Raw genomic sequence first — 144,179 nt, forward strand, 5'->3', positions numbered from 1 at the left:
CCCTGTTTTTTTCAGGTCTAAGATTTTAGCTCATTTAGAGCTGGTCTTTGTAAGTGGTGTCATGCAAGAAAGTAAAAGTAATTCAATTAGTTTTTCAAGTGGCAAGTCTCAATCCCATTCACTGAATTGTCCTTCTTTTTCTCTTCTGATATGAAATGCCACTTTTACCACAAACTAACTTACACATAGAAAAGAACCCATTGCTGGACTGTACATTGTACTAGTGATCTTTGCTATTTCATATTATTGTTATCCTATTTCAAACCCATATTAAAAAATATTCTGGGGCTAGAGAGATGGCTTAGTGGTTAAGCACTTGCCTGTGAAGCCTAAGGACCCAGGTTCAAGGCTCGATTCCCCAGGACCCACATTAGCCAGATACACCAGGGAGCGCATGCATCTGGAGTTTGTTTGCAGTGGCTGGAAGCCCTGATGTGCCCATTCTCTCTCTCTCTCTCTCATTCTCTCTCTCTCTGTCTCTCTATCTGCCTCTTTCTCTCTCTGTCACTCTCAAATAAGTAAATAAAAATGAACAAAAAATTTTAAAAAATATTTTGATGTGGCAAAATCTTATTCCTGGGAGCTTTTAAAAAACAATACTATTTCCATTTTATGTCCTCCCAACATCTCTCTACTTGACCTATTATTTACAAATCTGGTCTTTTTCTATGAAAACATTTTCATCAATCTGAGGAAATTCCACTTACTTCTACTTGTCTTTGTATTAAAGCCGACCTAAGTGGTTTCTGAATATCTAAAACTATTTGTATCTCACCCACAACAAGGGCAGACAAGTCCACAACCTAAATGTCTCTTGATTCTACCCCTCTTTTCTTTCCCTGGCTTACTCCAGGCCCTCAGCTTGTTCCTAAAATAGCCCCATTGCTGAAGGAGGTGCTTCCTCCAATCCACCTTTCATGCTGCTTGCATGCTTGTGTTTAAAACAAATCTTAAGATCAGTCTCTATTTAAAACACTGCAGGACGTGCTGTCACTCACAGGACAACCCTGCCTTTTACACGATTCTAAGTATGATCAATATGTTTAAATATGCTCAACATTGCAGACACTCTATGAAATGTTATACTAGTAAATATATCAATCTGAAAAGATGATGGGAAATTATGACAATTCCTTTTTGAACAGACGAACAAGCTGAGGTATAAAGAGGTTACCTGATCTGCCTTAAATCGTAGAAAATAACAACTGGGGGATGCTGGAGAGATGGCTCAGCAGTTAATTTGCTTGCCTGCAAAGCCCAACAATCCCAGATGCATTGTGGCGCATGCATCTGGAGTTCATTTGCAGTGGCTGGAGGCCCTGGTACACCCATTCTCTCTATCTGTCTTCTCTCTGATCTCTTTCTGCTTGAAAATAAATAAACAAAAAGAAAAATAAATATATAAAAAAGAAAATAACAATCAGATAGTTACCCCGATGTTTAAAACATCAGACATGCCAGACAATTGGCTCTCTGAAGCTTATCTATTCCGTGTGCTCTCAAGACAGGTTCTTCATAGTGCATTGACTTTATTTTCATTAGCATATACTTGATTTTTATTAGCATATGTTAGTTATACAAAGTTAGGGCTTTCACTATGACCTCATTGCACCAGCTATTTGATTATATTTTATTTTTTTATTTTTGACAATTTCTTATTTATATTGTACTTTGGTCATGTTCATCTCCCATTAGCCTCTCTGATACCACTCTCATTCCAACCATACGACTTCTTTCCAAATAATTCCCTTGCTATTTTCATATGTTGTTGTTCTTGTTCTCCTCCTCTTCCTCCTCCTTCTCCTCCTCTTCCTTTTCCTTATTCTTATTCTTCTTTGGACACATTGAGTTAAATTGGGGCTGTTTGCCATGAGCATAGGTGAGGGTCATGTACTGCAACATGGGCAGCTTACCAGAGGCTGTACCACTGAACACGACCATTCTATCATCTATCAATCTGTCTATCTATCTATCTATCTATCTATCTATCTATCTATCTATCTATCTATCATCTATCTATCTATCTATCTGTGTAACTAACTAAAAGGTAAGAGAGAGGCTGAAGAGATGGCTCAAATGTTAAAGGCACTTATTTGCAAAACCTGATGGCCCAGGTTTAAGTCCTCAGTACCCACATAAAGCTAGCTGGACAAATGGAATAGGCATCTGGATGGAGTTCATTTGCTATGGCAAGAGGTAGCCCTGGTGTTGGGCCCATTCTTTCTCTCTCTCCTTGCAAGTAAATAATAAATAAACTAGGCTTTAGAAAGGTAAGAGAACAGATAGCATTATTGATATTAGAGGAAACAGAATTCAAAGAAAAACAGTATCAAAAGAGGACAGTTTTGGTTTTAGTTGTTGGAGATATGATCTCCCAGAAAGCTTATGAGAATGAGCACAAATTAATTTGATGTTTTCAAATACCTAAATTTGTGGAAAATTATACTAGAGAATTTTTAACTAATAGCTACTAAGAATAGTAGGTCAAGTATATAAAAATAAAGACATGGATAATTTTAGTAACCCAAATAACAAGCTCAATTATAAAGTTTAAAAAATACTTTACTTCAAATAATGAGGGAATTAACTCCCTTTCACACCTCTAACACTTTTAGTTTCAACAGGGGAACTGACCCTGAGCCTAAGTAAGGGTGTGAAAACTAATTCTTAGAGGACAAAAACTAGGGAAGCCCCTGTTCTTTAGGGGCGTAACCATGGGTAAGTGGTCTTGACACCAGTAAATAACCTCTATTTAAGTTCATGAAGGCAACTCTAATTTAACTCAATGGGCCACAAAAAAGAAAGACATGAGATCATTGGGAAGAAAAAAGGATTTACTGGAGAGGGAGATGAGAAAAGAGATGGTAATATGATAAGAACAATCAAAATACTTCATACAAATGTATTAAATTGTCAAAAATAAGATTTAAATTAAATAATTTGGAATCCAGAGTAGTATAATCTTAGATATTATAATAGCGTGTGCCCTGATTTATGCCCAAAGTTCAAATTTAACTAGAAAATTTGACTGATTAGCATTTAATTTCTCCCTACAAAGATAATTTAAATTTCAGTGAATTAAATTAAATCTTAATCCTTATTATTTCATTTCTCTTTCTAAACAGATATTAAACTTAATTAAATCAATTCATTTTTAGTTAATTTTTGTGGTTACTTTAATTAGGTTTTTTTCCTCCTCAGTGGATAATAATAATAAAAGAAAATTAGAACACCAATCTAAAGTATTCACAAAAGTGGAGCCATGTAGGAGGAAAAAACAATCTGCATGTATCTGTTCATGCATGCTTACACCACCTCTCAGAAGACACACAAAGTCTGATTAGAACTAAGTAGTTGGTCAACAGAGCATGGAGATAACCATTGTGGATTCCTTGGTGCTTCTAGAATTTTGAAAGAAAATATGTGTTTAGTTGAGAAGCAGGTCATTTCAACTTCCAAATAAAACTTACTAAATATTTTGGCAATTACCAAGACCATTGAGTAGGAATAGGATAGCCACTTCAACAAACAGCACGGAAGGAACCAGAAATTTAAAGTTAGAAATAAACTCAGCTTACTCAAGCGATAAGCAAATTAACCTGAAGTTGAGCATAAATACAAAAGGAAAAATATAAATACTAAATATCTAGAAGAAAACATACAATGAAAATATTTGGGACTATTTTTTTTACCAAAACTGAATATAACACAAAAAGCGGGTACATAATAAATTGAACGGTGTCAAAATTAAACTTATTATTCATTAAGAGAATTATGAATTCTGGGTAAGATGGTGGCATAGTAGCCATTCCAAAGAGTCCAGGGGTGGGGCGGATAAGCAGGAAAACAGCAAAATATACTCTTCTAACAAAAAGTGAAGGGAAGGTATATAAGGAATTATAGACCTCAGCAGAGAAGCAGGAGAGATCCAGAGCTGCTAGCAAACAGGCAACCAGACAGCATCAGCTCCCACCACAGAGCTGGTTTGTGCAGCCACCTGGCCCTGGCTGAACTGCAGGAGAAGCCAGGTGAAGGGATTTTCCATTCAGGCCAGCCTCTTCACATAGTCAAGAAACCTGAAGGGGAAGACAGCAGGGACCAGGTGTGTAGCTAGTGGGGAAGAGGTCATGGGGACCAGCTACACATCTCTGCTACAACTTCAGGCACCCTTCTCAGCATCTGCTCCTCCCAACCGCCAGTGTGCACAACCACTGGATACCAGGGGAAAGGAACTCAGCTACACAGCACCCAGCACAAGCTATTAGAAAAGCAGACCCACGAACCCAAGCCAAGCTCACAGCTCATGAAAGAGGGGCTCACGCAGGCATGCAGCATAGCTGAGACCAAAGCCATTCCAAAAGGTAACAGGGCCTACTTACACAGGGTCAGTACCTTCCCCAAAGCCTGGTATATAGGCCTGCACTGGACGTGCTAATCCCACCTTCCATGTCAGTGCAGGTTATGTGTTAGATCTGACTGATGGCTGCCTTTGCCATTCTTAAATAAGCTATATTTTGGGGTTGTCCTTTGTTGCTTCCTGGTTTATAGTGCCATCGTCTTCTTCTCCTCCTCCTCCTCCTTTTCCTCCTCCTCCTCCTCCTCCTCCTCCTCCTCCTCCTTCTTCTTCTCTCATTCTTGGGGGTAGGGTCTCACTCAAACCCAGGCTGACTTGGAACATTTTACAGACTGGAAATCCCAGCCTCCCCGTTGACAGCATTAAGGGTGTGGGGCAATTAGCACCCTTAGGGACTTTGACTTTGTTAGGTTATCTGTTTGTTTGAAAACTCACTCTTACATAAATACTCCATGATGGTTTTGACTGAATATGTTTACTACCCAGTTGAATTTTAGAATTTGCCTATATTTTGCTCCACCCAGCCTACTAGAACATTTGCATAGCAGGCAAACTCAACACCTGCTGTTACTCTGGGAGTAATATGAGAGCCACGCCTAGCAAGTTAAGATCCTACCTTAAAGATATTTGAAGTTGGATTTACACATCTAAGAACACTGCAGATAATTAGAAAACCCAAGCATCAATTTAACTCAAGATACAAAATTACTGCATAATAATACAAGACACAAAGCATACATTAAAAACAGGAAAATTGAAATAATTCCTTGTACTCTCTATCTGAAGACATTGGGATTAAAGTATAAATGAACACCAAGAAAAGCTATACAGCATGCACAAAATCATGGAAATTAAGTAGTACACTACCAAATGACTGGATCATTGAAGAAATCAAGAAGGAAATCAAAATAATTCATAGAATCAAATAATAATGAGAACACAACATACCAAAACCTACAGGACACAGTGAAGGCAGTCCTAAGAGGGAAATTTATAGCTTGAAGTGCCTCTATTACGAAATTAGAAAGGTCACAAGTAAGCAACTCAATGCTTCACTTTAAGGCCTTGGAAAAAGAAGAACAAGCCAAAAAAAAAAAAAAAAAAAACCAGTAGATGGAAAGAAATAAAAAAGATTAGGGCACCCAGATGCACAAGGTGGCAATGCATCTGAAGTTCATTTGTAGTCGCTAGAGGCCCATTCTCTCTCTCTTTGTCTTTCTCTCTCCCTCTCTCCCTGTTTCAAATAAAAATAAATAATTTTTTTTCAAAAGATTAGGGTAGAAATTAATAAAATATAAACAAAAAAATCAATGAAACAAAGAGTTGGTTCTTTGAAAGGATAAATAAGATTGATGAATCCTTAGCAAATCTGACCAAAAGAAAGCGAGAAGAGACATAATTAATAAAATTGGAGACGAAACAAGCATCATTACAACAGATATCAAAGAAATTCAGAAAATCATAAGGACATACTTTATAAATTTTTACTCCACTAAGTTTGCAAATATGAAAAAAATGGATGATTTTCTAGATTTATATGACCTACCAAAATTAAATCAAGATGAGATAAACCATTTAAATAGATTTATAGCAAGTTTGGAGATCCAAGAAGTTAAAAAAACAAAATCTCCAGGCTAGAGAGATGGCTTAGCAGTTAAGCACTTGCCTGTGAAGCCTAAGGACCCTAGTTTGAGGCTCAATTCCCCAGGACCCAAGTTAGCCAGATGCACAAAGGGGAACACATGTCTGGCGTTCATTTTCAGTGGCTGGAGGCCCTGGTGTACCCATTCTCTCTCTCTCTCTCTCTCTCTCTGTCTCTCTCTCTCTCTTTCTCTCTCTCCCTTTCTACCTGCTTCTTTCTCTGTCTGTCACTTTTAAACAAATAAATAAAAATAAACAAAAAAATTTTTAAAAATCTCCCAACTAAAAAAAGTCCAGGCTCAGAGGAATTCACTAGTGAATTTTATTAGACCTTCATAGAAGAACTAATATCATTACTTCTCAAACTATTCCATAAAATAGAAAATGAAGGAATACTACCTAACTCCTATGAAGCCTGATTCCAAAACCAGATAAAAACAGAACAAAAAAAGAAAGTTATAGACCAATCTCCCCCATGAACATAGATGCAAAAATTATCAACAAAATATTGGCAATCAGAACATAAGAATATATCCAAAAGATCATTCACCTGGACCAAAAAGCTTTATCCCAGAGATGCAGGGATGGTTCAACATAAGGAACCAGCCTAGATGTCCCTCAAATAAAGAATGGATAATGAAGATGTGGTACATTTATGCAATGAATTTCTATTCAGTGGTAAAGAAAAAGGAAATTGTGATATTTGCAGGGAAATGGATGGATCTGGAAAGGCTTATACTAAGTGTGGTAAACCAGGCCTAGAAAGCTAAATGTAGCATGTTCTCTCTCATATGTGGATCCTAGCTACAAATGTTTAGACTTATATGTGAGTTTGAGTAAAAATCAGTAGCAGAGGCCAGTAAGCTTCTAGGGTCTATAAGGAAGGGAGAAGGGAGGACTTAAGGAGATGATATTCCATATATTTAAGTGGATGAACATATTACTTGGGGTACAATGGCCTAAGAGAGGTCATGGGAAGAGATTGAATAAAAGAAGGCTGGGGAAGGGTTAATCAAAATTCAAGATATTATGAATAAATCACATGGAAATCTGCTTTTTTGGATAATGGCACACCCAGAAGCCATAGAGTATTACTAGAAAAATTTCAGTGACAGGAATGGGATACCTTCTAGTAAGTTTTTGGCCTAGGAGGTCCCTGGTGCTCCCCAAACATTACAGGCCATGGCCAAGGCTCTTTGTTTCCCACCAGAAATTGATGGTAAGACCCTATTGCTGAAGCCTCCACATGCTTTGGCTGCAATGTCACTGAGAAATCAAACGAGCTGGACTAAAAACCTCCTCCCTATAGACCAGATGACAGAAAGCTGGAAAAACCTATGCTGCATGTAGTCCTATGTGAGAGAGAAGTCATCAGTGGTAACAAGCAACAATGGATACTACATGCCTTAAGTTTGGCTATCCAGGCCAAATAAGCCAACAGATGTAATAGTGGCATGTCTGTTATGGGGGGAACCAGCTACTCTCTAATTGCAAATTATCATGGTTTATTGTCTATAATTATGGAAGTTGTCAATAAAAGAAGTTTAAAAAAGAAAATTAAAAGACAAGTTATAGGCAGGTAGAAAATATTGTGAATTATGCATCTGATAAATGACTCATCTCTAGAACTCTGGACAAATAAATAAGTTACCCAACTGTTTTAAGCAACTGGGCTTAAGCAGGGTAAAGATTCGGATAGCTCTTGTAACTAAAATGTGCGTGTGGAAATGCAAAGCAGAAGCACAGTGGTGTCCACTGTACCTTCACTGGGATGACTGCAACCCCAAAGAAGGATGGCACAAGTGTAAGAGTTAAAGACCTTGGAGCCCTCAGGTATTGTTGGAGGATATATAAAATGTGCAGGCACTGTTGAAAAGAACTTGGAGTTTTCTTAAAAAGTTTAATGTGGAGAGTTCAACTTCTAGGAATCTACCCAAGAGAAATGAAAACACATGCCCATGCAGCAAGCTGTCTGGAATACTAACAGTATTAGGCGCACAGTAGGAAGAATTCCAGTGTGACGAAATGTGCCACTTCTAGGTAATGGACTATTATCCTGTAACGAAAGGGAATGGGCCATTTGTACATGGAAGAACAATGATGGAACTTATAAACATGTGAAGGATATAAAGCCAGATACACACACACACATACACACACACACACACACAAATACATAGCCTAAGATTCTTTGTACAAGGGACTTCTAGAAAAGACAAAACCCTGCAGATGAAAAGTTGATCAAGGGTTACAGTGCCATTAGTTGCACACGAGACCAAAGAGCCTTTGGAGTAGATGACAGTGTTCTAAGACTGCTGTGGAAATAGGGACACATTTGTATAAATTTAATGGGATCATTGAGCTACACTCTTGAAATAGATTACTTTGAAGCTATGTAAAATTCTAACTGAGTAAATATGTTAAAGAAAATTATAAAACAAGAACTCACCTATGTAAAATGCCACAGGAGAAATGAATTAATTTTAGGATGAGATCATATAAATGGCATTCATTATTTGACATATGAAAATAAATGCCATACAATTAAATGAAATTAAAATTCTAGGCAAAACTAAGAACATCCAATTTTTTTCTGTAGTACAATATAATAGATTGTCATATCATGATTCTATACTACATAGCAATGAAAGTAAAATTAGCTACATAAAGCTTTATGGAAAAATATTAGAAAAATAATTTGAGAAGTGAAATAAGAAAGAATAACGTTATAAAGCTGAGCTACACTGCTTAGGGCTACATATACAAATATTAAAACTATAAAGAACACCAGAGATGTGTACATGATCTAGTTACCTTTGGAGAAAAGGAAGTGAGAGGAAATGAAGATATAGCTTGGTGATAGAGCACTTGCCTATCATGCACAAAGCCCTGGGTTTAATCACCAATACTATAGGGAAAAAATATGTTGTTTCTGTGAGAAGGAAATAAGTATCAGTCATAAACAAAGATCATGAGAGATGCATAGGGTGCTGATAATTTTATCCAGAACCTAACCGGATTATTTTATTACATGTATACACATGTATATATACAAACATAAGATTTAACAGCTAAAAGAGGTCTGTACCTACCCCAACCAAAATCCAGATTTATGTCTGGAAGTTTAAAAAATGAGTTAAATAATTTGAATGTTGTAATAAGAATAAAAAATTAAATTAATTATAATAATCAAGAAAATCTAGTGAAGTAAAGAAATTACCCCAATTAAAAAAAAAAAAAAGGACTTTCAGTCAAGATGGCTTCTGCCTAACCTTGCCTCACCTCGAGGAGAAGAAAAGATGGATGAAGAGCCTTAGGAGAGAATCAGCCCATCGCACCACACCAGGGTCCCAGCTGAAACAATAGAGTAATTCGGGGAAATCAGCAAGAGTGCTGCTTTCTTGGTGAACCTGGTACCAGCACAAGGGTGAAGGAAATAGAAACAGAGAACAACCAGCTCCTACCAAACCAGATATCCAGAGACACAGAAGTTCCCAAGTTCTCATCACTGAAGTAGACCTAAAACAAACCCAACATGGCTCAGGGAAATCTGCAGAAGAGGGGGCGGAAAGATTGTTAGAGCCGCAGTTTGGGACATTGTGCACAGAGACATTGCCTCCTCCCCATAACTGATGGCTACCCTCACAATGCATGACCCACATTTCCCAACGAGGAGGGTCCCTTTGGAGGCGGAGGACAGGGAAGAGGCTAACAGTGGTACCAACTTGGCTATACACACACTGTGTACATAACTAGTAAAATAAATAAATAAATTAGAAACTAAGTTATTCAATGAAGCTAAACTAAAAAGACAAGACATTGGCAAATTGATTTAAAATAAAAAGAATAAAATTAAAAATATAAATAATAAGCCGGGTATGGTGGCACACGCTTAAATCCAGCACTCAGGAGGCAGAGGTAGGAGGATTGCCATGAGTTTGAGTCCACCCTGAGAATACAGAGTTAATTCCAGGTCAACCAGAGCTAGAGTGAGACCCTACCTTGAAAAACCAAAAATGAAAAATTTAAAAAGAAAGAATAAAATGACTAGATGATGGTAAAACTACTTTTATTATTTAGAGATACATGACCAATGTCAAAAAAATGTAAAATTCCCATGAAGTGAATAAGTTTCTAAGAAAACAAATTATCTAAATGGACTCCAAAAAGAAAAAAGTGGAAATCCTAAGATAATGGATTTGTCCTTCAAAAAGGCTTTGGCCAAGAGAGTTCCACCAAACCTGGAATGGATAATGAACATCCCAGAAATCCTCTTGCAGAAATCAGAAACTACATTACAAGAGTAACATGATGTTGATATGAAAACCAGTAATTTTCATTAGTACATATTAGTAGGGATAGAGGGAATGGATACATATGAACAAGACTGACCATGAACTACTTACTAGTCAGTAATACTGAGCAACTGAGTACCAAATGTTGACAATACTATACTCTCTACCTACATATTTAAACTTTTTCCATATCATTATTTATGTGCTAACATGAGGAATGATCCAAAAGTACAGAATAAAAGCATAGAAAAAGTTGATAAATAACCATGATGTTACCTTTTAAATATCTACAGTGTGTATTATCCATGGGCCCATTTTCTTAGTCCAGTTTTACTAATTTATATTTTCCCAGAAAATGCTTATAAAATGAAAAGAACTATTATGAACCAAGCTGGTATGGATGGTTATTATTACACACTATTATATATTATTATTGGTGGTTTTGGTGGTATGAAAATTAGCTAAATTTTAAAGGAAATTGTAAGGGGATATATACTATATAAGTGTATATCATATGATTCTATTTACTATCTATATTTTACCTCTGAAGACTTGGGTCTAAACACTTTTTTTAACCTGGGTTTTCCCTACAATAAGCACATATTAACTTGCAATAATAATTCTTTCTGCTGTTGGCAAGTTGGGCACTGGCCCAGTGGTGGAGAGTCAGCCTAGTAGCTCCTCTTGATTTGGCTCTGCTACCTAAACCAGACTCCAAGGATGAGCCCTGGCAATGGCCCAGAGGAATGCGGTGTGTGTGGAGGGGAGGGGGGGTCCTGCGGGAACAAATAAGGAAAAGTGTGTTGCCAGGCATCTGATCATTGGGGTGCACAGGTACGCATGAAGGAGTTTGCCAAATTGAAGATAGCTCTTGAGAACTGACTGTCAAGTCCCACCAGGTGCTCTCAATGATTCCCTTTCCAGCATACTAGAAAGCATTCTCAGAAGGCAGATTGGTCTCTGTCAAATTATTTATAGGAGATTGGTTCACATACTCAAAATGATATGAATACTTCTAATTATATCCGAACATACCAAATGTCACTACAAACTATGCTGAGGGTTCATGTTGCCAAATGTCTTGCCCTAACAAAGAGGGGGTTAGCTGCAGCATCAGCACATTAGTTCCTATATAAGCAGGACTGCCCCTCACACATTATCTCCACCGAGAAGCTAGAGGTAAGTGATGGGAGCCTTGGGATACCAAGACCCCTCGGGGCAGAGAGAGCGACCCTGTGTGTCTGTCAGTGAGCATGGAACACTTCCTCTCAACTTTGATTTTTTTGTTTGTTTGTTTGTTTGCATAGAGCCAAGTTTTAGGGCATGGTAATTTTAATTGTAAAACTATAGAACTGGAACTGGGGAGCATCGCTAATGAGGCTTCTTGTTTCACAGAGTGGTACAGTTCGGACCCTGCATTTTCATCCAGAACCTCAGAGGTAAGACTTAGCTTTCTTCATTTATTCATGGCATGGGGAGTCAGTCTAAGAAAGCTGTGAACAGCCCTTGGCTTTTATAAAATTTTTGAATTGTTCTTAATTTTATGCCACTCCCCAAATTTTAGATCAGAAAGGGTTTCTAGGTGACTGTTTATAAATGCTGGAAATTATTTTTTTCACAATGCCGTATTCTCAGAGACTACTTACTGTCACTGAGGTCCAGGATTAAAAGACCACAGGGGACAGAATGAGTTTGACAGTGAGTTCTCAACTTTGTTTCCAACTGTCTGGTGGCCATAACAACTTTACACCAAGCCTGCAGAGCAGTGTTACTGCAAAGCACTAAACACACAGACATTTTACATGTTTTTTCTACACCTAACAAAATGCTTACATAAAAATGTAAAACAAACATTTTGTTAATGCCAGATTTGAGCTTTTGATGATTCACTTTTTTTCTTTAGTTTTCTGTTTGTTTGTTGTTTTTTGAAGAAAGTTCTCACTCTAGCCCTAGCTGACCTAGAACTCATTCTGTAGTCCCAGACTGGCTTTGAACTCACAGTGACCCTCCTACCTCTACCTCTGGAGTGCTAGGATTAAAGGCGTACACCACCATGCCAGGCTTGATAATTCACTTTTAATATTTTTAGAAAGATGTATTATTTCTTTTAAAAAGCTGTAGGGATCCAGGCTTGGTGGTCTATGCTTTTAGTCCCAGCACTAAATAGGAGGGTCACCATGCATTCCAGGCTAGCCTGGGGCTACAGAGTGAGTTTCAGGTCACCCTAAGCTAATGTGTGAGAGCCTGCTTAGGTGGGAGGGGAAATTCTGCAAAGACTCTACTCACAGAATGTTAAAACAACCCCTGTCTAATCTGAGAGCAATTCTGCCCTTCCCTAAGTAATTTACTGCTTGAAAGTAAAAACTCATCCAGTCTAACATGTCACCATGGCAGAAGTATGTTTACAGTCACAAGACAGTAACCTAAGTGCATGAGATGGACTTTTTTTTTTTTTCTCTTTGCTTTTATTACGAGGGAAAATAAAATAACCCTATATGGGAAGGGACCTCCATACTGAAGTCCTCATTTCTTTCTGGTTAGATTAGTTAAAATGATAGTTGAATCTCCCATGTCAAAGAAAGTGTCAAAAGGGATTTGAGAAACAGGGCAGTACTAAGTCTCTGGTAACAAGCCAAAGGATTAAGGTCTAGAAGTAGAATTTATTAGGAAGGTCTTTTAACAGCCCACTGAGAGGCATAACACCAAACGTCAACACAATGAAGATGTTAAAAGTGATTATTTAATTTGGAAGGAAAATGGCCATTTAAAAAGTAAAGATGTTTCTTGCAGCTTTAAAAATGTCAACCTTTGTTGCACAAAGCAAACTTTCTTTCCTAACTAGGTGACTGTCCTGGCCTGTGGCAGATGCAGACCTTATGCAGGAGACATGGGGATTAAATAGTGACAGTTGCTGTAAAACAATCCATCAACAGTTTTAACTACAGAGATCGTTACAGTTTAGAGGGAGGGGGGAAAAATGGAAGAACAGCATCATGTTGTAGGTACCTGACCCTCAGGACCAAGACATGCGATCGGGAAAGGAAGCCAGTAAAGTGCTGCAAAGGAGGCCTCAGATGACTTTCATTCCAAACCGGTCTTCCGCTGTGTTAGAACGCCAGGAATGTCAGATTGGAAGGAGGGTCCTAGCAGCCGCTGACTGCGCTGAGCAACTCCTGCATGTCAGGTCTTCTCGTGCCTGTCTAACTTCTGCTTCCATCTCTCCCTCCTTCAGTTCTCCCGAGGCAGAGACCTTGGCTAAATAAATCACAGCCATGAGTTCGAGTTCGGACGCCGAGATGGCTGTTTTTGGCGAAGCCGCTCCTTACCTCCGAAAGTCAGAGAAGGAGCGGATTGAGGCCCAGAACAAGCCTTTTGATGCTAAAACCTCAGTGTTTGTGGCAGAGCCCAAAGAGTCCTACGTGAAAAGCATCATCCAGAGCAGGGAAGGAGGGAAAGTCACCGTGAAGACGGAAGGTGGAGCAGTAAGTGAAGATGCCCATAGAGCACTCCCCACCTCACTTGCAACGAGTTTCTGTTCTGAGCAAGCACCCTCTAGTCAGTGAAATGACATCACGTTTGGAGGCAAAAGGAGTTAGTTCACCATTAGGTCCTGCCTCCTACCTCCCATAGAACATCAGCCCATGAGAGTTGGCCTTCACCATTTTCCTTCATCTCCTTACTTCTCAGTCTAGATCTCCTAACTTGAAAACAACAACAAAAAACCCTTCCTATCACAAGAATTCTTGAGCAATTTACTTAGTTCAATAAGGAATTAATACCCCCAATATTTTTTTTAGAGACATTTCTTGTACTGAATAGCAAGGAAGAATCAAAATACTTAACCTAGTAAGATTAAAGGTTATAAACCTATAAATCTGATCAGGAAAAAAAAAAAAAGGAAAATGGGAGGGAAAAACAAGTTTAAAAAATTGAATAGTGTGATGATATGCATAGGCATGTGGTCATGTCCTTGGTATGAGGACTCCTTTCCTCCACTCGATGTCCAGGGATGAGGTAGCTAGAGCATGGTGAGGGGACAGGTTTGATCAATGCCTATTCTGTGCATGTACGAAAACTCCTACCAAGTCCCATTAATATGCGCAATTAAAATGTGTTAATAAAAAAGTAGTGATCAACCTTATCACAGGGAACAGATTTTCTTAGCTTCGATCTGAAATTAAATGTTTATGCCTTTAGAAGGCACTGAATAATATAAAGAAAAGTATGTGCAGTTATACTTTTATAACCAAAGTAAACAAGCAAGCATAAACCCTGCCTCAAGCCATTAACTCAAGCGGGTCTGCTTCCTTTGCCAGACTCTAACCGTCAAGGATGACCAAGTCTTCCCCATGAACCCTCCCAAATACGACAAGATCGAGGACATGGCCATGATGACCCACCTGCACGAGCCTGGAGTGCTGTACAACCTCAAAGAGCGCTACGCAGCCTGGATGATCTACGTGAGTGCCCTTCAACCGCGACTTTTACAGCACTTACTTCTCTAGGGCTGCTGTGGGGGAGCAAGAGGCAAGTGGTTGAATATTCTCATTGTTTTCCAGACCTACTCGGGCCTCTTCTGTGTCACCGTCAACCCCTACAAGTGGCTGCCGGTGTACAACCCCGAGGTGGTGGCCGCCTACCGAGGCAAAAAGCGCCAGGAGGCCCCGCCCCACATCTTCTCCATCTCTGACAACGCCTACCAGTTCATGCTGACCGGTGGGTAAGGGGGACATTATTTGCATGTAAACACAACTGGGGTTGCACACTCAGGCCTCAGCCGATATATGCTGCCATCATATATCCTAGCCTCATGCGCCATTGCCATTTCCAGAGAATTTCCCAGGCATGACAAGATGCATTCTCCCTAGCATTCACTTCCGTTTCCTACAAATTCACATTCAGCCCACTGGCTACCAGGGCTAGAAATGGGATCTACATGACATAAGTGGCAGACCTCAGGAAGCATATTGATTGCTTCCTTTTGTTAAATTTGAAAACTGTATATATATATATATATATATATATATATATATATATATATATATATATATATATATATATATAAATTTATATATATATAGTTTTCAAGTATATATATATATATATATATATCCACTTCAGCAATCAAGGAAAAAAGAACTCAGCCACAGGTAGAGAAGTTTTTGAATCCATACTTTCATTTTCAAAGACACCTAATGTTCCCAGCATTAGGGATAAAGCATGAATACAGAGAGACCTTTGGATTCCCTCCCAAAGATTTTGAAATATTTTCCCATCAGGATAGAGGACAAACATCTATTTTATCTCTGAGAGTTAAAGAAAAAAAAAAAAAAGGTCTTTTCCTTTGAAAAAGTTAAAAATGGCACAAAAGTGTATAATCCCTGCCTTATCAAGGCAGAAACAAGCAGCTTTCAGATGCATGATCAGTCCAAATACAAGACTAAAACCTTTTATCTTCACATACACATGAGCTGCCTCAGGAAACAGTCTCAGTGCCCAAGATCTTCCATGGAATTTTGCTAACTGAGGGTTTTTCCTTTTCTGTTTTCCTGCCTTCTTTCTGCCCTTCCTTCCTTCCTTCCTTCCTCTTCTTCTTCCTTCTTTGTGTTGCACTTGTTCTTAAATTCTTTCAAAGAGGAGAGATGAAAGAGAAACAGCGACAAAGCAGGAACCTCCCATGACAAATGGGTCAGGGTTTCTATCGGTTCAACCCAGGCACACTGTTGCCTTGTTGGCTGCAGGAGCCAGCTGCCTTCCCAAATTTGCACAAACATTGGCTCATGGTTTGACAATGGGCCCCCTCAAAGTGACACCCCAGGCTTTGGGGCTGCTTCAAATTCCAGGTCACATAGGCCTCCCAAGCATGATTTTCACATCAAATCAAGCAGAACTGTGACATCTGACCGGTTAATGTTATTTTAGCATTGCCCCAAAGACTAAAACATTGTTTTTTGGTTTTTTTTGTTTTTTTTTTTATACATTCTCCCAATAAATATAACATGGCCTTCTGAGATTTTACTCACAGAAAGAATCAATTCAAATGTGCTACAAAGTGATGCAATTTGCATCCACTTCCCTGAGTAGAACTGTGTTTTGCCTAAAGTCTATATTTATACATACATACATACATACATACATACATACACACACACACACATCTAAGTAATATCTGGATTTGTATCATCCTTCTCTGAAGATGTTTGTACATTTTAGAATTTGCTAAAACCTATATCTATCAATATAAAATTAGAGGTTTAATAAATTAGGAAATTGATATAAATACAACATGGCTATTGTTATTAACACAAATGTAATATTAAAAGGAAAACAAAAACAAACCTTAACAATTCTGTACCATTTTTTAGTTAGTATCACCAGCAATTAAATATTTATCAAGTCTGTAAATTGGAAGTCAAAAGACATGGCTTTGAACTTAGTAGAGAAGTCACTCATCCCTCCCTACATCTCAGCTTCCCTATATGTTAAGTGGAAAATTTGGCTTAATCAATGTCTAAGGTGTCTAATATCCTCAAATTCTGTTATTCTTACTATTTTCCAAAAAACTTTACATGATACCTGAAGTTTTCTTTAAAACAAGCCCATGAGATAGGAACAAGGTAGAGAGGGCATAAAGTTGGGCAAATGCTAATGACTACTACAGCTTTAAGATGAGTACCCAGGAGATTCTTATTACTCTTTATATTTTTATTTGTGTTTAAAATTTTCCATAACATAAAATAGTAAATATAAAGCCAGGTGTGGTGGTGCACGCCTTTAATCCCAGCACTCGGGAGAAAGAGGTAGGAGGATTGCTGTGAGTTCGAGGCTACCCTGAGAATACATAGTTAATTCCAGGTCAGCCTGGGCCAGAGTGAGACCCTACCTCAAAAAAACAAAACAAACAAACAAAAAACCAGTAGCAAATATGTACCTCACACCAATTTCAATAGCTACTATAGAAATAGGAAATAACAAATATGAATAGAAATCAGAATCCTGTGCACTGTTGGATAGGGTGTAGAGTGGTATAGTTGCTATGGAAAATAGTAAGATGTTCCCCACCAATTAAAATGTCATAATTAGAGTATGATCCATCATTACCACTTCTGTGGCCATAGCCAGAAGAGTTGAAGCAGGGTGTTTTTTATTTGCATATATATGTGTGTGTGGTGTGTGTGTATGTGTGTGTTGTGTGTGTGTGTGCTTATGTAGGTGCACACGTGTGTGGAGGCCAGAGATCAGCATTGGGTGTCTGACCCAATTGCTCTCCACATGACCTTTTGAGAAGGGTCTCCCACTGACCCCAGAGCTCACCAACTGGACTAGACAAGCTAGCCAGCGAGACTCAGGGATCCTTCTGTCTCTGCTTCCCCAGTACTGAGATTATAGCGACCACATTTTACAGGGTGCTAGGTATCCAAACTCCGTTCCTTGTGTTTGTACAGCAAGCACTTTACCCCCTAAGCCATTTTCCCAGAACCAAAGCAGGCCTTTGAGATCACGCTCATGGAAGCACTATTCACAACAGCTAAAGTATGGAAGCAATCCAAGCATCCACCAACATAACTCTTAAGCAAAATGGTAAAATGTGGTATAATGGAGTGCAACTCTGCCTTTAGAAAATGGAAATTCTGACTGTGCAACAACATGGGTAAACCTTGAGAACATATTGAATAAAGTAAGTCTGTCACAAATAAAGACAAATAGTGAATGACTCTGCTTATATCGTGTATTTATAATAGTCAACTTCATAGAGACAAGAGGATTAGTGGTTGCCAAGGCCCAGGCGTGAGATGAATGAGGGAGCTGCTATCAGTTTGACAAATTAAAGAGTTCTGCAAGTAGAGGGCAGTGATCGCTGACAGCACTATGAGTGAATTTAATACCTTGGAAACATACATTTAAGAATACTTAAGATGGGGGCTGGAGAGATGGCTTAATGTTTAAGGCATTTGCTGCAAAGCCGAGGGATCTGATTCAACTCTCCAGGACCCACGTAAGCCAAATGCACAAGGGGGCGCATGCATCTGGAGTTCATTTGCAGTAGCTGGAGGCCCTGGGATGTCCTCCCCCACATTATCTCTGCCTCTTTCTATCTCTCAAATAAAACAAAATAAAAAGAAAGAATATTTGAGATGGTAAATTTAATGTTATGTATATTGCCACAATAAAAAATTAAATACAACAAGAAAAAGAGGATTCCTTTTCTCACATTTTCACATACTTGAGAGACAACTGGCTGTTCCAGGGACTAAGTACAAAGGCAAAATCATAGGTGACATCTTCAAGCCATTAGAAAGCATGGGTTGTATCTGAGCTGAACTGATTTCATCACTTCCTGCTGGATGTGTTTGTTCTGTTTTTAAGAGATGGTCTTGGTTTATTTCACAGATCGTGAGAATCAGTCCATCCTGATCACGTATGTGATTTATTTTCCTTTCTTTTCTGATTGGCAGTGATTGATTGTCTTAGATGTTAACAATATAGGCCGTCATTCTCATCTCCTTTCCTGTCTTTTGGACAGCGGAGAATCCGGGGCAGGGAAGACTGTGAACACCAAGCGTGTCATCCAGTACTTTGCAACAATTGCGGTGACTGGGGACAAGAAGAAGGAGGAATCTGGCAAAATGCAGGTGAGTCTGAGAGTCAGGTTGAGGATCTAGACTCTGCCAGGGCTCCCAGAAGTCTGGAATCCCAGATGCAAGGCCTGCTCTTGCCTTTGCAGGGGACGCTGGAAGATCAAATCATCAGCGCCAACCCCCTACTGGAGGCCTTCGGCAACGCCAAGACCGTGAGGAACGACAACTCCTCTCGCTTCGTGAGTCTCTTGGTTATACAGAGGCCTTCTCCATCTGTAACTGCCAGAGGAGTCATACATGAATTAGCATTTTATAACTCATGTTTCATATTTGCATGTCTCTATGTGCTTTGGTTTTAATACTACGTATTTTTTAAAAAATCTTTTCAAGGGTAAATTCATTAGAATCCACTTTGGGACCACGGGGAAGCTGGCATCAGCTGATATCGAAACGTGTAAGTAACAAGGTCCCTGACATCAAAGTGGAGAGACAGGAGATTTTGGCTGCAAGGGCGTCAGGCAACACTTGCTATGCGGGAAGCCTGAAAACAGTGCTGCCAGAGCTGCCTGTGAGCTCAGGCCAGACTTTACCCATAATCCACGGTGTGCACCTACCTCAATTGCAGACCGATGGTCCTGGCACACATCCTAGAAGAATTTCTGCCACAGGAGCAACTACAGTCCACTCCCACAGAGTTAGACCTATGGGTTTCTATGAGATACTATAGGCTCAGAAGGCATCTCTGATTTGCTCTTGACCTGAGTTTTTATAGATGTCTCTGAGGGGGCTCTTCCCACAGAGTGAACCTGAGGTGATCCAAGGATGCTAGAAATCAATAGAAACACAAAGGGGTCCTATGTCCCCATAGACAACGTCCTATGTCCCAGGCAGGTATGTTTCAGTTGCAGCATTTAGAAGAAGGGTACACAGGCAACTGGCATATACATCCTCAGTGTTATTTACAGCGTAAGCACAGCCTGGCCATCATGATGACATGTCAGTGCAGCCAAATGTGACACCCCAGCTTTGGCCAAATACACTGAAGTTCAAAATAATTCATTTTTTTCCTAGTTCAATCCATTTCTCTCTCCTTTCAGATCTTCTAGAAAAGTCTAGAGTTACTTTCCAGCTGAAAGCCGAAAGAAGCTACCACATTTTTTATCAGATCACTTCCAATAAGAAGCCAGATCTGATTGGTAAGAAAGAACTTAATTCATGGATGGAAGTTAAGAATTTTATTAACACTTTCCACTGTTAAACATATGCCTTGAATTTTATGTGCCTAGAAATGCTTCTGATCACCACCAACCCATATGACTATGCCTTCGTCAGTCAGGGGGAGATCACGGTCCCCAGCATCGATGACCAGGAGGAGTTGATGGCCACTGATGTAAGTCACACACACACACACACACACACACACACACACACACACAAAGCAATTTTAAATAAAGCAATTTTAAATAATTCATTATCTGTGGGAATGTAATGGCAACAGCAACTTCACATAGCTTTGTCTTAGGATACAGTAGAAGTTCTCATAAACAGTGTCTTCTCCCCTAACCACTGTCCTCACCTTTCCTGGTAGAGTGCCATTGACATCCTGGGGTTCACCTCTGAAGAGAAAGTGTCCATCTATAAGCTCACGGGGGCTGTGATGCATTATGGGAACATGAAGTTCAAGCAAAAGCAGCGCGAGGAGCAGGCTGAGCCAGATGGCACCGAAGGTACCAAATGACCCTCCATTAAGTCAGAATCAGAGAACATATGAAATCACAGTGTGTTGAATCCTGTCCTATACACCCTTCTCCTCTGTTGCTAGACTTCTGAGGAACATAGCATATACTATATTTAGACCTACCTCATGCCTCCTTTATCTCTCTCCTTCTTCACTCTCCATTTCTCCATCATGTCGGTCCAGCCCAAATAAGATACGACAAACCACAACAGCCAATTATAATAAGCTTACCTGAAAGCCATACAGAATGAGATGGAATAGATCTCCTTCTTACTCATCCAGAAAAGTTAAACCTAGAAGGGCAAAACTATCATAGCCATCCCTAACAGTGAGCATTAAGGTGTACTAACCCTTTTGGCAATACCAAGGAAGTCTTCAAAGCAGGGGCAGGGACTATGGCTTATTCTCACCTGAAGTGTTACAGTAAACACTGTATATGTTTTCTGTTAATGAAAACTTTCTCAAAATCTAATTTCCATAAATCACAAAATGCCAGTGTAACTGATCAACCATTTAGTGGAACAACACATGCCTTAAATGTACTAAGAAACCTAACTGACTCTCTGAAAAATTGTTTAGCTTTTCACTTAAGTATAAAGTAATTGGGCAGGAGAAAATTGAAAAGTTGAAGATGAAACGGTTGCCCATTGTTAAACAATGTTTCCTGATTTGTGTAACTGCAGTTGCTGACAAGGCGGCCTATCTCCAGAGTCTGAACTCTGCTGACCTGCTCAAAGCCCTCTGCTACCCCAGGGTCAAGGTCGGCAATGAGTATGTCACCAAAGGCCAGACTGTGCAACAGGTAAGTGAATGACCAAGCTGAAGGACACCTGCTCTTGGCCTCCATGACATGTGCTTAATAACACCAATGAGCACTGCTCTCTCCAAAGGTGTACAACTCCGTGGGTGCCCTGGCCAAGGCCGTGTACGAGAAGATGTTCCTGTGGATGGTCACCCGCATCAACCAGCAGCTGGACACCAAGCAGCCCAGGCAGTACTTCATCGGGGTCTTGGACATCGCTGGCTTTGAGATCTTTGATGTGAGTTACCTTGGTGTTAGTAGAAAATGAGAGACAATCGTGATATAGAATTATGATTTGCTACTTACATTTATGAGTCCACATTGTTTGCTCCAACACGTCACCTAAAGTAAGAATTATCTATAAAAAAATCTAGGAGCTAACAGAATGTATTAGCAGTAACAACTAAAACTTAACAAAGAGTCAGTGTATTTGTGATACTGTACTAAGGCCTTCCCAATGTTACCTCATTTAATCACCAAGACTACCCAAGAAAAAAAGAAGTTAGTATTACCTTTATCATGGGTGGAGAAACTGAGGTGCAAGGAAATGGAAACACTCGCTAAAGATTCCACAGGCATATAAGGCAGCCAAGATAGACTCTCGTCTGCAGCATTTGTTTCATACACACAGCATCCTCTATGGAAAGGAAAAGGTCTAAAGGCAGAAGCCTAGTCATAGATATCACCCTCTCCTCTTCCAAGGTCATACTATACAAACGATCTCCTTCCTCCTCTATCTTGTATAAAACTGGAGAGTGAACTATTACACAGGCTTTTAGATTTTCAATGGCTATAGTGCACAGGTCTCTACTTACACAGGTCAGACAAAGGAACCATCTGGTGTATTTCATTTTATACATCCACCAAATGTCTTAAGCTTTCTTTAAGACTGTGACAATCCAAGGTAAAATTTTGAGTGTTCCTCAAACTGGAGAGTAAAAGGGCTAAAAGAAGTAAACCTCTTCAAAAAATCACTTTCCCCTTCCATCTTTCAGCCAAGCCTTGAGGTATAAGACCATGGTTGTAGGTGTCATAAATGTTCTTCTACATGCAATCTTAGGGGTGAAAGGAAGGAGATTCTATAGAAGTCTGGTGTAACTGATACCTACACACCTAAAGAATGCCTAGACTTCATGAATAAAGGCATTTTCCCTAGGAAATTTTAAGGAACAATTGCTAACTACCTAGTTTAAATCTTACCGCTCTATCCCACATTTTCATGAAGGATACTTTTATTGATGGATTTTATTCCTATATAATAAAAAGAAAACATTTAAGCCAGACATGGTGGCACACACCTTTAATCCCAGCACTTGGGAGGCAAAGGTAAGAGGACTGCCCTGAGTTCAAGACCACTCTCCGATTACATAGTGAATTCCAGGTCAGCCTAGGCTAGAGTGAGACCTACCTTGATAAAAGAATAAAATGAGGAAAAAACAAAACAAAAACAGTCACTAACACTGGCAGCCTCTGCTCCTTTGTGCAGTTCAACAGCCTGGAGCAGCTGTGCATCAACTTCACCAACGAGAAGCTGCAGCAGTTCTTCAACCACCACATGTTCGTGCTGGAGCAGGAGGAGTACAAGAAGGAGGGCATCGAGTGGACGTTCATCGACTTCGGGATGGACCTGGCTGCCTGCATCGAGCTCATCGAGAAGGTTCGTAAGACATTTCAAGAAAGGTTTGCCTGTAAGGACAATTTTCCTAGACATCTTAGGCAACTCCAGGAAGTATTAGTGTGCTCTTCAGTGAGAGCTGAACAAACTGTTGAGTCACTATTTAGGAATCCTTCCTCTCTGTAACCTTTACATAAGAAGAATTCGAGCGGTTAGTCTTATTTTGCCCTCACCTATTTTGTTCTAATAACAACACAAGCTCAATTTTGATGTAGCACTGAAAAATCCTTTGTGATGGTCTTCATCACTAGAAAAACCACCTACACTAGTTCTACCCTACTGTCATTATGACCCACCACATCATTCATAGAAATACTCACCTTGGGCTGGAGAGATGGCTTAGCGGTTAAGCGCTTGCCTGTGAAGCCTAAGGACCCCGGTTCGAGGCTCGGTTCCCCAGGTCCCACGTTAGCCAGATGCACAAGGGGGCGCACGCGTCTGGAGTTCGTTTGCAGAGGCTGGAAGCCCTGGCGCGCCCATTCTCTCTCTCTCCATCTGTCTTTCTCTCTGTGTCTGTCGCTCTCAAATAAATAAATAAATAAAAAATTTAAAAAAAAAAGAAATACTCACCTTTCTAAATGAAAAGTAATGCACAGACAATGCAGCCAGTGTTTTCGTGAAAACTGTTAGAAGTCAGGCAGCTCATACTACATCATAACCTCGATTTAAGGAGACTCAATATCCAAAACATCTTAAATAATGTCTGTATTATCTATATTTTTCATTGTTGTGCACACAGCCAACACCATTCTAAGTCAGGAAGTTCTTTTGTGGCAAAATAAAACTTTGAAAACAAATTTATTCACTTTTAACAGGGAAAATGAGATTAAAGGGGCTAGAGAGACTGCTTAGCAGTTAAGGCACTTGCCTGTGAAGCCTAAGGATTCATGTTCAATTCTCCAGATCCCACCTAAGCCAGATGCACAAGGTCGCACATGCACACAAGATGGCCCACACATCTGGAGTTTAATTGCAGTGGCTGGAGGCCACTCTCACTCATAAAAAAAATAAATAACTTTTTAAAAAAAATTCAATGAGATTAAAGGTATTTTACCAAATTACCCACAAATGCTATGCCAACCTTTGGAGTTTGTATCAAATTATTCTTTTAGTGGAATATAACGTTTTAGACTGACTATGAAAAGAAATGGGAGCAAAGTCATTCTAGGAATAAAAGCCAAGGTCTCTGATATGTGATCCTGGTGAACTTTACACTCATACTTAATTGGGAGTGCTGACAATTCAAGTGATAGCCGCCCTATCTACATCCTTCCAAAGAAGTGAGGTTGACACTAGATCTATTTCTTGTATCTAGCCCTTGGGCATCTTCTCTATCCTGGAAGAGGAGTGCATGTTCCCCAAGGCTACAGACACCTCCTTCAAGAACAAACTCTATGACCAGCACCTGGGCAAGTCCAACAACTTCCAGAAGCCCAAAGTGGTCAAAGGCAAGGCCGAGGCCCACTTCTCACTCATACACTATGCGGGCACAGTGGACTACAACATTGCTGGCTGGCTGGACAAGAACAAGGACCCCCTGAATGACACCGTGGTGGGGCTGTACCAGAAGTCAGCAATGAAAACTCTGGCCAGTCTCTTTTCCACGTATGCTAGTGTTGAAGCAGGTACTGACTGTGTTCTTGATCTTATCTTAATCTTAGTCTTAACCCAGGCCCCAGCCTGTGGGATTCACTCTGATGTATGGGGTTTCTTTTTCTCTCAGATGGCAGTGCAAAGAAAGGTGCCAAGAAGAAGGGCTCTTCTTTCCAGACTGTCTCAGCCCTTTTCAGGGTAAAGTACAAATTTAAATTGAAAAATACACTCAGTTTCTATGATTTGTAATTACAGGATTTAGACTTAATTAAGAGGGAATATAAGGTTGATGAGATCAATGCAAATATCTACTCATCAGGATGTTCCTAAGCAATCCTCCTGTAGGGATGGGAGCTTTATTCATTATTCCTTATGTGATTGCAAATAACAAATTCAGGAATACTAAATGTCCTTAGGAGCTCTGCATGATAGAATAAGGATAAATTTGAAGGAAGCATATCTGAATGTCTAAGCTATCACTCGAAGGTTATATTCTTATTCTCCTAATGTTGTCAATTGAGAATATCCTGAGGTTCTATGTTTGGTTTGTTTTCACGTTGTATTACTTCATTTGTTCGTTTGAGACAGGGTTTCATCCTGTTGTCCAGGCTACACTTGAACTTGCGATCCTCCTGACTCAGTCTCTCGAGTGCTGGGATGGAAGGTGTACACCACCACCCCAGGCTCTGGGATTCTCTTTGAAAACGAGTCTGGGATAAACTCTTTAGAATATCCTTCCACCAAAACACATTATTGTCCCCTGAGATGGATTTGAATATTCTTTTTAAAATGGATGAAAACTATCTAACCCCAAGGCTAGTGATTTAGATGTATGATAAACTACAAAAATGTCCCTTATGATCAAAAGAATAATCTGGATACTCTTCAATAGAATTGAAACAACCCACATCATGGACTGTGAGCATTATATCTGTAAATGAGAGACATAAAACAGCATGTTAAAATCCAATATTCTTGACCCCATAGGAGAATCTGAATAAACTGATGACCAATCTGAGGAGCACCCACCCCCACTTCGTACGGTGTATCATCCCCAATGAAACTAAGACTCCTGGTGAGGCCCACAGCATAAATTAAATAAGTAGGAACAAGTTTGAAAACTCAGTGCCCAGTACTTAAGTTCTCTTCTCTGTTTTCAGGTGCCATGGAGCATGAACTGGTCCTGCACCAGCTGAGGTGCAACGGTGTGCTGGAAGGCATCCGCATCTGCAGGAAAGGATTCCCAAGCAGGATCTTATATGGGGACTTTAAACAAAGGTCAGTCCTGGTAGTTGTGTTCAGTGAATGATGTAATAATTTCATCATTTTATTGTCACCCTTTCTCATTATATATTGCATGCATCCTACTTAGCACCTATCATAAAATCAAGATGTTGAACAATACTGTTCTGTGGCAGGAGAACAGGGCAGAAGGATAACAGGAAGCAAATATACAAAAGAAAGACATGTTGTCTTATCTGATCTTAAAGGGTAGATTTTTTTCCTTTGGTTTTGCTCTCAGATTTTTAATGCTGTTTCTTTCTGGTGTGCTTTACATATGTGACCACACTTTCCTAACCGTGCTTTTTGTTTACCTGAGCAGATACAAGGTCTTGAATGCTAGTGCTATTCCAGAGGGACAGTTCATTGACAGCAAGAAGGCCTCTGAGAAGCTTCTGGCCTCTATAGATATCGACCACACCCAGTATAAATTTGGACACACCAAGGTATAGTTGTCACTCACTTACAGTGAATCCATGCGCCCTCGGCCTTGTCTGTGTTCTATGAAGTATGGGGATGATTTGTGCCTTTCCCTTTGCCAGGTTTTCTTTAAAGCTGGCCTTCTGGGTCTTCTGGAAGAAATGAGAGATGAAAAGTTGGCCCAGATTATAACAAGAACACAGGCTGTCTGTAGGGGATTCCTAATGAGAGTAGAATATCAGAAGATGCTGCAGAGGAGGTAACAACTACCTACGGTATCAGGCTTTTAGAGTCCCCCTAGGGACTGTCATTTGACTTTTCTTATTCATGAATTCTTTCATTTTGAGGTGTATATGTGTCTCTGACCCCTAAAACATGTAACCTTTGCTTTACCCATCACACTGGATGTCTCTGGAACATCTCTCCTGCCTCTATTCCCATCCATCTCACACACAGCTGTGGGAGCAGTTTGCAGTTAAGGATGTTCTCATCATGCCATGGACAGCTTGTGTCACCCCATGTAATCGTTATCCTGTGTCAAATCCAAGCTGCTTTGCTTGATGGTCAAGGCCCTCTTTGTCCCCAACTTTTCATTTCCAGCCAAACCAAGCTTTTATTCTCATGTTTGGCAAGCCCTGCTCCCTTTGTTTAAATCCGTCTATTCAAAAATCCCTTTTCCCCTTTCTGTAACTAGGTTTACACAGCTTATCTATTGAACATTACTACATTCACTTTCCTCACACACATGTTTTGTGTTCATTTTGCTCATCTGTACTAATTTAGCTCTGTATTATCCGTGTTTTACAATCTTTTCCATCATCTGCCTTATAACTTATGTCGTGCTTCTCAAATTTATAGATCTCTAAAACTGGACCTATAGGTATAAAATTTCCATTCTAACAAGCTTGAAGAGACCTGTGTATTATTACAAGTTAGTCAAACCTTGTCAGTCTCTTGATAGAGTTCGCAGAACGATTGCCAGTATTACCATTTAGAAAAAGCGGAACTGGAGGACAGCTCAGTTAGTAATGTGATTGCCTTGTATGCATGAGAACTTGAGTTTTATTCTCAGAATCCACACATAAAATCTGGGCAGGGTGACTCCAATTTATGATCTCAGCACCAAGGAGACAGAAGCAGGCAGATCACTGAGACACTGACCAGCCACATAGTCTAGCATCACTGTTGACTTCTAGGCCAGTGAGAGACCCTGTCTCAGAAATGATGGCTGATGTTCCTGAGGAGTGCCACCGCGATTGTTCTGTGTCCTCCACATGTATGTACATGCAGCTGCACCACTTCCGACATGCATCCGCCCCCATGCACACACAACCACCCCACCCCCATTACAAATTTTGGAGCTCAATCCACACTTTTAAAAAAATGCCCTGAAATATGAATGATCTAAATGAGCAAACAGGATGGAGGTGCTTGAAAACATTTAGAGAAGCCAGGAGGTTATCTGAAGACACTAACAAAAGAAGGTAATTCCATGGTGGTGCTCGAAAACAGATGGGGGACAGCCAATTAGTCCAGGTGAGGCAAATTAGAACCCCCCCCCCCATGGTACTTCACATTTACGTCTGTGTGGCAGCACCAAGCAACGCAATCACCTCATAACGATCACACTCACTTCCAAGCCACTGCTGAGACAAGTGGAATGCTCTTGCAACGGCAGAGGTCGTTCAGACATCGAAATATCCCTTCTTGGGCTGGAGGAATGGCTTAGCAGTTAAGGCATTCACCTGCAAAGCCAAAGGACCCAGGTTCAATTCCTCAGGACCCACATTAGCCAGATGCACAAGGGGGCTGGAGTGGGGATGCAGTGGCTGGAGGCCCTGGCATGCCCATTCTCTCTTTCTCTGCCCCTCTTTCTCTGTCAAATACATAAATAAATAAAAATAAAATATTAGAAATCTCCCTTCTCTGAAGTAAGTCTCACTTTGTTAGTTTGGAAAGACAATGAACACCAAGTTGCTCAATATGAACCATACTCACATCACTGACTCTAACTGGGAGTATGAGAGTGTGTTTCTGTGCAAACATGCAGACAAGTGTGTTTGTGTGTAAAGTCTCCACACAACAGATGCCAAATTTGGTATAGCATCACAGTCAGCAATATTCACGAAAACAGAAGCTTATGTGCACTAAATAAAAATTACATTGCTTTCAGTGGATCAAACCACACGAACTTTTTTGTGTCATTCCAGGGAAGCTCTTTTCTGCATCCAGTACAACGTCCGCGCCTTCATGAACGTCAAGCACTGGCCCTGGATGAAGCTCTTCTTCAAGATCAAGCCCCTGCTCAAGAGCGCAGAGACCGAGAAGGAAATGGCCACCATGAAGGAGGAGTTCCAGAAAACCAAAGACGAGCTTGCCAAGTCAGAGGCGAAAAGGAAGGAGCTGGAGGAAAAGATGGTCACTCTCTTGAAAGAGAAAAATGACCTGCAGCTCCAGGTTCAGTCTGTGAGTATTTGTGTTCTGAATGTATCATGTTAGGGAGGCTTTTCTGGAACTTAGAGACTTTGACTTACAAAATGGACTTTTCTTAAATGAAAAAAAAAACCCTCCAAGTTTTTTGTTGTTGTTTCTTTCTTTAGTATTTCACTTTCTTTATTACTCTGTGGGAAGGGAAGGTACAGTTACTTCTAAATTACACAGGGAAATGGGGGGATTGAATGATGTATTCAATAACTACAAAATTCAAACTGTGAAGGAAGCAGCTTAAACCCATCTCCAGTCTCACTCAACTATTTTACTCCTTTGGCTTGGCTAGCTCACCTTAGCAATAAGGATATAGTCTTCAGCTGGGCTTAATGGCACAAGCCCATGATCCCAGCTACTCCAGACGCTCAAGAAGGAAGATGACAAATTCAAGTTGTACCTGGACTATAGAATAAGTTCAAGGTCAGCTTAGGCAATATAGTGAGACCTTATCTCAAAATAAAAAGTAACAAGTGGGCTGAGGCATAGTTCAGTAGTGCAGCATTGGCCTGGGAAGCTCAAGACTCTCTCTAGGCTCCAGCCTTAGCCACACACACATACCTACACTTAAGTCAAGAAAGATAATCTTCCTTCCCTTTGTATTGTCTTTCCCCAATCCCTAAAATTTAACTCACTAAATATAAATTTATCTACACTTACTTGGGCTGAATTACTAATGTGGAAGGTAGTATAAAATGTTCTCCCTGGTCCTTCCTTTAATAAGAAGAGTTTTCGTGTGTGTGTGTGTGTTCATGTGTGGGTACACATGTATGGGGATATGCATGCATATACATGTGTGTGTATACGTGTGTGAAGGCCAGAGGCTGATATCTATTGCTCTCCACTTTGTTTACTGAGGAAGGGTTTCTCTGATCTGAACCCAGAGCTCGCTGGTTCCACTAGTGTAGCTAACCAGCTTTCCCCAGGAATCCGCCCTCTGTACTTCCCAAGTACTGCACAGCAAGCTCTTTATCCACTGAGCCGTCTCCTCAAACCAAGAATGGCTCTCTTAAGGCCACTGTGTAAGAGACCAGGAAAAAGTCACAGTTAAGACAGAGAACAAATTTGGCAACAGCCTTCTAGCTAAATCTAATTTCCCATTTCTTTGGGTAACAAGTCCAACAACATTATGAAGTAACTGTGAAATGAACAGGTTTCCTAAATTTTTAAGCCATTTTCAACTTTTCATTCTGATAACTTCACTTATATAAAGGAGGCAATTTTCCATGTGTATTAGACCAAGGTCTATCTTAAACTCTCTTCAGAGCTGACCAGTTAGAGTAAATACATACGGACTATATCACTATTAAAAAGTAAGAACCTGTGAAGTCCTCATGGTCATCTATTTAAGCATTTCTAAAAAGCTTAAGATATTAAAAAAGAAACACTAAGAAATTGAAAAAAATCCACAGGCACAGTAATCTAATCAGTTAGTGGCATGGCAGTATTTTCACTTGAGTTCTTAAATTAGTTACTTATAAAAACCTTATGGAGTAATAGAGTTCCTCAAAATTACTTGTTCTTATATATTCTAAAATTAAATTTAAGGCTAACAGGTAATTCTTTAAAGGTAAATGAAAAACTCTGGACAATTGCAGTATTGTTATGGGCTATCAGAAAGATTTGAATGGATTGAAAATGCTACATGAAAATTTATTTAAACTTTTTTTCATCTTTTTAAAAATTCAATCTATTAGTTATTTGAAAAGAGAAAGCAAATGATCAAAATCGAAAGTGACCAATATCACTAAATCAGAAACTTTGAATATTAAAGCTGAAAAACTCTTAGAAACTGTTTACTCCAACCTCATTTGCATATGAAAGAGTTTAGAATAAGAGGGATAAAGCAATTTGCCCAGATCCATTCATATGGAGGTAAGAATCCAGGCTTCCTTCTGCCCAGTACAGATCTTTCCACTCTTCTACACACAAGTTTTCAAATGGTCAGTTGCTTTTCCAGTCCAGTCATTTTATATAACCACTGGCTTCTAAATCTACAGTCTCGTTTTTAACTTTTTGCATGTCATCAGGCCAGGTAATAATGTTCAATTAAAGGTGGGTTTATATTCATGCATTTAATTAAACATTAAATACCTTGTGTAAATAGTTAATGTCAAAATAAACAAGAGACTCTCTGAGCATCCTAATGGATCTCTCCACAGGAAGCAGACAGCTTGGCTGATGCAGAGGAAAGGTGTGAACAACTCATCAAAAACAAAATCCAGCTTGAGGCTAAAATCAAAGAGGTGACTGAGAGAGCTGAGGACGAAGAAGAGATTAATGCTGAGCTGACAGCCAAGAAGAGGAAGCTGGAGGATGAGTGTTCAGAACTCAAGAAAGACATCGATGACCTTGAGCTGACCCTGGCCAAGGTGGAGAAGGAGAAGCATGCCACAGAGAACAAGGTATGAAGCATCTCCCGCCATGCCACGTGGAGCCTCTGCCATGCCACTAGGCTGCTCTCCAGGAGAGACCATCTCTCTCTTGACCTCCTTAGGTGAAAAACCTGACGGAAGAGATGGCAGGCCTGGATGAAACCATCGCCAAGCTGACCAAGGAGAAGAAGGCCCTGCAGGAGGCCCACCAGCAGACCCTGGATGACCTGCAGGCAGAGGAGGACAAAGTCAACATGCTGACCAAAGCCAAGAGCAAGCTCGAGCAGCAAGTGGACGATGTAAGAACATTTTTAGTTTCCTTTGGAAATAGTTTTCAAAATGTACATTCAATTTTAACCTTTTTACTTCCCTATTAGCTTGAAGGATCTCTGGAGCAAGAAAAGAAACTGAGAATGGATCTAGAAAGAGCCAAGAGGAAATTAGAAGGCGACCTCAAATTGGCCCAAGAGTCCACAATGGACATAGAAAATGACAAACAGCAACTAGATGAAAAGCTTAAAAAGTAGGAGCCCTACAAAGAACTCTATGTGACATCATCTTTCAATCCATTCGAACATTAATATTTCTTATTCTTTTCTCTAAAGGAAAGAATTTGAAATCAGCAATTTGATAAGCAAAATTGAAGATGAGCAAGCTGTAGAAGTTCAGCTTCAGAAAAAGATCAAAGAGTTGCAGGTAAGTATTCACCTCTGTTTGTTGAGACAGGGTCACACTTCGCAGATGTTATACTCACAATCCTGCTGCCTTAACCTCCTGAGTTCTGAAAATAACAGCCACGCACCACCATGCTCAGCCCCTCATTTTCTGAACACCAAGACACTAAAATCGAGATGACTTTGAGATGTGTTAATGTGCCTGTTTGACTCCCAGGCCCGCATTGAGGAGCTGGAGGAGGAAATCGAGGCAGAGCGGGCCTCCAGGGCCAAGGCAGAGAAGCAGCGCTCTGACCTCTCCCGGGAACTGGAGGAGATCAGCGAGCGGCTGGAAGAGGCCGGCGGGGCCACCTCTGCACAGGTGGAGTTAAACAAGAAGCGGGAGGCCGAGTTCCAGAAACTGCGGCGCGACCTGGAGGAGGCCACCCTGCAGCACGAGGCCACGGCGGCTGCTCTTCGGAAGAAGCACGCAGACAGCGTGGCCGAGCTCGGGGAGCAGATCGACAACCTGCAGCGGGTGAAGCAGAAGCTGGAGAAGGAGAAGAGCGAGCTCAAAATGGAGATCGACGACCTCAGTAGTAATGCAGAGGCAATTTCCAAAGCTAAGGTACCTAACAGTCTCTAAATGAAGGCAATGACCTATAAGAACAGTCACCCACTGTTATTTGGCAGTAAACATGGTTTGTAGAAAATTTATAGCAATACTCAAATGTTTCTTATTTTATTTAAAAAAAATGACTAGTTATATTCCACTAAGATTATTTCAAACTTCACACTGTCATTATTGGGGTGTGCGGATGGCTTCCACACACAACCAGCATAAGGGCATGGTGCACTGAGGATTCAAGGGTTCTGGTGTTCACAGACACCACGTTATAACTTCATGCTCACACCTCAAATAAGCTTGACAAGTATCTTTTTTTTTAAAGATAGCACTGGTAGCTTTTTATTTTTATTTTACTTTTATTTATTTATTAGTGACAGAGAGAGAGAGAGAATGGGCATGCCGGGGCCTCCAGCCACTGCAGACGAACTCCAGATGCGTGTGCCACCATGTGCATCTGGCTTACGTGGGGCCTGGAGAATCGAACCTGGGTCCTTAGGTTTCACAGGCATGCACCTTAATTGCTAAGCCATCTCTCCAGCCCTTGACAAGTATCTTGAGAATCTGATTTTAAGGTCTCATTTTTCTTTTCCTTCCTGGCTACACTTAGTGCCTTACCTCCCTTTGTCATGTGCCTCCCAGGGAAACCTGGAGAAGATGTGCCGCACGTTGGAAGATCAGGTGAGCGAGCTGAGGAGCAGGGAGGAGGAGCAGCAGCGGCTGGTCAGCGAGCTGACTGCACAGCGAGCGCGCCTGCAGACGGAAGCAGGTGAGGCGGCGCCCAGGGATCCGGCTGTGTGGCGAGGCTCGGGGCCTCTGGACGGGAAGCCAGACTCCCTTTTTAGTTTTAAAGAGACCGTCAGAAAACGGGAGGAAAGAAAGAATCAGTAGACAGGTTGACGTGTTACCCCTGTGGCACTTCTGTCTGCTGTCCATTTTTCGTCAAGGTTATTTAGGAGTTAGGTTTTGCCACTAATTCTTTTTCTTCATTTCCTTCCTTCATTCTCTCTCCCTTCCCTTTCTTCTGTATGTTCTCTCTCTCTCTCTCTCTTTTGTTCCTCTGGGGGCAAGGCGTCATTCTAGCCCAGGCTGACCTAGAACTCACTCTGTAGCTAGACTGAAATTCATGGTGATCATCCTACCTCAGCCCCTTAAGTGCTGGCTTTAAAGACATATGCTGCTATGCCCTGCTGTATTTCTATATTTGGAAACAAATACATATGCACATGCATACACATATGAAAGTTTTAGGCTTCTTATTCTGCCCTTGGTAACTCTTTGGCCTCTAACATTCTTAGGTGAATACTCCCGACAGTTAGATGAGAAAGACGCTTTAGTCTCTCAGCTTTCTAGGAGCAAACAAGCATCTACGCAGCAGATGGAGGAGCTGAAACGTCAGCTGGAGGAAGAAACTAAAGTGAGTTTTGCTGAAGATCTTCGTGACTAATGCAATCTAAACAAGCCCACTTAGATGCGACTTGAGTTGGACAAACTAGATGATGGTGAATGTAAGGACTTAGGTCACTGAACTGCCACTTCTGCAGGCCAAGAACGCGCTGGCCCACGCCCTGCAGTCCTCCCGCCACGACTGTGACCTGCTGCGGGAGCAGTACGAGGAGGAGCAGGAGGGCAAAGCCGAGCTGCAGAGGGCGCTGTCCAAGGCCAACAGCGAGGTTGCCCAGTGGAGGACCAAATACGAGACAGACGCCATCCAGCGCACGGAGGAACTGGAGGAGGCCAAGTAAGTGCTGGGAACACCAGAGGAACAGAAGGATATGGTCTCTGAACTGCTTAACTCGATGGCAATTCCCACAAGAAGTTGTGGTGGTATTACTGCGAATCGCATAAAAATAACAAAAGCGCCAGGCGTGGTGGCACATGCTTTTAATCCCAGCACTCCAGAGGCAGAGATAGGAGGACCACTGTGAGTTCGAGGCCACCCTGAGACTACATAGGGAATTCCAGGTCAGCCTGAGCTAGAGTGAGACTCTTAACTCGAAAAAAAAAAAAAAAAAGAAAGAAAAAACTGTACTGGAGAGATGGATTAGCAGTCAAGGCATCTGCCTGCAAAGCCTAAGGACCCAGGTTTGATTCCCCAGGACCCATGTAAGCCAGATGCACAAGGTAGCATATGCATCTGGAGTTCATATGCAGTGGCTAGAGGCCCTAGCATACCATTCTATCTGTCTATCTATCTGTCTCTTTCTCTCTCTAAATAAATAAATAATTTCAGAAAACATACACTAATGTTGATTCAGCACAGTTTCTTTTAATCACATATATGCAGCAGTCTAGTAAGAGAAAGAAATTTTGGTAGATGCATCAGGGCACCTCACGCAGCTAAAGCCAAAACTCGCCTTGGTTATGAGAGTTAAAAGTTCTTAGCTCCTTCAGCATATGGACTTGGCATACAACTGAAAATTAAGCAAAAACATAGGCCATTCACAATGCCTTTGCTTTAGCTCCATAACTTCTACTGATCTATCCATCACTACTTTCTTTCTCTGGGTAGTCTGTCTAAATGCACGTGGTTAAAAGAAGCTGGCTGTTCTCTAGGGGAAAGAACACAGAGGACATGGAAAGTCCGAGAAAACAAATACACTTGGTTTATTTTCGCCCAATAACAACATCCATTTAACCTCAACCCCTTTCTGGAATTAGATAGGGCATACAAATCCATAGATAACATTGTTGTCGCTGATCATTTTCACTATCAATCCCAATCAGAACCCCTAGAAGTCCCAAAGCACCTTCTTTGGTAGCACCACCAGCAGCCTCTAGGAATCCAGTGATATAATAAGGAATTCACTCCAACTATCTATCACTTTGGAGTCTACAAAAAGTTTATCACTCAAGAAGCAATTCTGGCTACCACAGTTTTGAAGATCATATGGCTTTTGCTATTATAAAACAGGACCATAAGAAGGGGCCATGAAGGCTACCTGACCTTGACTGGATGGTCTGGCTAACTTTTCAGGAAGAAGCTGGCCCAGCGTCTGCAGGATGCTGAGGAACACGTCGAAGCCGTGAACGCCAAGTGCGCTTCCCTGGAGAAGACCAAGCAGCGCCTGCAGAACGAGGTGGAGGACCTCATGCTGGACGTGGAGAGATCTAACGCTGCCTGCGCAGCTCTTGACAAGAAGCAAAGGAACTTTGATAAGGTAGCTTAGCCTGCTTAAACTTCATGAATATTTTGTTGGCTCTTCCTTCTCCTTGCACCAGCTGATGAGCTACTTCCATTCAGGTCCTGTCAGAATGGAAACAGAAGTATGAGGAAACTCAAGCTGAGCTGGAGGCCTCCCAGAAGGAGTCCCGTTCCCTCAGTACTGAGCTGTTCAAGGTGAAGAATGCCTACGAGGAATCCCTGGACCAACTCGAGACACTGAAGAGAGAAAACAAGAACCTTCAGCGTGAGTCCTGACGACCTTCCCTCGCCTGCTTAGCTCTGACCAGTTCTCTTCCATATTTTCTTTAGTCCAATGACTTCTCTTGTCTTTTCTTCCACAGAGGAGATCTCTGACCTCACTGAGCAGATTGCAGAAGGGGGAAAGCAGATTCATGAACTAGAGAAAATAAAGAAGCAAGTGGAACAAGAGAAATGTGATATTCAGGCTGCCTTGGAGGAAGCAGAGGTACATGATCCTAAGTCACGGGAAGAAAAATAAGAACATTACTGAAAATACTCAATGTAGGCAATGATGCTATGGGTTGGGTATACTACTGTGGAGAAGTGCCAATTTAAATATGAAGGATCCTTATAAAGTGCAACTTAACAATCACTTGTAAAATCTTAAAAATGTAACTACTGTGATCCATTAATTCAGTTTCATAGAATTGAAAAAAGAAGAATATGCAAATTCTAGAACACCCACGTAACCATTAAGTATAATTAGTGGGCCAGTCATGGTGATGCACACCTGTAATCCCAGAATTCTGGAGGCAGAAGCAGGAGGATTGCAGCTAGTGGGACGGGCATGATCTATATAACGAATTCCAGACTATCCAGGGATATATAGCAAGACCTGTGTCAAAAGATGCCCCCCATAAGTATGATTAAAATGGAGAAACATTTGTAACAGGTGTAAATGTTTGCTTTTCCAATGCAGCACACTAACGTGCATATTCAATGTTAACTATATAAAATGTAAAGAAATTGGGAAAAGAGGAGGATAATGAGTTTGAGGCCAGCCTCAGCCTGAGCCACAGAGAGAAAGGAAGAGACAGAGAATGAGAGAGAGAAAAAAAGAAACAGACTAGAAAAAAATGTATCACCTAACAATAGTTATCTCCCAGTGTTGGGCACAATGAATAATGTTTGTTTTTATACATGTTCCCCTCATTCTACAATGAGCATATATTGTGTAATTGGAAAAATATATATATACACATACTTTATTGAGGCAGGGTCTCACTTTAGCCCAGGCTGACCTAGAATTCATTCTATAGCCCACACTAGCCTCCAACTCATAGTGATCCTTAGTACCTCAGCCTTCTGAGTGCTGGGATAATAGACATGAACCAGCAACCCCAGCAGAAAAAAAAAAAATCTTTAAACTTATAGTTTCTATACCAGATTATTTCACATATGAACATTTTAATTCATAAAATAGATTGCGAGTTTATGTTTCCTACACATAATTTTGTTAGTACTAGTATGGCTAGTAGTAATTTCTGCTGAATGAAACAAATGAATAATTCACCTAGCAGGTTCCTATAACTGCTATGTTGACTGTAAAATTAAACACAATAGGCTATAAGTCTTTGAGTTCTCTTCCATTATTAATTGCTGGTTTCTTAAGGCATCCCTGGAGCATGAAGAGGGAAAGATCCTGCGCATCCAGCTTGAGTTGAACCAAGTCAAGTCTGAAGTTGACAGGAAGATTGCCGAGAAGGATGAAGAAATTGACCAGCTGAAGAGAAACCATGTCCGAGTGGTGGAGACCATGCAGAGCACACTGGATGCAGAGATCAGAAGCAGGAACGATGCTCTGAGAGTCAAAAAGAAGATGGAGGGAGATCTGAATGAGATGGAAATCCAGCTGAACCACGCCAACCGATTGGCTGCAGAGAGCTTGAGGAATTACAGGAACACCCAAGGCATCCTGAAGGTAGATGGGTCCACATTAGCTTCTCAGATACATCATGGGAGACACCTGCCTGCCATCCTCCCAAAAGTTTCATTCGGCCATTGTTTCCTCACACCAAATTTTATCTAGCTGCATGCACAGAGGAAGCTGACTTAAATACATCCACTTAGAATGTAGTCATTTTGGGCTGGAGAGATGACATAGTGGTTAAGGCACTTGCCTACAAAGCCTAAGAACCCACGTTTGATTCCCCAGAACCCATGTAAGCCAGATGAACAATGCGGCATTATGCATCTGGAGTTTGTTTGCAGTGGCTAGAGGCCCTGGTGTGCTTATTCTCTCTCTGTCTGTCTGTCTGTCTGTCTGTCTCTCCTCTCTATATATCTCTCTTTCAGCAAATACATGAAAATAAAATAGTTCTACAATGTAATCATTTTAATGAAACTGTGTGTAGAAGAGCAAAGAGAAGCTCAGATTAAAGCATGACAGACAGAACACCCGCAGACTTTGCATAAGATGGCCTGAAACTGAGTCTTAGTTTCGTCACTGCTTAATTTGGGGCAAGATATTTACACTCTCATACCTAGTGCTACAGATTAACAATAACCAAGGGTGACTGTGGGCCAAGTGAGCTAACAGACGTCAGGTACTGCCCAGAGCATATGCAGAATGCTCCGTAAATGACAAACACTAGTGACCTGAACATGGAAAAATAGCCAGTTACAGGCAGAAATAGAACAAGAATCTAGGTCTCCTGATAATTCTCTCACATCCTAAGCAAATGAAACCACCATTCTTAACTTCATTCACATAACAAGCATGTCTTTTCCTGTTCCTAGCACCAGTGTGTTCTTCTAACTTGTCTCTTAGATGTTCACATCTTCTTTGCAATGGTTTTAAACTTATAGGACACCCAGCTGCACCTGGACGATGCTCTCCGGGGCCAGGAGGACCTGAAGGAGCAGCTGGCCATCGTGGAGCGCAGGGCCAACCTGCTGCAGGCTGAGGTGGAGGAGCTGCGGGCCACGCTGGAGCAGACGGAGAGGGCCCGGAAGCTGGCGGAGCAGGAGCTCCTGGATGCCAGCGAACGCGTGCAGCTTCTCCACACCCAGGTGAGAGAAGTGCCAGTGCACTGCTAAGTACAAAGTCTGAATAATAAGCATGTGCATATAAATAAGGGTGGGTGCATGCTCATATGAACTAGTTATCTTTTGATGATGGGTGATTACGCTGTGTGTCCCTATTTGCACTTTCTAGATTTTTTTCTATTAAAAGGTCATTTTGTTTGTTTGATTTTTTTTTAAACTCACAAATATGGTTGGACTTTTTGGATTATTTTCAAAGCCACAGTGGAATAAACAAGTTAAAAAAAAAAATGCCTGTTGACTCCAAACTGAAAATGCTTCATGTAGCACATACCAGGTGCAATTCAGCATTCAACTCTACTGGTGCCACGGCCCCCGGGCATTGTAGGACATCAACTTTATTGCTAGCATGGCCCCTGTGTGTTGGAAGTCATCAATTTTATTGTTACCCCGGTCCCTATGTGTTGGAGGACATCCAGCAACCCTGACTTTCCCAGTCATTAAAGGCAGTAGTAATCCAAGTCATTGTGATACCTGAAAACATACATCTCCAAGTGTTTCCAAATAGCCACTATGCAGCTTGCTTCCCTTTGAAGACCACTGGGTTGAAATTTTAGATTCTTTCATAAGATAAATTCAGAATCTCAGAAGAAAACAAACTATAATAATTCAGAGAGGGAGAGAGAGAGAAAGAGAGAAAGACCTAAGAGAGTTTGTGTCACGCAATCACAAAAAGAGAGGGCTGAAGAAATAGCCTGGGTGCTTGCTTGCAAGACCTGACATCCTGGGGTTGATTCCCTAGCACTCATGTATGCTATGCCACAAAGTGGTACGTGTGTCTGGAGTTCACTTGCAATGGCACTAGACCATAGCCTGCCCATTCTCTCTCTCTCTCTCCTTAAAAATAAATAAAACTATTCTTTAAAAAGAATCTATCACTTTTTAACACAGTATTACCAACCTTCTAAACTATTCTTTAAAAAGAATCTATCAATTTTTAACACAGTATTACCAACCTTCTAAGGACAGAACAATGATGATATATGACTGAAATATAGTAAATAATGACAACTAATAGAGGCAGTCTTTATTATTGTTTTGAGACACTCTCTCCCTATGTAGTTCAGGCTAGACCTGAACTCTTGATCCTCCTGCCTCAGTCTCCCAACTTCTAGGATCACATAAATGCACCACCACGCCTTACTAATATAGGCACTTTTAAACCTCAAAGGTCCTTGTGCATAAGTCGTAACTTGCAAATGATTAGTGTTTTGCACCAGAATATTAAAAGTTTAGTAAATGTTGGCATCAAATCTCATTGGTGAGCCAACAGTAGAACATTTCCAAGAAGGAAAACTGAAAATCTCATAAGTTTCCATTGTTTTAACAGAACACTAGCCTCATCAACACCAAGAAAAAGCTGGAAAACGATGTTTCACAACTGCAGAGTGAAGTGGAAGAAGTTATTCAAGAGTCGCGCAATGCCGAAGAGAAGGCCAAGAAGGCCATCACCGATGTGAGCAAGATGGGCCGTCCTCTTCCAGACACGCTGTGCTACTGGAAGTCAGCAGGTGTCGCTATTTTCTTGATTTATTTCCTTCCCAGGCCGCCATGATGGCGGAGGAGCTGAAGAAGGAGCAGGACACGAGCGCCCACCTGGAGCGGATGAAGAAGAACATGGAGCAGACGGTGAAGGACCTGCAGCTCCGCCTGGACGAGGCCGAGCAGCTGGCGCTGAAGGGTGGCAAGAAGCAGATCCAGAAACTGGAGGCCAGGGTGGGCCTCAGTCTCTAAATCTGGGAAGAGCTAGGGGGCACTCCTTTCTACCCTTCCTTCTTCCTTGTCCTGGGGTCAGGGACACCATGGCCATACCTTCAGTAGATCCTGGGCTAGTTAACATCCCCCAGAACTGACTATAGATTTATCTTTCTTGATGACAGGTACGTGAACTTGAAGGAGAGGTTGAAAATGAACAGAAACGTAATGCTGAGGCTGTTAAAGGGTTAAGGAAACATGAGAGGAGAGTAAAGGAGCTCACCTACCAGGTAAGGCAAATGGAAAGGCTTTATGGAATGTCCAGACATCCTGCCCAAAAGGAAAATGAAAGCCTGGTGATTATGTGGCATTCACAAGTAGTGAGTGCCACATTGATGCTCAGAAAGTAAAGGGGAGAAGATATAATTGCTTATTGTACACATATACTAAGCTAGGAAGCTTGAGAGGGCTGGGGATGTAGGTTAGTGGTAGAGTACATGTTGAGCATGGACTTGATCTAAAGTAACAGTGACGGATGAAGGGTGGGAGGTAAAGAGAGTAAAAGACACAATATAGGAAAGAATGTAGGTATTAGAGTCAAGAAAACTGAGCATTAGTCCTGGTTTGGCCTGTCCTGGAGTAGGGAGGTAAGAATTACAGAAGATGATTGTAATTCTCTAACTGAGCACCTACACACAGTTCACATTTAATGGAGTAGCACTGTTAATATCATGAGTACATAAATTTACTCCAAGGGGCTCCTGTCAGCACACCAGGTGACTTATTTGGTACTGCAGTGAACATTTAGCACTGACAGTAGACATATTTCTTTGGGTTGAATACATTTTTTTTCCCCTCAACTTCTCAGACTGAGGAAGACCGCAAGAATGTTCTTAGGCTTCAGGACTTGGTGGATAAATTGCAGGCGAAGGTGAAATCTTACAAAAGACAAGCGGAGGAGGCTGTGAGTATCCTGAAGCTCTTGTACAAAGAAGCAAGTTCCTTTTAATGGAAAAAATATGCTGAGAGAATGTGTTAATGGGACAGAAAAGGACAAAGTAAAAACCACCATTCATATATTTTAAGAGGGGTAATTTTCCAATATTTACAACCCCATCATAATTATGGAGTTGGACTTTAAGGGGAGATTTTATTTTATTTTTATTCATTTATTTGAGAAAGAGAAATAGTTGGGGGGCAGGGAGAGAGAGAGAGAATGGGCACACCAGAGCCCTGGTGCACCTATACTCTCTCAACCACTGCAAACAAAGTCCAAATGTTTGTGCCACCTCGTGCATCTGGCTTATGTGGGCCTTGAGAAATCACACCTGGGTCCTTTGACTTTACAGAAAAATGTCTTAACCCATAAGCCACCTCTTCAGCCCAAGATATTTTTATTATTAAGCAATTTTTAAGGGCTGGGTGAAAAAGAAAGTTCCACACTCCCCACCTTGCTTGATAGCGATAGATATACACACAGTAGAAACAGTAACACCTGGATCAATAATTCCTCTCCTTGCAGCCATTCACAGAAGCAAGCATTCCCTAAAGTCAAACATCATTCTTTGTCCCAGCTGACTGGTTCACGCACTGCTCATGTCTTCAATGAGGCTCTTTTCCTTGCATCTGCTGCAGCTACTGAGAACATGTCAGAGGGCTGAGGGTGTAGCCCAATGGTAGAGCATGTGTGAGACCCTAAATTAATCCCTGACACCTTACAATAAAGCAAAGATTCTAGAAGATTCTCCAGCTGCACTTTCCATAGTTGTCCCCTATTCCTTATCCTTTTAATGTGATAGGAAGAAAGGGAGGGAGGGAAGGAGGGAGGGAGGTGAAACTCGAAATAGAAAGGCAGGAATGATAGAGTTAAACCAAGAGAGGCACACTTGCTTCCTAGCCTCATCTTTTCCCTGTTCCCTGTATTAGTGTCAAAATATATAGGAATTTAATACTGAGTGGGATTTCCCCAAAGGTATCATTTGACTTTATATTTACTCACTGAATCTCCTGAAGGCATCTGGGTCTCTTCTTCCTTCTCACCCTGGAGATGCATAATAAAATGATTTGTAAATAAGATTTTACTTTTGAGTCAAAGTTACCATGAAGATATAAACTGTCCAGATTCATGGTTTCATATAAGAAACAGAACATAATCCAGAAATGTGATTACAGGAAATAGTCCTGTCTGGTGAAAACTGCAACAAGAACCCCAGAGTCTAATCCCCACTACCCTGTCTCTGTCCTTAGGAAGAGCAATCTAATGCTAACCTGGCTAAATTCCGCAAGCTCCAGCACGAGCTGGAGGAGGCCGAGGAGCGGGCCGACATCGCCGAGTCCCAGGTCAACAAGCTGCGGGTGAAGAGCCGCGAAGTTCACACGAAACTCAGTGCAGAGTGAACACACCTGCCAGGGCTGTCAAGTGCCTGAAGGAATGCACAAAATGTGCTACCGCTGGTCACTTGTTTCACCATGTTTACTTCTCTCTCACTGTTGAATTAATAAAAACTATAATAAATTTATAGATTAAAACAGACTTTCTTCTTTATTTATAAAACTGTTCATTCGCAAATGCAGTTCTCACCTAGCTCTTATTTCTTAACACCTCAGATAACTTTGGAGAGCAATCAATAGTTTGTATCTCCATTGCCACCCAGCAGCCCTTTTTCCGCTTCAACCCCCCAGCCCCTACCTACACAATAGCGTTTAAGCAGAGATTTTTATTTATCTTGACACAGGGTCTCAGTGTGTAGCCTGCTGCATTCAAACTTCAGATACTCCTACCTTACTAAATATCTCTGTATTGTTACAAATTACTAAGAAAAATTCTCTCTGAGGGCATCTTTCTGCACAGACTCATTTCATTGAGTCTCAGCCTACAGATAGGTATGCACACCTACTGTGTGCCAGCCACTGTCCTAAATTGTGGAGGTGTGTCAGGGAATGAAGCATAGCTCCTGCCCTCTAGGAGCTCATACTCGAGAAAAATGCGACCAGCGAAGTAGCAGCTGTGTGTGTGTCTGGTGATAAAGGCTAGTGGGAAATTAAAAAGTCAGGGAAGGGCTGGAGAGATTGCTTGCAAAGCCAGCCAGCCTGGGTTCGATTCCCTAGCACCCTAGAAAAGGCAGGTGCACAGCATGGCATGTGCAGCTGGAGTATGTTTGCAGTGGTGAGAGACCCTGGTACACCTATTCTCTCTCTCTCTCTCTATCTCTATCTCAAATAAATAAAAACTTTTTTTTTAACTTGAGGAAGAAGTTTCTATTTTATAGAAGTAGTCAGGGATACCTCACTAATTCAAGCACATTTGAGGAGAGACCTGAAGGAAGCACAAGAGGAAGCCACACAAGCATATGAAATCAGAGCTATTCATGACAGAGGGAACAGCAGAAAATGCAAAGACTCTGTAGCAGGGCCCAGCTGGCATGTTCCTAGGGCAGGGAGGGGGTCAGCTGACTATGGCTAGAGGAGAAGGAGCAAGACAATTTATAATCTAAGACAGGAGCCAGGGGCTCAGATTTCACAAGAGCAATAGCCTTATAAGTCCTCACTTGCCTCTGAGGTAGAGAATCTTAGAGCATTTTAAGCAGGAGCATGATATTAGCATAAATTTTATAAGAATCTCTTTATCTGCTGTGTTGAAAATAGAAGAAGAGAGCCAAGATAGAAATTGTGAGACAATTTAGCAGCCTATTGCAAAATAAAAGATTTTAAAATGACAATGAATTAAAACAGAGAAAATCAGATGTGCAGTTAGTTGCATGCCAATTAACCCCCCCCCCCCCATGAAATGGTTTAAAATTCTTTATTGGGGAAATGGTACAATTATAGCACTTTGAAAAAAATCATATTAGAATGCTATATACTCAACTTTCAACCAAGAGGATGTATGTGTCTGTGTGGTATGTGTTTATGTATGTATATGAGTTCCTATGTGTGTGGGCACCCATGTGTGGGTGCATGTGAATGCATATGTATGTGCATGTAGAAGTTAGAGAACAATCTTGAGTGTAGTTTCTCAAGTATGCAGTTGACCTCTTTGTCAGACAGGATCTCTATTTGCCCTGGAGTTCACTAATTAGGAAGGATGGGTTGGCATAGTGGTTTAAATCTGTGACCCCATAGGCTTAGGTTTGAATCTTGAGTCTCCAGTAGTAGGTAGAGCCCTGTTGGGGAAGAGGTATTTCACTGGGGGTAGATCTTTGAGTTCAGCCCAGCTCTAAGGTGTATGGAGAGCAGCTGGAGTTCTGGTGGGTTTGTCGTGCCTGTTGGTGGTATCTCTGTGCTTGGGTCTATGAAAAGGAGCCAGCTTCTTCCACTATTCATGGTGTTCCCCTGGATTTGTAAGCCTGAAGCTAAGCCTTTCTTCAGGTTGGCTGCTTCAGGTTGGATGTTTGTCTTAGCATTGAGGAGCTGACGACAACAGATGGCCAGTGAGATCCAGGAACACACCTATCTCTGCCTCCCTGGGACTGAAATTGCAAACATATACCACCACACTCAATTTTTTCATATAGGTTTTGGACATCAAACTCGGGACTTCATTCCTGTGATATACAAATTTGAGGTGTCTTTGAGAGTGTCAGTGTTTTTCTCAGCTCTTAATTGGGCTAATGCAGGGCTCCTTCCCGCTCAGATAGTGCTGAGGGAAGGACCAGGCCTGCTGGTTCCTCTCTAGGGGTTGAGGAGGATGATGAGCGTCGGACGACTCAGAAACCTCTCCTGGCCACCAGAGAAAAACCACACTGAGTCGGGAGTCTTTTCCATGCAGAAACAACTCGCTTTATTACTCTGAGCAGTTGCCTATATCATCTTGGGGATGAAGGCGGGGATTTTAGGATGGAGGAAGAGGTAAGGGCCAATAGTAAACTGTACCTATTGAAATGGTAATTACCATTAACACACGGAAGTAGCAGGCCAGAAGCCAATAGGCATCCTGCTGAGTCATAGCTGGCCAGAGACAGGTTGCCAAACTTTAGCTAGGCTAGGAAGTTCCACTAGGCCTCACGCCTGGGCCTTTCAGGGCCCAACAGGCTAAAACTCAACCATAACTTACACTGAGTCAAGTGACTTCCAAGGTCTTGTCATGAATTTTGATGATTGACATCCACTTCATAGAAGATGAAATTTAGGAAGATTTTATTACAGAGAGTATAGAGATAAAGCTTGTAGAGCTTAGGAGAAGGAAAGAACACAGAACTCCTGGAACTAGGCAAGCCTATCTGCCAACTCTGACTGGACTCTTCTGGAAATCTACTGGATGGGGTCAGCTCAGCCCCCACCTCAGATATCTAGGTGCTGCCAGGTTTCCAGGAAAAGGAGCCATCTCATTTCTTTATTTTCTCTTCTAGGAAGAAAATAGATTAGGAAGAATCAGATTCTCCCCCAAGAGGCTCAAGGACATTTCTCACCTTTGGGCACTTTTAGTTTACTTTCAGATATCCTGTTACCCCTAAACTGCCTCACTTGCAAGGCAAGCACTTTACAAACAGCTGTCTCCAGCTCCTTAAACCAAGAGACTGCTTTACAGGAACTGTGTTACATTTATCTGTTTACTGGTATTTCACCATATCATCTCCAAATGTATGACTACTGTCTGGGTCTCCATTTGTTTCAATATTTACTTTCTTCAGTAGCTTGTAAGTGTCTTTTTTTTTTTTTAATCTTGTGTGTTGTAACATCCTCCTGATGTACTGTTAGATTTACACATAAGGAAATTCTTTAAAAAGTTTTTTTAAATGGTACTGCAGAGTTGTTCTTTAACTTAAAGATAGTTTTCTCAGGAAATCCCATCATAAATTGAGAGCCTTGTTGCATTGAAAGTACATCTGATAGACCTATTCTACCAACCATCCTACTTTAGCAACATAGAGAACTGTGAATTATCTGTTGTTTTTGCTTGTGATTGCTAAGCTGACTGGGATAGTGAGTGAGAAATATACCCCACAGAAGTATAGGAAAAGATCAAATTCAAAGCAGTTTCAACTGAACGTATATTGCTTTCACAGTAAAGTCAAAAGTTTGCATGCATGACCATCCTAAATTGAGGATTGCATGTGATTACCATCATGAAAAAAATTTCAAAATATGTTCAAAAAGCTTAACACAAACAGTGCTTACAGACTTAGGTAAGAAAGAATTTAATCCAAGGTAAAGACAATCTGTATACTTAGATATTAGGACTTTGGGCAAATTTTGGTCCAAGGGTACAAAATTAGAAATAAATAGAAAAAATAAGCTCAATATGTATATTATACACCATGATTACTATAGTTAATTACACTATCCCATGTTCTTGAAAAAACGCTAAATGAAAAGTATGTTCTCACCACAAAACAACTATGTGTGATCATGTATTTATTAGTTAGCCAGGTTTAAACATTCATTTATGTAAACAGACATTTCAAAGCATGTTGTACATGATAATTGCATTCAATTTTATGTCAATTTTTAATTAGTAAGTTTACTTTAAAACAGGTAATTTTTGAAACATAAAACTTTCCCTTCAGCATGATTGATGCTATTTTTCAAAGTGAGTCTTACTATGGCATTTGTAAAGGCTCCCATTTTTAAAATAAAAATAACCTGCCTCTTAAGATTTCACATCCACTTCTCATCAGAGAGACAGATAGAGCTGACAACAGAAAGGTGAAGAGAGGGTCATGTGATGGATGAGCCATTCGCACAGCTGCTAAAAGCTGCTGCCTTTCATCCAAGCTTTTCAGTGGGGATTAACATTCCAGGGCTAACACCCAGCAGCTGTCAGGGAGAGAACTTGAATTCTGACCCCTGGCTGAGGCAGAGGTTTGGGCACATGTTGCACATATCAGTGTCCCAGGCCGCCTTCACTGCAGCCTTCATCAGTCACATTTGTCCTAAGCGGGAAGCTGAAGAGTCAGTCGTGGGCAGATCCTTAAGCCGGACTTAAGGGTGGGATTTACCTGCTTGATGCCTCTCTCCCAGCTGTGAGGGTCACCAAGACGCAGCTTCCGGAGGCCACAAGGAGAAAGAGCACCTCTTCGTGATGAAGGAGTAAAAACATCCTGCCCCGGGGATGGCACCCGAAACAGGGCTTTTCTTAGATTCCCCTAGTCTGACCTTCGCAAGAGGAATGGACCGACCATCTTCTCAGCTTGTCGCAGAAACTATGGTTCAGGCCTTGTGATTCTCAGGGAAACAGAAATAGGGGGCAGTATGAGGGTTCACAGTACGAAAAATTCTGTCAAAAGCACAGATAGGGAGCTAGAGAGATGGCTTAATGGTTAAAGGCACTTACTTAGAAAGCCTAACAGCTCCGGTTTGATTCCTCAGTACCCAAGCAATGCTAGATGCAGAAAGTGATGCATATGAAGTCCATTCGCACCTGTAAGAATCACAAGTTCTCTCACTCTCCTCTCTCCTTCTCTCTCCCTGTTTGCAATAATAATAATAATAATAATTTTTTAAGTATAGATATGGGGGCTGGAGAGATGGCTTAACAGTTAAGGACTTGCCTGTGAAGCCTAAGGACCCCGTTCGAGGCTCGATTCCCCAGGACCCTCGTTAGAAAGATGCACAAGGGGGCGCACACATCTGGAATTCATTTGCAGTGGCTGGAGGCCCTGGCGCGCCCATTCTCCCTCTCTCTCTCTCTCTGCCTCTCTCTATATATCTGCCTCTCTCTCTCTCTCTCTCTCTCTGTCATTCTCAAATAAATAAATAAAAATGAACAAAAATTTTTTAAGTATAGATATGGAACATTATCGTGCTTCTCCCACACAATCCCCAAAATTGACTTAACTGATTCACATATTCTATAGGAATGCATGTATGTGTGCAGCAAAGTTAACTTCCCTGAAACCGTCAAAAAGAGGGTGGGCTTGGTGATGTGAGGCTTTCCCATCCCTGAGCCCTGCACCCCTCACTGAAGTTGAGGCGGGAGGAGCGCCTGCACCTTGACTTCGAGTCCCCTATCTGGGCAACATGGCAAAAACTCATCTCAAAACAAAAATGAATTTTCCAGTTTTTCCTGGCCGGTCTTGTCCCGTGTCCTGCTCTCAGGTTCCCTCTCCATGCCAAATCCCACACCCTTCCCACCACACCCGCCTTAGCACAGCTCTTCTGAAAACTCTCAAGTCAATAAATAAATAAATAAATAAAAATAATAAACAAAAAATTTTTTTAAAGATGTCTGCTCAAATATTACCTATTCAGAGAAACTTTCACTAACTGTTCTACTTATATGCCACACTTCCACTACGTCCTTACCCTTCTTTTTCCATCAGAACACTCATCGCCCAGTGGTGTTACCTTTTAGTTTGCTGTCTGCCAACGCATATACTTACGCTGATAATCGTTTCCATGAGACAGAGCCCTGCACATAAAATCCTGTCAGGATGTTAGTAGGTCCTTAGTAAATGTGTGTGCTGAACGAAAAATTAAGTGAGCTCTACTGAGCAGTGTAAATAGCTTTGAAATTAACATGTTAACGTTCAGTTCCAGGTGTTTATTTGTTTATTTATTTATTTATTAGCCATCCGAGCTTGGTGAATGAGGGTTATCTCATGCTGGTTCACTGGAACCCCATCTTTGAGGTGAGGTTTGAGAGCTCTCTTACCCCAACCACCCTTCAGGTACAATGATGAGTTTAACCCCATTTTTCCACGACTGCCCTGACTTTAAACTCAAAGTCTGAAGAAATCCCTCCATGCCAGGCAAACTAGAATGAGCAGTAGCCCTACTTTCAGGTATCTGGGTTCAATGCTCCCCTTTGTTTAACTGCTGTATGGACATGGAGGCAAGGGTTTGATTGAAGAGAGCCGTACACTATCAGAACAGGTTATGCAGTGGGTAGGACTGGAGGACTGACGGGCAGTGGCCAGGCTGGGGTCAGCTGGTGAGCCTTACCAGACCATGACATGAAAGGTGGGGAAGAACACAATGATACTGACCCGGTTCCTAGAGGCCTCTGCCATGGTGGCAGCTGGAGCATTCCCCAGAGGCTAATTCCTAACGCTCAGGCTCGTCTATGGAAGTAGCCCCAATTCCACTGCCTTTCCCAAACTATCATGTTACTTCAAAACAGTGCCCTGACCTGCATTCAGTGGCTCGCAAAATTGCCACATCTTCATGAGGAGGTATAGCTGGATCTCTATTCTAAGGATGACTAAGCTAAGGCTCAGGAAGATTAAGTCACTACCCGAATGCCCACCCTTTCAATGATAAAGTCAGAAGTCTTTTCACTTGCATTCTCACTCTGGAGTTTCACTGGAGAACAGAATCCTGTGGATCTTAATACTATAAACATATATTTTGACTGTGCCCAGCAAAAGATACAGCTTTTAAAGATACAATAAAACCCCAACAGTGGAAGTAAATGCAATTTATGTTTGCCTTTGTTCTCATAAGGCTTTAAGCAGCTAAAATACCAGAATATATCTAACAGACAATCTGAGTGACAAATAGCACAACATGGTCACTCTGACAGACATCAGTCATTTGTCAGTTTACCGAACAGAACTAGCTAGTGGGATTTCTTTCTCTTTCTTTCTCTTTCTTTTCTTTTCTTTTCTATTATTTTTTTAGAGAGGGGGGGGGCAGGAGAGCCAGAGAGAGACAGGAGAGATAGAGAATTGGCATTCCAGGGCCTCGGCCACTGCAATTGAACTCCAGATACTTGCACCACCTAGTGGGAATGTGCTGCCCTTGTGTGTCCGGCTAATGTGGGATCTGGAGTGGAACATGGTTTTTTAGGCTTTTTTTTTTGTAGTCAAGCACCTTAACTGCTAAGCAATCTCTCCAGCCCAAGTTTTTCTTTTCCGATCAGAATGCTTCCAAGCCACACAAGCTCTCTGATTTTTTTTTTTTTTCAGAGTTACCTGGCATTGGCTTAATTATGAGGAGTTTGTATAATTTTGAGCACATCCATGTCTTAGAGGATCTTACAAAGCCAAAAGCTTCATTTTGTAGTGAATAGATAAATAAGACCTGGAGTCAAAAGATGGCTGTGTGTGTACTCCCTGGGCAACATCCTAGCTATATGACAGGTCACCTGGCCTCACCAAGCCTCAGTTTCCCATATGTAAAACTGATAAATCTATCTCCTCAGCCAGACATGGTGGTAATCCTAACACTCAGGAGGCTGAGGTAAGAGGATGCCTGTGAGTTCTAGGCCAGCCTGAGCTATAATATGAGGCCTTATCTAAAAAGCTAACAAACAAAAAGGTCTGCTTCTTCATACCATTTGAGAGCAACTTAAATAACGCTCTTGATAAAATCTTACCAATTTTCTGCTTTTCAAAATTTCAGTCAGTAAATGACTTTAGTAAAGATTGTGCATTAGATGTGAAAGTCCTCATCTTGCTGTGTTGAGCTCAAAGAGGACAAGAAGGGGTGAGTGTTTACCTGGAATATGCATCAGGAAATTATGTCCAGAACCTCAAGTTCTGGTTGCATATTAATAGACTCACCAGATACTCAGCCAGGCTCCTTTAGCTCCAGAATATAATGTTCTCATTCAGATCTTTAGTTAGGAAGTTCAAACATGGATTTGTGTCATTCACTAATGTTTCTGTCCTATACATTATGGAAATTTCTGTACCTGGCTGGGACACTCCCTGCTGTTCTTTGAAATTCATCTGTTGCAAAAGCTATTAGGTAGCTTATGTGGAGAAAGGTGAGGCATAATTCTACTCCCAGCACAATTAATTGCCCTTTCTTCTCAAGTAGCCTTCTGAAGAATGACCTTGACTGCACTTTTTCCCTAGTCCCTTCCATCTGGCCTTGCCCCTATCTTCTTGTTTGTTTATTTGTTTTTGAGACAAGGCACCACATTGTAGCCCAGCACTATCCAAATCTAATATCTTCTAAATGCATCTTAAGTTGCAATTGGTCATGAGAGTCTCTCCTAGGAAATTGAGGAAAATATTTTCCTCCTCCTTAACACCTGCTCACTCCTTAATCTCTTGCCTTCAAAATTGTCACCCCCACCATCCTGCTGACGTCACTGTCAGGTCTCCTTCCTGACCAACCCAACACCCTATTCCTGACCCACTCTTAGCTTCTTTTAACATGTTACCTTCCTTGACTTCTTTTCATCCAACTAATATTACCTACTTTACAGTTGATAAAATGATTTAAAAAAAATAAATAAAACCCTTATTTACATCATATTTGTGAGAGAGGAGGGGACGATGTGAGGTGGGAGCTATAGACTGTAAGGCAATAGTGGCGGGATAAAGATAAGACCACCACCAACTCAAAGAAGCTCTTGGAAGTGATAGATACGTTTATTACCTTGAGTGTGACAGTGGTGTAGTATGTGTATCACGAAGTCCAACTCATCCAATTGTATGCACTAAGTACAGGTGGGTTTGGGGCATTGATTTTACCTGAGTGTAGCTGTGTAAGGAAGGTAGGCAGAAATGAAGGAAGAGAGGAGGGGAGAAGAAATGGAGGGAAGAAACGAGGAGAAGAATGAATGAAAGAGGGAGGGAGGTAAGGAAGGGAAGAAAGGAGAGTAGGAGGGAAGGAGAAAGGGAGGGAAGAAAGAAGGAAAGAAAGAGGAAATGAAGAAAGGGAAGGTGTGAGGGAAAGAGAAAGAGAGGGGAAAATAAAGGAAGGAAAGAAGGAAGGAAGGAAGGAAAGAAGGAAGGAAGGAAGGAAGGAAGGAAGGAAGGAAGGAAGGAAGGAAAGGAGAGGGAAGGAGTGAGAAAGGGGAAAGGAAGGGAAGAAGCACTTTAGGGAATTAATCAAACATCTTTTGTGAAACTCTAAAAAGCCAACATTAATTCCCTCACAGAGATGCTTATGACCTAATTACTTCCCAATAGGATCCACCTCTTAAAGACCTCACTGCCTTTCAGCACTTTACCTTAGGGTTCAAGCTTCCAGGAACCAAACATATGTAAGCCATAGCAGATGGGGACCCTCTTGGGTCTTCTGATTCCAAGAAAGATTCAGTGTTTCTCAAAATAGAATTCCTTACTTGTAGAATGGTGTTCATTCGTATTTATTTTCTCCTCTTCTTCCTTCCTATGTCTTCGACATACAGCCTTCCTTCCCATGGGAGCGCATCGTCCACAATGGTTTCAACTGTCACCTCTATGTGAATGACATTCCCCATCACTTGCAACCTTAGCCTTGACAGCAAAAGCTTCTACCTGGACTAGGGAGAAGGCACAGTGGTTAAGGTACTTTCCCATAAAGGCTAACAACCCGAGTTCAATTCCTCAGTACTCAGGTAAAGCCAGATGCACAGTGGCACATGCATCTGGAGTTTGTTTGCAGTGTGCCTGGAGGCCCTGGTGCATCCATTCTCCATTCTCATCGATTCATTCTCCCTGGATTCCTGGGCTAAAATGAGGGTGAATAAAAGACGACATTCTTTAATCCCTCCTACTGCCTCCTACCTCGCAGTCATCAGTCGTGCGGGTCCTGCTGCAAGGTATCCCTTTGCTCTTTCCTTTTACATCTATCTCATCCTTATGCCACTTAAATCAAGACCTGTGTTGAAGTTTGAAAATAAAACAGTCTCCATAGACTCATGCGTTTGAACACTTGGTCTTCAGCTGCTGGTTTGTGAAGATTATGGAACCTTTAGGAGGTGGAGCCTTGCTAGAGGAAGCATTTACTGGGAGGTGGGCCCACAGGTTTTATGGCCTGGCCTCACTTCCAGTTCGCCCTCTGTTTCCTGATGCACTGTGACCAGCTGACCTGCTCCTGCCTCCATGCCTTCCCCACCATGATGGACTGTACTCTGGAACTGCATGACAAAATAAAACCTTCAAACTCAAGCTACTTGGTGTTGGGTATTTGGTTACAGCAACAAGTAAAGTAACTTATACAACCCACTTCATTTTACACCATGATTTTGTATTCAGCATGAGTGGATGTTAAATATAAGGTATGGGGCTGGAGAGATGGTTTAGCACTTAAGCACTTGCCGGTGAAACCTAAGGACTCTGTTTCAAGGCTCGATTCCCCAGGTCCCACTTCAGCCAGATGCACAAGGGGGCATACATGTCTGGAGTTCGTTTGCAGTGGCTGGAAGCCCTGGCGCACCCATTCTCTCTGTCTACCTTCCTATTTTTGTATCTCTCTCTCTCTCTCAAATAAATAAATAAATATTTTTTTTTTAAATATAAGGTATGGATTTAATATTGATTGATGTTGGGAGGTTAAAGCCTCAAAAATAAGCCTAGAGCTCACAGAGGACTTAATTATCCATAAAATATACTTCCTTCGCCTTCCACAGTTAACAGCTTCTCTTTTCTTGCTGTGCTTAAGTGAGATGCTGTGGCAAAAAGCAAAATACCCAAAAAACCATGCGCCTGCTAAATGCCTATTCTCTTTTAATTTGCAAGAGAGGCTCAGAGCCACTAGGGTAAAACCACCCTGAGGACCGCCATCAAGTACTCAGAGAATTTTAACACAGGTCTGAGTTCCTAGAGGCATCCAGAAGTAAACATGTCACCCAAAGCCTGTTTTGTTGACTAGGTAGATTTTATACCCATAGTCCTATGTCTACAGATTCCTTCCCTCACCACCATATCCTACCACCAGTTTTGGATCCATCTTGACAAATATATTGTTATGCATCTATAATATACATGTATAATATATATCTGCTCACAGTTCTTAAAAGACTCCCCTATGACCTCAGAATACTTCTCTGAGTCCATTGTTGGGCATTACAGACCAAGTATAGTGAAGCCCAGGCTGTGTCTCCAGCCTTCATATGAATGTGAACCCCACTGACCCCAAAACTGTACTGTAGCCAGGCTCACCTGGTCGATATGATGAAACACATCCTGGGAAATCTGATTCCAAACAGAGATTCCTCAGCTTCCTAGCCTAACCTCATCAGCATTCTAGTCGGTGGAAAAGTCCACCTCCTTGGACTGGAATGCCGCTCAGTGGTAAGTGCTTGCCTAGCACTCACAAGGGCCTGCATTTGACCTTCAACAATGTATTAAAATTCACTTCCTTTAAGAGGATATATTAAAGGACAGAAGAGTATGGGAGGATCAGTTTGGGGATTTTAACTATCTGTGAACAATCACCCCTTAGACCTCCCTTTTCCCATTTGGACAATGGAAATAATCACAATATAAATAGAACAAGTCTCAGATTTGCTGAACATAATAAGTCAGACCAAAAAAATAAATAAATAAAAATTCTATGTAGACTGGAAGGAACTACAAAAAGACCACCATTCATTGATATAGCCACTACTCCCCTCCATAATTACAGTTGACAACAATTTTGACATTGTATTTAGATGTGACACGCTGCACGGTCTTAGACGCCTTGTGCATGCATCTGATCCCCTCTGCACCCCACGCCTTTGGTACTTACGGTGATCTTGGTAAAATGATTTACCCTGTTTACGTCTATGCACTCTATCTCCACTGTCAGCTCCTTTAGGACAGTGACCTTATCTCACCCTATTCCCATCCCAGCTCAGGGCGTTGTGCCGTGCTAACAAGATGGATGCTTAGAGGCACAGGTTCTAGATCCAGAAATGACCCGAATCTTGTGCCTGCAGCTGGAGAACTGCGTGGTCTTGGGAGAGTTACGTGACCTCTTAGGAACGGTGTGACTGTAAGACAGGAGTGACATTAACACCTACCCCACAGAACGATTATGACACCCCAAGGAGCCAATCTGGATCAAGCCTGGAATGTGATATGTTCTTAATAAATCTTAACTGCTACTCTTAAATGAAACTGAGAATCTGGCCCCTCATTTTTGTCCTGTCTTATCGCTTCAACCCAGATTCTCTCATCAGTCGCCTTGATTTGTTTATTCATGAAATTGTTCACTGAGCATCTGCTCCATTCAAAGCACTATAGTTTAAATCAAGGCAGCTGTGTGTATGCTTGAGAATTCTCCAGGGCTTTCTTTGGAGCCCATATCTCTACATGGATTGTGTTCTTCAGCCTTCCTTTCTTGAGCATGGAACGAATTATGATGGTGCCCAACATCAAACCTTTTTGAGAAATTCTAAGTCCCCCCAAAAGTTATTCAGAGCTGGGGTGTAGCTCAGTAGTACAATGTTTGCCTAGTATGTATGAGACCACGAGTCCCATCCCTAGCACAGCAAAACAAACAAAGCAAAACAAGCAATTTCAAGGCATTCTGACTTCTTTACTAAAAGGCTTCTTAGATTGGCTAATAGCGCTGTGCCTCTCTAACAGGAGAAAGTAGAGTTTACCACATTTCATAAGTCATTTGACCACGAAGCCATTCATTTCCTTTCTCTCAGACCAAATTTGGAAAATGCTGTGTTGAAGTCCTACTCCCTTCAATGCCTCTGCTCACAAACACTTTTTTGTTGTTATTGTTCTTAGTGTTGTTTTGTTTTTTCGAGGTAGGGTCTCACTCTGGCCCAGGCTGACCTGGGATTCACTGTGTAGTCTCAGGGTGGCCTTGAACTCATAGCGATCCTCTTACCACTACCTCACGAGTGCTGGGATTAAATGCCTGTGCCACCACGCCCAGTTATGAACTGTCCTTTGGGAATGGCCTACATGAGCCCCTGTTGGTCTTAGTATTGAATCTTTGACTCAGTAAACTTTGATCTGATACCATTTAAACACATCAGATTGTCTTGATGTCAATGGCTCTAACTTCTATGAATATAGATACTCATACATATTAAAAAAACACTTATGTTTTATGTAAAAAAAAGTTCCCCGAGTAGCCATACAAGTTATCACAGAGACCATGTATTTTCATTTGAATCTTCTAGAATATTACTCAGAATATATTTATTTCTACTTGAACTTGATCTTAACTGTGTAATCCACTTTTCAATCTCTAGCAGATCTTTAAAAGTAAAATCAGGCTAGTAGAGCCAAACTTAAAACCATAGCAAGAAATTATACCTAAGAGGCTGGCCATGAAGGCCATCCCATACCATGTTAGGCATAGGAGGTGTGGTTGCTGTCCATGCTATTGATCACCAACCAATTGCTTGACAAATGATCCAGTAAACGGTTCTGCCCTTCACTGACCTTCTTAGCACACTCTGCCCTAGTTCCACTCAGCCCCTAGAACACTCTAAGTCTCAAAGATCTGTGTCCAACGTCAAAATCCCTACGCAGCTGACTTGGCATTATGCAGCCTCCGCTGGTCATTTGTCCAAGTAATTTAACAAGAGTGAGAGATCAGGACTACGACGCATTTACATCTAATGAGTAAATGGTGATCTCCAAAATACAGCCAAGTTAGAGTGCTGGGCTGGCAGATTTTGGAGTATAAAGGGAGCTGGGGGCCACACTGCTGAAATTGCTCTGACCGCAGCATCTAAGGTAAGTGCCCCTTTATTCCTCCATGTAGCAGTGGTTAACCTGGTTGGATTACCAGTCAAGAGCAACACAGTCACCCTTACAAGAGCCTACTTAAAATGTTAGGTCTCACGTTGAGGGTACTACTGGAGGTCGGGTGGCAAGGCAAGGTACCTGCATGACAAGAAGGTTTTTCAAGGGGCGAAAAGACAAGAATGTATGCAATTAAAAGACAAGAAAATTCAGTCATAGAACAAATTTGAAAGTATGTATAATCCCTTCCCTGATTTCGTAAGTGAGGTCACATCATTCAATTAGCATGTCAGTGTTTGGCATCTCTTCTGCTGCCTTGCACTATTACTTGAAAGTTTGATGGTGACTCAAATCTTTGATTATAAGAAGAAAACATTCCACATAAGTATTAGATTTTTTAATCCATTTTGAAATGCATCTGAATCCAGTTATGATTGACTGTTTGCATTTGGTCTCGTGTGGCATGCCTGGCAGATTTTTCACTGAGTCATGTCTGACGGTGCACTAGTAGCCGTCACAGTGGCACTGACTTTTGGAACCTGATGATGCTTTGATTTCAAGCTATCATCTCCCCTGGAGAACTTTTGTCAAGGATTCATAGAGCCAAAAGGAATCTTGAGGTTTTTTTCTGGTCTCTCTGTCTCATCTCACAGGACATGAAAACCCAAAGAAATCACAATAGCTACATAACAGACATGGTATTAAAGATATGCAGCTTTGCCTACAAGCCCTACTGTTTTTGAACTATGAATTTGGTCCATATTACAAATTAATATTTCTGATAAGTTCATGTGAACTCTGTGATATAGATAGAGTTTATTAAAGACATAAGGAAAGGGAAGGACAGAATCAGAATAGCAAATCAAAGGCAGAAATGTCGGTTCTTGCCAATGTACAATTTCATGATGCCCTTCCCTGGGCCCGCAAAGCATTACATGGTAATGGGGGAGTTTACATAAATTAAATTTAATATTAAAAACTTGTCAGACGTGTGTGGCTCCTTCAGATGGTCACACCCTTTACAAAAGCCTTTATAGAGATTCTTCAGTCTCGGATGAATTTCTAGCTGCCCCATCTTCATTTCCTCCAGAAGAACCTGGGGCACAGAAAAGCACCCTTCTGTTCAGGAATACAACATCTCTTCACATAGTCCTGTTTGGATGTCCCTAACCACCCCAGTTAGAATCTGAATCATCCTTCCTTTCTTTCCAAACTCCTTTGAGATCCCAACCAGATGCAAGTTCCCATGAGAGTTTGCTAAGCTTGCTCTTCCTTGTTCAATGTCTTTGTTTACCCTTTTCTTTCATCTGACATTATTTTGAATTCTTTTATATCAGACTAGACTTTATTCTTCTTTGAATCTTCCATGATGTTCACATGGTAGTTTGTATACCCTCATGGTTCCTTTTTTTTAAAAAAAAGGACACGGTTAACCACTTAAATAATGATGAGCCAATAGAAGTAAAAAGGTAAAATGGAAGTTTTATTTTTTTTCTACACTGCTCACTGAGCACTTGAATAAAGGAAGATAAACCAAAACAAACCCATTTTTTAAAATTTTTATGTAAACTCTTTGTAGCTCATGTTTTCTGTTTTTGTCTTTGATTTCTTGAATCAGCCCCAAGAGGACGATTCGTCCCTAAAGTTCACTGAATATAGCGTTGAGAAGCAAGAAGGTAAGTTTTACCTTCAGCCTGATAATAAATGCAGTCACTGAAATTAGAAATCACCACTTTATACATTTTCATTCTCCCATACTTCTAAGAAACTGAAATTAGTGTATTTGAGGCCAATCACTGACATATTCCTTATGGTAGACTATAAACTATGCAAGTTTTATCAAAGGAAGACAAGGTTCCAACACTTTCTTGTTGCACTGAAATTCATTAAATACAGTGCAGAACTTTAACAGACAAGCTCTGGATTCGTGTGATGTGTGGGCTCAGGACATTATATTCCAGAGTCTTTACACACCAACTGCTGCGGCTCCTTCATGAGCAGAGTCTGCATTTCAAACCACGCAGTGACTCCTCTGCTCACAAACAACATTGACAGGATGAGAAGGGATCATTCAAATCTATGCCCAATATGGTAATAAAACACTGTCCTCTTAAAATTTGTGTTTACCCGAGGTCATTTTACATGCATGAAAAGCATTGAAGTGTCATTGTATCACGACCACACTGTAGATGACACAGCGCTGCTGAGAAAGTCCCAAGAGAGAACCAAAAGTCAAGGGCAGTGTCATGATGAAAACAGAGATAGAGCTGAGCATTGGGAAGGTGATGAGGAAGATTGGGTTGGAGGGGTGACTGTCTCAATTACAAGGTCCTTGGAGACAGGAATACAACTGTGCAATGAGGGAACAGTCATGCTCACAGAGCAGGGGAAGACCACTTAAGGGGGCTCCCTAGGGGAGGGCTCAGGGGTCACTATGAGTCATGTGCCAATATCTAACAAGGTAAATCTCATCATCCAAGAATGAATGGCTTCTCCCTTGGGTCCCAGCACTCAGTTATACAAATATAGGGAGAAGACTTGACTTAGCAACCGCATGCACAGAGAGGATTGAGGGGCTTTGCTGCACAGTGACTGGTGAGTCAGCAATGGCACGGCTGCCAACAGGCAGTCACCACCTCAGACATTACACCTAGGTCAGCAGAGGTGAGGACACTCTCTGGTGGAGGAAGGCATGTGATTTGGATATCACACTTGAAGAGATTAAGAGGAGTCTGGGGTAGGGGTGGAGATACAGAGGCTGGTAGTAGAAGAAACCCAAGAGAATGGACCTGGGCTGTTTCATACAGAGATGATACTGATGAGAACACAGGTGAAGAGTTATCTTGGATTTGAACTTGCCCTTTCCTTATCAAGAACCGGAAAGACAATTGGTTGTCTCAAGGTTCCAAGAAGATAGATGTTAACGTACAGCAATGAGCATCTCTGGCCTGTCCAAAGTGCTCCAAATAGTAACAAGTTGTGTGTGAAGATGGGAAACGAGGCTGAACAACACTATAAAACTTAACACTGTAGAGACAACTAATATCACTCAGGAATACAGTGAAAGCACACTGCACTCAACAGGTGACAGGTGAAAAAATATGTCATTATCTGAAAACCTGTGGTGGCTTGAGGCACAAATGAAAAAGTTCAGTTTTTCTAGAAAGACTAAGCACATAATTCAACAATCAGGTATTGTGGTCTCTTCCCACCTATGGCCTCAATTTATTTATTTATTTACTTTTAGTTTTATTTTGTTTGAGGCAAGCCCAACAGACTGGCCTTTTTTAATGTTAGAAAGCCAGAGTGAGAAAGAGAAAGAGAATTGGTGAATCAGGCCCTTGAGCCACCGTAATTGAACTCCAGACAGTGCGAGCCACCTTGTGCCCATGTGAGACCTTGCTTCACCTTGTGCATCTGGCTTACATGGGATCTGAAGAGTCGAACATGAGTCCTTAGGCTTCACAGGCAAGCGCCTAACTGCTAAGCCATCTCTCCAGCCCTATATTGATTCTTTATTGAGTTTAACTTTCCTATACTCTTGAAAGCATGGATGAGATACATTAAGTATCAGCTAAGATATTTATAAGATATTCAATGTCTTGAACCACTTGACCTATTGAAGGGCAGAGTAAAGCTTGAGAAATATTGCTTTCTAGTCCTATCTTAGCTGCCCTAGATGAGAGGCATGCATTAGCCTGTAGGGGCATAGGTGTTTTGTTTCACTCTGTTCTGTTTTTGAAACAGGGTTTCAAGGATTTCACTATGCAGCCCAGGCTGGCTTTGAATTCACTACACAACTGACGCTAGACTCAGACTTGAAATCCTCTTGCCTCAGCCTCCCAAGTGCAGGAAGTATAAGCATACATCAGCACTTCCAACCAGCATATTTATAAGTTCTAATTCTCTTCACATCTATCACAACAGGTGATCTGTGGAACTGCATGCATAGGGTAACCCATGAAAGGACCAGTATGGCTTGCATTAGCACATTTCTTCCTTATTTGTGGAGCATACATTTGATGCCAGCTTGGATTTTTATAAAAATGTATTAGAATCTTTAAAATGAAGGTATAACTACTAAGTGAAGAGATATTTGCCTAAGATTACCCAGCACACAACCAGTAGAACTTTGCCATGATCTTAGCTTTAGGAAAGCAAAGGCATTTGAGGAAAAAAAAAAAAAATCATGTCTGAAAAGAGTAGTTCTCAAACATCATTCTGAGCCTTGTAATGAATCAAATTCTCAGGGCTGCAGAGATGACTCAGTGGTTAAAGGAACTTGCTACCAAAGCCCCAGGTTCGGTTCCTCAGGGCCCGTGTAAAGCCAGATGCAGAGAGAGACACTTGCACCTGAAGTTTATTTGTGCTCACTCGTGCACTCTCTCTCTCTCTCTATATATATATGTGTGTGTGTGTGTGTGTGTGTGTGTGTGTGTGTGTGTGTGTGTCCTTGAAAATAAATAAATAAAATATTTTTTTAAAGAGAATCATATTTTCTGTTTCCAACAACAGAGGTTCTGTTCTCGTGGTTTTGGTGTGCACCACCCTCCAGCATTGCTGGACTATGGCCAGTATCCCTAAGTCAAGCTACATACAAGCCTGAAAGCCTGTATTCTGCTAAGATTCCAGAATTCAATAGTGCAAATGTTCTCAACATGTGGTCCATAGATCCTTGTAGAGACCCAAGAATGTTTCAGGAGTTACATGAGCTTACAACAACTTCATAATAATAATAGCAATAATAATATTGTTTGTTGGTATAACTATGTAAATGATGTAAAAGCCAGGATGGGAAAAACCACTGGTAACTTAGAACCATTTAAGGTTCCTCACCAAACTGTACGGTATTCTTGATTACCATTCACTGGCACTGAACTTACTATTATTTAAGAAGATAGCTTTAGGGTTGGAAAGATGACTCAGCGCTTAGGGTACTGGCTTGCAAAGCTTGTCAGACAGGCTTCTATTCCTCAGTACCAACAACCAGCCAGATGCACAAGGTGTTGCATGCATTTGGAGTTCATTTGCAGTGGCAAAAGGCCCTCACTCACTCACTCACTGTCTCTCTCTCCCCTTACAAATAAATAAATAAATAATGCACTAAATATACTTTTAGCACTGGAGAGGTGGCTCAGCAGTTAAGAAACTTGCCTGAAAAGTCGAAGGACCTATGTTTGATTCCCCAGGACCCACATAAGCCAGACATACAAGGTGGTGCTTGTGTCTGGAGTTCATTTGCAGTGGCTGGAATCCCTAGTATACCCATTCTCTCTATCTGCCTCTTTCTCTCAAAAAAAATAAATAAAATATTTTTAGAAGATATCTTTGACTAATAATGACTTAAAAGAGCTGGAGACATAGCTTAGTGGTTAAGGCACTTGTGTGAAAGGGCAAAGAACCCAGGTTTGATTCCCTACATAAAGCCAGATGCACAAGGTTGCACTTGCCTTTGGAGTTTATTTGCAGTGGCTAGAGGATCTGGCATGCCCATTCTCTCTCTCTCTCTCTCTCTCTCTCTCTCTCTCTCTCTCTCTCTCCCTCTTTATAACTCTCTCAAATGATAAATAACTAAATATTTTTAAGAAAAATTTTAAAGGATAACTTAATTTTTTCATGGTAAGAATTGTTAATCTTCTTAAATCTCAGTGGTTAAGTATACATATTTTATAATAAAATGCAAAGTCCACCAGTTTGGTAGCTATCTTGGGAGACATCCATGAGCAATTGCAACTAACAGCCAAACTGGTTATTCCAACTTGGCTATTTGGCAGAGAATTCTTAAAAAAAAAAAAAAAAGTGTGTTTGTCACTTTGAAGGAATAGGGGAAATTAATAGTATTTGGCATTAATAATAAATATGAGCCTGCAGGCAAATCATGGAATAAAGGAAAACATGTATCATGTGTCTGTCACATTAGCCTAATAGCTTCTTAGTACTTAAAATTTTTCCTAGTGAATTCACAGAGGTGATATTAGTGAATGTAAGGTTTTTTTTTTTTTTCCAATATTGTATGTGAAATATATCCACATTTGGAAGTTCTGTATAGCTCAGTGGATCAGTATTTTCTGAGTTAAGTACAATATGCATATATAGGGGAAAGATATGCTCAGGGTGCAATGGAGAGCAAGATTCAATGTACATACTTATAGTTCAGCACAGTGGCACAAGCCTGCAGCCCAGCACCTAGGGGCTGAGGCAGGAGGATTATGAGTTCCAGGACAGCCTGGACTACATAATAAGGCTCAAGCTTTTAAATAATGTGCAATGGATTGTAAGGTAATAGAGTAAAATGTATTTGTGGAAATGATGTTTCAGTTGCCACACTGCAAATATCCTTGGATAATCTATAACTTAAGTTTTGCTATAATATCTAAGAGGAATATCTGTAGTAGTTTGAAATGATGGTTAAATATTCTTTCCTTTTTCGATTACATTGTTGTGTATAAAGATCTGGATTTGGGGGCAGGAGGGATTGCTTAGTGGTTAAGGCTCTTGCCTGCAAAGCCAAAGGACTCAGGTTCGATTATCCAGGACCCACATAAGCCAGATGCACAAGGTGGCACATGCATCTGGAATTTGTTTGCAGTGGCTGAAGGCCCTGGCATGCCCATTCTCTTTCCTCTTCTTCCCCCTCTTCTTCTTCTTCTTTTTCTTCTTCCTCTCTCTCTGTCTCTCTCAGCCTCTGTCTCTTTCAAATAAATTATTAATAATAATAATAATCATATAAAAATTTTTAAAAGATTTCAATTTTTTTGAAAGTATCACTCTAGCCAATCTGACAATAGACTGAGTACTGAAGCAGACATGGAAATCCAACCATTGCTAAAAAGCAGGCTTAAAGAGATTTTCAAAAGTGAAAAACAATTTCTCAGTGATATTTTCATTTTGGAAAATATAATTTTCAAAAAAAAGTTTAATTATGCTAATACATAATGGGCTTGATAGAAAGTATTAGAGAACTGGTATTTTTCTCTACTTTAATTTCTCATGGTGCATACTAATAGATGCTACCAAGACTTTCTCTGGTTCTAAGTAACTTAATTTTAAGAGTGCATAGGGATTCTAAGACCACGAAGTTTGGGAATTGCTGCTATAATGAAACCCAGTTAAGCGCAACACTAGAAGCAACCTTAAGAGAAATGGAAGGGAAATATATGAGTTCTTATCATTCTTTGGGTAAAAACTGAAACCATTTAAGCCAGCATGATGGCTGTGGGCTGGAGCCTTCTTTGTGGGAGCAATATTGATTCCCAGTTTCTTTCTAGCATCTAGCCATGAACCACAGATAATTTAAAAGAGCAACCAGACAAAATAAAACTAAAATGAAACAATGTGAAAAAAGCTCAGAGCTAAGCAAATAGTTCCTCCACAGAAGACAGAACTCCACACAGTGATATTTAAACAATACCTAATGGGGTGCAATTTCATAAAGGGGAGAAAGAACTAGAATGTGCTCAATTTCCTTACTTAAAATTTTTATTTTTATTTATTTATTTGACAGAAAAAGAGGGAAAGAGAGAGAGAATGGGTGTACCAGGGCTTCTAGTCACTGCAAACTAACTCCAAACATTTGAACCCCCTTGTGCATATAGCTAACATGGGTACTGGGGGATCAAACCTAGGTCCTTTGGCTGTGCAGGCAAACACCTTAACCGCTAAGCCATCCCTGCAGCCCCAATTTTCTTACTGTAAAGAGAATGTAAGACTGAAGAAATGGCTTAGTTGTTAATGTGTTTGCCTACAAAGTCTAAGGACCCAGGTTCAGTTCCCCAGAACCTGCATAAACCTGATGCACATGGTGGTGCATATGTCTGTAATTCGTTTCAGTGGCTGGTGCCCCTGGCATACTTATTTGCTCTCTCTCTCTCTCTCCCTCTCTCTCTCTCAAACAATTAAATAAAATATTTTAAATAAGAGAATGTAAATGATATTATAAAAAACGCTAACTAGTTAAAAGAGATATGGGAGGATATGTGTGTGCACACGTGTGTGTGTGTGTGCATTTGTGTAATTTAATTACATTTTCTTTCAGTCATAGGAGAACGAGTGGGAAGGAGAAGAGGAGAGAACTTACAGGAAGGGTGGAAGGAAGGGGAACCCGCAAGGAGCTGAGGGCAAAGTGGAAGCAAAGGAGGCAAAGACAAAGAGAAGAAAAAGAAATCCTAAAGCCAGACAGTGCCTTGGAGTGTTAAGACAGGAGCTACACTAGCTTCTTGTTTTAAGACACACGAAGCTAACTCACAGAAGTGGCTTGGCCAACATCAGTGCTGAAATTCTAAGATGGATTTTCTAGTTTGTAAGCAGAGAAAAATACATACATACATACATACATACATACATACATACATACATACATACATACATACATACATGAGATGGTTAGATGACAGTGGCACAGAGGATGAGACAGAAAGAAACAGGGAGGCTTATACTCTGCCCCCCCCCACACACAGACACACAAACAATGCAGTGAGTTCTAAGGCAGGTTTTGACCTAATAAAACTCGGCCCACCTTGCATTGCTACACACAAGTAGAGGGGAGCAGTATGCCTCCCTCTGCTGTGCAAAGAGCTGTCCTGAAGAGTTTTCTAAGAACATAAGCTCAGTTCTAGTCATCTGTACTAGGTCTGAGATTCTGTTTTCTAACAAGGACCTGATGTGATAGTCTGAGAGCAGCATGTGAACCAGTAAGGACAAATGACAGCATCAGTTAGACCGAGGTTTCTAGACTAGCAGCAGTCACCTGGAAATTTGCAAGAAATGCCCAGTTCCAGGCCCCGCCCTAGATCCACTGAATCCTAGACTCCCGGGTCGAGGCCCAGCACTGTGTTTACCAGGCCCTCCAGGGGGCTGCAGTAAATGGTAAAGTTTAACATGCTCACAGGGGGCTAGCATGTTTTCCATTAATTACCTTGCTACCTAGACAATGGGACAAATCTTTATTTTTGTGTCATTTATCTAGTACTGGGCTATCTGAATTTCCTGTTAGGAATTATTAGCATTCTGACAACTATTTCCAAGTTCCGCTAAGAGTCTGGGATAATGTTGAAGTCCTGGGGTGCATACAGGATGTACAGTTTAGGAGATGCTTTCTGGAGCCTTCTTTTCTGAACCTGCCACGGTTGCCTCACATTTGTCCAACCCGTGCCCTAGACTTGGTGGTCGTTCTCTCAGGAGGTAAAGACTCCAAAAGCATTTGGATCTGGACCTCTGTAGGTTGGAAACAGCAGATAGGGGCCCTGCAGGTACGATATTCACCCAAGCACAAGACTCAGCACTTCCACTGACCCTCCCAGCCACAGCAGTCATGAGCTCGGACGCAGAGATGGCCATTTTTGGAGAAGCAGCGCCATACCTCCGGAAACCAGAGAAGGAGAGGATTGAGGCTCAGAATCGCCCATTTGATTCTAAGAAGGCCTGCTTTGCTGTGGATGACAAGGAAATGTACGTGAAAGGCATGATTCAGAGCAGGGAAAACGACAAAGTCATCGTCAAGACCCTAGATGACCGGGTAAGTGTCAGTCGCACCTAACTTTAATAACATGGGCATCCTTCTCTGCTTTGGAGTGGAATATAAAATGCAGCAACAAATTGTATGCTGAGAGCTACAGAGATGGCTTAGTGGTTGAGGCACTTGACTGAGAAGCCTAAGGACCCATGTTAGATTCTCCAGACCCCATGTAAGCCAGACAAACAAAGGTGAGGCAAGTGCAAGGTCGCACAAGTGTCTGGAGTTCAATTACAGCGGCTGAGGTCCTGGCATGCCAACTCTCTTTCCCGCTCTCTCTCAAATAAAAATAAGTAAGTAAATAAATAATCAAAATAGGAAATTGTATGCTGAAGACAGAACAAAACTCTTATGTCGCTGTTCTGTAGAGAAAGCTGTCCCTGATCACATCTTTGCTCCTGCACCTTTCCTTCAAAGATTTGGGCTTTGAGGGTTTTGTGGTTTGCATTAGAGAAAAGAGTTGATACTGACGGCTGACAGATGAGCCGAATACAATCTTTGAGCTGCAGAGCCACTCAGGGACCCAGACTACTTCAGTGTGAAAGATCACAGCACACTCTTCAGCTCAGTATGTATGAGACGTCGTCAGATCTTGGTCACCATGCTGGTCACTTTGTACATCTAAGGCAATTGCAGTCTCTGCTTTCCCAAAGTTCACCATCGACTGTGGGAATCAAGATGTCTGGTAGGAATGAAGCTTGGTTCAAACTCAGGCACATGAGACAGCTCTTGCTTATACCTTTTATTCCTGAACTTAACCCCTGATCCCAGTCCATTCTCGCTGAGCTAGGAAAAGTTGCCTTCAGTCACTCTTGGGCTCTCCCCACCTTCAAGGTTGGGCCACATTCTTACAATCTTATACAGTAACACCCTGGATTCTCATTGACTCCTGGAGGCTCTATTAAGATAGAAACGTGAACCTCTAAAGATTCAGGATGCATAGACTTTTCTTCCTTGGGCTACCTTGGAACTGTCTCTATAGTCGAATGTGGTGTAGGACAGGAGTACAAAATGTGGAAACTGGGGCTGGAGAGATGGCGTAGCGATTAAGTGCTTGCCTGTGATGCCTAAGGACCCCGGTTCGAGGCTCAATTCCCCAGGACCCACGTTAGCCAGATGCACAAGGGGGCGCATGCATCTGGAGTTCGTTTGCAGTAGCTGGAAGCCCTGGCGCGTCCATTCTGTCTCTCTCTCTCTATCTGCCTCTTTCTCTCTCTGTCACTCTCAAATAAATAAATAAAAATCTTTAAAAAAAATGTGGAAACTTAGACTGTATCAGCAAGTTCCTTTCCATTAAACTTTTCTTTAAAAACCTCAAAGCTCTTCTAAGGACTTGGGTTTATACAAAACAAAATCCAGAACCTTATAGGTTCTGTCTCTTTTCTGCCCTATTTTCTGCATCCCTTGAGAATGAAGTACACTGCAGATAATGTACTTGAATGGGAGAAAAAGGTGGAGAAAACACATAGAAAGGTGATCTTCAGCAATTATCTCAAACCTCATTTAGCCACAACCAATGGTGAAAGTCCCACGCGTTTTAACCATGATGCAAGCCCCGGGTGTTAGAGCTGTGAGAGATGAGGTACAAGCAGTTATTGGAACTTTGAAGAAACAGGGGAGAAAGAAAATGGTTCATGAGATGGGATCTTGAGCTGAGCTTTGAGGAGCTCTAGAGAGAATTTAATTGAAGATATTCCAGATAAAGAAGCCTACATGAGTAGGGTATTTAAGTGGAAATGCACAGAACACATTAGAAAAGTTCTTTCCGATCTTTACCTCATCAAAGAACACATAACAAATAGGTTAAAACAAAGCAACCTGCCTTGGCCTTAGCTCTCTTAAGCACCTTCTAGCCAAAGGGATCCATGGCTGGGTGCACCTGCAGCCTTCTCTTGGTAAAGACACTGAAAGGCTACCTGAGGACACCAGAATAGAATGGGTATAATAGGATCATCTCTGGGCATGGAAATGATCCTTTAAGTCATGAGAGTGGGATAATTTTACCACATTCTTTTTTTTTTTTTTTTTTTTTTTTTTTGAGGTAGGGTTTCACTCTAGCCCAGGCTGACCTGGGATTCACTCTGTAGTCTCAGGGTGGCCTCGAACTCACGGAGATCCTCCTACCTCTGCCTCCCGAGTGCTGGGATCAAAGGCGTGCGCCACCAGGCCCGGCTCCACATTATTTCTTGATGCCACTGCTTGAGTGAGGTAGACCGCTGACTCTACAACTCATTGTTTGATTTTTCTCATTATACCCAGGAGGTCACTCTGAATAGTGACCAGGTATTTCCCATGAACCCCCCCAAGTTCGACAAGATCGAGGACATGGCCATGATGACCCACCTGCACGAGCCCGCAGTGCTGTACAACCTCAAGGAGCGCTACGCAGCCTGGATGATCTACGTGAGCCGCCCCTGACTTCCTCCTCTTTCAATTATCTTTCCTAGTTTAGGAAAAATAATACCCAAGCGACAAATAATTTTCTGACTTCCCCAGACCTACTCGGGCCTCTTCTGTGTCACCGTCAACCCCTACAAGTGGCTGCCGGTGTACAACCCCGAGGTGGTGGCCGCCTACCGAGGCAAAAAGCGCCAGGAGGCCCCGCCCCACATCTTCTCCATCTCTGACAACGCCTACCAGTTCATGCTGACCGGTGAGTGAGCGCTCTGTTTATGTGACTGGAAGTCGCCATTGGCTAAGCGTTCCTGGCCATCTACACAAGACAGTGATCTTAAGAGCATCATTTGATTTGGGGATGACAACATCTTCTATTACAGTCATGGTGAAAGACAAAGCCAGGGGTCACTACGGAGGCCTTACTAACTTCCTGTTCACTTCAGGAATTGTGGAACACAAGGACATTCCCTGTCCTCAACCCCAACTCGCCTCTGTGTGTACATACTAGAAAGATAAACTATATTACTAGCCATGCAGGGGATGCAACCTTGGAGAGAAAAGACCAGTCATGTGCTCTTTCCCCCTAACTCAGGCTTCTCCGATCCTTCCCCACATTTCTAGAATGACCCAAACAGGAAAGATATGATGATACTGTCATGACATTTATGCCTTCTGGTACCTATCTTCTCAACTCTCACTTGATTATTTGACATAAATATTTGTTTTTTTTTTTTTTTAAAGATCTGTAGATGCCTAAAAATCAGAGCTCACCTTTATAGACCTTGCTATTTCTGCAAATAGTGCTTTTTTTTTTCCTTTAACTGTAGTTGCACCAATGTTAAAAAGAAGTATTCTGGGCATGGTGGTGCACATCTTTAATCCCAGCACTCAGGAGGCAGAGGTAGGAGGATCACCATGAGTTTGAGGCCACCCTGAGACTACACAGAGAATGCCAGGTCATCCTGGGCTAGAATGAAATCTTACCTCAAAAGAAAAAAAAAATCTGGAACTGAAAATTAAGCTTACCTCACCTCCAAAATAGCCCCCCAAAAGTGTAACATAGCTTTGTATTAGTTTGCTATGGGTTCTGTAACAAAGTGCCACAAATAGCGCCCTGTGTTGTCTTCCAGTTCTCGAGACTGGATGTCATAGATCAAGGTGACACCAGGGTTTGTTTCTTCTGAGGACTGTGAGAGACAATGCTTTCAAGGGCTGTCACTTAGATTTTGTGGCTTGCAGATGACCTTTGGTGTTGCTTGACTTTTGGAAGCAGCACTTTCATCTCCTCACCTTCCTGTGGTTCTCTGCTTACGTGCAGATCTTTTTAAATGTCCGCATATTATGATGACACCAGTCATAAGGACCAAGGGTTCCACATGCTAGAGGATGACTTTGTTTTGACTAAGTATAGCTGAGTGACATAAATGTCTTTTTTCCAAATAAGGGCATATTCTGAGGTACTGGGAGTTAAGACATCAACCTATGAATTATAGAGAAATGCAATCCAATCCACATATTCCTGCAAGTAGAAAATCAGTACACTTTGAATAAGTAGAAAAGAAGTGTCAAAGAAAATTCAGCTACAGTCAACCAATTATAGTGTGGCCTGACAGCTGTGAGCCTGAGGCTTGCTTTCTTTATTAAAGGAAAGAAATGAGAAAGTTCTAGAAAGGAGATAACATCTACAGACATGAATAACTTCCTCACTATGGAGTTCATTGCCCACATCCTGGGCAGCCCACATCACACATTCCATTTTTAGGAAGTCTGCAACAAATTTTTCCCTAGAACGACTAGGCATGCTCACATAACAACCCTAGCTAATGGCCAAAAGCCAGAGCCTGTGTTTTCTAACTCCCTGAAGTGTTTTGCTGTTTTAAAATCTGTCATTCATATGCCTTGCTTTGCTTCCTTCTGGGTTTCTAGATCGAGACAACCAGTCCATCCTGATCACGTGAGTAACCCACGCTTACATCGTGATGACTTAGAAGCCAGTACCTTCCTTTCCATTTCCCTTTATCCCATTTACATTTAACTGACAGTGGAGAATCCGGAGCAGGGAAGACTGTGAATACGAAACGTGTCATCCAGTACTTTGCGACAATTGCCGTTACTGGGGACAAGAAGAAAGAGCAGCAGCCGGGCAAAATGCAAGTGAGTAGTGATATGCACCAGAGAGTTGTTAGAAGTACCAGGTGAGTACCAAGGGCAAACAGGGCCAGCACTCAGAAGAGATGCGCCATAGGACGGACTTTTCGTCTCTCTTGTATTCTCACACAGACACAATTACGTGGTGCACCCCCTGGGACCACCAATCACTTAACCCCCTTGATTATGAACTCTTACAGAGGATCCATTATGTAGGTCATTGGTGATCAGCTCACCCTTCACCCCTGCACCCTAAAGCTGTAAGCCTCTAGCCTCATGGTTGATTTCCCTCACAACCAGCCTCTATTCTGAAGCTTCAGTCCTCCACCCACTACATACCACACCCCACACACCTCATCTCTTCAGAGATCCTAAGGGTCTTAGGAGATGTATTCCAGGAAACTGGATGAAAACCAAGGCGGATATCTCTTTCATATCATAGTAATGCATAATATGAAGGGCAAGACAAGAATTGGTATGTGGACCTCGGGTCTAGCACCAGCTTCAGCAGCCAATATCTGACTGATCCTGACCAATTCCACACCCTCCTCTGAAGAAGAAATGATAGTACCAGCAGTTTTAAATTGAGGCATCCCTCAGAAACACCAAGACAGTTTCATAGCAAGGGCTATAGGGCTCCAGGCTCAGAATTCTTGATCGACCGGGTCTGCGGTGGCACTGCTTGTTCTGTAGAGGGGTGTGCCCTAAAAACGCATGGTTTACAATCCAGTGTCATCAGGGAGAGGAAGCCGGTTAAGATGGACTCAGGTATGACCAGTCGCACTTCAATACTGTCCTCATGAAAGGTCTATAGAACACGACCATGAAACTTCTCAAGAGAGGATGTGGCACCTCTACTTATCTGCTCTGGCCACTAGGGAAGGCCGACAGCTCTCCCAGAACTCTGCATAGAGCACCCACACTATTCAGTCACCAAGGATCTACCCAAGGAGACAGTCCAAAGTTCTCACTTTTCATTTCTTTGCTTATTATCAGGGAACACTGGAGGATCAGATCATTCAGGCCAACCCGCTGCTTGAGGCCTTTGGAAATGCCAAGACTGTGAGGAACGACAACTCCTCTAGATTTGTAAGAGCCAGCACAATTTTCAGCTAGCCCCTCCCTACCACAACACCCATTCCTTACATGTTCAATATAAAAATCTGCTACATATATGAAAATATACTGGGTCTTATTCTATCTCCCATAACTCAAATCAATTTACCCAACTGGTGCTTTTCTGGTGTGTGTGTGTGTGTGTGTGTGTGTGTGTGTGTGTGTGTTACGTGGTTGTGTGTGGTATGGTATATGCACATGTGTGTATAGATGTGTGAACCCAGTATACATGCATGTAGAGGCCAGAGTATCAGGTTTCTGCTATCAACTCACTCAAGTGTTTCCTTGAGGTGGAGTCTCTTACCCATTCGGGAGCTTGCTGTTTTCATTAGCCCCAGCCATTCTCCCATCTCTGCTCTGCACAGAACTGGGTTACATGTGTGCATGGCCAGCTATTTACATGGATGCCAGGAATCTGAACTCAGGCAGACTCTATCATGCGCTCATGCTTTCTTGGAAAGCACTCTCAGCTGCTGAGCCTTCTCTCCTGCCCTCCGATATACATTGAAGGAAGTGTTGGCCAATTCTGCCAAAGAAAATACTTAGTTGTCCACCCTCAGCTAGTCCATACCACCTCTCAGCAAACTGAAATCATAGGGCTTCAGAGTCCATAAGCAGAGAAAAGTTCTTTATGCTAGATTTGCTCTAAGTAGAAGCATTTCAAAATATAAATACCCATTGATTTAGCCACAGAAGGATTACTGTGTGAATTAAGTTAGCAGATATGACCTTATCCAAGTTAGGAAAGAGGTCTGAGATGAGGGAGACACTCAGAAAGGAGTAATGAAATGGTGCTAAAGACACTGAATGATGTATTCCAACCTTGGATGTTTACTTAAGATTATTTTCACCAAGGAAGTATTTACTTCCATACTGGTAAATAGGCAAACATTCATCCCTCTATTTAATTTCCCTGGCTAAGGGAACAAGTGCTCAGAGGTGAAAACCTAGCATGCCTATTGTAAAAGTGTATGAAAGCTCCACATAGTTTACTAGTTGGATAATCTCAAGTTCATATTCATGATCATCCCATAACACAAGATTGTTACTGATTAGAACATATGTCTATCTCTCAGATGAGACGGGCCCCAGCACACTGCTGCTCTGCCATGTCTGTCCTCCTGGGAGCACAAGTAGCCCCCCTCCTTGGTGAGGGCCACGGGTATATGCTTCATGTACAGAGGTGTGGTATTTAAGCTCGGATCAAGAGGGTCATTGTGCCAAAGTTAAAGTGGAGATAATGCCTTCAGAACTCCCTATCATCCCACCCATTTATTTAGTTCTCACGTTTCTTATCTTAGCCTTGATTCAGAAGTCCCAGTCACTCTTGTTACTCCACTCACTTTCTACCCTCTAGACATCTGCAGGCTAAGGGGCGACTTCCATTAAGCAGCTAAATGATGAACACCAAATACTTGTGTTCACAGCTAGCCCCCGTGGAGCCTTCCCTAACTCTTCTAAGGCTTTACTCAGAAAACTTTTGAGATTACTTCTGAGTACTGATCAGAGTGGATGGGGAAACAAGTAAGGCAACATTTTGTTCTCAAATTCATTCACAGTGTGGTAGAGGACCAGCTAAGTGGGTAATATAAGAAAGGGACACACATATGTATTATATGCATGTGCTACATATAATATAGATATCAATGATAATGAGATTTATTCCATTAATATGGGTTATGCCATATAAATATCACAAATAATTTTATTTCATACTTGATTTGTAAATATATGTAATGTGGGTATATACATGGCTAAAATATGACCTCTTATACCCCAAGAAGGGAGGTAGCCCAGACCCTGAGTTGTTCCTCTGATCCCCAGGGAGGCTAGACTGAAGCCAAGATTGGGAGTTGGATTTCCTATAGAAAGTAGCATATGAAACTGAGGTAAAGAGTCACAGGAGTACCGTCCATGGGTAAAACAGACAGTCTGACTAGGCTAGAGATCCCAAAGTGTCAGGAAGAGTGTGAGAACCCAGGTATGTGAGTGAGGTGGTTCCGAGCAGACAGCTGGAAAGGGAGCCTGGGCGCTCCCTCGTGCTGCAGGAGCAGGGCCAGAACCTAGCCCAGAACTACCTGAGTCTTGGCTATCCCTGCAGGGGGTCTCCAGGTAGCAGGCAAACTGAGAGGAAGGAAGGGTTTGTGTTCTGACATCCTTTCCATGATCCTTCCCTTCTTTCCCCTTGATAGTAGCACCTATCATAGGACAACGTGAATCAAATAACTTGTTTTTCCACCTCCTCGTGAACAGGGAAAGTTCATACGGATCCACTTTGGAGCCACAGGGAAGCTTGCATCAGCGGACATTGAAACCTGTAAGTCCAGATGCTCCCAATGAGTACATGGATTGGTAGCCTGAAACATCTCTCAGAAACCTGAAATCCCGTGATTTTTTTTTTTTTTTAATTTTGTTACCTTAGATCTCTTGGAAAAATCCAGAGTGACATTTCAGCTATCCAGTGAGAGAAGCTATCACATCTTTTACCAAATCATGTCCAACAAGAAGCCAGAATTAATTGGTCAGTTCTGGGGGCATTGTTCTTAGCTTCCTCATCAGGGGCATGGGGATAGTAGCCAGACTCCATGTTATATCAGATGTTCAAGGGCCTTTGTGTTTCACAGACTTGCTTCTGATTTCAACCAATCCCTTCGACTTCCCTTTCGTGAGCCAAGGAGAGGTCACGGTAGCCAGCATTGACGACAGTGAGGAGTTGCTGGCAACTGATGTAAGCTTGTTATTATTTGTTTGCACAATGAACTGTGGATTTTAGGGACTAAGAGGCATTTAGTGAGCTCATGAGAAAATAGGTACACCAAGGCACTAAGTAATTAGGGCCAAGAGCTCAGAGAACCCATAGAGAATGCACTATTCACACATAATTCCATGTCGCAGGAGTTTGAAATGGGAATCTACAAAGCCCTCCAAAGCAGGTCTTTTGTGCTCTACCATTCTGAAAAAAAATAAAATTTTGTACTGATAAGGTTTGTTGTATAACATCTGTTGGAAGTTTTTAGGTTACAAAACCATCTACTACCCAGTTCAAGGAAACCAAGAAAAGATGAGTAATGTACGAAATAGGACAAAAACGCCTCAACTCTGCAGGAGCCTCACCATTTTACCTTCTACCTGTAACCATGGACTCATTCAATACCTCTGTCAGGCCCATGACCTTTATCTTTGGGGCTGAGCTGCAGGGTTGATAATCACAGTGATAGCTAAGTGTGCTTGAGCAAGGCCGTGCTAGGGATAAGAGGCGTCGCCTTCATTGTTCTCCTATTGCCTATAAGTATTTTTGATATAGGCGCCGCTCTTTCTCTGCTTCATGAGTCTCATGGTGAGTCTTAGAACTCTCAGAGGAAAACTCATAATTTATCTGAAGACAGAGGGTCTGTACATGACGGGGAAAGTGCTGAAGCCCATGTGTGTCCAGTCAGGGGTGGAGTTCATCTCCATTCCTCCTTCCCACACAGAAGCTACAAGGGTGCCCCCCCCCCCACAGTGAGACTCACCCTCACAGAACCTCACTGCTTCACCTGGAAGTCTGTAACCCATCAAGTCATGCAAACATAAAAGATACACATGTGGAAACTGTATACCTACAAAAAAATCTGTGCTACAGAGTGTTTATGTAGCTGTAAGAAGATAACATGGATGGTCCCACACCCAGTATCTGTCACAAAAGGGGGGGCCTGTGAAGAGGTGTCCCTTTCTTATTTGAAACATGGTGATACTTTTGGTTATTATCTTCCTACAACACATTTACTCAGGATTCCTGTATCACAATGACAAACTCTTAAGCTCTTGGACACCATTTCTCCATCGCTGCCTATGCAGTTTTCTTCTCCCAGCATCACACAGTGGTTTCCAGTGACCTCGTCTGGAAAATAAACCCATCTATATATATAGTGGGAAAGGCTGGTTCCAAGTTGTTATCTGATGGAAGAAAATAAATATCACATTTTCTTCCCATAATCTCCAGCCAGCTAAACTAACATGTTTATAAAAGTAGCTTTTTTAGCCTTTATCACATCACACATGTTATCCATGTTTGTTTGTTTTTTGTTTTTTGTTTTACAAATGCTCATTCATATGTGAGAGAGAAAGAGAGAGAGAGAAACCATGGTTCCCTGAATCCCATCCTATGTTTCTTTCAGAATGCCATTGACATTCTCGGCTTCAGCCCTGAGGAGAAAGTTGGGATCTACAAGCTGACAGGGGCCGTGATGCACTATGGGAACATGAAGTTCAAGCAGAAGCAGCGAGAGGAGCAGGCAGAGCCAGATGGGACCGAAGGTAACCGCATCTGAGGAGGGGTTGCTGCTTGACGCCGCATCCGTGTTCATGTGAGCCAAAGTGTGCATTCACCTCAGGAGCTGCTCTTCCAAAATTATGCAACTTGAGTTCAAGTTGTTTGAAGCTCTTGGTACATGTCCTGGGATGGTCCACTGACTTTGTTAAGGACTTTATAGTGCTGGGAAAACCACTCACCCTCATCTCTGAAGTCTGTCTGTTTTTTTAAGTGGACCTTTAACAAGACTATTATTACTAAGTGACCTCACTTTCTATGCATACCATTACTAACATCCAGAATGCTGTTCTAATCATTTGGGCAAAGATGGAAAATCTCTGCTAAAATGAGAGTTAAATTTTCTTCGTCCTATCACTTCCACCCAAACATCTGTTGAACTTGAACCTGAACCCAAAATGGATGAACAAATTTTCCTCTCAATAACTGTCACCTGCCTGGTCCCACCATAGCCCCTTCCTTACACCTAGGAATCCTTCCTGGACAAAGAGCCCAAGGAAGTAAGAGGGCAGTTTGGTGAAATGACTCACCCCTCCCCAAGTGTTCTATTCACTGGACCTCTCATCTCTCAAAGCACGTCCTGTAGTCTTTGAATAACAGGCTGACAGCATGGGTCATCCTGGATGACTGTACTGCTCATTACATCCCATAAAGTGTGAAGCAGCATGTGTTAAACCTTCTGGCAATTTAAAGGAACTGTAACCATGGCTCCAAGACTGGGAAGACTCCCATGACCTAATCAGTGTGCCCTAAGGCTCACCTGATTCATTTCATCCTGCCTTAGGTAATTTTCTTAATCTTTATCAGCTGCCTTACATAATCTCTTCAGCTAATCTTTATCAATTCAAAGTCAACTGATCACATCATGGGTGTGCTATCCTACCTTACTCACAGGTTGCACCCTTACTCAAGTGATGATTGTACAAGGAGTGCACACCAGAGGGAGCACATCTTGGGGATCATCTTGGAATCTCCCCCGCCCATACATACACACACCCAATGGAGCATGGTAGTAACGGGAGAGAAAGATCTTAGGACAGGAAGCACTTTGGGCTGGGGTAATCACGGAAGGCTTCCCAGAGGAAGGTGGACACTGAGTTGGATAGTAAAGGATGGCTGTGATTCTGAAAGATGGGAGGGAGAGGACAGTGTAGGCAGACACACTATGGTGAGCCAGGGACTGAAGGAAGGAAGGAATGGGGCAGGGCCTGAGGAGCAGAAGAGATCCATGCTGGCTACAGAAGATGGGTGAGGATATAGGTTGTGGATTTGTATTTGGCAAGCAACAGACCCTCCAATAAGTACATGTGACCATCTAGAAATTGTCAGTCATCCTCGCCAAGACTGGGAGCTTGGGGAAAATGCACCAGGGCTCTCAATGAGAATGGAGTATATTGAAGCAGGTTCTAGTGAGGTCCTTGGCCCTCTCCCAGACCTACCGACCATGTGTCCCATGTCTTTGGGCAGAAATAGCCCCACAGATGGAAAGTGAAGGCTGTAGCCAGGGCATGAGGACCTCTGATGATGATACCAATCTGAATTACCTATGAAGGTCAATCGCATGCCAAGGGATCACTGACCAGCACCCAGGCTTCATTCTAACCCTGTAATGTTGGCATTGTCACTGTTCCCATCTTACAGATGGCAAAGCTGGGGTACAAAGAAATGAAACCCAAAACTAAACCAAGCAGTCACAATCAAAATCCAAGTGCTTGCTCCACAGCTGTTGGAAATAATGGAAAGAGGAGCAACTTTTTTTTTTTTTTTTTTTTTTTTTTTTAGTGTGAAATGAGCCTATCAGGGTTAAGAGCGAAAGGAGCTCAAGTTTAAGTAACTTAAATATCATGGTACCATCCTCTTAAGTAGGCAAAACAAGGACAGGAGATAGTTTGAGCAGAGCAAACAAACATTTGGCCTTTGATTAAGCTTTTAGCAAATACTACCTTGGATGTTTTGGTGGTGTTGTTGTTTAATTTTTTAAGGTAGGGTCTCGTTCTAGCCCAGACTAACCTGGAATTCGCTCTGTAGTCTCAGGCTGGCCTCGAACTCACAGTGATTCTCCTACCTTGGCCTCCTAAGTGCTGGGATTGAAGTCATGCACCACCATGCTCAGCATGCTCTGGAATTTTATGAATTTGTCTCCCTAACCAGTGACAAAGTGAGGGTCCCATTCAAAAAGGTGTATCCCTAGGGAGCTTCATGTCTCCACATTCTCCCTGGGCTCAATGCATGTAGACAGGCCAGCCTGAAGTCAGTCAATGTCCACTGTCTACAATATATAAAACTCTACAGTCATCTGCTGGCATGCGTGGATCATAAATTCCAGAAATGCCTGTGTCTACCAAAATCCCCTGCTGCTGAGGTCCCCTAGGTAAAATGTGGTGGCATTTGCAGCTAACCTATACATATGCTCCAAGATGCCTCAAATCGCCTCTAGCTGACTTAACAGTGCCTGATAGAATGTTAGTGCTAGATACATAGTTACACTGTGTTATTTGGCCAAAAGTGATAAAAAGAAGTCTGTACACATTCAGTACAGTACACGTTCCGTACAAATTCAATTTCTGGAATATTTTCAGTCCATGGGATTCAGCCATATGGAACTCATGGATGCAGAGCATCAACTGCAATCCATGGGATTATGAAGCTGCCCGTATGCAGCTGCTTTCCCTCATCTCCAAAGAAGGTGGTGTCAAAGCTTTGTGAGAACTCAGCTATTAGCACAAGCTAGGAAAGCAAAAGTGCCTAACATGCATTGCCAGCTGTCTAGCTGGTGCCTCCTGTACTTACATACTACTCTACATGTCCTCAGACTCTCATACTGCTAGGCAATCAATATCTTTTTATGAAGCTGAAATAGCAGTTGGTCAAGATCAATCAAGCAGGTGGTTGCCTGGAGAAGGAAGCTCAAGCAGTAGAGCACTTGCCTAACAAGTACATAGCCCTGGGTTCCATCCCCAGCACCATAATTATGGCAACAACAACAACAAAAAAAGAAGGGGGCTGGAGAGATGGTTCAGTGGTTAAGCGCTTTCCTGTGAAGCCTAAGGACCCCGGTTCGAGGCTCAATTCCCCAGGATCCACGTTAGCTAGATGCACAAGGGGGCGCATGCGTCTGGAGTTCATTTACAGTGGCTGGAGGACCTGGTGTGCCCATTCTGTCTCTCTCTCTCTCTCTCTCTCTCTCTCTCTCTCTCTCTCTCTCTGTCACTCTCAAATAAATAAATAAAAATTTTAAAAAAAGAAGAAAATCATCTTACCATTGGCAAAACTTGTATCTAGGAGACAAATAAGGAATTATCAAGGACAAAAAGCTCTTGGACTGTGGATTCAAATTTTACTGGACACGTCCAGGCCTAGCACACGTAGAACTCCAAGGCATCCAAAAGGACCAATCAGAACATCTCGGGGAGAAGCTGTGGCTCTCTAGACACCTCGGCAGCTACTTCTCTTGCTTGACATCCTATCTCCTCTTTCTTCAGTGGCTGACAAAGCTGGATACCTGATGGGCCTGAATTCTGCAGAAATGCTGAAAGGCCTGTGCTGTCCACGAGTGAAGGTTGGAAACGAATATGTCACTAAAGGGCAAAATGTCCAGCAGGTAACAGAGATGCTATGAATCTAGTTGATTAAGTATTTTGCCCACCATATTAATGTTCTTCCAGTTGCAGCATTCATAAATATGTATGAAACTGACTTCCGCTTTAAGCAGGAAGTCATTCATAGGCTTCTGGAGTGTCCTAAGAAATGCAAATCAAGGATACCATGGTGGTCTGGTGCTAGGATGTGAAGGAGCAGGCAGCCTCTCTCTGGCTCTTCTCTGGCCTCCACAGTTTGTCACCTCAGTAGTCAGTTGTGTCTTTGCTAAGTGAGCTTTCCCCACGTCTCTTGCCAGAGATTCACACGCCTCCCAAGTTTACATCTCTGTGTCTCTGCATTAACCTAATATTCAGAGCAGTGTCCTTTGGTTCCTATTTCTACAGTCTCTCAACAAACACTAATCACCCAACCTGGACGGATTTAGGGTCCTTCTTTGAGTGTGTGATGTGTGGCAGGGGCTGGCATCATGTGCCATATTTGTTAGAAATCCTTCTGACACTTTACCTTCCTCTTGGAGCTAGGCAGGTGTCTCAAGAAGCATTTACTATAATGTTGAACCATACTAATTTACCAACATTCCACTGCTTTTGACCCTTATGATGCTGTTCAACTTAAAAGCAACCATAAAGGTGCTAATGTGAATGTTGAGTGGGTAATCCTTTCTCAAGGTGACCAACTCCGTGGGCGCCCTGGCCAAGGCCGTGTACGAGAAGATGTTCCTGTGGATGGTCACCCGCATCAACCAGCAGCTGGACACCAAGCAGCCCAGGCAGTACTTCATCGGGGTCTTGGACATCGCTGGCTTTGAGATCTTTGACGTGAGTTCTTCGGGCAAATGACTGGTTCACTTTGTGTCTGTTGAGCTGAAGTTCCAAATTCACTCAAATGGATTTTTTCACTCTTTGGTATTTGAAACACCCAGTTCAACAGCCTGGAGCAACTGTGCATCAACTTCACCAACGAGAAGCTGCAGCAGTTCTTCAACCACCACATGTTCGTGCTGGAGCAGGAGGAGTACAAGAAGGAGGGCATCGAGTGGACGTTCATCGACTTCGGGATGGACCTGGCCGCCTGCATCGAGCTCATCGAGAAGGCAAGAAAGTCCCTCTCTTGTCCTGGGCTGTTTCTCTCCTCTTGTTGTGCTCTCTTCTCTATGAACGGTCTGGAAGCTCTAATCTGACTCTCCCAGGCCATGAGGCTTTAGGTAGCTGAGCCCCTGGTACAGGAAGGAATAGCAGGTAGAAAGCACCCAGCACTTATTCTCATTACCTGAACAGGTGTGTTGATCATTAAGATTTGAGAGCTCAGTTCTCCCCAAGAATATGAGTGGAGTCCCAGCAATGATGATGGCATCCCTTAACCCATTTGGCATGGCCAATGACCCAAGGAGGAGGATAGGGACAGTGAAGGTCTTGGTGGTATGTTACTATGAAAACAAGAGATGAACACATTAACTGTTTAAAGGGACTTCCAAGCTGGGTGTAGTAGTTCATTCCTATAAACTCAGCCCGGGCTACTGAGATCTTGTTTCAAATAAACAACAACAGAAAAAATGTTTTTGCTTGGGTGTGTGTTGTGTGCATGTGTATGTGACTTTGTGGAACCGCATGTATACATCTGCTGCCAAGTGCACTCCCCTGCAGAGGCCAGATCTAAATGTCTGGTGTCCTGCTCCATTGCCTTTTTGTTCATTCTTACTTGAGCCAGAGTCTCCTGCTGATCCTGGGGTTTGCCATTCATTCACAAGCTCTGGTGATTCCTGGTGATCTTCTCCCCTGCGAGACTGGGGTTCCTAGAGTGTGTGCCCTACCTAGCTGCTTAACGTAGCTTCTGGAAATTCAAACTAGGGCAGTCTCATGCCCTCATGCTTGCTCAGGAAGCACACTTAACCACTGAGCCATCTTTCCAGCCTCCATTTTTTTTAAAGGCTCCCAATAATAGTTTGACCACTGATCATGTAGTAATGAGAAATTCAAACATATGTGACTCATTATTTATGGCTCTATATGTAACTGTATTTTCTAAATTGATTACTGACAGCAAGTGTATCTACATATGTTATTCCATGCTCTTTTATTGAACAAATATTAATTAAGTACATTCTCTGTGTCTCCCACTGTGCTGTCATTACACCAAACACACCAGAAGTCTTGCTTTATGGGGGCTTAGGAACACATGGATGGAACCAAAGGCTTCCTATTTGGCTACTCCAATCATGGAGCTACTGCCATGACCTCCTAACTGCAGAGAAATTATCTCTTCCTTTTAGCCGATGGGCATCTTCTCCATCCTGGAAGAGGAGTGCATGTTCCCCAAGGCCACAGACACCTCCTTCAAGAACAAACTCTATGACCAGCACCTGGGCAAGTCCAACAACTTCCAGAAGCCCAAGCCTGCCAAAGGCAAGGCCGAGGCCCACTTCTCACTGGTGCACTATGCGGGCACGGTGGACTACAACATTGCTGGCTGGCTGGACAAGAACAAGGACCCCCTGAATGAGACCGTGGTGGGCCTGTACCAGAAGTCTTCCCTGAAGCTACTCTCCTTTCTTTTCTCCAACTATGCTGGTGCAGAAGCAGGTGAAATTCTGTTTCTTCTTCAAAACCTTGTGGAAAGATCTCTGTAATTGCTCATATCCCACAGCTGCTTATTGAACCAGTAGTTGAACATGAGCTTCAGGTTGAACATAATATACTTATCAGTCTCTGATCTCCCCTTCCACCACACTCTCAATTCTCCTTTTCCTTAAAACACTGAGCCTTATGATGGTAACCTGGACACTCTGTGGAATAGGTAGCCAATACCACATTACTTAATGTTTTGTAATTAGGTTATAATTCACATATAATAGAACTGGCACTGTGAAAGTACAGCTGTACTTTAATTGTATGCATAATGTTGTGCAGCCCTCACCACCATCTAACCTGAGAATATTTCCATCACTCTTGCAATCCATAAGCCCCAGCAACTCCTCATCTACTTCCCATCTCTGTAGATCATTTTCTTGTGATATTGCCAAGATACCTGTAACTGTCTTGTATGATCTCTGTCATACCAAGACTTTAATATACCACCTGTGTGGTGTGAATCACTACGTAGCCCAGGCTGGCTTTGGACTTATAGTTTGTTTGCCTAGAAAGATGTATGGGGGAATCGTCATTCACCAGGCTGAGTTTTCATTAACTATCAGAGGCTAAACTTAAAAAGCTAGGCTGGGGCTGGAGAGGTGGCTTAGTGGTTAAGCACTTGCCTGTGAAGCCTAAGGACCCCAGTTCAAGGCTCATTTCCCCAGAACCCACGTTAGCCAGATGCACAAGGGGGTGCATGCATCTAGAGTTCGTTTGCAGTGGCTGATGGCCCTGGCGTGCCCATTCTCTCTCTATCTTTCCCTGCCTCTTTCTCTCTGTCTGTTGCTCTCAAATAAACAAATAAAAATAAACAAAAATAAAAAATAAAAAAAGAAGCTAGGCTGGGTGTGGTACCACATGCCTTTAATCCCAGCACTTGGGAAGCTGAGGTAGGAGGATAGCTGTGAGTTCAAGGCCAGCCTGAAACTACATAGTAAATTCCAGGTCAGCCTGGGCTAGAGAATGAGACCCTACCTCAAAAAAAAAAAAAAAAAATGGGGAGGGGGAGAAAGAAAGAAAGAAAATTAGTCATTCAAAAAGTAGACCAAACACTAACTCCAAACTAAGATAGGAAACTGGGTTATTTATTTTAGGAAGGAAGAGGAGAAACCCAGACTTATAGAATATTTTCAGGAAAATTCAGATCTATTAGTTCCAGTCACTTCCTCATGAAGAGATACACAAGAATTTGAGAATAGCCAGGCCAATAATCCCAGCACTTGGGTGGCTGAGGCAGCAAGATCACTGAAAGTTCAAGACCACACTGTGCCACAAAGTAAACTGAAGCCAGCCTGGGCCACTTAGGGACACTCTGTCCCAAAGACAATAACAGCAGCAAAAAGATACATAAAAATAAATGAGGTTCTGGGTGTGGTATATGGTAGGATTGCAAGTTCAAGGTCAGCCTATGCTATCTAGCGAAGCCCTCTTAAACAAAAATTAATTGATAATAAAAGGAGGTAAGCTTTTTATTTAAAGATACTTTTAGCCACACGTGGTGGGGCATACCTTTAATTCCAGTACTTGGGAGGCTCAGTAGGAGGACCCCTGTGAGTTTGAGGCCAGCCTGAGACTACATAGTAAATTTTAGGTCAGCCTGGGCTAGACAGAGAGAGACCATACCACGAAAAAAGAGATGTTTTTTTTTGTTGTTTATTTTTACTTGAGAGTGACAGAGAGAGAGAGAGAGAGAGAGAGAGAGAGAGAGAGGGAGGGAGAGAATGGGTGCACCAGGGCTTCCAGCCACCGCAAACAAACTCCAGACGCGTGCGCCCCCTTGTGCATCTGGCTAACGTGGGTCCTGGGGAACCGAGCCTCGAACCGGGGTCCTTAGGCTTCACAGGCAAGCACTTAACCGCTAAGCCATCTCTCCAGCCCGAGATGCTTTTATTTTTTTTATTTGAGAGAGAGAGAGAATGGGCATACCAGGGCCTCCTGAGGAATCAAACCTGGGGCCTGCAGGCTATGCAAGCAAGCATCTTACCATTGTTCCATCTCCCCAGCCCGAAAGGAGGTAAATTCATGAAACTACAATCATTAACTCCCTACACAAGACCATCATAATAGGAAGAAAAGATCTTGACATCAAAATAAAAGAGAGACTGATTGAGGGGGGATATGATGGAGAGTGGAGTTTCAAAAGGGAAAGTGGAGGGAGGGAGGGAATTACCATGGGATAAGGTTTACAATTATGGAAGCTGTAAATTAAGAAAAAGGACATCTCAATCTTGCAAATTACTCATTTGATTTAATGTCTAACTCCTAAGGGAAAGGGCTGTCATTTCAGACAGTGTACCTTATGCTCCCAGATAAATGTCACCACATTCCAACCCACCCTGTTCCCCCCACTGATAAAGTATTGCCGAATCTGGGTGGTTTAGAGGCATACTACAAAACAATCAAAGGATGGGGACATTGCTCAATGGAAGAGCACTTGTCCAATATGTGCAAAGCCCTGGGTTCAATACCCAGTAGAGGAAAAAAAAAGTCAAACAAAAATTTGGGTCTAAGGACAAAAAGCAGCCAAGACTCCGGTCCTGTCTGGGCTAGGAGGAGGCCTTAATGGTGTCCCTCTGGACACCACGGGCTGCGTGTGACCTGCCCTGTGCTTCTCTCTGCAGGTGACTCTGCAGGAAGCAAGAAGGGCGGCAAGAAGAAGGGCTCCTCCTTTCAGACCGTGTCGGCTGTGTTCAGGGTTAGTTCTCAGTCCCATGTCTTTCTGCCCACTGAGATGATGTGCACCAAGATAAACACCTTTGTTTTGGTTTGTGTCGCAGGAGAACTTAAACAAATTGATGACCAACTTACGGAGCACTCACCCTCACTTTGTGCGATGCCTCATTCCCAATGAGACCAAGACTCCTGGTGAGTAGCGACCCAGCCTCGCCAGTGTTTGATCAGAACAGAGCTCACTGCATCGTGTGCAGAACTCTGAGGACAGGCTGAGGAGAGCAGAAAAATGTTGGGAAGTTCAGTACATTGGGGGGTGATACTACATACCTGTAATTCTAACACCCTGGCAGCTGAGGCAGGAAGATCGTGAGTTTAAGGACAGCCTCATCTACATAGTAAATCCTTGTCTTAAAAAAAGGAGGGGAGATGGAGAGCTGATTTAGCAGTTAAGTAGCTTGCCTGTGAAGCCTAAGGACCCAGGATCGATTCCCCAGGACCCACATAAGCCACATGCACAAGGGGCACATGCACCTGGAGTTCGTTTACAGTGGCTAGAGGCCCTGGTGTGCGCTCTCTCTCTCTCTCTCTCCCTCCCTCCCTCTCTCTCTCTCTCTCTCTCTCACTCTCTCTGCCTCTTTCTATCTCTCTTTCTCTCTCAAACCAAATTAAGAAACAAACAAACAAATAAGCAAAATATTAAGGAAAAAATCCAAAGAAAGAAAAGGTCTGCCTATTTGGTATAGAGGAATAGAAGGGCTTTCTGTAGCTGTACTTGAGAGCAGCTCAGCCAGGTTAGGAGCAAAGACAGAGTGAGTCCTAACAGAATTCAACTCAGAATTCTGAGTCTCTTTAAGTGAGAGGGACTGAGGAGGACATGGCCTACTCTTATTCCTGCTCAAACCTTGCAGAACATTGCCTTGTTGATGGCCAGCTTCACTGTAGTCTTCCCCATGGGATGTCTCTGTGGGGATTAGACAACGTCTCCCCAGGAGCTGGAGAGATGGCTCCCTGGTCAAAGATCCCTGCAAACTGAACAACTTGAGTTTGGATCCCCAGCACCTCCTTAAAGCTGGATAGAAATTGGTATAAACTTCTATAATCCCAACACACCTATGGCGATGGGAGACAGGGTCAGGACAACCCAAAGTTCGTAGGACCGGCCAGTTAGACCTGCCGGTGGCACAAAAGAAGAGAGACCATGACTCTGTAAGGTGAAAGGAGAAGACCAATGCCTGAGGTTGTCCTGTGACCTGCACATGCTAGCCACGGCATGCATGTACCCATACACACACACACACACACACACACACACACACACACACACATTCTTAAAATGAAAAGACAATGTTGTCCCCCTCTGAGTGTCCCTAGCTCCAGCAGGTGTGCAGCTGGGCCAGCATCAGATGATGGTGCTCTTGAATTTCCTTCTGGTTGTGGAAGCTTAATCGTGTTGCCACTCTCCCTGCCCTTGGCCCTTATTTGACCATGCCTGGCTGCATCAAACCTCAGCAGAACAGGTATCTCTGGAGCTCCTTGTTAAGATTTAAGGCTACTTTAATCTCTTCCTTATCCTAACCCAATCCTCACAACAAACTTACAAATTTATTTTACAAATGAAGAAATCAAGGCACAGAAAGTCCTACTTCACACAGCTGGTAAACCGCATGGTGATGACTTGAAACACTAGCCATCACATACTTATATTAAAATATCTCATGGTCTCCACTTAATATGCATGATTTCATGTTTTATGCATCAGTTAAAATTAATTAGACATGACAAATAGACATATGAAAAACAATATAAATGAAAAAAACAATATAAATGAAAATAATGGTTATTGTGAAACCCAGAACAAAGTAATACTAAGATTATGATTTTTTAAATAAGTTCTTTACTTATTTGAGAGAGAAAGAGGCAGAGAGAGAGGAGAGAAAGAATGGATCTGCCAGGGCTTCTAGCCTTAAAACACCAACTCCAGACACATGTGCCATCTTGTGCATTTGGCTTATGAGGTACTAGGAAATTAAACCTGGGTCCTTTGGCTTTGCTGGCAAGCATATAAACTGCTAAGCCATCTCTCCAGCCTCAATATTATGTTTTTAAAGGAATAAGAAAATTTGTGTAAAAAAAGGATATATCTCTAGGATAAGGAAGAAGTACAAATGTGAAGCTTTCAAAAAGGAATATTCAGTCACTTTGTGATGAAAGGGCAAGGAAAAGTTAAACTGTATTCTTTTGTGCTACTAGAATTATCAATCACTTAAATGCACTTCTAGTCGATACACCAGACAAATGAAGCCATTACCATTCAGAAAAGAAAGTCAGAAAATAAAACAAAGAAGAGGAGAGGGAGGAGGCAGGCAAACTAGAAGACTACTAAGGTTTTCTTCACAAACTCTCTGGATATCTATGTATTTTCTCCTTGGTCTTAAACAATTTTTCTCTAGAATTGCGAATCAATGTCCTAGGGGACTTTTGGACATGATAGAAATGACCTTTGTCTGCACTTTTCCAATATACTAGTAACTGTTTACATGAAATCAGGCTTAGTATAGCTAAGAAAATGAACTTTTAGTGTTAATGAGTTTAAATGTCACAAGATGGTAATGACAGAGCACCAGCTCAATTTAAGCTATGAAAACTGTATGACTGTGTGATTATCTCTCCTCAGAGTAAGTAGAAAAGTTTGTGAGTGTTCTAGAAGTTTCTTTAAGTCAAAACCAGCCTTAGCTGCCCCTTCCAAAAATGTAGAAAGCCGCAATGAGAAGCTGCCCAGAGCTACAGTTTCTCTTCTAACGCTTTGACCAAACTGTTAGCAAGAGTGGCCATGGATCTTCTTGCTGATCTTCAAATTTTAGTCCCACACCAGCCCTTATTGCCCAAAGCAGATGCAAAGCTGATGGCCGCCAGCCCTGTGCTTGACCCTTCCCATCCCCTACTGCAGCCTCCTCTCTTTGATTTTGTTTCTCACCTCTCACTAAACTCACAGCCTGCAGGTTTTCTATCCTCATCCCCAGGTAGAGGCAAAAAGGATTTCGGGTCATGTCCCAGAAAGCCAGAGGGCTCTCTACATTGCTGCCCACTCTGGAACCCTAGCTAGAACCCAGGGCCATAAGCAAGATAAAGATTAACATTTGAGGGCTGGGGAGATGGCTTAGCAGCTAAGGAACTTGTCTACAAAGCCTAAGGACCCAGGTTCAATTGCCCACTACCCATGTAAGCCAGATGCACAAGGTGGCTCATTCATCTGGAGTTCGTTGACAGTGCCTAGAGTCCCTGGCACACCCATTCTCTCCTTCTATCTGCCTCTCTCCATCTCTTTCTCTCTCTCAAATAAATTAATTAATTAAATGTTTTTAAAGAAAGATTAAAATTTTGATTCTTTTTTTTTTTTTTTTTTTTTGGCTTTTTGAGGTAGGGTCTCACACTGGCCCAGGCTGACCTGGAATTCACTATGTCGTCTCAGGCTGGCCTTGAATTCATGGCAATTCTACTATCTCTGCCTCCCTACTGCTGGGATTAAAGGCATGCGCCACCACACCCGGCAACATTTTGGTTCTTATTCCTATGGCTAGGGAGATCTAAAGTACCCCGTAACTGTGATTCATGAGTCTGTGAGGCTTGTAGCAGGTTCCAAGCCCCTCTAAGCACACCAAGCTTTACAATTGGCATGACACCATGAGTCTAGGTTTGTGGAAGAGGCTCAGGGTATCTCTGATCATCAAAAGCAAACAGTAGAAGTTACTCACATGTCTCCGGGGCACTCTCCTACCCAACAGGTGTGATGGACCACTACTTGGTCATGCACCAGCTGCGCTGTAATGGGGTTCTGGAGGGCATCCGCATTTGCAGGAAAGGATTCCCCAGCCGGATCCTCTATGCTGACTTCAAACAACGGTAGGCCATTTTGCATCTTTCTCCTTTTGAGAGCAACTTTTGTTCTCTCCAAAGGCACCTCAGCCTGGGTGGCTGATGAGGTTTCAAGCCTCCCAGGGTTTCCCTGGACTTCAATTTGCTGGAAGGGTGACCCCTCCACCCCGGGTAAGTAGGGAACTAATCCTAAGTGGTCCCTTGGTTAGAGCCCAAGCCATTTGACTGGCCTAGCTGTGACTTTAAAACAAGATTGTCTTTACCTAGGCATGGCAGACATCTTGGAATAAGTGATACTCCTTTATGTGGAGGCTGTCCATGCATTACAGGATGTTAGCAATACCTCTGGCCACTGTTCCTGCCCCACCAGAAGTCCCAGGATCTCCAGAGGTAGAGCCCTGAGTTATGTAGGTCACAGGGGGATTCAAATCTCTTGCAAGTCAGGTAAGAGCCATTGTTTTTTTCTAGGCAAGCAAGCTTCCTGCTGTGTGTATTCAACCTGATCTCCTTCCTTCGTGTTTCTTTCCCTCCACCAGAGAACCTCTTGCCTGGAGTTCACCATTGGCTGTCCCCACTCCCAGACCAGTGGGACAATATTCTCCTTCCTGAGGCTGGAGCAAAAGCTTCTAGAAGGCCTGGTCTTGGGAACAGGGCCATCCTAGGAAATTTTGTTCCCTTTCTTCAGGTATCGGATCCTCAATGCCAGTGCCATCCCAGAAGGACAGTTCATTGACAGCAAGAATGCTTCAGAGAAGCTTCTGAACTCCATAGATGTGGACCGGGAACAGTTCCGGTTTGGCCACACCAAGGTAAGAACAGGTGATGTGGAGACTGTCGGCCCCACGACTTACAACTAACAACAGTTAGTCAGAGGGAAGACTTTTTTCTTCTGGTCTACCTGAACAGCCTTGTTTTGCAACCCAGTCAAAGGAGCTCTGGGGCTGGGCTTGAAGGATTGAGCTCCACATTGGTCTTTAAGTGGTAGGAAGCTCCGATTAGAAACCAGAGCAGGAAACAAAGAGGAATCCTGCAGAGGGAAACAGTACAGAGGCTGTTAAAGGCGAAGAAAGAGCCATGGGGAGCAGGGGATGAGGGGAGAAAACATAGAACAGACTCCAGGATCAGTGAGCACTTGAGGGGAATTATCCCATAAAAAAGAAGAGTTACCAGTGATGGCCTACCTGTGTGCACTCCCTGTGCAAAGCCGTCCAGACATAGTTGATTCCTCACAGTAACTGATGACATACAGAAGGACTCTCTTGGTTCTTGAGAACATAGAGTCTCCAGGAGGCTAAGGGCAAGGTCAACACTCAAGGTCACATGGATAGGTAAGTCTGATAAGAACTGAGTTCCAAAGGCTGGCTTCCAGTCCTGGTCTGACTTTGAAGCACTACTCCTGGAAGGAAGTCAGCTGGTTCCCCAGCTAGTCTAGAGGGTTCTGGCTCTGTTTCCTTGTCCTTAGAGGGTGGAGGATGTGCTCCTGCTGAGGCAGTGGGCCTGTGGGAGGAAAAAAGCGCAAGAGCAGAAAGCCGGGTAGGTCTATGATTCTCTTCTAACCTGGCCACAATACTCAGTTACTTTCTGGACTTGTCTTTCTTTCCTATGTTAGAACTCCCCAGAACTAGTCCAAGTGGGTTGATGGGCCTGGAAAGTACTCAGTCCACACTGCCTCACCAGAGACCAGAGCCACCAGGAAGCAAGTTCTGGAAGCTGGTTCCAACCTAGTACTCTGAGGGTCAAGGATGTGTTTAGGGGGGGAAAAAAAAAAAAGGGCTACTTTAGGGCTCTTTAAGCAATGACTGAGTATGAAGCAGGTGTCACTTCTCTTTGGATGCAGGTGTTTTTCAAAGCTGGGCTCCTGGGGCTTCTGGAGGAGATGAGAGACGAGAAGCTGGTGACGCTGATGACACGCACCCAGGCCGTGTGCAGGGGCTACCTCATGCGGGTGGAGTTCAAGAAGATGATGGAGAGGAGGTGATGCAGGCTCTGGCCTCCACCTTACCCCAGTCCTCCTACTTGGCATCCTAGTACTGATTCCTGCTGGGGTCTTGGGATATTCATTAACCCACCCATTCTTTCATTCCTTCCTTTGGCCATGTTGACTGGGCAGCAGTCTTGTGATGGGTAATCTTAGCACTTCCAGATGAGCCCTGCTGTCAAGCAGTTGGTGAAGGAGCGGGAAGCATACATGCGCATGGCAGATTTTAGCGCTTGCGACAAAGTCCGTGTTAGGGGAATGGGACCTTGGCCCAAATAGGCCCCAAAGTTGGTTGATTGAGAGCTGAAATTGGTATAGATGGGTCAATAAGAAGAAAGAACTTTCTAGAAAGTTTTTGTGAAAGTAAGATCCAGGAGGAAGACTGACAAGAAAGTCACGGTTGTTGGAGCACAGAGAAAGAGGCAGGCAGTGGGGGGTCCACCTGCACCAAGCTCAGGAGCCCAGACAGTTTCCTCAGGTGGATGGGGACCCTAGAAGTACGTAAGAGGAGGAAAGTTGGGGTCAGGTCATGTTTGGAGGAGAACGCATCTAACAGGAAGAGTGAGGATATCACCAGGCAGTGGCAGAAATCTGGAGATAGAAAGGACCCGAATTAAGTCGTGTCCTCTCTGCTAGCCAGACGTCCTCAGCCTTTGCTGGGATGGGGAAACCTCCACAGCCATCTGCGGTCATGTCTTGTGAGTGAGATAGGAGGGCACTGAACGAAGGAATGTGTCATTACTCTTTGAATAACCCAGAGATGGCATGACAACACCAATAACTGGCTGTGTGAGGGGACTTCGGGAACGGCTGAGTGGAAATCTATCTCCTGCTTCCCCAGGGCCACAGTAAATCCCCACTGAGTAACAGAAACACTTGCCCCCAGGCATCTAGCTTAATGAAGCAAATGGAAGTCAGTATAGAAAAGTGGGGGGATCCAAGGAAAGACCAAGCAGTTTAAGAGCTAGAAAAGCAAGTTTTCAGGCACCCTTGAGTCATGTGATCATGATCATGTGAAGGCGAGGAAGATGTAGATAGTCCTGGAATGCAGGCAACAATGGGATTCAGGAGAGTGGATCAATTCTAAAGAAAAACACTGGGCTTGTGGCATTTCTTCAGAAGAGAAAGGGACCCAAAATATTGTGAAGCAGAAACAAACAATAAAATTGAAAAGCAAAATGGTTCTAAAAAGCAATTCAAAAATGATGAAAGTCCCAATGACAGCAGTGAGTCACTCATAGCATTGGCCATAAGAGGTTAACCCATGACCTCAGGTGGGACATCTCCAGTGGGTGATGAAGCAGCAGCTGGACAATGAGAGACACACACATGGCCCAGCCCCCTCCCTCCCTCCCTCCCAACCTGGGCTGTACTGCCCCTGGGACCCTCGTTCACACACCTACTCTGGGCCCTTGGAGTCTGCAAAGCTTGGTTCCTTCCACCCAGCTGGGAAGGATGAAGAGTCCAGGGCCTGTGGGGGGCAAGGTGGACTAGATAGATGGTGCTGTGCGTAATTAATATGGCTCCTAATGGGTGTACAGGGAGTCCATCTTCTGCATCCAGTACAACATCCGCTCCTTCATGAACGTCAAGCACTGGCCCTGGATGAACCTCTTCTTCAAGATCAAGCCCCTGCTCAAGAGTGCAGAGGCGGAAAAAGAGATGGCCACCATGAAGGAGGACTTTGAGAAGGCCAAAGAAGAACTGGCCAGATCTGAGGCTCGCAGGAAGGAGCTGGAAGAAAAAATGGTCTCCTTGCTTCAGGAGAAAAATGACCTCCAGTTGCAGGTCCAGTCGGTAAGTACCTTCTGCCTGAGAGTGCAAAACAGTCTCCGAACACGGAAAAGAACTGCGAGCGCCCCATGATGTGTCTATTCAAGAAGCAGTGGTGCCACCCAGTGGCCACATAGAGTATTGTAGCAGTACTATTAGGGCTGGACCTGGCTTCCACAGGAAAAAAAAAATGTCTGCTAAGCGTGAAAGTGGGCTGTCCTTGGTTTATTTATAGCTTCCACTGCACAGTTGGACATATTTTCCTGGGGCTATAAAGGTGACTGCATAAAATCATAATGAGAAGCTGTCAGATTTGGGCGTGTTGATTCACACCTGTAATACCAGCACTCAAGAGAATAAGGTAGGAGCGTAGCCACAAATTCAAGGCCAGTCTTGGTTATATAGGAAATTTCAGGTTACAGTGAGACCCGGACTCAAAAAAAAAAAAAAAACAGGGCTGGAGAGATGTTACAGTGGTTAAGGTGTTTGCCTCAATGCCTAAGGACCCAGGCTCAATTCCCCAGTATCCACGTAAATCAGATGCACAAGATGGCACATACATCTGGAGTTCATTTGCAGAGGCTAGAGGCCCTGGTGCATACCTTCTCTCTCTCTGTCTCTCTCTGTATACACACACACACACACACACACACACACACACACACACACATATCTGCCTCTTCTTCTTCTTCTTCTTCTTCTTCTTCTTCTTCTTCTTCTTCCTCTCTCTCTCTCTCATTCATAAATAAACAAACAAACTAAAGCAAGAAAAGTTTTCAGAGGTGCCTAGGTCTTTTAAAACCATATCTATAAAAATAAATCATTAAAAATAAATAACACAATTCACACAGAAAGTAATTTGCCACACATGATTTTCAGTAATATAGTTATACTCCAAAAAAAGCACAATAAAATACATTTTTTCCTAAGGAAATTGGAAAAATGAAACCACATCACTACAGGGCTAGCCTAATTAGGGTGGTCTAACTGTCTCATTCCCAAGACTTAAGACATTTATAATTTTTCTTTTAATAATATATCCACAAATACTTAGAATACCCTCTGGGGTGGATAATTTAATTCAAGAGCAGAATTAGGGGGCTGTGAAAATGGCTCGGCAGTTAAGAGTGCCTGCTGCTTAGGCATGAGGGCCTGGTAGTGTCTGAGCCCATGTAAAAAGCTGGGCTTCTTATGCACATCTGTAGCCCCAGTCTGCAGGAGTCTAGGAGCAGAGATCTGAGCATAGCTGGGGCTCTCTGAAAACCAAAGTTCTGGGTTGAGAGAGAGAGAGAGAGACCCCCATCTCAAGGAAGTACATGTTTGAATGTTAGAGAAGGGCACTTGAAGTTCTCCTCTGGCCTCTGCACACATTGTACATACATCTGCGAACACACACACACATGCATAAAATACACCTAGCACACCACACTACAGTACATACATATATGCATGCATGCACACACACACTAAAAAAGAGAACACTTCTACAGTCTTCTGAGACATGGACTTTCAACCACTGATTCTTCTGTGTTTTTAATTTTCTGTTCTGTACCTGGAGGAAACATAGCTAAGGACACAAGCAACCTTCTTCTGTTGGAAGTTAAAAGTTAACAGTGCTGGTCTGGAGATCTGGCATAGCAGTTAAGGTGCTTGCCTGTGTAGCCTAAGAAGTCATGTTCAAATCTCCAGTCCCACGTAAGCTTGATGCACAGTGATGCAAGTGAGCAATGTCATGCATGAGCACAATGGGGTGCACACATCTGGAGTTTGCTCAAAGCAGCTGAAGGCCCTGGTGCACCCATTCCCTCTCTCTCTCTCTCTCTCTCTCTCTCTCTCTCTCTCTCTCTCTCTTTCTCTATCATCTCTCTGCCTCTTTCTCTTTCTCTCTCTCTCTCTCTCTCTCTCTCTAAATAAATAAATAAATAATTTTTAAAAGTATAGTGGTACTTTGAAGACAGTAGTCAGCTTCTGGTAACATGGGCCTTTTTTGATTGATAGTATCAGAGAGAGTGAGATAACTGGACACCCACACTCAACAGATTTAGAGCTATTCTTTAAAATGAGTTGCTAACTCTGGGAAGTCCTCTGTCTGAAATTACCCTGAGGGAATTGCTATCAAATGATGATGTCCTCAGTTATTAAAATCATATACAGGAATGGACAGATGGCTAAGCAGTTAAGGCACTTGCCCCAAAAGCCTAGGGGCTCATGTTCAATTTCTCTCCAGATCCCACATTAGCCAGATGCACAAAGGTGAGGCAAGCGCAATGTTGCACATGCCCACTAGGTGGCGAAAGCATCTGGAGTTCAATTTCAGTGGCTGAGGCCCTGGCATGCCAATTCTCTCTCCCTCCACCCCCTCTCTCTGTTTCTCTTGCTCTCACTCTCAAGCAAGAGAATAAAATCACCTACAGATGATATATAAGTGTGAATATAAAATGTGGACATGTGTGTGAATGTGTGCACATGTGTGTGGATGATGTGTGTAGTTATATATGTGAATGAACATATTCTATGAATGTGTGTATTCACGTACATGAATGTAAATGTGTCTATGAAAGTGTGCACACATGTATGAATGTGTGTGCATAGGTGTGCCCTGCTCACACAAGAACCTGCTCTTTGGCTTAGGTACAGATAAGGGGCTTTCAAAGGGCGAGGCCCTTTCCTTCCAGGGTGCGCAGAGTGGTAGATGGAAACTCACAGACCTGGTTCTTTCAGGAAACAGAAAATCTGATGGATGCTGAGGAGCGGTGTGAGGGACTTATCAAAAGCAAGATCCAACTGGAGGCCAAAGTCAAGGAGCTGAATGAGAGGCTGGAAGAGGAGGAAGAAATGAACTCTGAACTGGTCGCCAAGAAGAGGAATCTGGAGGACAAATGCTCGTCTCTCAAGAGAGACATTGATGACCTGGAACTGACCCTGACGAAGGTCGAGAAGGAGAAGCACGCCACGGAGAATAAGGTGGGTGCAGCCGTGGGTGCTCATCGGCTCCCCGCCAGCCCTCACTCTGGCAGGGAGAAGGCTGGGCAGGAGCTCCATCAGCCCAGCATGGAGGTGAGAAGCAGAAACTGGGCAGTATAACGCAGTCCCTCTGCCTCGTTCTCCTCTATGAAGGTTCTTCTCAGGCCTCCCTGGTTGTGCCATGAACTTGTAGCATTTCCTTGAGAGGAAGTTTCATTTCACACTTGTCTTGGTCACTGGTCGTACCTAGCACAGGGAGAGCAGACGAAATGTCCAAAGGAGTGAGGCAGATCATGAAGGAGGCAGAAAACTGGGTAATCCCAAGTGTTGACCGTGGGTGGGGAGTACAGGGACCCTCACACATTATTGGCTGAGTATAGGGCACAGGGAAAGTCATTCATAATTACTTTGTCAAATTAAGAGTCTACATCCCCTAGGACCCCTGTAGGTGTGAGTACGGAGATCAAGGAAGTCTCTCACCAGGAAAACCAATGAGGAAGCTTGTAGCAGCATTGCTTAGGGCCGAGCTGGGGGGTGGAGAGGTTGGAGACTGCGGTGAAGGCACCCTGGGGTGCTGTGCTTTGTGAAATCATACAGACTTTGTGTGAAACTTCATTCTTTTAAATACTGACAATATTTCAAAAAAAAAAAAAAAAGCACAAAGGTAAATGAAAGCTGTCTGTGGCCAGATTCAAATCATGGGTTAGGAGTAAGCAACCTTGGGTCTGGAAGTCCACTGTACATGGAAGCTTCCATTTAATGTCTGAAGCTCTGTGGTTGGTGCCCCATCCTGCACTGTGGAAACACAAGCCTCTCCTTCCCCTTCCTGCATCATTCTACCCCCCCCCCCCGCAAGGAGTAAAGTTCTCAATATGTATGATAAACAGACTGATGTATTATCCTTTGAATATTTGGGTTTTAACGGTGCCCTTGTAAAACATCGTGCACTCCTAAACCAAAAGTCCCAATGGGAAAATCTGAAACACCCTAGTAGACCAAGGCGGAAGGTCAAAGTCTGAGAGGGCAGTTGGATGACGTGATGGTTTAAAGGTAAAGTGTCCCCATAGCCAGCCTCATCCTGGTGGCAGTTTGGGAGGTGTAGGCTTGCTGGAGGAGGTCTGTCGCTGGGAGCCAACTTCCAGGTTTCTTAGCCCAGCTCCACACCCAGTTCTGACACAGCTTCTACCCAGATGTGAGCCAGCTTCCTGCTCGTGCCATGCTTTCCCGGGTGAACTTTCCCCTGGAGACTATAAGCCAAAACAGACCCCTTCCTCCCATCGACTGCTTCTGGTTGGGTGCTTTGTCCCAGCAGCAGAAGGTTAACTGCTACAGGCGCAGCGATGCGTACCTGGCTCCAAGTACTTAGGAAGCCGTGGCAGGAAGACCTGGAGCCCAGGTAGCACACCAAGACCTTTCTCCAAACAAACAAACAAAAGAGTAAAGAAACATTTAAAAAGTAAAAAATAAATAAATAAAAAAACCTGAGATGCTGCCAGTACCCGGATGTAATGAAGCAGTAACCTGAGAGACAGAGAGAGGCAGCGGCAGCGTTTCTTGCTGGAAGCTTCCGGTTCAATTGCTTCAGGATTAAAATGGTTGTTGATCTTCTCCTAGGTCAAGAATCTTTCTGAAGAAATGACAGCACTGGAAGAAAACATTTCCAAACTGACCAAAGAAAAGAAATCTCTCCAGGAAGCCCACCAGCAGACGCTGGATGACCTGCAGGTGGAGGAGGACAAAGTCAACGGTCTGATGAAGTTGAACGTCAAGCTGGAGCAGCAGACAGACGACGTGAGGACAGCATGCCAGCCCTGCTTAGGAGAGGGGCTCAACGGGAGTTCAGGGGCTGGAGTCAGAGCCCTGAGTTCAGATCTCAGCAACGGCCCGGCTCCAAACACATCTGAGATCATGGGCAGGTCGCTTGACCCTGCGAAACCTCAGTTTCTAGCTCTGAAGTAGGGCTACACGCCAAGAGCTATTTCTCAGAGGGTTTCTAGGGAAAGCACGAAACACGGTTTTCACTAAACATGGCGTGCTGATAACAGAAGCTGTACAAGCCACATGTGAGTTGTCCGGGTCCCCAGATCTGAAATTCGATCTTTTTTAAAATCTAGCTCCAGGTAGAGGTGTAGCTCAGTGGTAGAGCATGCCCAACACCCTGGTTTCTGCCCTCAACACCACAAAGTAAAACAAAACGAACAAACAATAAAAACCTAGTTCCATTTCAGATGGTGAAGTTATCATCCACCCTCCTCCCTCTCCAAGCACATTATTGTGCATGACATCAGAGCCAGGTTGAAAGCTTTCTCATTTTACTTACAGAATAGCAAAGGTAGGAGAGGAGCGATGGCGTGGACACACCCACAGTGTCCACTGAAGTGACCCAATTTGTTTCTATCTGAGCACATATTTATGGGTGTAATCTTGTGCAGGCCAAGTGGGAATCAGATGAAAAGCCACCCCCTCTGGGACTTATCCCTCAAGGTCCCCTTGCTAGGGAAGGGTAGAAGAGAGAAGGGAAGACTTGCTTCCTTCCAGGACCAGAAGCTGACCTCAGCATCCCGCTAGAGCCGGGAAAGCCCCGGTGCGCCGGTGCCCTCTAAGGCAGGCGGGCTGCCTTCCTCAGCAGGACCCCACTCTCTCCTTCCACGTGTCTCCCCAGCTCGAGGGCAGCTTGGAGCAGGAGAAGAAGCTGCGGGCCGATCTGGAACGAGTGAAGAGGAAGCTGGAAGGTGACCTGAAAATGTCGCAGGAATCCATCACGGACCTGGAAAACGACAAGCAGCAAGTAGAAGAAAAGCTGAGGAAGTACGCGTCTCATCTTCCCTCCCTCCCCAAAGCCCAGAGCCAAGCTCACCTCCCTTCCAAAGGCCCGTCATTCATGGCGTTTTGTTTCTTTTTTAAAATGTGTTTTGCAGGAAGGAGTTTGAAATCAGCCAGTTACAAGGCAAAATCGATGATGAACAAGTTCTCAGCTTGCAGCTGCAAAAGAAGATTAAAGAACTGCAGGTGACAGTGTCAGGACTTCCCAGTCATGGGAACACGAGGCTGCTGCCCGACTGCTGTTTCCCTGTGTTTGCTGAGCTATTCCTTTCCTCATATTTTAGAGCTAGAATATCCTATTCTTTGGTTTCCTCCCTTTCCTTCTTTCTTTCTTTCTTTCTTTCTTTCTTTCTTTCTTTCTTTCTTTCTTTCTTTCTTTTTTTTTGAGAAAGTTTAACTATGTTACCCAAGTTGGTCTTGGACTTAAGTGGTCCTCCTGCCTTAGTGATGCACCACAGCACCTGTCTTTTGCCTATAACTTTTGAAATCCATATTTTCATTTTTCCTAATTATTTCCTTGAAAAGAATAATGTTGTCTACAGGACTAACCATTACTATAAAGGTGTTGACCACTAACCCTAACAGTGTCCCCCAGTTTTCTGAGAAGGAATTGCCAACTTCATTTGACTGTGGATCTTCTTGGGCTTTTTGCTGTGTGTTTATGTATATATTGAAGACCTACAGAACACATGGGATATATGCAAAAATGTGTTCTCGTGTCTTATTTCTTTCTCGGCATAAATATTTTTGTACTCGGCATATCATTCTGCCACTTGCTCCTTCCGTGAGTCGGCGTGCTGTGCAGAGCTGTCCATGTTGGAGCCCCCTCCGTATTTAGCTGCTTTGGGGACTGCCAGAGCAAGTCTCCATCACAGCTTATTTAACCATTCTCTTTCTTAGGGTCCCTTAGGTTGTTTGCAAGCATTCCCACTCCCCAAAAGATCATAATAGGTCTGGAGAGATGGCTTAGTGGTTAAAATCCTTGCCTGCAAAGCCAAAGGACCTAGGTTCCATTCCCCAGGAACCACGTATGCCAGATGCACAAGGTGGCGCGTGCATCAGGAGTTCATTTGCTGTGGCTAGAGGCCCTGGCGTGACCATTCTCTCTATCTGCCTTTCCCTCCCCTGTCAAATAAATTTTGTTTTAAAAAAAAAGTCATAAGATATTCTTAACTTTGGGCTACCTACCCTCCATTCCTCAGCACTTGGCACTCTTGAAATGGGCTGCTCACCCCCTGATACAATGACCCTTTCAGGCCCGCACAGAGGAGCTGGAGGAGGAAATCGAAGCAGAACGTACTCTCAGGGCCAAGATTGAGAAGCAGCGTGCAGACCTGGCCAGGGAGCTGGAGGAGATCAGCGAGCGCCTGGAAGAAGCCAGCGGGGCCACCTCTGCCCAGATCGAGATGAACAAGAAGCGGGAGGCTGAGTTCCAGAAACTGCGCCGGGACCTGGAGGAGGCCACCCTGCAGCACGAGGCCACGGCGGCCACCCTGAGGAAGAAGCACGCAGACAGCGTGGCCGAACTCGGGGAGCAGATCGACAACCTGCAGCGGGTGAAGCAGAAGCTGGAGAAGGAGAAGAGTGAGCTCAAGATGGAGATCGACGACCTCGCCAGCAACATTGAGACCGTCTCCAAGTCCAAGGTACCTGATTCACCTTGGGAGTCATGAAGTAGCCAGGCCTTCTTGCCCTGTGGGCATGTGGGATTTGATGTCCCATACTCTGTGCACGTTCTAAGCTGTTGTCATCCCCACTTCCGACTGCTCCCGGCTTCTAAAATTTCTTCAAGCCATGGCGACTTAAATATTGGGGCGGTTGTAGCAAAATGCCTTACACTGGGTGCTTCTGAGCAACAGGCATGCTCACTGCTCTGGAGCGAGGAAGTCTGAGATCAAGGCACCAGAGGATTCAGTGTGAGGTGAGGGCTCACGCTCAGCTTCAAAAGCGAGGCCTTCTTACCACGTCCTCACATGTCAGAAGAGTCAGGGGAGCTAATGACCTTCATTGCGGATAAATAAAATTAAACCAGGTTTCCGGAGCCTTAAGGACTCAGGTTCTCCTTAGGTCATTTGCCAGGATGGTCTCACTGAGAAATATGTTCTGCCTCCCTTCCCCATATGCAAGTCTGGGGCTTCTCAAATTCCCTGGGGCCCTATGCAGTTGAAGGCTCTGACCTTGAACTTTGCTTCATAATAAAGCTGCATCTCTGTGGCTTGATACCACTCCGCCCCCCCCCCCCCCGGCCCCCAGGGAGCCACCCACCACGTGCCTCTTGATTTAAGAGCTACCCCTGCCTCGCGATGCTTTCAGCTATACTTGGAGCTGTTTGGCAGGGCTTGGAGAAGCAACTGTGACCAAAAACATGGAGGGTGGGTCTCCCAGAAAAGAATTTGTCAGAGAATCTGCCAGGAAAAGGAATGGGAGGTAGAGTCCCTATGGAGCCTCTTGTTGTCTGGGTGTGTGGTGCTGGGACTTGAACCCAGGGCCGTTGCACATGCTCCATAACTGAGCTGCATCCCCAGCCCACTCATGCTGTCCTTCATCACGGTTTCACAGAGCGTGAGTTTTCATGGTTTCCTCCTCACTCTCTGTCTCAGTTCACTTTCTGTTACTATAAATGGAAGACCTGAGGCTGCAAACCTTATAAAGAAAAAAAAAAAAAGGTTGTATGTATCTCACAGTCTGAAGGAGCAAGAGCATGGTCCTAGGATTTGACGATTCATTCTCATGGGCACTAATCTACTCCCAGGACAGTAGAATTAATCCCTTCACAGGGTGGTTCCTCAAGATCTAATATATTCTACTCGGCTCCATGTTTCCCTCGAGTGTGTGTGTGTATGTGTGTGTGTGTGTGTGTGTGTGTGTGTGTGTGTGTGTGTGATGCTTGTGTGTGTGTTTTTCTGGGTACAAGTACAGGTATGCACATGTCACAGACCACATGAGGGGCTCAGAGGACAATCACAAATGTTGGCCCCCATCTTCCCCCTTGTTTGAGACAGGGTGTCTTGTTCACTGCTGCCTGCCAGGCTAGCTGTCCTGTGAGCCCCCAGGAATTCTCCTGTCTCTGCCTCCCATTTTACTATGGGTTGCAGGCACACACTACCGCATCTGGATCCTAACTCAGGCCTTCACACTAGCGCAGCAAATACTTTAGCACATAACCCTCTCCCCGTCCAGTCTCCACCTTGTAAAGGCCCTGCCACCCCTCCATGCCACCCCTCCATGCCACCCCGCCAAGGGCCAAGCTTCATCGAAATGATAGCACTCTGACTGAAGCTCCCTGATTCATCTCCTTTTCTCTCCTTCCTCCCTCCCTTCTTCCTTCCTCCCCTCCCTCTCTCCTTCCCAGGCAAGGACAGCTGAGCTGTACACAGTCCAGCGTCACCTGTGTGTGTTCTAGTAAGCACGTCCATATAGCTTTCTACTTCCAGAACGGCGCCCTGCTGCTCTGTATTCTCAATGTTAAGATCCAATGGTGGGAGCACTTCATCTTGCTTGATGTTTCTGAATTATTTTATCCTTTCCTGTCCTCCTTGCAAGTTACCTCCCCTCTCAGACCCCCCCCCCCCCCGCTGGAATCTTCCCCTGGTGTCATTCCAAGCACTGAGCCTGGGCTCCTGGATGACCCTCTTTAATCTAATATCCCTGTCTCTTCTGTTTCCCAGACTAAAGAAGCACGCACTGGCATTTATTTTGCATTTTATAAGGAGTGGGGAGAAAGGAAGAGGTCTGCACAAGGTTTTTGAACAAACCTCATAAAACTGCGGGCTGACCAGAGGCTGAATGGTGAATCGCTCCATTCTGATACCTCCCACTTCTGGGAACCATCTTTATTGTTAGATTAAATACTCAACCCCATCACTTAAATTCATTGCTTGCAAATAATATTCACCTGGAAATAGAATTACTTATATTCCAAGAGGACCCAAGGGTCCTTTGGAGTGACATCTTTTCAGAAGTTTGTTTATCATTAAAATCATTAAAATAGTTGCCTACCAAAAGCTGGTGTTCTAAGCTATGAATAACTAAACAGTACTCACAAAATAAAAATAGAGCAAACCTGAACTAATTATAATTTTAAATCTAGCCTTTATGTTTTAAATTTTTATTTTGCTCAAGAAAAAGATGATAATCTGTTTCAGTTCAATCCTGAGTGCTGAGAACCCATTTTCCTCACTCGCGTTGGCCTTTTTGTTGTTTGTTATTATTTTCTCGGGTGTGTGTGTGTGTGTGTGTGTGTGTGTATTAGTGAGTGTGAATGCAGGCAGGTGCATGCCAGAATGTGGGTCTGGAGGTCAGAGGGCAACCTCCGTTGTTGGTCCTCACCTTACACCTTATTTTGAGGAAGGATCTCTTGTTGCTCGCTGCTCTGTGCGCCAGGCTACCTGGTTCTCCTGCCTCGACCTTTTCCATCTCGCTGTGGGAGCACAGGGATCAGAGACGCCCCCTACTACATGCAGCTTCATGTGGGATGCGGGGCTCTGAATTCAGGTCATCATGCTTGCACAATGGAGCCATCTCCCCAGCCTAGCCTTTCTGTTTTTAAGAGTAACATGGAAAGGATGTGCCGGTCTGCGGAAGACCAGTTCAATGAGATCAAAGCCAAGGAGGACCAGCAGACCCAGCTGATTCATGACCTGAACATGCAGAAGGCAAAGCTGCAGACCCAGAATGGTGAGGATGGCGGGGCTCTGGGGTACGGTGAGGACACGGCGATCAGTGGAGGGCAGCGCCAACCCAAGGTTACAGACCCCAAATAGCGGTAAAGCTCTGGGGCCCAGTGGGGCAGGGTGGATCAGTGCTAGGCCACATTGACCTAGGGGCCACGTGTGTTTGGTAGGTGAGCTGATCCACCAAGTGGAAGAGAAGGAGGCTCTGGTTTCACAGCTGACCAAAAGCAAGCAGGCCCTCAGCCAGCAGCTGGAAGAGCTTAAGAGGCAGCTGGAGGAAGAAACCAAGGTAAGGGCATCCCTTTTGGACACCAGAACCTATAAGCCAGGTAACGTAACTCCTCAGTCAGGCGACTAGAGCAGTCTGATGCCTCATCTCTCTGCCTTGCAGTAGGATAGGAGTCTGTTAGGTTAGAGGAGCTCGGCATTGGATCTCTTTTCGCTGGACTAGAAACCCTGCTAGGGTGTTTCATCTCCTGGGCTCCTCTGTGTTCCATAGAGTGACTAACAAGCTTCCCTGCTCAGCCAGGAGGCGCTCCTTCTACCATAGCACAAGTTAATTCCTGTCTGCTCAGCACTTCATCCCAGGCACAGAGAACGCCTTCCTCTTTCCTCACCATTCAGATTTGTGGCTTGCCTCCTATAACACCTGCTCTTAAGTACACTCTCCCCGTAAGGACTACCTGAAGAAAACCCTTATGGCATTTGTACCAACATGAACAGCATCATATTCTTAATTTCTACCTTGGATATTTGTGCCTATAACACACGTCTCCCTACTGGTGTGTAAACTGATAGGAAAGTGTAAGAATTTTCCCGCCGTAGTTGTATAGAGTAGGTACTGTCCCAGAAGAACAATACACACAGTAGGTACTTAGTGGAGCTACTGCTGTTTATGTTCACACATTAAAATCTAGGAGGTCAATAAACTATATAATTGGAATTCCATGGTTGTTATGACTTGGCTAAGTCTTACAGGGCAATCTGGGATTTCTCCTATATTTCTGGCAAAGAGCAATGCTATATTTATGCCCCATATTTTATATATACACAAGTTTTATACTTACAGACAACAAACCATGGTATGGCCCTCCCCTCCCCCGCTTTGCCCTTCATAACTCTGCTCCCCGTCACATCCCCTCCCTCTCTCCGTTAGCCTTTTAATTTGATGTCATCATCTTTTTCTCCTGTTATGCCCCATATTCTTATTCGGAGGAAAGGTTTTTGGTGGAGTGGCAGACAAGGAGTTGGTGAGAACAAGAGCTTAAATAGTGAGAAAGCTTACCATGGGTGTGAGGCCACCCTTTGCTGGGAGTATAGCAACAGTGAGCCCTCTTTCTCAAGAAAGTTCGGTTGTTTTCATTTTTCTAAAAAGAAGAAAATGCAGAAGCTACTGCACTGGGACAAGAGTGGTCTTTACTTTGCACCCGAGGGTGTTTGGCAAGCACTGTAGCACAGGTTCAGCAGGGCGGCGAGTGGGTGACAAGGCTCTGGCTATGTCCTCCCCTGCTTGAGACAAGGAGCTGCAGCCATGCAATCCGCTCAGCTCACATTCGTGTCCACACTTCTGGGTCACAGGAAGTAGCAAAAAAATAAATGCTATAAGCTTCTCATGGTCCCAGCATTGTATAGTACTGCATGAAGTAGCAAGATTATTCACTTTTCAATTCTACATTAGTCCTGATTGTACCCAGGGAAAGGTCTCAATTTAACAACAGCTCCACAGCATTTGGTTATTTGCCTTAAGATATAGGTAGTTTAAGAAATAAAAAGGAGGGGCTGGGGAGATTGCTTAGTGGTTAAAGTGCTTGCCTGGGAAGCCCAAGGATGCAGGTTCAATTCCCCAGTACCCATATAAGCCAGATGCACAAGGTGGCACATATGTCTGGAGTTGATTTGCAGTGGCTAGAGGCCCTGAGGGACTCATTGTCATTTCCTCTGTCTTTCTTTCTTCTCTCTATCTCTCTCTGCTTGCAATTAAATAAGTAAATAAATAACATTTTTTAAAAAGCAATAGCATATAAGCCTCAACCACAGAGAAACACACATAATAGTGCCAAGGCAAAGAGTAACAATATTACATTATGCTAATTGCATTTATTTTTATATTTTTCAGGGCAATTTGGTGTGTGGGGTTGAGACAGGATCTTGCTATTTATCTAAAACTGGCCTCGAACTTACCATGGTTGCCAGATTGCCTGAACCCCTTAAGTTCTAGGGTTGTAGGAGTTCGCCATCATGCCTGACTGAATATGTAATAGTTTCCTGTTTACTATGGTGTAATAATTTCTTTTAAATATGTATTGTAGTAAAAGAAAGAACTCCCCCCCCCCAAAATTAAATGGGTGATATGCTGATAATGCTGAAATTTGTGAAAGCAACATGAAAAGGATTCGAGTTGGGAGAAGCTAACTAAATGAAAATACCTTAATTGGGTAAAGGGTCACATGTTTTTGCAATTTGTCAACCACTGCAATTCCCAGGCCAAGAACGCGCTGGCCCACGCCCTGCAGTCCTCCCGCCACGACTGTGACCTGCTGCGGGAGCAGTACGAGGAGGAGCAGGAAGGCAAAGCCGAGCTGCAGAGGGCAATGTCCAAGGCCAACAGCGAGGTTGCCCAGTGGAGGACCAAATACGAGACGGACGCCATCCAGCGCACGGAGGAGCTAGAGGAGGCCAAGTATAGCTTCAAGTCTCCCATAGGAGACAGGATCTTAGAACAGACACTAAGAAGAGAGAAGACTTTCTGCTTGGAGAGAGCCTCTAACCACTCCTTCATAGTTTCTTAAGCACTCAGAGTAGCCACTCCCTCCTTGCCCTCCCGAGTTCTCTGTCCTCCCCTTTAAGGAGCTGCCTACTTCACTTGACTTTGGTGGTGGCTCCTTGGGAATCTGCTTTGCCACAAAGCATTTTGAGATTATTTAGCAATATAGTTATGTTGCTTAACAATGGGAAGTCTGTTCTGAGAAATGTGGCTTAGGGGGATTTCAGCACTGTGAACCTTTAAGAGTATGTGCACCCTTTTAGTCTATGTGCACACAAACCTGGGTTATATAGGCTAATCCTCATTGTAAGAACCTTTAAGAGTATGTGTACAAAATCTGGGTGGTGTGTAGGCTAATCCTCACTGTGAGAACTTTTAAGGGTATGTGCACACAAACCTGGGTGGTGTGTAGGCTAATCCTCATTGTAAGAACCTTTAAGAGTACGTGTACAAAATCTGAGTGGTGTATAGGCTAATCCTCACTGTGATAACTTTTAAGGGTGTGTGCACACAAACCTGGGTGGTGTGTAGGCTAATCCTCATTGTAAGAACCTTTAAGAGTATTCATACAAAATTTGGGCGGTGTGTAGGCTAATCCTCCATGTGGCTTCTTCCTGGCATTTAAGAGACTCAGTAAACCTGAGTCCAGTCCCAGGCCATTGCTGGCATGACACAGCATGCTTGTTTATAGTAAAGCTCCTTTTTATAAGTAGGAATATACTCTAAAATTGTGACAAAATGTAGCATAGGAAATGCTTAACCCAGTGACAAAATTGTTATCCCTATTAAGTATTAGGTGTTGTGCATAGAGCAGTGTGTGCTGTACTTTGAATTGACTGGATTGCAGCATCACCACAAACAAGTAACAGAAACAAAGCACACCATGTCCCTATACTAGGGTCCTTTCCACTTGGATGCTATGTCCCAGTCAATCTGATCGTCACCTGCTGAAATGTTTCATTTTTGTAGGAAGAAGCTGGCCCAGAGGCTCCAGGAGGCAGAGGAAAACACCGAGGCAGCAAACTCCAAGTGCGCTTCCTTGGAGAAAACCAAACAGAGGCTTCAGGGAGAAGTGGACGACCTGATGCTAGACTTGGAGAGGGCCAACACAGCCTGTGTCACCCTGGACAAGAAGCAGAGGAATTTCGATAAGGTCTTTCCCTGCCTACTTAATGAAAATGGCTAAAGTGAAGGTCCATCACTCTCAGATGTACGATATGCAGATTCATTAGGCCAGGCCCGCGGCTTGAGCCTCAGTTCACTGTTGGAGAACCTGGGGATTCCACATCCGTGCCTCTGAAAGGAATTTCATTTTTAGCCAACGCTGATTCAAGTTCCGATGAGATTATAGTATACATTGAGCACCATGATGCTGCAACTGGGAAATTCCTCACATGATAGGTGGCAGTTTAAAACACAAGCAAGCTAGGCATATTGTGTAAACTAACCTCAGGATATGTGCATAAGGTACAAAATGACACAGGAGTGGATTTCATTAGACTTGGGTTGCATCTCCAAGGTATCTTATACACAAATATTTCAAATTCTGAAAATAATCTGAAAACTTTCTGGTCCCAAGCATTTTAGATCAGGAATACTCAGCCGCTATTTTAAAACCCCAGCAGAATATCTCTAGGGAAGTCAGAGGTTGGAGCCCCTGTTGTAGAGTGAGACTACCCTCTATCTCTGGTTCCTAAGGACGGAAGGGTGAAAGTGTGCCACTGGGGAGAACCTTGTAGGAGTGGTCTCTTCCAAGCCCCCCGGCCCTTTCTGCTTCTCATGTATATCCCTTTCTCATGTCCCAGGTCCTTGCAGAGTGGAAGCAAAAGCTGGACGAGAGCCAAGCTGAGCTGGAGGCTGCGCAGAAGGAGTCCCGTTCACTGAGCACTGAGATCTTCAAGATGAGGAATGCCTATGAGGAGGTGGTGGACCAGTTGGAGACGTTGAGACGAGAGAACAAAAATCTGCAAGGTGAGATCTCTTGGTACCACAGGTGAATATTTCTCCTTCCCTGCCAGCCCTGTCTGCATTTGGCCACAGCCTCCCATTCCCCGTTACCCTACAAACTCCTCACTCATCATACCTCACAGTTTAATGTGTTTTTTTTTATTTTATTCTTATTTATTTATTTGACAGAGAGAGAGAGAAAGAGAGAGAATGGGCGCACCAGGGCTTCTAGCCACTGCAAACGAACTCCAGACACGTGCACTTGGGGAATAGAACCTGGGTGCTTTGGCTTTTCAGGCAAATGCCTTAATCGAGAAGCCATCCCTCCAGCCCAATACCTCACATTTGTGTAAGGCAACATAGCCATGAGTCCCATCAAGGACTGGAGACAGTGTGGTGGCAGGACCTCTATTGTTAAGAGAGATCAAAACCCTTCAGACTCTTGTCTCCAGGTGGTCTGACATTCTTTGGCATGGACTTCTGACCTGCAAGATTAGAAGATCAGAGCCAATGCTTCATTAAGCCCCTGCTCATTCTGAAAGGCTGAGTCTATGCATTTTCTAGTCTTCTCTGTGGAGCTTTTGTATGCTTTGTGAAGTCTTGGGATTACCAAGACTTCTTTTTCTTTTTGCTCATTTCTCTGCATAGTTCAGGGGTGGCAAAACATCTGTGTCTTGCCAACACCTTAACCAGAATGGTGTCCCCTGCTCCCGCCTACACAAATGTCATGAATGAATTGCCGATACTTAAACGGCCCGGAAATTGCCTGTGCTGTAAACTGGAACCTAATAAACAAACCTAAGCAATTCTGTCCATTGCAGAAGAGATTTCTGACTTAACTGAGCAGATCGCAGAAACGGGAAAGAACCTTCAGGAAGTGGAAAAAACCAAGAAGCAAGCAGAGCAGGAGAAGTCTGATCTGCAGGCTGCCCTAGAGGAGGTGGAGGCAAGTGTCTTGTCTGGGACTCAGAAGGTCATCAAGACAGGTGTATTCGTCCACCCATACGGGGTGGCAGCCTTTCACCCTTGAGACAGATAAGCCTGAGTGTCATGCTGGCCCCTGGGTGCACTCTAGTGAGTGTCCTTCATAGAGAACAAATAATGGTCCATTAAGTTCTTAGTACATTCCTCTTAATCACAAGTACCCTGAATGCTGTCTCTCAATCCCTCAGCGCCTGTTTAATACAGTCATGCCAGGATCACAGGACAGCAGTGGCCTTGTCATTGTAGAGATGAGAAAACTACTGAATTACAGTCCCAGTGAAAGTTGGCGCCCTCCATAAGCTTGTTACCAGTTCCCAAAGACACTCTGTCCCTCTCTGACTCATTAATAGCGGATATTCAGGACACTTGGGAGCGAGTCCAATATTACTCTCTTCACCTTTGAAATGTACCATTTTTATCATAGTTGGAAAGAAAATGCTCATTCAAGAAGGTGATGTTACCAGGTGTGGTGGGTGTACACCTGTAATCTCAGTTTGGGAAGACCATGAGTTCGAGACCAGGCTGGGCTACAGGAGTGTGTTCCAGACAGCTAGAATTACATAACATGACTGTCTCAGAACCAACAAAAAATAAAACTAACAAAGGCAGAAAGGTGTTGCTCACGGCATCTCCAATCGTTTCTTTGCTCTTGTCAGGGCTCCCTGGAACACGAGGAGAGCAAGATCCTGCGTGTCCAGCTAGAGCTAAGCCAGGTAAAATCTGACCTTGACCGCAAGGTCATAGAGAAGGATGAGGAAATTGAGCAACTAAAGAGAAACGGCCAGCGGGCTGTAGAGGCCATGCAGAGCGTGCTAGACGCCGAAATCCGCAGCCGCAATGACGCCCTGAGGCTGAAGAAGAAGATGGAGGGCGATCTCAATGAGATGGAGATTCAGCTGGGCCATGCCAACCGCCAGGTGGCAGAGACCCAGAAACACCTGCGCACTGTCCAGGGCCAGCTCAAGGTGAGCCCTGGTCTCTCTGGGAGACCCTGTGGCCCTCAAGCCACCCTCTGGCTCTGCCCTCAACCCTGGCTCCCCCGAAGGACTCCCAGCTGCACCTGGACGATGCCCTGAGGAGCAATGAGGACCTCAAGGAGCAGCTAGCCATCGTGGAGCGCAGGAATGGCCTCCTGCAGGAAGAGCTGGAGGAGACCAAGGTGGCGCTGGAGCAGACGGAGCGGACGCGCAGGCTGTCAGAGCAGGAGCTGCTGGATGCAAGTGACCGTGTCCAGCTCCTTCACTCCCAGGTGCGTCATGGCTTTGGCTCAGGTCTGCCCAGGGCTAGGTATGGCTCCTTACTATCCCGGGAGCTCCCCTCACTCCCAGGTGACTGTCCCTCTCCACCACCCTTCCACTCAGGTAGTCCTTGTCAATGCCATGCCAGGAAAGCTGACTCTTGGGTCTGAGCTTCTGTTTATATAAGATAAAGATAAAAGGTCCTGGGCTGGAGAGATGGTTTAGCGGTTAAGCGCTTGCCTATTAAGCCTAAGGATCCCAGTTCAAGGCTCAATTCCCCAGGACCCACGTTAGCCAGATCCACAAGGGGGCACATGCGTCTGGAGTTCGTTTGCAGAGGCTGGAAGCTCTGGCACGCCCATTCTCTCTCTCTCTCTCTCTCTCTCTCTCTCTCTCTCTCTCTCTCTCTCTCCCTCCTTCTCTCTGTCGCTCTCAAATAAACAAACAAACAAACAAACAAACAAACAAAGACAAAAGGTCCTGCATGTCGGGTGGGTGAATTGGAGCAAGAAAAGATGAATGGCTTCACAAAGTTCAGTTCAGTTTGAGGATCTCTCATACTCAGGGGAAGGAGGAAGTTAGAAATACTTGGGAACAGAAGTGTGTCTGATTTAGGATGTTTTGGAGGTGCAAGTGTCTGGCTAGGCATTGGCTGATGAAATCCAAGCATAAATATTAAGTTCATCTGATGTTATAGTCAATTTATGCAGAGATCCTGGAGGTAATCTTGTTGTGACCGTGACATACCGTCAGGTGTGGAAAGTTTAATTTGTAGTGTCTTATCATGTTGACACTCGGAAAACTGAAGTTTGAAGCATTTTTGGATTTTAGATGTTCAAATGAGGATGCTCAGCCTGAAATTAAAGCTGAAAACTTAGGATGATATTTCTTTTCAAAGAAACTACTTTCTATTATTTTATAAAAGTTTTTCAAAGTTTCTTGCTTCTAAAAATACAAAACATAAGCAAACAGAAGAAAACTCAATCACACTGTTTAATGTTTTGGGTTCTCTCATTCTTAGGTCCTTGGGAATTACATAAATATTATACTATTGTAAAACTTTTTTAAAAGGTTTTTTTTTTAATTTTTTTTTGTTTATTATTTATTTATTTGAGAATGACAGACAGAGAAAGAGGGAGAGAGAGAGAGAGAGAGAGAATGGGCGCGCCAGGGCTTCCAGCCACTGCAAATAAACTCCAGATGCGTGCACCCCTTTGTGCATCGGCTAACGTGGGTCCTGGGGAATCGAGCCTCGAACCGGCATCCTTTGGTTTCACAGGCAAACGTGCAAGCACTTAACGGCTAAGCCATTTCTCCAGCCCACTATTGTAAAACTTTGATTACGCTTTTGCAACATACAACTTTCACTCAGTTATGTGTGGTGATTATGATTCTACCTCTTTAAATAGTCTCTGTGATATGGTTTAATGACTGAGAAGCAGGCACTATTTCAGCCCTTTAACCAATTCTCTATGACTGGGTATTTTAGATTGTTCTCAATAAGAACTTTTACTGTTAGAAAGCCCAGTCAATGTTCTGATAACTAAATCTTTTCATTCATCTCTGATTACTACTATCTTAACATTTCTAGAAGGAAATAAATAGCTAGAAGTGAAATTTCAGTGTCAAAACAGTAAAGCCATTTGTAATGCATTGTAGAATATGCTTTATCAAGGCAATCTCCATTTTTATTCCCACTTGGGAAACGCTGTGAGGACTTATTGCTGAAAGTCCACAAAGACTCTAGTTGTTATTTCTTATATTTTCACACATTTTATTATTGACATGCCTCACTGGTTCTTTTTTCTTATTTGTTACTAATAAAGTAAAAACACTTTATCTTTTTTCTGCCCATTTATCTTCCCTCTGAAGTATTTTACCTATTTATATTTGGTGATTTTTCTTCCTTATATTAGGAAGAGAAAATTCATTCCATAATATGTATTACAAATGTTTTCTAGTTTGTTGTTACCCTTTCAATTCCATGCATGGTATATTTAAATTAATAGACTTATCTTTCATTTTACATGGGTGTGTCCATCAAACATTTTGTTTTTTACTTCCCAACACATTTTACTAAATCATCTATCTATACTTAAATGTTTGAGATTCTCCCTTTATCATTTCTCTAGCTCCTTTTGGCTCTGTTTCAAGACTTTCTGTTAAGATTAATTCTGAACCCAGCAGATTGCCCATGTGAGAAATGAGAAGTAGAACATGATTATGACTCACTTCCTTCCCTTCCCTCCTCCCCTCTCCCACTGTTTCAAATGCCTATATGAAACCTTCACCCTTATATTTGATTTTGCTCGTAGAACACAAGCCTGATAAACACCAAGAAAAAACTGGAGGCTGACTTAGCTCAGTGCCAGGCAGAGGTGGAGAACTCCATCCAGGAATCCAGGAACGCAGAGGAGAAGGCCAAGAAAGCCATTACTGACGTGAGCGCTGTGTGTTCTTTGTAGACATGGGGACTGGGCATGAGCAAAGGGGGTTTCCAAGCCAGGGTACAGCAAGTGAGGTTCATCTCTCATTGGCACAGCCAGCCACTGGTGATGGCCTGGAGAGACAGAGTCATTGAGAGGCAAAGTGGGATATGATGACTCGCCCAAGCAAGGAAGGGTAGACTCAGCCTGAGGCCCAGACCAACCTTAACAGCCTCGTCCATATGCTCTGTGTGGGGCTGAGTAGATAGATGGCCGCTAACGTGTCCTGGTGACCTGACGCAGGCCGCCATGATGGCGGAGGAGCTGAAGAAGGAGCAGGACACGAGCGCCCACCTGGAGCGGATGAAGAAGAACATGGAGCAGACGGTGAAGGACCTGCAGCTCCGCCTGGACGAGGCCGAGCAGCTGGCGCTGAAGGGCGGCAAGAAGCAGATCCAGAAACTGGAGGCCAGGGTAGGGTAATTTGAGTGGCTCTTTTGAAGTAGTGTTTGGAGCAAGCACCTCTGCTGGAACCACGAGCCAGAAACCTAGGTGGTGGGGAAGTAGCCATGGATGGAGTAAGCTGTCAGGTCACATATATATATATATATATATATATATATATATATATATATATATATATATATATATATACACACACACACACACATACCCTTAGAACTCCCTGAGGGTCAAATTTCCCACCTATTTCTCTTACACCTGACCTTACATTCCACCTTAGACCAATCCATTTTGGTAGCAGACACCTCGGGAATGGCAGCAGGATGATGCTGTTCGTGTTTACCTCCTCTTGTCCACGTAGATTCACATCCACACATACATAGAAAAAAATATATCCTTTGCAATCACAAAACTTCATGTGTCAGTGAAAATTAAGTCTTGGACCAAGCTTCATTTTGGTAAATAATTCTGTATAAAATCCAGTCTCTCGAACCCTGAAGCTTCATTTGATGCAGTCTGTGCGTTTGGAGTATGTCCCATACCATGCCTAGAGGACGAATTCACCAGGAGAGTGTCCCCGGCCCGGGGTCAGGAGTCCTGCTTTTCTCTCCTGGGAGTGTACTTTGTGTTTTGTTCGCTTTCTTTACTGCCAGCTCCTTTTGTTCCCTCTACCTTTTGTTACTCCCTTTCGACTCGTGTTGGTTGATTTCAATCATTTTTTAAATGGGCTACATGAACAATTGACTTTTTTCGAGAAGGACTATGTGGAGGAGGTTATTAGAATGTCTCCATTGTCCCAGGGTGAGAGTAAATGAAAGAGTGGGCAGGAAGGAGGAGGAGAAGGAGAAGAGAAGAAAACCTCCTTTCCCAGTAGGAAAGCCCTCCAGTACAGTTAGCTGTTCCGTATGGTGGCCTCCTTAGGGTGTGGTCACCAGGTACCTGCTTTCTTTAAACATGAAAGGAGTTTTTACATTTGGACCAAAATAGACCGTAGACACATGAACAGTAAAAGTAAATATATCTTTAAGTACTTAAAAAAATGTTTTTAAGTGGCAGAGGGAAAGAGAAAGAGAGGGGGAGAGAGAACAGGCACACCAAGGCCTCTAGCCACTGCAAATGAACTCCAGATGCATGCACCACCTTGTGCATCTGTCTTATGTGGGTACTGGAGTATCAAACCTGGGTCCTTTGTTTGTAGGCAAACACCTTAACTGACAAGCCATTTCTCCAGTCCTTCCTTAAGTACTTTTGATTATCCCCAGTCTTTTCCATGAAAATGAGTTTAGTCCTGTCTGTCCCATGGGTCCCTCCTAGGGGAAAAGGATTAGGTCCCATGCCACTGCCTCCCATGGCTGTCTCCTCAACTGGCTGCTTCTCCAACCCCTGTCCCGGTTCCCAAGACCATAAAGCTTACAGAGGCATGGAAAGCAATGTGGAGTGGGAACATGTTTTGTAAAACCTATTGGAATTCAGTTCCCATGGTCCATGAAGTAGAGGTATGTGGATCTGTTTTGATCAGTGCCCAGAGTAAACCTGTTCTGCTGGGAACTTTCAAAGTTGGTCAGTGAGTCTCCAAGCTTGGAGCCACCTCTTCTGCAACTCCTGGGATTCCCCAGGGAGAGGGGCATATGGTTGGTTGGCACTGCTGTCCTCACTTGGATCTGTCTGGGTTGTGGCACTGGGATGTTGGGAGTGCAGCTGGTGACCTTCGTTCTCAGTAACTCCCTTCTCTTGCCTCAAGACTTCAGAAAAGGCAAAAGCAACACTGGAATTAAGGATAGCTGTGTGGCACTGTATCTATCTAAAAGGACTTTCCCATATTTTGTCTCATTCGATCCACACTGGAGGCAGGCTAGGCAGACATGTTTATGACCATCGTGAGTGAAACTCACCATTATTGGTGATGGCCAGTGACTTGCTCTGGATCTAACAAGTGGGCCTGGTATTTGGATATACCTGTACCTGGCCCATACTTCCTACCATCTTACTTTATCAGGAACCATGCCCACCATGCAGAGTCTAGCAGGTTTCACCTGTTAGGGCAAATAGGGCTCCAGCCTGGCCTGTGGTGCCCTTGCCAAAGTGCAGACTCCAGAGGATGAGCTGCTTTACCATGCCTGACCCACGAGCCAATCTCTCCACACCAGGAACGGCCTCTGCTGAAGCGACATGGTATTATAATTTACACCAAGCCACTGCGTGGACTCATAAATAAGCCATGGCTCCTGGGCCTAGGAGGGTCTGTAAAGGGCATCTTGAAGTCCTCTCAAAAATGACTGGGATGTGAGTCTGAGAAGCTCTGACCTGACTTCTGTGTTGTCTTCACCCACCCAGGTGCGAGAGTTGGAAAGTGAGCTAGATGCTGAGCAGAAGAGGGAAGCTGAGGCTCTGAAGGGGGCCCACAAATATGAACGCAAAGTCAAGGAAATGACTTACCAGGTAGAGGCCTTTAAAAACCTCAGGGGGTGCTGGATGAACCAAAATCTCACAAGTGGAAGCCAGGGGTTTGTGGGTGTCTGTCACGGATGTTCCATGTGCAGGCTGAGGAGGACCGCAAGAACATCCTTCGGCTACAGGACCTGGTGGACAAGTTGCAAGCCAAAGTGAAGGCTTACAAGAGGCAGGCAGAGGAAGCAGTGAGTACAAGAGGCCCCTGTCTACCTGGATGTCCACATGGGTGTTCTTATGAGCCCTGGAAGTGAGTCAGAGCCTGTTCGTTAACACCAACCATGGAACAATGCACCTTGAATTTGCAGTTGTAAACAGACACATGACCACTCCCTCCCATGGTCTATGTTCATCAAATACCTCTAGCCCTTTGATGGCCTCCCCTACTTGGCCTAGCCACCTCCACTCCCTTTATTTGACTCCCATCTGCCTCTCATTATCCCACCCCACCCTGACTCATTCTGTCTACCCAGGGGGCATGTTAGCTCACTCTGATGAGTTCACATCCCCCAACTCTCTCTGACCACCTTAGCACCCCTGCCCAGAGACACTTGATCCTAATTCACATCATTCCATCACACCCTACTCTCCCAAGATCCCCAATACCAGGCTCTTCCATCACCACTGATATGCCTCTTGACCAAATAGGAAAAATCAATAGGAAAGATGAGCTGAAACCAGTATTTGCCAAAGTATTTTCTGGGGGCCCTAATTCTGAGGGCTATGAATAAAGTTAGGGCCAAGATGAAGGCTCAGTTTTGCTTTTATCGAAAAGAAATTATGAAAGGTGTGATGTTACATGCCTATAATCCCAGCACTCAGGAGGTAGGGACAGAAGGATCATAAATTTGGGGCCAGCTTAAGCTACATAAATAAATTCTGTCTTTAAAAAGATAAAAGACATTGTTTAGGCTAAATAAAGTTAAACTGGTTGCTTCACTTCAAGGATTTCCCAGGTTTTATAAATAGTATGTAATTAACTCTCCAATGTAAAAAGACCTTCTAGAATGTGCCATTTCCTAGACTTAATTGGCTTTTGAAGCTATTTTTGTAGGCAGAGCAAGACTAGTGCTCGGAGGAACAAACCACTAGGATATGGCTTCTTCTGTTGCCCCTTATTCTCCATGTCCAGGGTCCTGGTCCATTCCTCAAAGAAGCACACTGGACCTAATTAAGGGGTACATGTTAAATTGGTGCTCTCCCACCAGGGGTCATCAGGCTACAGGTGCCCAGGAGGCCATTATAGCCAGAAACTCTGGGACAGCCCTAACATAAACCCATATAATATTCTTGTCCAGATAGTTGAAGCTAGTCAAAAGCATAGACCAAAGGAGACCTGGATCATTGGCCTTATCCCTTCAGGTGTCCTGAGAGAACTCTGATTTACACCTATTGCAAAGAGCCATAAGGCAGAAAGCCCCTGGACAAGGGGTTCAGGGAAACATATGGTGATCTTAGGAGAGAAAAGTAGCACCTGCGACATGCTCCCAGTGGCATGTCGCCCTGTCCTCACGCTCTGCAGAACTCAGCTCACCTTCCCTTCCTGCTGTTAGGATAGTCAGGTTCCACTTTCTGCTGATCCTACAACTCCTCAGAGCCCCAGAGTTGCACAGAGAAGCTGCTTAGCCTCATAGCCTCCATCTTCCTTCCGGAAACACAGGAGGAGCAAGCCAACACCCAGCTGTCCAGGTGCCGGAGAGTCCAGCACGAGCTGGAGGAGGCTGAGGAAAGAGCGGACATAGCCGAGTCCCAGGTCAACAAGCTGAGGGCCAAGAGCCGTGATGTGGGGGGCCAGGTCAGTATGCATACCTGAGGCTAGTTTCTTTCCCAGCCGTCCTGGTCCCTGAGGACCAGCAGAGCATCCAGGGAAAGCTTAGAAAATGCCTGTTGGTCATCCTGCTCTTGCCACCCGTGTTTTAGCCGTGACTCCCATGTCTCAGGCTCTTACCAGAAAGAGCCGTGAGGCACAGAGAAACAGGCATGTCCTCCCCAGAGCTTCGTGTGGGAGACATGCTGTCTCAGAACCTTCTGCTTTCCAGGTGACTTGTCCTTTTCCCAGTAGCTTGACTGGTTTGGTTCTCAGTGTGCAAAGAGAGATAAAGCTGTTCCTTGATGGAATTTTTCTGAGGTTCCAGACTCTCCATCCGCTCAATTGAAGGTGATGCTCAGCGCCCATTGAGTGTGACTCATTTCCTGTGTATGATTTCTTCTCCCACAGAAGATGGAAGAATGACGCCCTCCTGAGGCTCGTTGCCATGGGACACCTCCAGGAGGATGGAGGGAGAATGTGTGAAAAATAAACTCTCCTGGATATTCAGATTCCTGGCTGTGCGCTTATTACTGTGGTGGGTTGCTCTTCCGTGAGGCTAACTTCTACATTCTTGTCAGAAAGTACGACATATGAAACTGGATTCTCTTTGCCCCAAGTAGAAAAGGTGAAAAGTGCAACCCCTTGCCAGATAAATGGCTGGTTCCCACAACCATTTATAAATAAAGCCCGGGCTGTGTGGGTGGAGCTCAGTGGTAGAGTGTTTGCCTGGTATGTGTAAGAGTCTGGTTTTGCCTCTCGGCAACACAAAACTAAACTAAACTAAACTAAACTAAACTAAACTAAACTAAACTAAACTAAACTAAAATAAACTAAACTAAAATAAAATAAAATAAAACAATGCAACAGGGAAACATTCCTGATGCCCGTTGGAATAGCTATTACCATTAAAACAACAGATAACAAGCATTGGTGGAATCTCAAAGAAAAGTGAACTCGTGTACAATGTTGATGAGAATGCAAATGGGTATAGCCATTGTGGAAAACAGTGGGGTTCCTCAGAAATTAAAACATGGTCATAATATGCTCCATCAGTCTTACTTCTGACTATGTTTGCAGAGGAAGTAGAGTTGGGATCTTGAAGAGACAGCCCCACGTCCTGCTTTGTTGTGGTATTCCTCACAATGGCCAAGAATTGAAAGGACCTAAGTGTCCATGGCTGGATGAAGGCATTAAAAATATGATGTCGAGCTAGGCGTAGTGGTGTACGCCTTTAATCCCAGCACTTGGGAGGATCACCATGAGTTCAAGGCCACCCTGAGACTACATAGTGAATTCCAGGTCAGTCTGGGCTTAAGTGAGACCCTACCTTGAAAAACCAAAAAAAGATAGATAGATAGATAGATAGATAGATAGATAGATAGATAGATAGATAGATAGGGATGGAGATATGATAGGTATAGATGTATACAATGTCAAAAATGCTGTCTATATGTTGAGGCATAGTGACACATGCCTTTAGACCCAGCACTTGGGAGACTGAGGTAGGAGGATCACCATGAATCCAAGGCCACCCTGCAACTACATAATGAATTCCAGGTCAGCCTGTTCTAGAGCAAGACACTCCCTCGGAACCCCCCACCCCAAAAAAAAAATTGGTGTCTATACATACAATAGAATTCTATTTGACTTTTAGAAAGAAAAAAAATTCCTGCTCTCTGTGGCAACACAAATCAATGTGAACTAGGTGAATTAAGATAACACTACACGGATGATCTCAAATGTTTTGGTGGTTTAGATATAAAATGTCCCCAACAGGGCTGGAGGGATGGCTTAGTGGGTAAGGTGTTTGCCTGCAAAGCCAAAGGACCCAGGTTCGATTCCCTAGGACCCACATTAGCCATATGTACAAGAGGGAGCATACATCTGGAGTTCATCTGCAGTGGCTAGAGGCCCTGGCGTGCCCATTCATTCCCTCTCTCTTTCTCTCTCTCTCTCTTTCTCTGTCAAATAAATAATTTTTTTAAAAAACATATCCCCAACAGCCTCAAGTGTTTTTGATGAAGCCTCATACTTAATCCCCAGGGTGGAGCCTTTGGGAGGTGGAACCTTGCTGGCGGAGGTGTGTCACTGGGGGTACAACTTGAAGTTTCCTAGTCCAACACCACTGGGTATTTATAGCTCGCTCACTCTTGCTGTTTCCTCAAGATGTGATGCGTAGCTTCCTGCTCTTGCCTTGCTTTTTTCACCATGATGAAACTTCCCCTGAAAATTGTAAGCTGAACATAAACCCTTCCTTTCATAAGCTGTTTCTGGTTTGGGGTATTTTGTCTCAGCAAGAAGGTAACTGCTACCTATGTGAAATATAAAATAGGCCCTCACAGAAGCAGAATGATGGTCTTGAGAGGATAAAAGGTAGAAGAAGTAAGATGTCGACTAAAGGATACAAAGTTTCAGGTATGCAAGATGAATCATTTCTGGAGATTCCGTGGGCATGACGACTCCAGTTCGTGTACATGTGAGGCCCTGAGTGCAATGCCCAGCACACATGGAAATCAAGGGTGTATCTTAGGTATATACCATTCCTATTTGTCAATTATACCTCAATAAAGTTGAAAAATGCATAAAGAAAGGAAGAAGGGAAAGAGGGAAGAAAGAGGAGAGGAAGAAAAAAGAACAAAAGAATGAAAGAAATAGGGAAAGAAAGAAAAGAGCCTTTTGAAAAACTCTAACACATTTTCATCTTAGGAGCAGATAACTCTTACAAATCCAGTTTCCCATTTCTGCCCTAAATTTACAGACGCGGACACTGGGGCCAGACCAATGAGCACTAGGGTTACATCTGCCCAGAGCAGAATGGGAACTAGGCCCTGGAGTTGACGCCCAGGCCAGTGCCTTCTCAGTGGACAGTGGTGCTTTTCCATCCCATGCCCCGTGGGCCAAGTTGTACAGTTCTCTCATGCCCATCCACACAGTTCCCCCAAAACATCAAGCAGGCTGTAGGCACTGTCAAAGTCATTCACTCCCAGAAAGACAGGTTCTTTGCAGTGAGGGGAGGGGAGGGGGGGAGGAAGGGGCAGGAGAAGGCTGGTCAGGGGCTCAGGTATCACCTTGATCCTCCTCTCTACCCATCTACATCCTCCTCAGGTTGCCCAGGGCAAATGACCAGCTGGCCCCAGAGAGCTGTTAGCTTCCAAATTCCAGGCCGGGGCTGGATCTATGCATCAAAGCAGAAGCTAAAATCTGCTCGATTTTGATTATTCGTTGTCTAGGCCTATAGGTGGGATGAGGGGATAAGGGCCGTTATGGACAGATCAGGAGCCATACAAGCCTCAGTCTGACCACTCAAGGTCTGTGTCTGCATGGTCTTGCATCGTCGCATGCTCCCTGCACCTGCGTCTCCTCCTTGGCTGTGGTGAGGAACATGATATTTGGAGTTCAGCAAGCCTGGTTGGATTCCTGATGCTGTCACATACTCACTGTGTAGCCTTGGGTAAGTAGACTGTCAGCCTCAGTTTCCACTAACTTGTCCCTTATTTCTGAGTTTCTGACCCTGAAGTCTCTGAGTTAAAAGACAAACAACATTCCCATGTTCTTCACAGTTCATATGTGGCGGTTTGAATTGATGGCCCTCAATATGTTCAGTGTGGTTTGCATCTGCAGCCTTGAGATTTCATTCTAAAGATATGCAAAGTGTGCCTAGCTGGAGTTCCTGAAGTATGCTGTGCTGTGTGGCTTTTGGCTTTTAGGCTTGTGCTTGTCTCTCTGTGTTCGGTCCTGTGAAAGCAGGCCAGCTTCTTCTGCCATTATGGAACTTCCCTTGGATCTGTAAGCTTCAATAAATCCTTTCCTCCATAACTGTGCCTGGTCTGGAAGCTCATCTCAATGAGCCTGAAGCTGTCAGCTACTGCATAGCACGGCTATACTTCATCTTATACTCCTGGATATTCTGGTTGTTGAGTGAAAGGATGAATGGGTGAATTAATTAATTAGTTAATTAATTAATGACAGTCTTTCCTGCCTAGCCACCAGGTATGCCTTGATGTGAATTAGGTAACTAAAGATAATTCCTTTTCTAGGAATTGGAAGGGAAAGGAAATGAGGTTGAGGTTTACATCCTGATATTTCTTCCCCAGCATCTACATGTTAAGGAAACCATTCTTGCACCCTTAGGTAGAACTGGCTGCTTCTGGACCCTTGACTGTCCTTCAAAGTGCAGAGTGAGTTTGAGGGGAAACTGCCTTGGTCTTGCTACCAGGAGACAGGGAGTGTGCAAAATGAAAGCAAAAGAGCAGGGGACTTATGACCCAGTGCATCCATACTATGCAGAGAGCTCTGAGGAAAGTCAAGTAACATTGTTGAGCCTCAACATGGGGCTGAAAGTCTTATTCCCAGGCTATAAAATGGGCTTGTTAAGAGGTTTCCATGGGATGGTGTGCAAAATGTTTCCTCAACTTTGCAACTCTGCCCAAAATGAAGGTGGCATTGACTCTTTTACTTCCAGTAGTAGTAATAATAACTCTGCTATTGTCATTATTTAGTCAGCAGTAAAACCTAGCCATTACATGGCCTTTGAGCTCTACCTAAGGCCTTGGAGATCATAGTCTACCCAGGCCTATAGCCCCAACTAAACAGAGCTTTGCTGCCACCTCCTGGCTGTGGAAAGACATGCCTCACATAACGCAAACAACATGTAAATGAAACACATGAATTCTTAGCTTAGACATTCAGGGCCAGGGGTGATTGTGGAAATCATGATCATTGCATCTAGGTACTCTGGTTTTGAAGATGAGAAAATTCAGATGAACTATAGGATCTTTGCAAGACACAATGCCAGAGTCAGATATCCCAGGGTTCTTGGTGCCCAGAAGAGGGGTTCTCCACAAGTGATTATTCATAGTAAAGCACAAGAGAGGGCTAGGATGGCTGGGCAGAGAGAATGGCCCCTAGTGATGGCCCTGACAGCAAGAGATGAGTTACACGGTCACTAATCTGCTCCAGGTGCTCCAGTGACTTCCTTCTCCTGCAAGGAAGCTGAGTCATGCCAGAAAAGGTGCCTGGATCCTTAGGGAAAGCAGTACACCTGTCTTAACAGCGCTCTGCCTCTGAGAGCGGTCATGCCCTGAGAGCCTCTGAGATGGCATGTGGCAGTTCCAAAAGCAGTTCTCTGTTCTTTTCCTATTCCCAAGACAAAGGTCTAGGTGGATACCCAAGGCAGGATTGTGCCTTTCAACCCTCGAGTCTCTTTTCATTTGTTTCCACCCCACTCAGTACCCACATTAGGTGGACATCTATGGGCTCCATGACACTCTGGCTTTTAGGTTGGTCTCATGATGAAGAGCCAAGGTGAAAGGGTAGAAGGAAGAGGAAGTTGGGATGAATATTTATTCCCATGATTCCTTGCTGTAGCCCCAGGTCCCACTGCCTGTCAGGCATACCATTGCTCTGCAAGGGGTCTTTCTTACCTCTGCACACACCTCAAGCCTAGGCGTGTTCATGGAGGCCTGAGTTATCACCTACATCCCTCCTGGCCCCTCGTGTTTTCCCCATGCCTGCTCATACCTTCATAAACAGTCTCTTTCTCAAACACACGTGATACTGATTTAGATGTGGTGTCTACTTCCTATGGGAAACAAACAGCATGTGTGCGAAAGTCAGAGGACAAAGTCAGGTGTCTGTTCTCACCTTCCATTTTTTTTGGAGCAGGCTCTCTTGCTGAGTACTGCTGCATTCACCAGGTTAACCAGCCCAAGGACTTCCAGGGCAGTCTCCTGTCTCTGCCTCCCTTCTTACGTACGTGAGCTGGAATTACAGTTGTCTGCCATAGCATCTGGCCTATTACAGTTGTCTGCCATAGCATCTGGCCTATTACAGTTGTCTGCCATAGCATCTGGTCTATTACAGTTGTCTGCCATAGCATCTGGCCTATGACAGTTGTCTGCCATAGCACCTGGCCTTTCTCTGGGTTCTGGAGATTCAGACTCAGGTACTCTTGCTTACCCAGCAAGTGCATGATCCAGTGAACCATCTCCTCAGCCCTATGCATCTGTTATCGGTTTATGGCTCTTCCTATGGAGGAGTGAGTAAAAGTGCTTGCTACCTCTCAGCCATCAGTGGACATGAGTGGGACACCATCTCATTTATACAGGTAATAAAGATTTTGGTATTATTGCACACTTCAACCTAGCATCAAAACCGTTGAAACTTCTCAAATAAATAAATAAAAATAAACAAAATAATTTTATAGGGCTGGAGAGATGGCTTAGTGGTTAAGTGCTTGCCTGTGAAGCCTAAGGACCCAGGTTCGAGGCTCGATTCCCCAGGACCCATGTTAGCCAGATGCACAAGGGAGCGCATGCGTCTGAAGTTTGTTTGCAGTGGCTGAAGGCCCTGGTGTGCCCATTCTCTCTCTCTCTCTCTCTCTCTCTCTCCCTCTTTCTCTATCTGTTGCTCTCAAATAAATAAATAAAAATCACAAAACTGTTGAACCTACAAAGAGGCAGTCCTTCCCATCTGGGACTGAAGTGCGGTCTATGGTAAACTGAAACCCACTACAAGAGCCCATTTCAAAATTTTTAGGTATTTTGTGAGCCAGTTATTAAGCCAGGCATTATTAAAAATTTAAGGGCATAAATTTATAATTAAATGAGCTAAATTAAAAACAAATATAAAATATTTTAGACCAATAATTCCTAACAGACTAAACATTTTACTATCTCTAATATCTTGATGTTATCTACAAGCTGTGTGGTAGAAATACCATCTAATAGTGTACCGTTTCCACCTTATTCAGTCCTACTTGCTGGAAATTGGCCACGATGGGAATCTTACACCACAGAAATTGGAAAACACTACAAATCACAGATTAATCATTGCCTGCTAATCATTTACCAGCACTTTATCTAGTGGACCCAGTGAAGTCCAAGGGATTAAAAATGTGTGATTCTGTACATTAGAGATGCTGGAGTATGCCTAGCTGACTCTACTCCCAGTACCCAGACCAGGTCAGCTTAACCACAGTAGCAAATGATGAGGAATTTCTACCCTTCACAGTGCCAGGAAGACAGAAAGAAAAGTAGAAACTATGCTGCTCAGCCCCTGCTCCACTGCTATGCTCTAGACAAAGAACCGACTCAGCTGGATGAGAAAGTCGCCTACAGGTGTCTGGGCAAAAAAAAGAAATATATTGGTTCACCTAAATGAAATTCTAAGGGAGTAGTCAGTCATCAAGCTAACTATCCATAGAAGCATGGTCAAATCTAGGTATCATTATCGTTCTCTCTCCCCCACCACCACCACTCTCTCTCTCTCATTCTCTCTGCTTTCCTGCCTAAATCAAGTGTATTACCAAAAAGCCTGCCTGTTTGTGATTATAAAATGTCTGGGCTTACATCTGATGGCAGCCTAGAGGTACTTGCAGCCAAACCTGATTCAGCTGGCTCCAACTGCCCAGTAGGATCACATGCCCATGGTCAGGGGGTGGTAGAAGGATGTGGAGTCTGATTGGTCAAGTCTGAGTCATGGGCCCACCCTGGAAGTTTTGGGTGCTACCGCCCCACCCGAGCCACATGAAGTGAGAATGGGGACAGTGTATCTTACCCCTCCTAGTAGGTCAAGTTCCTATTCCCAGAAGAAGCAGTGTGGAAAAAAACCAACAAACCCTCTTCAGGAAGGCTTACTGATGTGGTAGCCATGGGCCATGTCTGCAGCTCTTAAACTTGGGCTATCTTCCCTTCCCAATGAGTATACAAAAACGACACAGTGGCTATAACATTCTTGGCACCAGACGCCAGTGTACGTGTCCCTCTCTTCCTCACTCCCATCTGCCCCTTTCTGGGGAAAGGCGCTGCTGCTCGGAGACGGAGGTGCAGCACATGCATGCCTCTCTCCCCATTGCGTGCTCCAACCCACCAGCCCCATCTCGTCCTTCACAGCTCATGCTGTGAGTCCAGCTCCTCTTACCATCACATCATTTCCTCCCCAGCAGATGCCCCAAATTCCACATAGGGCCTCTCTGACTGATTCCATACAGGAGGAGGAAGAGGCTCTTGCTCAGAGCCACTGCCCTGCAGGCAGCAGCTTCCTGTCCCATGAGTCAGGAAGGACAGATCTGGGTGGGGCCAGACAAAACATCTGAATCTAAATCAGAACACGGCTGCAATCTGAACCCAGGGCCACCCACAGAAATTTGGTGTGTCTTGGTTAGATGACTTGTTCCTGCTGGAGAGAAGGCAGGCCACTCATCTGCTCACCAGTGGGGACCTGAGAAGAGCTATCCTGGGCAGAAAGAACACAGTGGTGAAACAACAGATTGCAAGGGTCTTCCTTTCAGAACTACTCAGCTGCCTCACTTTCTCCCAACCTCACATTGCTTCCAATCCCAGTGTTTGTTCCACCGAGATCCCTCATTTCCTACTTTCTGCCTTAAAACTGTCAGCTCTATCAAGAATCAGCAAGCTCTTCGTCATCTTTCATTTGGCACAAAAGGGTCTGCACAGACAGGATACCAGAAGTGCTAGACATTAATAACAGCACTTTATTGTTAAAACCTGCAATGCTTAGTAACAAAGGATTGTCTGAGCCTGATATAGTAATAATTACAGTAGCAGCAGCTGATGGTAAGAAGGCATATGTTGGGTGCTAGGACGCTTCAAGACCTTTACATCAGCAGTCTTAATTACCACTACACCCCTATACTGGAGGCACTTATTTTATCCTTATTTTACAGGTCTAGCTCAGGCTGTGGAAGAAATTTGTCAACATCACAAAATGTCATAATGATGGACCCTGAGATTGCAACCACCACCATGTTACTCCAGGATTACTTGGTAGTTGTGTATATTTTAAAGAGCAAAAGCACAAATAACATTTGGCCATATCAAGATGGACATATATAATGTATACACTAATAGAAGTTAAATGAAAGACATTCTAGTCAATAGGTACATACTGATCCTAGTCATATGAAAATATATGGGTGTGTTAGGAAAGCCCACATTTAGCAGGATGAAATGTGATTTCTGAATCTACATGAATCTTCATTTTTCTAAAAATCTGTGTACAATGTTTCAAGTTATCTGCCTGATGGTTTCTATCCTCAGGGCCCAACAAATGATTCACTAAATTTGATAGATGAGTCCTGGCTGAGATGTTAAGAAGCGAGGACCTCAGTCCCTCTACCGTTTCCCAGGAAGTACATTTACAGAACTGAAAATGAGGCTTTGGCTCAAGGATGGCTTTGGGGGCCTGGCCAATATAAGGAAGATTTCAGGTTGTCAGGGTGGGGGAATCCTTTAGAAGCAAGTCACAAGAGTTACAGGAGCACAATAGCTACTTCACATGACCTGGTCCACAAAGGAAGGCACCCTCTCACCATTCTCTTCTGACCCCCTCTTCCCTGAGTACCCTAGAGTGCCCACAATTAATAGAAGAAGGAACACCCAGGATTGGCTATTGTTGAATATAGAGAGTTCTGGTCAGGGTAGGCAAGAGCCACAAAGAGGGCAGAGGAGCACTATGGAGGAAGTTCAGGTTAGGATGGTGGACATTACAGTGTCCAATCCAGCAGTGCTTTTCTTCCTTCAACTTCAAGAGCTTCCCAAAAGTCTGAGTGACCTGAAAATCCCTGCCCCCCCCCCCAGAGCTAGAGCCAGCCCAGGACATAGGAAAGGAAATAGCTCCCTGCCAGAAGTAGGGAAAAGGATGCTGGGGGAAGAGAGACCTTCAGCTTAGGGGCAAGAGCATGGATGGCATCCAGTCAGGGATAGCCTGAATTAGGGGCAGGAATGTAGAAACTTCACTACCTGATGAACATTTGAGAGAATGAGTCATATACAGCCCACACAGGGCCTGGAGATGAAGCCTGGAAATAGGAGCCTGACAGTTATTTTCAAATACTGACCGAGATGCTCAAGAGGAAGGAAGCATTGGGTATCACTCTACTCCAAGAGTGGTGGGTGGCCCAGCACCAACATCTGTGGGTGCTTAGAAAGGTAGAATCTCAGATGTGTGAATCCCAAGCTGTGCTCTCGTCAGATCCCAGGTGATTTGTGGGCACATTAAATTTCAGACAAATGCTTGCCCTGCCTCCACAATGACTGACTGCTGCCATCAGGACTCATAGCCCACATCTCCATGGTGAATACCAACAATCCCTCTAAGGAGTGTCCTCAGTGGGGTGGGGTCAGGGAGGAGGAAATGATGGTACCAACATATGATGTACCCATACGAAGTTTCTACTTAATAATTAAAAGAAAAAATGCAAATCAGGAACACTCCTCCTAAGGTTGTGGTTTGAGGATCAGTGTTCCTCTCTGAAGTGTTCAGTGATGGCCTTCTGTTGTAGTCAGGTTCACATTGCTGGTAGAAATCACCCAACCAAGAGCCTACAGCCTCAAGGGGAAGCTCCACGCTGGGCAGGAGAAAATGATGGCATGAGTAGAGGGTGGACATCACCCCCTGGCCAACATAAAGCGGACAATAGCAGCAACAGGAGAGTGTGCTAAACGCTGGCAAGGGAAAACTAGCCATAATACTCATAAGCCTGCCCCCAACAATAAACTCCCTCCGGGAGGCATTAATTCCCAAATCTCCATCAACTGGGAACCTAGCATTCAGAATACCTAAGTTTATGGGGGACACCTGAATCAAACCACCACATCTTCCAAAAGATAAAAAGCAAAGTTGAAAGTGCTTGGGTTTTTTAAGCAATTTGGCCTTGCTATGACATCCAGGTGTATGGTCAGTGGCCCATCCTTGAGCCTGATGCATTGAGAAGGACACCTCCTTAGTGGTTCAGAACTGGACGGAGGTTATGCCTGTGAGGTCTACATGACTTCAGCGGTGGGGTGGGTCCATCACAGCAGACTCTTGAGTTCAGAAGAGTGGCTCATAGCCTTTAGCGTGTCTTGCAATCTTCCTGAGAGCTGGTTAAAGTGCACTCTGTCGAATCCCACCCCCAGAGTTTGGAATCTTCCAGTTTTAGATGGAAGCTGAGGAGTTGCATTTCCAGCTGACTTCCCCCCAGGCAGCGCTCCTGTCCCTAGCACAGGGACCAGGCACAAGAACCACCCCTCAGTCAGAATACCAGTCCACACCAGTGTGTAAGAGTTACAAAACCCAGATTCTAGCTTAATATGAGAAGAAAGTTCTAACTGTTAACTACTAGCATAGTTAATTGACTTTTAATTGCTAGTGTAGAGTCAATGGGAACTGTTTCCAAGACGCTTTGACGCTCCTTATCTCACTTAGACTTTACAATGGCCCTGTGAGCGTAAGTCAGTTCATCAGAATTTATTATAGATGTGAGGAAACCAACTTGCCTGAGGCCAGTGGCGAAGCAGATCACCTAATGCTCAGGTGGAAGCTGAGCTCGCCCCTTTCAGGGGAGGCTGAAGGAATTCTGACATAGGGAAGAAAAGGTACTTACTTCACACCTTGAGGAACATGGAGCCTCTTCTGTCAGTTCCAGCAGGCTTCACTGCACTTCTCAGGTCAATGTATTGCACAGGGAGGTGCATCACATGTGGAATGGCTGCAGAACTCAGTGAGCCAATCATTCCCCAAGAACAAGTTAGGCGGTTACACAACCCAACCTGTGTAAGCAGCAAGCGATCTATTCAGAGTACAAGACAGGCAGGGTAGAAAAGGTTTAGTGCTTTTATTTTTTATTTCATTTTTCTGATTTTATGTTTGGTGTTGTGATTAAGGGTCTCATGATTTAACCCAGATTAGCCTTGAACCCAAAACAATCTACCTGCCTCAGTCTCCAAATGCTGGGGTTATAGACATGAGCCACCACACCTGGCTTTGTGGCATGTTTTAACATGTTATCCTACATGCTATAACTAACCTGTAAGAAACTGCCACATGCTTGTGCTGCAAGGTCACTGAGAAATCAAGGTAGAACTCAGCTGAAAAACCTCCTCCCTGTAGACCAGCTGGTAGAAAGCTGGAAAAAGCTAAGCTGCATGCAGCCTTATGAGAGAGAAGTCATCAGCGGAAATAAATAACAATGGACACTGCAATCCTTAAGTTTGGCCAGCCAGGCCAAATGAGCCAACAGATGCAATAGTGGCATGTCTCTTATGGGGGAAACCATTCAATTTCTAATTGGACTGGAGGCCTGCTCCACAGAAGGGAAAACATGCCTGGTACTGCAAACCTAATCAAAAGCCCATGGAGGGGGAAGTCATGAGCCCGAGGGTGTAACACCTGCTTTTGTCTAGCTAAATGCTCAACAAACAGCCCTGTAGGTACTTTTCTTAATGTTCATACTCATATATCAATGCTAATCTCACTTTTGGTTAGAGAAGCTTCTCTTTACAAATGGCAGACCACTAGGAAGTCTCAAAGGGCACCACAGTGCTGAGAAGTGACAGAAGAGGGTTCAGCACTGAAACCTCTCTATTATACCCTTCAAGGCTCAGGGCCCATTGCAGAAGAGTTGATGGAAACAATGTAAGAGCCAAAGGAAGGATAGGACTACTTACAATGCAATCTTCCAAACACAAAATGGGCAGCCATGACCTTGCAGTGCCTGGTACTACAAGACCCTTATAATAGGAGGAAAAGATGATGACATCAAAATAAAAGGGACTAGTTGAGATGACGGAGGGGTATTTGTGAAGGGTAAATGGTAAAGGGAATTATCATGGTTTATTGTCTATAACTATGGAAGTTGTAAATTTAAAAAGTTTTTTAAAAAATTAAACATGCATTTTGGGGCTGGAGAGATGACTTAGCTGTTAAGGCATTTGTTTGTGAAGCCAAAGGACCCACGTTCAGTTCCCCAGGATCCACATAAGCCAGATGCACAAGGTAGCACATGCACCTGGAGTTCATTTGCAGTGGCTGAAGGCCCTGGCCTGCCCATTCCCTCTCTATATATCTGCCTCTTTCTCTCTCTGAAATAAGTAAAAATAATTTTTTTCTTTGGTTTTCCAAGGTAGGCTCTCACTCTAGCCCAGGATGACCTGGAATTCACTATGGAGTCTTGGGTTGGCCTCAAAATCACAGTGATCCTCCTACCTCTGCCTCCCAAGTGCTGGGATTAAAGGCATGTGCCACCACGCCCGGCAAATTAAATAAAATATTTTTTCAAATGTATTTTGTACATTTACAAATATTGTCAATAAGAAGTTAAAAACTGGTAAAAAGAAACTACCAATTTTCACAATCTTGTGTACTATTAAAAATAAATGTCAAAAATTATCTGAAAAGCTGTCAGAATATGCCTCCTTGTCTAATTCATATCTATGTTAGACTGAATTCACCTTCCTTAACCAAAATAAGCAAAAATAAGACTTCCTGTAATAAAGTCAATGTAGAAGCAGACATGAGAATCAGGTATCTTCTATTAAACCAAAAATGAAAGAGATTTGCTAAAATGTAACATAATATTTTACATTTTCTTTTAAAGTTTTGAAAATACATTTTTCAATTTTTTTTTTATTTTTTTTTAAGAGAGAAAGTGGGCATGCGAGGGCCTCCAACCGCTGCAAACAAACTCCAGATGCATGTGCCCCTTGTGCATCTGGCTTACGTGGGTCCTGCACCTGAAGAATGGAACCGGGATCTGTTGGCTTTGCAGGCAAATGCCTTAATCACTAAGCCACCTCTCCATCCCTCAATTCTTTACTAATTACAGATTGTTTCTATTTTAAGTGAATTAGATGTTTTTAAAATCTCTGTTTTGTTTTCTACTTAAGTGTTGCGGTAAATATCAATATTTAGATCCTTTGTAAATCAAAGTTTCTTGAGGTCCTCCATATTTTTCTGTATGACAGCGAAGAATCTTATTGTGACAGGGCTTTGGAAAGAAGGCAGATACTCCTCTCCCAGCACCACTGCCCCCAGTCGGCCCCGCACATAGTGGGGAAAGCTCCCCAGCATGCAGCACTGAAGAAAAAGAACTAGAAAGTTGGGTTTTTTTTCTCCTTTCCTTTCCTGGAATATGACCTGGGCAGCCTACCCATAAGTGCCAGGAGAAGTGTCACATCCTGTCCTCCCAAGCAGATGGCTGTGGAGGTTTCCTCATGCCAGCAAAGGCTGAGGATGTCTGAGCTAGCCGGGAGAGGAGCAGGACAGAGGAAGACTGTGCAGCTGGACAGCAAGGAGAACTGCCTGCCGCACCCACACTGTGACACTCACGCTGCTCCCATCAGTGCGTCCGTCTGTAGCTTTGCAGCGAACGTGAATGAAACTGCTGTGCTGCACAGTTGGCTTTCTCTAGCCCTCTGACTTCTCACCCCTCACGAGAGAGCAAAGCACATAGAGGCATATCCTCCATCCCATACACTATACTCGTTACCCACTGACCTAAGGACCAGCTGGTCTAAACGGTCTCCCTCCCTTTACTCCTGGCGTTTCAGAGTCCAGAGGAGACAAGCCGTGTCTGTGCTTTGCTCCTCACTGCAAATGGCCAGGGTTATTCATGACACTCTAGAAAGAGCCATTGCAGTGAAGGCAACTATGAGACACTCAGATCAGGACTGTCATAAGTTAAGTGGCATTAAACACTCACGAGAGTAAAGCAATTAAGGAAGAAAGAATTCCAGATTTTTCCACAGAGCAACAATACCAACCTGGGTATTTTGTGAGGCCAATGTCATCTGCAGAAGAACAAAAGTTGCATATCAGTCTCACTCATGAACATGGAAGCAAACAAAATATTCTCTTTTTTTCCTAAAACGGATTTTTAAAACCTATACAGTTTCAATTTAATAAAAAATATTGCCTTGAGATATCTACTTATACAGCAATGGATATAAGCAAAAATACAAGTAATCAGAGGTTATCCAAAATCAATGCACATTTTTAAAGTTGAAATACATATGCTTTTTTCAAATAAACAAAAGATTCTCTTTAACATGGTTTTTCTCTTAAACTCTGAGATGTCTTTTGGAATAGAGTTAGAACACCTCTCAATTTCACAAATAAGTGCTTCTCTTATATCTTTTTAATTTTTTTTTGTTTTTTTAGTTTTTTGAAGGCAGGGTCTCGCCCTAGTCCAGGCTGACCTAGAATTCATTACGTAGTCTCAAGTGAGCCTCACACTCCATGGCAATCCTCCTACCTCTGTCTCCCAAGTAGTGGGATTAAAGACATGTGCACCATACCTGGCTTGCAAAAAATATTCTTAAAGATACATAGGCTAACTAGATCCAGAAATATATAAGAAAGATAATATATCCTGAGAGAAGACTGGGGATTCCTAGGATTTTTAACTTAACATGAAAAAACTAATTGTTAAAACACCCAAAGATTCCAGCTGGAAAAGATGGCTTAGTGGTTAAGGTGTTTGCCTGTAAAGCTCAAAGTACCCTAGTTCAATTCCCCAGGACCCACATAAGCCAGATGCATAAGGAGGTGCATGCATCTGGACTTCATTTGCAGTGGCTGGAGGCCCTGGTGTACCCATTCTCTCTCTCCCTCTCTCAAATAAAAAAAATATATTTAAAAAAAAGAAAAAAATACAAAGTTTCACTCCCCAAAAATAAAACTTAAAAAAATAACTTATCATAGCACCTGGAACATATTGCTCTCAAAAATGCAAACTGAAGCGGGGTGTGGTAGTGGACACCTGTGGTTCTAGCATTCAAGAGGCTGAGGCGGGAATTTAAGGCCAACCTGGCTACACATGAATTCCAGCACAGCTGGGCTATATCATGAAACCCTGTCTCAAGATCCTGTATGTATGTGTGTGTGTGTGTGTGTGTGTGTGTGTGTGTGTGTGTGTGTGTGTGCTGTGGTGGTGGTGTGTGTGTGCATGTGTTTGTGTGGTGTGGTGGTGTGTGTGTGGTATGGTGGGGTGTGTGTGTGTGTGTGTGTGTGTGTGTGTGTGCGCGCGCGCGCGTGTGCATTAATCTTGTAATCTCTTCTTCTTGAAATACATGTTTGTTTGGTTTTTTACTTTGGGCCGCCAAGGATACCTTTGTGCAGCTAATGAAAGCTATAGACACTTTTATCTTGCGCATTTATTCCCAGAAAGAAGCGCGCCTGCGCCTGAAGTGATAGGGCAAACGTCTTGGCTCCAGCAATCCCCACAGACTAGGCTTAGCCATCTGCTTTAACACACCAGTTAAAGAGATAAATAATGATAAAAGCAGAGAAAGGAGGGTTGACCAATGCACAGGTTGGAAAGAGGAACACAGCAAGGAGCCCAGTGGCGAGAAGTTCATCTTTGGGGTATGACATGAACTTCAGGGGTCACTCGAGTAAGTGCCAGCGCAGGGCCCGGGCGGCGTAATGAAGTAGGCTTACGCAGTGGGTCTGGAGGACCACACTGACTCTGCTCTGGATTGGCTAGATGGTCCGAAGGCTCTGAGGTGGCTGCTCTGGGGAAGGGGTCACACCTGCTCTGGGGTGGCTATTGTGGGTAGTTGCTTTCTGAGGGGTGTTCTATCCTGTGAGGCACTGCTGTTCCTGAAATCCAGGAGGACAGTTTAGGACAAGCACCAGAGACCTTTTGGGCACATTTGTGGGGCACTGGAATAGGGCAGTCTAAAAGCTGAGGAGACAATGTCTCAGTTAGTCTTTGTGCCTTTAGCCTTGAAGGACGATGAGACAGGTGACGGAAGCAAGCACCACCAGACTCCCCTGAAGGGAGAGGTCCAGGCTTTGATCCTGCCTCTTGTGGCCCCCAGTGAGGAGTCACTCAGCACTTTTAGCAAAAGTAGTTTCTCAGTGCCTGTTACACACACAAAACATTTTTGCATGCTATTAGATTAAGGTTAAACAAGTAAATGAATGAGTGAATGAGCCTTTATAGCTTAAGCAATAGCATGTATTTACTTATTCATTCATTTAAGAGAGAGGCAGATAGATAGAGAATGGGCATGCCAGGGCCTCCAGCCCCTGCAAACAAACTCCAGACACATGTGTTCCCTGTGCATCTGACTGGCATGGATACCGGGGAATCAAACCTGGGTCGTTAGGCTTTGGAGGCAAGCGCCTTAACCACTAAGCCATCTCTCCAGCCCCTTACAATAGCACTTCTTCAAATGTTCCAGTGCCACCATACACCCTTAGGCAAGGCCAAAATACTAGCTGAGGGCAATACCACAGCCCAGGTCTACAGTGGAGTTCCTCCTGTCATATCCTCAGAAAGTGCTATCTGCCAACAAGTTCCAGATAGGATTTGCACCCACCCTGGGCTCCCCTGATCAGTCTGATTTCTCTTGAGCTGGACCCAAGGGAACCACTGGGCCAAATCAGGATTGATTTCAAGTTCACAATAGGCCCAGGTGCTTAGGAAGTTCAGGAGGCAAGAAGAGGAAGGGCTGGGAAGGGGGTGTGAGGGATAGGGATAAACTCCAGAGAAAAACTTCCTGGTGAGTTTCAATTTGTATTTGGTGCCAAGAGCAAACTGGAAATTCCCAAAATAATTCCTTCTGTGTTTTTTTTTTTTTTTCCTTTTTAGCATCCATGCCCTTCCCCAAGCTCCTGGCAGCTAACAGAAGCTGCCAAACTTCTGTTTTTAAATATTACACAAATCACCTCCCCACCGTTTCTCTTCTGGAAGAACTCCGCGGAGAGACGAAGCACTGAGCAGTTGTCATGGGGGCAGAAGAGGCCCAGTCTTGCCATGTCTCTTTGCAGACTTGGGTGAGGTGGAAGGTTACCAGATACCCAAACCGCCCCACTGATGTGGCTCAGGGATTGCAATTTCTGGAGCGGAGTGTGGAAATGGGTTTATTTGCTTCCACGTGTGACTCCTGGCTGGCAGTACCCAAGACCATACCACACGAACAGGAGCTTTCCTCGCCTCCACCTGGGGCAAAGGGGGAAGACAAGGGGTACAGAATTTTATTTTTAGGTCATCACCAGACTTCAACCTGTACTGAAAATTTTTTAATTGCCCTTGCAACTAAAGCATAAAGGGAAATGATATATTCCAAACAGCTGTGTGCTTCCCTTGCCAGACAATTACAGGGTTGGTAATACCTACTACTAAGACTGTTTGTTGAGTGCTACCGCGGTCTCACCCCAACCCACACTGTAGCCCTATGAGGCAACTGGTATGGTACCCACGATGTAGATGCAGACACTGAGGTGAGAATTCGCTCAAAGCCATAGTGTGGAAAGGGAGGCAGCCTGGATTTGAGTCTGGGGCTGAGGCTCAGAGATTTTCATGACATTGCTTCTCTAACAACAAAGAAGGAAGACAGAAAATGCTAACCTGGAGTTCTTTGGAGCCCTGGCACTCTCCAAGGTTGGCTGGAGCCAAACATTAGGATGCACACAGCCTTTGGAGTTCTAAGGTACTCCCATGGGGCAGCTGAAACCAGAACTCTCTGGCTCTCTTCTCCAGAAGCCCTAGGTAGGAAGCTCACCAGTACAGCCAGCACTTGATTCTACTCATCACCTCCACAGCCCACCTGGTGAACTCTGGGACCCCAGAGCAAGGGCTCCATGTCCAGCTGTGGATGCAGCGCCTTACACGGGCTCACATTAAGGTCATAGGTTGTAGTGCAGGCCCAATCAGTATTTCCGCATGCCCAGGCATTGCTTCATCATGGAGGTCCCAATGGGGGACAGTTCTGCCCCCCTGTGCTCATACACACATACACAAGGTACAGAGTTGATAGTGAATGTTGCTCTGCACGTGGAAGTAAGGAGTTCCTTCCTCACCCCTCGATCTCATACTCTCTCTTTCTCTCTCTCACAGACACACACACACACACACACACACCCAAGGGCTCCTTATTTTCTGCATGCCACAATGGCTTTCCTTTTCTGACAAGAACAAAGGCTTTTTAAGTGTAACTTGTACAATCACTGCCAGCTATTTGCAGCCACTTACAAGAATTCTTTTCATAAGCACTGGCTCCTCATGCAGCCGTGGCCGTGCAGGAAGGCTTGTCGGGAGCCACTCTCTTCTCCCCTCTGCAGCTTGGACCCCTGCACCTCCAAGCCCCCGTTGCTCTTTCTGCGTTGCATACCCCCTCTCTCTCCCTCTCTCCTTTCAAGGTGAAGTTCATGTCTGCCCAGCAGGTGAAGTTTCCTGGGATGAAGCTTTTATCTGTAGCTGGGATATTTTAACAGTAGCACTCTGTGTTGTGCAAGGATCCGCCCCTTCTCACCCTCAGACCAGGAAATCTCCATTCAGACACGTCACATTGGTGCAGTGCCTACGCATATTAGCCCACCAGTTTGTTTACTCCTCTAGGGTCTTTATCTCTCCAAAGTTCATGTGCTGCAAGCTTGGTCTCCAGTATAATGGTATTGAGGTGACGGGGTTTTCAGAAATGCAGATTCAGTCTTTTGGGATTTGTGTGTGTGTGTGTGTGTGTGTGTGTGTGTGTGTGTGTGTGTGTGTGTGTGTTTTGAGACAGGGTCTCACTTTTTCACCAAGACTAATCTGGAACTTCTGATCCTCCTGCCTCAGCCTCCCAGCTGCTGGGAATGGTATGACCCACCATGCCCAGGTCTAATTAGGTCCTTAACATTAATCAGTGCTTTTCTCATGGGATGGAGTACAATATCTGACTTGAATTCGGGTTGGTTTGGGGATTTGTTTGCAACATTGCTTGTTTTGTATCAGGCATCAAACCAAGGGCCTCACTCATGCTAGGAAGCACTTTACTACTGAACTACAACCCCAGTCCCCCCATGATTTTTATTTAATTTTAATTTCTGTATATATCATAACAGGTATATATTATCTATAACATGTATATGTTACAACTCTTCTATCCCCTTGCCCCTGCACCTGTTACCCTAGGGGTCCTCCTCAGTAGGGTTAGGGTTTTCACTGTAGGGTCATGAAGACTTCAGTTAATCCCTGTCAGGTAGCAGGGGGATTGGGCCTTGGGGTATTCCTACCCATGCTGTGGCTCTTACCATCTGTCCATCCCCTCCTCGGCAATGTTCCCTAAGCCATGGCAGGACTGTTGGCAGTCTGATTCAGTGTTGAGTTATCTGTAGCCTCTGAGATTCTGCTTTGATGGGTTTTGATTGATCCCATGTCTGTCACCATCACCTTGGAGCTGGTTGTCAGGCCAGCAGTAAGAGCAGTATTCTTGTTGTTAATTCCTCTGCAATTTCTCCTGGGTCCTGGAAGTTGTAGTAGAGGTGGTATGTCTTGTACACCACCGCCCCCCCAATTTTTTCCTTTTTCCATTCTCTCTTCCACTCACTCTTGCTTGCTTGTGTTCTTACACACACACACACACACACACACACAAAAAAAAACAACTATTGTTATTTGTCTTTTTGCAGGCAGAAAGAGAATGAATGTGCCAGACTTTTTTGTTGCTGCAAACTCCAAACACACACACCATTTTTAGCATCTGGCTTTACATGAGTACTAGGGAATCAAGCCCAGGGCCTACAGGCTTTGAGAGCAAGCATCTAACTACTGAGCAACCTCCCCAGCCCTGGATTGTGATTTTAAGGAAATGCACTAGTCAATACCAAGTAAATCATTAAGTTGTTACAATGCAAGTTTGGTTTCCTTAGCTTGCTCTCTTATTCTTTCCTCACACTGCATTCATTTGGATCTGGAGTGTCCTCTCCACCCCAAAGGCTGGTGGCCAGCCCATGGTGCTTTTGGAAAGTGGGGAAACATTTAAGACGTACGACCTCATGAGAGTTAGGTCATTAGGAGTACGTCCTTGGAGGAGAAACTGGCACTCTGCTCCCTCTTCCTGGTTGCCATGAGGTGAACAGGCCTCTGCCATGTGCTCCTGCTGTGGTATACTGTGCCACCACAGGCCCAAAGCAACAGGTCCAAGCAGAAATGGACTGGCCCTCTGAGACCATGAGCCAAAATAAGCCTTTCCCCTTCCATTGATTGTCTCAGGCATTTTGTCACAGTAACAGAAAGCCGCTAACTCAGCCTTCTCCAGACATTGTCACTGTGCTCTCAGGACCTTTCCAGCCACCAGAAATTTGAGCCAAAAATATCTCTTTGCTTTATACTGTACCCAACCTATCATATCATGTTATTAGCTACAGAAAACCGAGTGAGACCCTCCCTCCTTACATACACGCCTTGGGGTGAGACTGTCAACTCCATGAGAACAAGTTCTCACCACATATAGTAGCGTTCCAAGATAGTGTCAAGCCCAAGGTGGCAGCTTGGTGAATGTCTGCAAATGTATTAAGTCCACATCTGTGAGGTAATCGGTACCTGTCTCGGGGTTGCTGTGAAGCAGGTGGAACTATGCCAGGCCTAGAGTTATTAGCAAACATCAGCTACTGACCAATGCTATTCCCTATCTAAACCCAGCATGTAGTAGAGGCAAAACAAGAAGAAGGAAATAACGCGTGCATGCGAGGCAGCCTGACAGCTACTGTGAACAGGCAGGAGTGAGGGTGCAATCAGAGCAAAGGGCCAAAGGGCATGGTGGACCAGGCAGGCACTGGTCAGCTAAGCTGTGGTAAGGAGCAGAAGGGGGAGGGGAGGCTAGGGGGAAGCTTTGGACCCAAGACTCAGACCTCAGGCTCAGAGTACAATGAAAATAAAATCAAAGGGATTATTCGGGACTTTTCCTCAAAGAGCCTTAAATCAGCCTCTCCCCTTCCTGGCATAACCTCAAGACCCAACAAAATTCCCTCTCTTGTCAAAACCATGCCTGGACATTCGCAAGGGAAAAAGCATTCTTTCCAAGTTGTTTTTCCCCCCGACCTGGTGCTTTTCTTTGGACGGGGGGGGGGGGGTTGTATTTTTGCGGGGGATATGACAGAGCTGAGATTTTAGATATTTTGGGTGTGCATGCTTTTAGCTTCTTTTGCGTATTTTAACTTTTAAATAGTTCGATTCACATAGTTGAAAACAAATTCTTAAAGCAGAAAGGATGCAAAGTGAAGGCAAAATTTTCTCACCACTGTTATCCTACCAACTACCCACCTTCCCACTTGCCTCACTGGAGGCATAGGATATTCCAGTGATAGTTTGTGAATATACATAGAGACACAGTGTGTGTGCATGTGTCTGTATACATAACTGTGTGTGTGTGTGTGTGTGTGTGTGTGTGTGTGTGTGTGGTTAGATCTTCGAGGAAGCAGCCTCACAAGTCTCATGACTTTCAATGCACCAAACCTTCTGCCTTTCAGACTCACAACCAACCCCCGAAGATAGTGTCAGTTACCCATTCAACAAGTATGAAATGAGCTCCTCCTATTTACTAGCATGTTATAACCCTTGGGAATAAACACCAAGCAAAACAGTAGGGAAACCATGCCTCTGTGGTTTGATTCCAAGGGGAAATAATTTCCCTCATTTCCAACTTCCTACTGATATGGGGGCTTTGCCATGAAAATATCTTGGATCCCTTGCAAAGGAACTTAATGTATGTTCATCTGAGGCAAGGTGGGGAGTGTAGGTTAGTGGTAGAGGACCGGTCTAGCTTGCACATGGACATGCCCAGGGCCCTGGGTTTGATCCTCAGTAATGTTAAACCAGCAAAATACCCTCAGGCAAAGAGTTGTTTGGTGAGAAGAAACGAGCAGAACTCAAGGGGGAAAACCGTCAGGTGAACCTTTTCATCTGCCCATCCCCGCCTCCCCATCTGTGGCTTTCCACAGTCTTGGATCTTACCCAAGATCAGTCTCCAAAAGTCCACATTCCAGCTGGGGGGGGGGGGGGTGTGGCTCACACATATAATCCTAACACCCAGGACTCTGGTAAGTTATTTAGAGAGATCCTGCCTCAAAAATAATAACAACGCTAATACATATTCCCACCTTGTTTGTTACCAGCATCCTTCAAAGCACTCAGTAGACCGTGCCCGCTGGCAGTGGGTTTAGCTGCCAACACAGAAGAACTCAACAAGCAAAGATTTTAGTGAAATTTGAGGTAAGCCTGGGCTACATAGTTAGTTCTAGGCCAGTATAGGCGATATAATGAGATCCTGTCTCCAAAAGCAAATGCTGAAAGGCTTTAAGCAGCATGGATATTTATCATAAAGGTTCTCAGCGTTTGTCCATCAACATGACTGTGTCATTCTGGCTCTTTTCACTTCCCCACTCTTCCACTCCAGGACGTGAGCTTTCCTGTCATGTGCCTGTGACGTCATGACTGCCACAGCACGGTGCATCTCATCTGCATTCAAGATGGCAGAAAGAATGGAAAGTTTGTGTCTCAACTTGTCTCCTATTGAGAGGAAGGTACAGTTAGGGCAGTGGACCCCGAAGATAAAAAATGCTGGGAAGTTTACACTTGCTAGAAGTCAAAAATTACCTGATTTCTTCTCTTGCCTAGTTCCCTAGACCTGTTTTTCCACAAACAACCAGGAGCCCTCCTGTGAGGAAGGGCATTCATAGCATTTAAACCTTGTGGTTGGTCAACTTCAGCCCCCTGGGAACTTGGTGTCGGGCTGGCCTTTTCCTGAGACAGCCCCTAGCCCTAACCAGCCATCTGTCCCTCTGGTTCACCTGAGCCAGAAGACAGCCCACTGCCATAAGCTTATAAATACCTTTGCAAGGGGAGGGCAGGATCTCTCTCCATTTGAAAACTTCTAGCTATGGGCGAGTTTTTCCCTTGGCTGGGCCCAGCTGGCTTGAGTGGAGGGGATCCCCCCACCAGACCTTACTCTCTCTGTGGGCTCTTTATCCCCTCCAGTTCCCCACAGGCAGGAGCTCCTCAAACTTTGTTTTCTCTTTTCTTTCCATACTTTTTCTTCCAAGCCCTCGATGTGGGATCTCTAGTTACATGAGTGCCTTTCTCTTGCCTCTGTATTTAAATAAATATCATAATTTAATAATTATTCTTCTCAGTCTTCTTTTCTGTTCAATTCTTTGATTAAAATTGGAAAGGAGCCCAGGGTTTGGGGTTCAAAGACCTTCCTGGGCCCTGAGTACTGTGTTACACTATGTAAAGAAGAAAATTTTCCCAGAAGATCAGAGTTCCTCTTTCTCTCAGTGTCTACATTCTAGTCACATAACTATACCTAGTGCAAGGGAGGCTGGAAAATTTTGTATTGGGATTTCCAACTTCCATAATCAGGGCCAGTACCTGAGAAAGAATGAGGTCAGCAATGCCTCATGTAGGCTGACAACAGTGTCTCCCAGAAAAACTTCCACAGAGAAACCACATGAGATGGCTAAAGATTGCTCAAACCCTGTTAGGCTGGGAATTCTTTTTTTCTTTTTCTTTTTCTTTTCTTTCTTTTTTTTTTTTTTAATGAGAAAATAGTCCGTTTCAGGCTGAGTCCAAACATTGTAAGTTGGAACCAAGCTAGGCCAGTCTGGGAAAATCCTAGGCTGGAAAGTCCCACTGCTGCAGGAAGGGTCCCTGGGCTTAGCTATGTGGCTTATGTGTGGAGTAAGGCACAAATTGTGTGGGGTTGCACCATTAGGGATTAGAAGCTGGAGGAAGGGGCTGGAGAGATGGCTTAGTGGTTAAGATGCTTGCCTGCAAAGCCAAAAGACCCAGGTTTAATTCCCTAGGTCCCACATAAGCCAGATGCACAAAAGTGGTGCATACATCTGGAGTATGTTTGCGATGCCTGAAGGCCGTGGTGCACCAATTCTCTCTCCCCGCCCCCCACACTTCCTCTCTCTTCCAAATAAATAAATTTTAATCTCAAAAGCTGGAGGAAGGCAATTTCCACCTAATGTTCATCATATAAGACCATCAACCTGGGGCCCATCTTGTCAGGAACACCGATGATATTAAGGAGTGATGTTCACTTTCCCATAAAGTCTGTCCTTCTCCCTGGCCAGCTGAACTCTATCCTTGATGCAAGTTACATAAATGCTTGTTCCCACCATTACTATGAGTCAATGTGTCTGATTTATGCCAACCATGGGTCTTTGAGCTCCCACACATAGGAAGTTGGAAAGTGACAAGCCAGTCAAAACATAAGTTTGGCATCACACAGTAAAAAGGAAAAAGAAAGAAAAAAAACAAAAAACAAAAAACAAACAAGTCCTGTGTGACTTTGCACATGTGTTTGTGAGAAAACACACCCACGCACAATGTCAAAAGACCATACTGGCCCAATCACATCCTAAGCCCGGGCTTTTCTTGTGGCTCTGACCACATTCACATGTCTTAACTCAACAAATAATTTCGATTCCCACAATGCCTGTCTTTCGTCTAGACGAGTTAAGTTAAATTGCTCTGTAAAGAGGACTCAACACTCACCACGCTGCCTGTGGTATTTGGAAACAACCTTGGCAGAGTGAGTATGAGCCTCCGCCAGCTGTGGCGTGGTGCAGCCCTGCATCTAACCTCCCACACTATGCATCTACCATGCACTTGTCTTCCTATCTATCCACCCACTCCCCCCACCCACCACCCTACCCCTACAACCAGCCATTCATCCAGCTATCCTTCCATCAAACCATTACTCCAATTTTATCCATTGATCATCCATCTATCCATATGTTCAATTAACCTTCCATCAAGCCATCCATCAAGCAACAGACACCTGTTTATTCCCTGAAGGACTTCACTATTCTGTTCTAGTAGTAATGCACTTTCACTTTGTAAGTCTTCACTTTTCACATGGAATGTCTTTCCCTACTGATACCTAAAATCTGTGTTCAACTATCTTGCAGTATCCTCCATGGACTTTCCCTGGGAGGCAACAGGGTCATTTTATGGCTTCACTCTTAGGTTTTATATCCCTCTTTTATTATATGACAAATTGCTGCCTTCTACATCTCTTTACTGTTAAATTGCATTATTCTTATCTCTAGTAATTCAGATAGTCTGTGTTATTTCTTAAGTCTCCAAGTAAAATGTACACTGTGTGAGGTGAGGTGAGAGACTGTTCTTTTTTTTTCTTTCTTTTTTTTTGGTAGGGTCTCACTCTAGCTCAGGCTTTCCTAGGATTCACTCTGTAGTCTCAGAGTGGCCTTGAACTCACAATGATCCACCTACCTCTGCCTCTTGAGTGCTGGGATCACAGGCGTGTGCCACCACGCCCAGCAAGAGAGACTGGTTTTTACCTAACAGTATGCAAATGTAAGCACTCAACAAATGTACTAATTGATTGGATGCACAGTCATATGTAAAGTGAGGATAATATTGGCATTATAGGAATACCTGAGTATTTATCACAACACTTATGAGCCTCATAAACTGCAAAGTCCTAAAGAAATTATTATTAATAATAATTTTGTTTTTTGTTTTGTTTTAGTTTTTGCTTTTTCAAGGTACCCCTCTAGCCCAGGCTGACCTGGAATTCACTATGTAGTCTCAGGTTGGCCTTGAACTCATAGGGATCCTCCTACCTTGGCTTCCTGAATGCTGAGATTAAAGTTATGTGCCACCACACCCAGCTTAATAAAAATTTTAAGTGATTATTTTTTTCTTTTTAAATTTTTTTTTATTTTTTTATTAACAACGTCCATGATTATAAAAAAATACCCCATGGTGATACCCTCCCCTCCTCCCACATACCCCTTTGAAACTCCACTCTCCATCATACCCCCTCCCCATCTCAATCAGTCTCTTTTACTTTTGATGTCTTGATCTTTTCCTCCTCTTAGGATGGTCTTATGCAGGTAGTATCAGGCACTGTGAGGCCATGGATATCCAGGCCATTTTGTGTCTAGAGGGAGTATGTTGTATGGAGTCCTGCCCTTCCTTTGTCTCTTACATTCTTTCTGCCACCTCTTCCACATTAGACCCTGAGCCTGGAAGGTGTGATACAGATATTGCAGTACTGAGCACTGCAGTCATTTCTTTCCATCACCATAATACCTTCTGAGTTGTCCCAAGGTCACTGCCATCTGAAAAGAGAAGATTCTCAACCAAAAGTGAGAGTATTATTAATATAAGGGTGTGAACATTAACAGAAGTGCTTCCTGGGCAGTTTGATAAGCATAGTATATACATTTGGCCAGACAACAGCAGACGTTACACCCCTAGGGCTCATGACTACCCCTGTTTTAAGTTTTCGGTATAAGGGATGTATTCCCTTCCCATGGAGCGGGCCTTCAGTCCAATTAGAGGGCAGTTGGTTTCCCCCACAA

At 43.6% G+C, this 144,179-nt stretch overlaps 2 protein-coding genes across 4 annotated transcripts; both read left to right on the forward strand.

Annotated features, from left to right (window-relative positions):
• The first annotated feature begins 13,557 nt into the window (after window positions 1-13,557).
• Window positions 13,558-42,839, forward strand: LOC101615178 (myosin-8). 3 transcript variants are annotated; one of them, XM_045130973.1, is made up of 38 exons: window positions 13,558-13,772; window positions 14,607-14,750; window positions 14,850-15,006; window positions 18,682-18,709; window positions 18,815-18,935; window positions 19,016-19,108; window positions 19,260-19,323; window positions 19,967-20,065; window positions 20,156-20,259; window positions 20,458-20,596; window positions 21,291-21,409; window positions 21,498-21,647; window positions 22,896-23,066; window positions 24,400-24,709; window positions 24,808-24,875; window positions 25,665-25,752; window positions 25,838-25,955; window positions 26,281-26,404; window positions 26,501-26,637; window positions 28,589-28,844; window positions 31,025-31,267; window positions 31,360-31,536; window positions 31,615-31,760; window positions 31,843-31,933; window positions 32,129-32,518; window positions 33,158-33,284; window positions 33,814-33,932; window positions 34,060-34,256; window positions 35,493-35,676; window positions 35,760-35,925; window positions 36,023-36,147; window positions 37,315-37,623; window positions 38,511-38,714; window positions 40,078-40,203; window positions 40,293-40,463; window positions 40,628-40,732; window positions 41,311-41,406; window positions 42,690-42,839. In XM_045130973.1, the coding sequence occupies exons 1-38, from the start codon at window positions 13,563-13,565 to the stop codon at window positions 42,837-42,839; spliced, it is 5,826 nt and encodes a 1,941-aa protein (XP_044986908.1). In that variant the 5' UTR covers window positions 13,558-13,562. The 3 variants fall into 3 exon arrangements, with proteins under 3 accessions (XP_044986908.1, XP_044986909.1, XP_044986907.1); XM_045130974.1 differs by having other exon boundaries at window positions 18,815-18,923; window positions 24,400-24,718; XM_045130972.1 differs by having other exon boundaries at window positions 18,815-18,923.
• A 23,214-nt stretch (window positions 42,840-66,053) lies between these two features.
• Myh13 (myosin heavy chain 13) lies at window positions 66,054-117,710 on the forward strand. Its single transcript, XM_004663132.2, has 39 exons — window positions 66,054-66,257; window positions 68,514-68,657; window positions 68,751-68,907; window positions 70,578-70,605; window positions 70,694-70,805; window positions 71,796-71,888; window positions 74,169-74,232; window positions 74,338-74,436; window positions 74,540-74,643; window positions 76,073-76,211; window positions 79,707-79,825; window positions 80,493-80,642; window positions 80,747-80,917; window positions 82,094-82,403; window positions 85,073-85,146; window positions 85,229-85,316; window positions 88,907-89,024; window positions 89,683-89,806; window positions 90,835-90,971; window positions 92,517-92,772; window positions 95,470-95,712; window positions 97,327-97,503; window positions 98,375-98,520; window positions 98,631-98,721; window positions 99,792-100,181; window positions 103,086-103,212; window positions 103,379-103,497; window positions 105,692-105,888; window positions 106,942-107,125; window positions 107,778-107,943; window positions 108,741-108,865; window positions 109,560-109,868; window positions 109,949-110,152; window positions 112,457-112,582; window positions 112,871-113,041; window positions 115,364-115,468; window positions 115,570-115,665; window positions 117,138-117,272; window positions 117,696-117,710. The coding sequence occupies exons 1-39, from the start codon at window positions 66,054-66,056 to the stop codon at window positions 117,708-117,710; spliced, it is 5,817 nt and encodes a 1,938-aa protein (XP_004663189.1).
• Window positions 117,711-144,179: the final 26,469 nt, after the last annotated feature.

Source organism: Jaculus jaculus, chromosome 12, assembly GCF_020740685.1.
Source record: "Jaculus jaculus isolate mJacJac1 chromosome 12, mJacJac1.mat.Y.cur, whole genome shotgun sequence".
In the NCBI taxonomy this organism is placed as follows: Eukaryota; Metazoa; Chordata; class Mammalia; order Rodentia; family Dipodidae; genus Jaculus; species Jaculus jaculus.

What these genes read in the sequence shown, in the direction of transcription:
- Myh13 (XM_004663132.2), top strand. Translation starts at nt 66,054, where the DNA reads ATGAGCTCGGACGCAGAGATGGCCATTTTTGGAGAAGCAGCGCCATAC. An exon ending in CAATGAGACCAAGACTCCTG is followed by an intron (nt 85,317 to 88,906) that starts GTGAGTAGCGAC and finishes CCTACCCAACAG; the next exon opens with GTGTGATGGACCACTACTTG. An exon ending in CTGCCCTAGAGGAGGTGGAG is followed by an intron (nt 108,866 to 109,559) that starts GCAAGTGTCTTG and finishes TGCTCTTGTCAG; the next exon opens with GGCTCCCTGGAACACGAGGA.
- LOC101615178 (XM_045130973.1), top strand. Translation starts at nt 13,563, where the DNA reads ATGAGTTCGAGTTCGGACGCCGAGATGGCTGTTTTTGGCGAAGCCGCT. An exon ending in CAATGAAACTAAGACTCCTG is followed by an intron (nt 25,753 to 25,837) that starts GTGAGGCCCACA and finishes CTCTGTTTTCAG; the next exon opens with GTGCCATGGAGCATGAACTG. An exon ending in AAAAGATCAAAGAGTTGCAG is followed by an intron (nt 31,934 to 32,128) that starts GTAAGTATTCAC and finishes TTTGACTCCCAG; the next exon opens with GCCCGCATTGAGGAGCTGGA.